This window comes from Zootoca vivipara, chromosome 4 (genome assembly GCF_963506605.1).
Source record: "Zootoca vivipara chromosome 4, rZooViv1.1, whole genome shotgun sequence".
Taxonomy (NCBI): Eukaryota; Metazoa; Chordata; class Lepidosauria; order Squamata; family Lacertidae; genus Zootoca; species Zootoca vivipara.
This window is the reverse complement of record NC_083279.1, coordinates 87,278,594-87,419,754: the sequence shown is the minus strand read 5'-3', so window position 1 is coordinate 87,419,754 and position 141,161 is coordinate 87,278,594. Positions and strand designations below refer to the sequence as shown.

At 45.0% G+C, this 141,161-nt stretch overlaps 5 protein-coding genes, 1 long non-coding RNA gene and 8 other non-coding genes across 24 annotated transcripts in view; 4 read left to right on the top strand and 10 right to left on the bottom strand.

Moving 5' to 3' along the window:
* Positions 1–7,256: 7,256 nt before the first annotated feature.
* Positions 7,257–11,570, bottom strand: LOC132592017 (uncharacterized). The gene is made up of 2 exons (XR_009557516.1): positions 7,398–11,570; positions 7,257–7,318 (listed from the first exon to the last, which is right to left on the bottom strand). It is a non-coding gene; the product is annotated as an uncharacterized LOC132592017 (long non-coding RNA).
* A 54,136-nt stretch (positions 11,571–65,706) lies between these two features.
* On the bottom strand, positions 65,707–72,815 carry CMTR2 (cap methyltransferase 2). Its single transcript, XM_060273881.1, has 2 exons — positions 72,676–72,815; positions 65,707–71,038 (listed from the first exon to the last, which is right to left on the bottom strand). The coding sequence occupies exon 2, from the start codon at positions 71,017–71,019 to the stop codon at positions 68,737–68,739; it is 2,283 nt and encodes a 760-aa protein (XP_060129864.1). The 5' UTR covers positions 71,020–71,038; positions 72,676–72,815; the 3' UTR covers positions 65,707–68,736.
* Positions 72,816–72,991: 176 nt separating this feature from the next.
* CEP295 (centrosomal protein 295) lies at positions 72,992–111,563 on the top strand. 8 transcript variants are annotated; one of them, XM_060273874.1, is made up of 30 exons: positions 72,992–73,090; positions 73,363–74,501; positions 77,737–77,869; positions 79,259–79,459; positions 80,475–80,599; positions 81,760–81,853; positions 84,010–84,144; positions 85,437–85,577; positions 87,368–87,551; positions 88,928–89,086; positions 90,179–90,403; positions 92,069–92,172; positions 93,622–93,831; positions 94,292–94,407; positions 94,525–95,536; positions 96,510–96,687; positions 97,143–97,295; positions 97,658–97,873; positions 99,532–99,638; positions 100,547–100,694; positions 100,893–101,129; positions 101,831–101,958; positions 102,259–102,403; positions 103,605–104,263; positions 104,616–104,789; positions 106,874–106,994; positions 109,222–109,404; positions 109,869–109,968; positions 110,489–110,588; positions 111,287–111,562. In XM_060273874.1, the coding sequence occupies exons 3-30, from the start codon at positions 77,762–77,764 to the stop codon at positions 111,332–111,334; spliced, it is 5,511 nt and encodes a 1,836-aa protein (XP_060129857.1). In that variant the 5' UTR covers positions 72,992–73,090; positions 73,363–74,501; positions 77,737–77,761; the 3' UTR covers positions 111,335–111,562. The 8 variants fall into 8 exon arrangements, 7 of the variants coding, with proteins under 7 accessions (XP_060129857.1, XP_034971214.2, XP_034971212.2 ...); XM_035115323.2 differs by lacking the exon at positions 73,363–74,501; XM_035115321.2 differs by having other exon boundaries at positions 72,992–73,512.
* On the top strand, positions 100,167–100,250 carry LOC118085828 (small nucleolar RNA U2-19). Its single transcript, XR_004692702.1, has one exon. It is a non-coding gene; the product is annotated as a small nucleolar RNA U2-19 (small nucleolar RNA).
* A 1,786-nt stretch (positions 111,564–113,349) lies between the features above and the next one.
* On the bottom strand, positions 113,350–128,954 carry TAF1D (TATA-box binding protein associated factor, RNA polymerase I subunit D). 3 transcript variants are annotated; one of them, XM_035115931.2, is made up of 13 exons: positions 128,901–128,954; positions 125,580–125,989; positions 124,704–124,879; positions 123,879–123,936; positions 121,601–121,662; positions 119,921–120,084; positions 118,256–118,301; positions 117,642–117,744; positions 116,847–116,880; positions 116,213–116,280; positions 114,762–114,815; positions 113,895–113,964; positions 113,350–113,498 (listed from the first exon to the last, which is right to left on the bottom strand). In XM_035115931.2, the coding sequence occupies exons 2-6, from the start codon at positions 125,949–125,951 to the stop codon at positions 120,069–120,071; spliced, it is 684 nt and encodes a 227-aa protein (XP_034971822.1). In that variant the 5' UTR covers positions 125,952–125,989; positions 128,901–128,954; the 3' UTR covers positions 113,350–113,498; positions 113,895–113,964; positions 114,762–114,815; positions 116,213–116,280; positions 116,847–116,880; positions 117,642–117,744; positions 118,256–118,301; positions 119,921–120,068. The 3 variants fall into 3 exon arrangements, with proteins under 3 accessions (XP_034971822.1, XP_034971823.1, XP_060129863.1); XM_035115932.2 differs by lacking the exon at positions 128,901–128,954 and adding an exon at positions 126,099–128,894 and having other exon boundaries at positions 113,351–113,498; XM_060273880.1 differs by lacking the exons at positions 113,350–113,498; positions 113,895–113,964; positions 114,762–114,815; ... (3 more) ...; positions 118,256–118,301; positions 128,901–128,954 and adding an exon at positions 126,099–128,894 and having other exon boundaries at positions 118,585–120,084.
* LOC118085823 (small nucleolar RNA SNORA32) lies at positions 114,099–114,219 on the bottom strand. The gene has a single exon (XR_004692698.1). It is a non-coding gene; the product is annotated as a small nucleolar RNA SNORA32 (small nucleolar RNA).
* LOC118085825 (small nucleolar RNA SNORA18) lies at positions 114,882–115,012 on the bottom strand. The gene has a single exon (XR_004692700.1). It is a non-coding gene; the product is annotated as a small nucleolar RNA SNORA18 (small nucleolar RNA).
* Positions 116,554–116,628, bottom strand: LOC118085818 (small nucleolar RNA Z40). Its single transcript, XR_004692694.1, has one exon. It is a non-coding gene; the product is annotated as a small nucleolar RNA Z40 (small nucleolar RNA).
* On the bottom strand, positions 117,447–117,580 carry LOC118085821 (small nucleolar RNA SNORA1). Its single transcript, XR_004692696.1, has one exon. It is a non-coding gene; the product is annotated as a small nucleolar RNA SNORA1 (small nucleolar RNA).
* Positions 118,034–118,172, bottom strand: LOC118085819 (small nucleolar RNA SNORA8). Its single transcript, XR_004692695.1, has one exon. It is a non-coding gene; the product is annotated as a small nucleolar RNA SNORA8 (small nucleolar RNA).
* LOC118085829 (small nucleolar RNA SNORA40) lies at positions 118,786–118,911 on the bottom strand. Its single transcript, XR_004692703.1, has one exon. It is a non-coding gene; the product is annotated as a small nucleolar RNA SNORA40 (small nucleolar RNA).
* Positions 120,421–120,496, bottom strand: LOC118085832 (small nucleolar RNA SNORD5). Its single transcript, XR_004692706.1, has one exon. It is a non-coding gene; the product is annotated as a small nucleolar RNA SNORD5 (small nucleolar RNA).
* Positions 128,955–129,129: 175 nt separating the features above from the next.
* C4H11orf54 (chromosome 4 C11orf54 homolog) lies at positions 129,130–137,684 on the top strand. 2 transcript variants are annotated; one of them, XM_035116293.2, is made up of 9 exons: positions 129,130–129,212; positions 130,475–130,569; positions 131,026–131,124; positions 132,404–132,477; positions 134,252–134,353; positions 135,415–135,591; positions 136,062–136,211; positions 136,886–137,002; positions 137,299–137,684. In XM_035116293.2, exons 2-9 carry the CDS (start codon positions 130,512–130,514, stop codon positions 137,470–137,472), a joined length of 951 nt encoding a protein of 316 aa, XP_034972184.1. In that variant the 5' UTR covers positions 129,130–129,212; positions 130,475–130,511; the 3' UTR covers positions 137,473–137,684. The 2 variants fall into 2 exon arrangements, with proteins under 2 accessions (XP_034972184.1, XP_034972185.1); XM_035116294.2 differs by lacking the exon at positions 129,130–129,212 and adding an exon at positions 129,268–130,360.
* A 2,525-nt stretch (positions 137,685–140,209) lies between these two features.
* The window catches only part of MED17 (mediator complex subunit 17), an 11,423-nt gene continuing 10,471 nt past the window's right edge, over positions 140,210–141,161 (top strand). The window contains exon 1 of the mRNA XM_035115519.2: positions 140,210–140,608. Coding sequence (XP_034971410.1) covers positions 140,362–140,608 — 247 coding nt within the window. The 5' untranslated portion in view covers positions 140,210–140,361. The remainder of the gene's footprint in view (positions 140,609–141,161) is intronic.

The window sequence follows — 141,161 nt, the reverse complement described above, 5'->3', positions numbered from 1 at the left end:
CCAGAGGAGCCTGGTGGATTAGCCCAGTGGCCTCTGGGAAGCCCAAAACCAGGACCTGAGCACTTTCATAAAATCATAGAATTGTAGAGTTAGAAGGGACCCCGAGGGTCATCTAGGCCAACCCCCTGCAATGCAGGGATCTCAGCTAAAACCTGCAGTTCCAAGCCGCTGGCATTCAGATGCATACTGACTTCAACAGTGGAGGGGGAGCACAGCCCTCGTGGCTCATTCTGAATCCCGTGGTTATGCTGTTACGAGATCTGGAAAGACGACACTGGCATGGGCTTGGATACTGCCAGACTACAATTGGCAAGTAGAACATAAAAAGACCTTTCAGACTCCTTAAAAGATCTAAGAAGATGGCTAAAAATTGAGCTGCACCGTTAGATTTGTGAAATAGATTTATCTTGTGAGCTTGCAGCAAGGAGAAGCACTCTGTGATACCTTTCAGAGAGAAAAGGAACTCTGCGTTCCAACTGGGAATTTATTTGTGGAGCATCTAGCTACTTCTGCAAAGCTTTCTTTCACCATCATTCCTTTTCTGCACTGCAATGCAATGCAATCTGCAACTATGTTTTATTTGAAATGCATAGTGTGTGCATCAGTTCAAAATCACTGTTGTCAGATTGCAGACTTATTTTAACTAAAAAAACACCCAAATCTTAGGGATGCCTGAGTATAACTCAACAAGGTCTCTGTAACACAGCACTTGTGGGAAAGGTTATGACACGCCTCACCCACAAAATATGCAGGTTTCAATCCCTGGTGTCTCCAGGTATGGTTGGAAAAGACTCCTTGTCTGAAATCTCAGGTAGCTGCTGCTGCCAGTCAGTGCAAACAACATTGTGCTAGACTGACTCCATATAGTGCAGCTTCCTATGCATTCTGATGAACGCACTGAAATAACCTTGCTCAAGCATAAGTGTGTGAAACATATTCACCATCAAATCTTTACCCAAGTCCAACCCCCTGCAATGCAGGAAACACCATCAAAGCATTCCTGACAGATGGCTGTCAAGCCTCCGCTTAAAGACCTCCAAAGAAGGAGACTCCACCACACTCTTTGGTAGCAAATTCCACTGCCGAACAGCTCTTACTGTCAGGAAGTTCTTCCTAATGTTTAGGTGGAATCTTCTTTCTTGTAGTTTGAATCCATTGCTCCGTGTCCTCTTCTCTGGAGCAGCAGAAAACAACCTTTCTCCCTCCTCTATATGACATCCTTTAATATATTTGAACATGGCTATCATATCACCCCTTAACCTTCTCTTCTCCAGGCTAAACATACCCAGCTCCCTAAGCCGTTCCTCATAAGGCATCGTTTCTAGGCCTTTGACCATTTTGGTTGCCCTCCTCTGGACATGTTCCAGCTTGTCAGTATCCTTCTTGAACTGTGGTGCCCAGAACTGGACACAGTATTCCAGGTGAGGTCTGACCAGAGCAGAATACAATCATACTATTACTTCCCTTGATCTAGATCAGGCATCCCCAAACTTCGGCCCTCCAGATGTTTTGGACTACAATTCCCATCATCCCTGACCACTGGTCCTGTTAGCTAGGGATCATGGGAGTTGTAGGCCAAAACATCTGGAGGGCTGCAGTTTGGGGATGCCTGATCTAGATGCTATACTCCTATTGATGCAGCCTAGAATTGCATTGGCTTTTTTAGCTGCTGCATCACACTGTTGACTCATGTCAAGTTTGTGGTCTACCACTAAGCTATGGCCCTTCCTATGTACATGGGGGGGAACTGCCTTATGCAGCTCTGTACTGTCTACACTAGTATCTCTCTAACTTGAGGTCTTTCCTTCAAGGAACTATTGGAGCACCCAAGACCGTGCATGAAATTTGCTGCCACAATACCTAGTGACGGTCCCCAACTTGGAAGTCTTTAAAAAGAGGGTTATAGCCCCACAATGGATGAAATTTGCCACTTTCGAAAGTATTGCAAAGTGCCAATAAGCCCTGGAATGGTCAGAATGGCAGCTTTTTTTGTGTGTGCGTCTTGTCTCTTATAAGGTTGGTGGTGATGAAGCCTACTTCTAAGCTAGACGTTCCCCTTCGCTTTATTAAGTGCTCACAACCCAGAAAGGAGTTTTTGATGCCAGCGGCACCCATTTTATCCCCCAAAGCTGGCTCAGTCTACGAGCAAATGCTGAAAGGAAATAAAATGCCCAAGAAAATAATGAACGGTCCTGGAGTAGTTCCATTAACCATTTTTAAAAGGCAATCAACCAGATACTTGTAATTTTCAAATCACTACATTGAAAGCTGCTGAACTTTTTTTCCCCTTTCCATAAAAAATAATAATTAAACATTCTTGTTTATCAAGGTTGGTAGGGTTCGGGTTTTAAAAATAAAATATTTTTGAAGCATCATAAAAATAAAAATAATGTATTGAAGAATTATACCTACAAGAGGTAGGGGGGAGCCAAGCCTATTCTCAGAAGCCATTCATGTTGTGGCCTTTCACATTTGGTTCAGGTGTAATAATATAATGCACCACATTTAACAATGGGAATTTGTAATAATAATAATTTTATTCTTTATATGCCGCCCATCTGACCGGGTTGCCCCCAGCCACTGTGGGCTGCTTCCAACAAATTATAAAAGCACAGTAAACAGCAACCATTAAAAGTTGACACATGATAAAAGATGTCTGCGGAAAGTCCTATAATTGTTTATCTCCTTGACAGCTGGTGGGAGGGCGTTTCACAGGGAGGGTGCCACCACCAAGAAGGCCCTCTACCTGATTCCCTGTAACTTCACTTATTGCAGTAAGGGAACTGCAAATAAGTAGGAGGGAGCACAAGACCCTTTGAAACACCCCCCAATTCCTAAAAATGGCTGAGTGGCTGTCTGTGCTAGAACACTTAGCAGAAACTTTCCTCTAGTACATGAAGATAAATTTTCTAGCGTATCACAGAAATTTCCGGCAGCCCATTACATACCACTGAAGTATTATGATCTGTCCCCCCCCCCACCTCCGCCCTCCCCGGTTCCGTTATTTTCAAGGGTAAAAAGCTTTTAGTTATATGCACGGCAATTCTGGGAGTATTAGGAGAGCACATGAAATTGCTATCCTTCAGATGGGAGATAGGTATTTGCCCCCCCCCCCCCCGGCCACCAAATTACAGGCCTGAATCAAAATTGACCTGCCATTAACAAAAACATCGCTTTTTACAGTAAGTGCGGCTCGGAGAGTTTCCGGGCTTTCCAATTGGAAGAAATGGAAAATAATCTCCACATTATGCCAGAATGACAGGAAGTAAAAAGAGAGAGAAAAAGGGGAGGAAAGAGCTATTTCAATGAGGTTTTAATAATTCCAAGTGTCTCGGAACTGCTTTACAGGTGACATCTCTTCTATAGCAGGGGATGAAGGAATAAGTTTTTGGGGTTTTTTTGCCCTGATCATCGCCTGCGGCCATCGCAGATGCAGTAACCCTACTTAGCATTCGCGTTACAGCTTTTTGAGTGTTCAAAGCACTTTCACATATATTATCCCAATTACCCTTACAACGCCCCTGTAAGGTAAGCCACTATTATTATGGTCATCATATTACAGGCAGGGAGGAAAGAGACTGAGAAGCCGCTAGCTTGTAAAATCCGAAACAGGCACTCCCCCAGTTGATAGCATGCAACTGGCTACCATACTGAATTTTAGAGTCGGAAGTGGCCACAGGGGTCATCTAGTCCAACCCCCCCTGTAATGCAGGAATCTTTTTCCTCCAAGGAACTCGCCATGGTGTATGTGGTTCCTCTCTGCTGTTGAAACTGACTGTTTACAGGGACTAGTTACACATAGGCAGCCGGGTTGGTCTGCCGTAGTCGAAACAAAATAAAAAAAATCCTTCCAGTAGCACCTTAGAGACCAACTAAGTTTGTTATGCGTATGAGCTTTTGTGTGCATGCACACTTCTTCAGATACACTGAAACAGAAGTCACCAGACCCTTATATATAGTGAGAAGGTGGGGAGGGGTATTACTCAGAAGGGTGGTGGGAATGGGTGATTGGCTGATAGGAGTGGTAAACCTGTTGACGACTGTTAACAACTGCAATTGGTCTTACAGGAAAAAGCAAAGGGTAAGATGGCAAAAAAATAGCTTTGTCATGTATAATGAGATAAGATAAGCTGTCTTATTACAAAAGAATTTCAGAAATAAGACTAGAAAGAGAAGTTGCTGAATTGCAACTTATTACCAAACTTAACGGAAATCAGCCCTGAGTGCTCACTGGAAGGACAGATCGTGAAGCTGAGGCTCCAATACTTTGGCCACCTCATGAGAAGAGAAGACTCCCTGGAAAAGACCCTGATGTTGAGAAAGATGGAGGGCACAAGGAGAAGGGGACGACAGAGGACGAGATGGTTGGACAGTGTTCTCGAAGCTACGAACATGAGTCTGACCAAACTGCGGGAGGCAGTGCAAGACAGGAGTGCCTGGCGTGCTCTGGTCCATGGGGTCACGAAGAGTCGGACACGACTAAACGACTAAACAACAACAACCAAACTTAAAACCATGGAGAGACCTGGTCTGAATAGAGACATTGGATTCTTAGCCAGGTGCCCGGCGCGTTTTGCATCTGGCAGCGGGTCAAATTGCGACCACGTGGAGATCTCTGAATGCCATTTATCTCCACCTGGCTGGCCACTCCATCTTTCTTAAGCAGGTAAGCAGAAGAGCTTATTTTCACTGCATTTATCTATCACCTTTTCTCCAAGGAGTCCATGGTTCACCCTGTTAAATAGCGGGAAAGATGGGCCACTGTTAGACGTTAGATTCACAGCTCTTTATTACAGCAGTTAGAACTGCTTCTTGAGTCTGGCTGACTGCAGCCTAGCTGGCTGCTTTACATAATACTAGGTAACTTGTAACAGTAACAACTTCCAACTAACTAACCAATCAGTGATCGACAGTTCTGAATCCTTCATTTGCATACTGGTGGCCCTGAGTGAGAACTGCAGCCAATCTTAATACTGTACAGTGTTTCCTCGACTTATGAACAACGCGGCAACCGAATTTTTCAACTTACAAATGTCTCGACATCCGGGAAAAAACTGCTTTTTCGACTTACGAATTTTTAGATAGGGTTTTTCCGTTTTCAATGCATTCCTATGGGAAATCGCGTTTCCAATGGGGCATTTCGACTTACGAATTTTTCGACTTACGAAGGTGCCTTTGGTACAGATTAAATTTGTAAATCGAGGCACTACTGTATATACGGTAACACACTCCCCTTCCTCAGTTAATCCCTGCAATGGCCCTGTGAGGTTAACAAGCTGCGACTGGCTCCAAGGTCACCCAGGAAGCTTCCTGATTGAGTGGGGATTTGAACCCTGATCTCCCAGGTCCAATGGGACCCAGGTGGCGCTGTGGTTAAACCACTGAGCCTAGGGCTTGCTGATCAGAAGGTCGGCGGTTCGAATCCCTGTGACGGGGTGAGCTCCTGTTGCTCGGTCCCAGCTCCTGCCAACCTAGCAGTTCGAAAGCACGTCAAAATGCAAGTAGATAAATAGGAACCGCTGCAGCGGGAAGGTAAACGGCGTTTCCATGTGCTGCTCTGGTTTGCCAGAAGCGGCTTTGTCATGCTGGCCACATGACCTGGAAGCTATACGCCGGCTCCCTCGGCCAATAATGCGAGATGAGCGCGCAACCCCAGAGTCGGTCACGACTGGACCTAATGGTCAGGGGTCCCTTTACCCTTTACCTTTACCTCCCAGGTCCTAGTCCGATACTCTAACCATTACAGCACCTGGGTTCCCTAGAGTACTTCTGCTATGGGGCACTTATAGATAAAACAAATATGGGGAAAGCAAAACGCCCTTTAGAGAAGGATCTGAAATATTTTCCTCGAAGTTTGAGTTTGTTTTATTCTGGATTGTTTTATTTGATGTTTTAACGCAGAGCTTTCCAAACTTTTCATGTTGGTGACGCACTTTGTAGACATGCATCATTTCGTGGTGCAGTAATTTCGGTTTTACCAGCAAAACGGAGAGTAAACTAGCCCCTACAGCAGGCATCCCCAAACTTCGGGCCTACAGTACAATTCCCATCATCCCTGACCACTGGTCCTGTTAGCTAGGGATCATGGGAGTTGTAGGCCAAAACATCTGGAGGGCCGCAGTTTGGGGATGCCTGCCCTACAGTAACGTGTAGCAACAAAAGGTTGGGAAACCTCCGTTTTAATGTGTTGCAAACCACTTTTGATATTTTGCTCTTTAAAATATAAAGTGGTACAGTGGTACCTCGGGTTACAGACGCTTCAGGTTACAAACGCTTCAGGTTACAAACTCCGCTAACCCAGAAATAGTACCTCAGGTTAAAAACTTTGCTTCAGGATGAGAACAGAAATCGTACTCTGGCCGCGCAGCGGCATCAGGAGGCCCCATTAGCTAAAGTGGTACCTCAAGTTAAGAGCAATTTCAGGTTAAGAACGGACCTCCAGAACGAATTAAGTTCTTAACCAGAGGTACCACTGTATAGAAATGAAACGAACAATAAAAACACTGAAATAAATTATTATTACAGCACCTAGGCATTCTGTTGTAGCAACCTGTAACCTAGGTAAAAGGATCCATTTGGTTATTCCCTTATAAATCTGAAACTGCAAGTGAAATGTGGAAAAGGGCTTCTGAATACTACAGGTATGGCCAGCCACATGAAACAGAACCAAATCTCTCCACCCTGACCTACATTTCTAAACCCCCATTCAAATCCCACTGGTTGAATGGATGCATGTATTGAAGGCATGAAAAGTGCTATGCTGTGATTTCTTTCTAAGGAATAATTCAAAAACTTATAACTATGTATGTCTCACGATTAATCTCAAGGCCACCCTTTATCAACTCCTGCAAATTAGGCTCTCTTCCTTTTCCTTTTTTTAAAAAAATGCTTGGCAGACAAACGGAACTTGCCAGAAAGCCGGCATTATCTGATAAAACCTTTGCATGTATTATCAAGGGTCCGAGGGTCTCTTGAGCAACATGTATATCGTTTACAAATCCAAAGAACAGCCAATAATCCGGTAATCAAACACAGAGATTTATGGGCTCACAAGCAGGGCATCAAAATAAGCCTCCAAGTAGGGACTTAGAGGGGATGAATTTGCAATCCCCAACTGCCACAATTATAAAAAGGAAATTTCCATAAAATTTGGGGTTAGACGTTATTTGACGCCTGCAAAATCAGGGCAGATCAATAATGTAGGAAGTGTGCCTTGAGGAATGCAGAATACGGTAACTGCTTGTGGTCACAATTAAAAAAAAAGAAATCCCACATTTGGGGAGTTGAGGAGAAAAATATTACAGAAAAAACAGGGAACCTTCTAAAATAAAAAATTCCTTCAGTAGCACCTTAAAGACCAACTAAGTTTTTATTTTGGTATGAGCTTTCGTGTGCACCTTCTACCTATTCAAATATGTATACAGCAGTTTCATAAAAAATATAACAAGGCAGCCAGTAACATAAAACACAACATTTCAGTAACATACCGGTAAATATAAACACCTATAAAGGTTAGTTGGTTTAAAGGTGGGGGGGGGGGACTCCTGCTTCAAAGCCCTGTCTAAATAATACAGTTTTCAAAAGACATGTAAAAGAAGGCAGGGATTAACTCTGGCCATACTTCCCCTGGCAAGGAGTTCCACAGGGCACACCTGCCACAAAAGCAGGATTACCAAAAGTGCCCCATCAGGAGATCTCAGCAACTGAGGTGGAGCCCCAAAGAATCAGGTTACTTTTGAGATACTTTGGGCCCACGTTGCAGAATTAATTATAGAATTGGAAGGTTGGAAGGGACCACGAGGGTCACCTAGTCCAACCGCCTGCAATGCAGAAACCTTTTGCACGATCCTGAGATCAAGCTTTGTGAATTATACACAAGGAAACGGAACCAGGTCCAGAAGCACAGCTCTCTCAGCAAAGGAGTGATGTGTCGCCAGTTACAGCTTCCAAGGTTCATCAGTTACAGCTTCCAAGGGCAGCCCTACACAGTGTGTCTTACAGTAATCAAGTCTTGAAGTAACCAATGCATGGACCACGAAGATCAGGCTATCCTGTACAAGGAATGGTTGTTGCTGGCAGGCCGGCTGAAGTTGTTAGAAGGCACTCCTAGCCATAGAGCTCATTTGGGCCTCTAGCCACCAAAATGGATCAAGGAGCCCCCTCGCCCAAGCTGTGAACCAAGAGGAGCCTGGTGGATTAGCCCAGTGGCCTCTGGGAAGGCCAAAACCAGGACCTGAGCACTTTCATAAAATCATAGAATTGTAGAGTTAGAAGGGACCCCGAGGGTCATCTAGGCCAACCCCCTGCAATGCAGGGATCTCAGCTAAAACCTGCAGTTCCAAGCCGCTGGCATTCAGATGCATACTGACTTCAACAGTGGAGGGGGAGCACAGCCCTCGTGGCTCATTCTGAATCCCGTGGTTATGCTGTTACGAGATCTGGAAAGACGACACTGGCATGGGCTTGGATACTGCCAGACTACAATTGGCAAGTAGAACATAAAAAGACCTTTCAGACTCCTTAAAAGATCTAAGAAGATGGCTAAAAATTGAGCTGCACCGTTAGATTTGTGAAATAGATTTATCTTGTGAGCTTGCAGCAAGGAGAAGCACTCTGTGATACCTTTCAGAGAGAAAAGGAACTCTGCGTTCCAACTGGGAATTTATTTGTGGAGCATCTAGCTACTTCTGCAAAGCTTTCTTTCACCATCATTCCTTTTCTGCACTGCAATGCAATGCAATCTGCAACTATGTTTTATTTGAAATGCATAGTGTGTGCATCAGTTCAAAATCACTGTTGTCAGATTGCAGACTTATTTTAACTAAAAAAACACCCAAATCTTAGGGATGCCTGAGTATAACTCAACAAGGTCTCTGTAACACAGCACTTGTGGGAAAGGTTATGACACGCCTCACCCACAAAATATGCAGGTTTCAATCCCTGGTGTCTCCAGGTATGGTTGGAAAAGACTCCTTGTCTGAAATCTCAGGTAGCTGCTGCTGCCAGTCAGTGCAAACAACATTGTGCTAGACTGACTCCATATAGTGCAGCTTCCTATGCATTCTGATGAACGCACTGAAATAACCTTGCTCAAGCATAAGTGTGTGAAACATATTCACCATCAAATCTTTACCCAAGTCCAACCCCCTGCAATGCAGGAATCATACAGGACAGGTGCGTCATCCCACCTCTGCTTAAAATCCTGCAAGGGAGGGGAGTCTACCACTACTGTCATTTCCCTACGACAACTTTTAAATTGTAAGCTCCTTGGGGCAGGAACCAGCAGACCGATGGGCCTATACAGAAAAATAATAACATGTCTTCACTCCCTTCCCTGTGTTCTGGACACAGGCTAGGATGCAAGCAATTGCTCACCATTGCACCTGAATCCCAGTGCACCTGGTGATAAGGCGCTGAGCATGCATAGATCTCTACAGTCACGACCTGCACAGTCCTAGACCCCTGTGGGTTTCGGAGGACCCTTTAATAAATGGGGGGGGGGTGAGCAATTTTTCAAAAAGCGTCCCCCAATGTGTTTGAAAAACCCTCTTTGGCCTATCTTTCCCCGTCCCAATTCTCCCACATTCACACGCAAGACACCTGCTCAAAAATCAGGGCAACGACCCTAAAAGCATGTTACTTTGCAACAAGCCACTCTGCTTTTCTAAAGGGGAATGACGCGTAAGTCACGTGCTAATGATGTGCACAGTTTCTCTACAAATACCACTTCTAGGTAGGAAAACAGGTGCAGAGCAGCCCCGAGGGACGTCTAAATGAGAATGGATATTGTTTGTTCCCTTGGAGACTGAGCCACTTCTACTGGAAATTCCTAAATGTGATGCTCGGAAGTCGTTAAAATGTGGATGCCGGATAATCTATACTTTCTTTAGGCTTCGGTGCAATTTTGTGCCAAATTAAAACCACGCGGCTTCGTGGGCAACAGGGCAGGGGGATACAGTTGAGGGCAGGTTTAGCTTTGCTTTTAAACATTTTCCTTTCTTATATACCGGTACCCCACAGAACCCTATGCATTTAGAGGGGGGGGGAGGTGCGCTTTAAAGGGGGGGGGCTGCAAAGGAAAGGAAAACCATTTGCACTTTGCTATGGACCTGTGATTATGAAGTCTAAATCGCGGGATTGCGTGTTTGTTCAGTGCTTCCCACTTTAAAATCTACAACAACTGTGAAGGGTTCTTTTGAAAACAGAGCAATTTGTCTCGATGGTGCGTTTATTTGCTCAAATTCACTCAGCATCTCAAAAGAAAGGGGGGAGGCACCAACCACCAAAATACCACCAAACCACTGCATTTAATAAAATACACTTAAACCACTTATGACTGACAGCAACAAAAGGGGGTGGGGGGGGTGGAAGAGACATGCCATCATTTAAAAGTCTGTACTTGACCAATATCTGCTAGGCAGGGGTCAGAGCTCAGGAATCTTTTGCCCAACGTGGGGCTCAAACCCACAACCCCGAGATTAAGAGTCCCATGCTCTACCAACTGAGCTACTACACAACATACCAGTGGTCTGACTTCCTATTGGGCAGCTCCCTATGTTCCTGATTCCCTCTGAGGGTTTATAAGCCACTAAGAGGAATCTGGAAGCCTGCAGCCTCTCATCAACTCCATCCTTGTCCACCTGCAGACCAGATGGGCTGAGCTGATTATTGGTTGGGCTACTCATGAGCAAGCAGCTGGCCCAGCAGCTTCCTCCTCACGCCAACAAAGGCAACTGTTGTCCCAACAGCATTTATGGAAGCGGGCAAGGCATGCATGCAAACTGTAGCATATTGCTGGAGATCACTTGATGGAAATGGGCATTGGAGATAAGGGGAACAAACAGCCTAGACAAAAACACCCGTCTGGTTCCACATATCTGCAAAAATGCTCTCTCTCTCTCTCTCTCTTTCACAGCTATACAAGTTCTTTCATCCTATGCAAGGCAGCATCTGTGCAAGGAATTGTTGGCGTCATTTGCCTTCATGGTTTTGCAAAAAAAGGAAAAAGAACAGATAAAGAACCATTGGCACTTTTGATTCTGATCTCGGTTGGTCATTAAAATCCTGGCACAGATATTCCCTTTCAGGCTCTGGAGTTGGCAGGTCTAGGCCCACAGCAGAAACGGGCTGTTAATTCTAAAACCACAAAACCAAAGGGGATTCTGGAATGAAAGAAAAGCCGTATGAAAACAGCCCCCAGGACTTTAGGCCAAGAGAGCCAACAAAAGAGCTCTGGGCCCATCTTGGGCTGCCCAGATTCTTCCCTGCCCTGCCTTTCTCTTCCTGCATACAACCCCAAACTCCCAATATCCCATTCTATATAAATTCCGGCCAACAGATGCACATTTTAGGAAACTGTCCACTGCTGATTTAATCCAGGTAGCATGAAAAGAGTTGGACTCAAGAGAGCCAACTTAAATGACCATTTATTTTTTGTGGGGTGGGTTGCGTGACTGCCCCAAGCTAAAAAAAAATCCTTCCAGTAGCACCTTAGAGACCAACTAAGTTTGTCATTGGTATGAGCTTTTGTGTGCATGCACACTTCATCTGAAGAAGTGTGCATGCACACGAAAGCTCATACCAATGACAAACTTAGTTGGTCTCTAAGGTGCTACTGGAAGGAACTTTTTTATTTTGTTTCGACTACAGCAGACTAACATGGCTACCTACCTGTAACCTCCCCCAGCTAATTATTTTATCCAAACCAATTGCACAGGTTGGTGAAACCGCTCCTGAATTGCACCACTGCAAACTGCAAGGCACAGAGTTTGCATGCTTGAAGGCTTCCCCATGAAAAATGCACTAGAAGAGCCTTTCCTTATACTGTAGCCAAAAGGAACTAACCTGTTGCTCTCTGGATGAAGTTTGAGTCCACCACCTGCCAGCCCTAGCCAGGTCATGAATGATGGGGAGTCGAGTCATGTATTTATTGCATTTATGTGCTGCCCTCCCTCCCAAAGGATCCCAGGGTAGCAGGCAACAAGTGATAAAACAACTGCAAAAACCTTTTTAAAGCAATTCCAAAGAGGTCAACTTATAAAAGCTGGTTGGAAGAGAGAGCTCTGCAGCCGACGGTGTAAACACAACGAAGACTGTGTCTGTCTGATTTTCAAGGAGAGGGAATTGCAAAGGGTACCACAACTCTAGAGGCCCAATTCCAGGTACAAGGGCACCTGTAAGAAGCCTTCAACAGTACAGCACAATGATCGATTAGGTATATAAGGGGTGAGACAACCTTTCAGGTATTGTGGTCCCAAATTGTGTACCAAAACCAGTACCTTGAACTTAGCCCGGTACCTAACTGGCAACCCAAATAGTCCAAAACATCTGGAAGGTCACAGGCTCCCCATCCCTGCCTTATGGGGAAGATGTTCCCAACCTCCTTGATGATATTGGTTTCTGAAATCACTCTCTCTGGGTACATTGGGTACATTGATCAGTGTTAGAAACTCAGATATATACTGTAAGCTAGTTGCCAAATGACACCTTAAACCTAGGTTGTGGTCGCCAAAACAGAATGCCTCCGTGCCTTTTTAAAAAAATTAAATAATCTGTAAGGTGTATTAATTCTATTTTTATTATTCATTTCACTTCTATACCGCTTTATGTTTTAAAGAAAAGGTTTCAAAGTGGTTTAAAGGTAAAGGGTAAAGGGACCCCTGACCGTTAGGTCCAATCGCGGACGACTCTGGGGTTGTGGCGCTCATCTCACTTTACTGGCGGAGGGAGCCAGCATACAGCTTCCGGGTCATGTGGCCAGCATGACTAAGCCGCTTCTGGCGAACCAGAACAGCGCACGGAAACGCCGTTTACTTTCCCGCCGGAGCGGTACCTATTTATCTACTTGCACTATGACGTGCTTTCGAACTGCTAGGTTGGCAGGAGCTGGGACCGAGCAATGGGAGCTCACCCTGTCGCAGGGATTTGAACCACCGACCTTCTGATCGGCAAGCCCTAGGCTCTGTGGTTTAACCCACAGAGCCACCCGCATCCCTTTTGTAAACCCAAAGTGGTCTACAGCACATTAAAACATCAAATAAAACGATCCAGAATAAAACAAATTCCAAGCTTCAAGGAAAAAATTTCAGCTCCTTCCCTTTGTGACATCTTGCTTTCCCCATATTTATTTTCCTACTTAATTTAAAGTATAGACCTGGGAGATCAGGGTTCGAGTCCCCACTGAGTCAGGAAGCTCACTGGGTGAACTTTGAATCAGTCGCAATCTCTTAACCTACCTCACAGGGCCATTGTAGGGATTAACTGAGGAAGGGAGGTGAACCATAGACTCCTTGGAGAAAAAGGTGGGAGATAAAAGCAGTGAATAAGCTATTCTGCTTACCTGCTTAAGAAAGATGGAGGGGTCAGCCAGGTGGAGATACATAACATCCAGAGATCTCTACATGGTCACAATTGGACACTGTACACGAGAACAGATTGAGGTTGAATCCTGACAAGACAGAAGTACTGTTTGTGGGGGGCAGGAGGCGGGCAAGTGTGGGGGACTCCCTGGTCCTGAATGGGGTAACTGTGCCCCTGAAAGACCAGGTGTGCAGCCTGGGAGTCATTTTGGACTCACAGCTGTCCATGGAGGCGCAGGTTAATTCTGTGTCCAGGGCAGCTGTATACCAGCTCCATCTGGTACGCAGGCTGAGACCCTTACCTGCCCACAGACTGTCTTGCCAGAGTGGTGCATGCTCTAGTTATCTCTCGCTTGGACTACTGCAATGCGCTCTATGTGGGGCTACCTTTGAAGGTGACCCGGAAACTACAATTAATCCAGAATGCGGCAGCTAGACTGGTGACTGGGAGTAGCCGCCGAGACCACATATCTTGAAAGACCTGCATTGGCTCCCAGTACGTTTCTGAGCACAATTCAAAGTGTTGGTGCTGACCTTTAAAGCCCTAAACGGCCTTGGCCCAGTATACCTGAAGGAGCATCTCCACCCCCATCATTCAGCCTAGACACTGAGGTCCAGCTCCGAGGGCCTTCTGTCGGTTCGCTCCCTGCGAGATTACAGGGGACCAGGCAGAGGGCCTTCTTGGGTAGTGGTGCCCACCCTGTGGAATGCCCTCCCATCAGATGTCAAGGAAATAAACAACTACCGGTACCTGACTTTTAAAAGACATCTGAAGGCAGCCCTGTTTAGGGAAGTTTTTAATTGTATTGTGTTTTTAATATTCGGTTGGAAGCCGCCCAGAGTGGCTGGGAAAACCTAGCCAGATGGGTGGGGTATAAATAATAAATTATTATTATTATATTATTATTATAAAAGCATCTCTGTGCACTTATCCATGGGTTGTTGCCAGGCTGGTGAGAAACGTCCAGAGAAGGAGGGAGGGTAAGCTCAAAGAAGTTGCTAAACTATACTCGGTCCAGTATACCTGAAGGAGCGTCTCCACCTCCATCGCTCTGCCCAGACACTGAGGTCCAGTGCTGAGGGCCTTCTGGCGGTTCCCACATTGCGAGAAGTCAAGTTGCAGGGAACCAGGCAGAGTGGCGCCCGCCCTGTGGAACGCCCTCCCATCAGATGTCAAAGAGAAAAACAACTACCAGACTTTTAGAGGACATCTGAAGGCAGCCCTGTTTAGGGGAGCTTTTAATCTTTAAGAAATTAGTGTATTCTAATATTTCTGTTGGAAGCCGCCCAGAGTGACTGGGGAAACCCAGGCAGATGGGTGGGGTATAAATAATAAATTATTATTATTATTACTACTCTGAAAACTTAATTCTCCATCAGCAGTTGGGTGGTTTCCCCCTCCTTTTTTTTTAATATGGAGGAGAATCTCATCCTTATTAATTCAATGTTTATTTCCCATGCACTCACGCCAGGTGCCTCAGCGTCATCTATGGAGAAGGACTTTGGAGACTGGAGTAGAAACACAGGCCACCTGATTCCTGCTCCACACGTAACAGAGAGCAGAACTGAACAAGAAGAATGGTTAGATTCACCTGGATAGGAGTCTCCTCTCAGAGCAGACGGAGGAATTCAGACCTAATTACCAAGCGCTGCCTAGGCAGCTGCCCGCAGGGAGCTTCCCGCCTGGAAGGAAACCTTGTTTGATTAGTCTCTTCCAGCTTGTCAAGATTGGCAGGGGAGATGTTGTGGTTTAGCTTTATTAAGGAGGAAGAGGTGAAGCTCATCTTTCTCCCCTGACCCGAGCCTGTGTGGAAAGGACCTAATAAAAGTGTTTGTTTGGTTTTAAAGCAAATTAAGCAGCCAATTTATCAGCAGGAAAGTAATGCAACATTAAAGGCTGGAAATACACAGGATGTGTTTTTTTGTTTAGTTTTTATAAATGCATGTAAGGATGCTGATAATAAATGGGAACAGAGCAGGTGTGGAGGGCAGGGGCTTAAACAGGGGTCCCCCAAACTAAGGCCCGGGGGCCGGATGCGGCCCAATCACCTCATAAATCCGGCCCTCGGACGGTCCGGGAATCAGCATGTTTTTACATGAGTAGAATGTGTCCTTTTATTTAAAATGCATCTCTGGGTTATTTGTGGGGCCTGCCTGGTGTTTTTACATGAGTTGAATGTGTCCTTTTATTTAAAATGCATCTCTGGGTTATTTGTGGGGTATAGGAATTCGTTCATATTTTTTTTTCAAAATATAGTCCGGCCCCCCACAAGGTCTGAGGGACAGTGAACCGGCCCCCTGCTGAAAAAGTTTGCTGACCCCTGGGCTTAAATTTCCCCTTCCACACCTGCTTGGATTCTGTTAATTACCAGTTCCACACATTATTAGACAGACAGAGCAGGTTGCACATATATTACACCTTAGATCAGGGTTTCCCAAACTTGGGTCTCCAGCTGTTTTTGGACTACAAGTCCCATCACCCCTGACCCTGCTAGCTAGGGATGATGGGAGATGTAGTCGAAAAGCAGCTGGAGATCCAAGTTTGGGAAGCCCTGCTTTAGATCAGGCATAGGCAAACTCCGGCCCTCCAGATGTTTGGGACTACAATTTCCATCATCCCTGACCAAGGGTCCTGTTAGCTAGGGATGATGGGAGTTGTAGTCCCAAACATCTGGAGGGCCGGAGTTTGCCTATGCCTGCTTTAGGTACATCATGTGTAGCTTGGCTCTAAGCATCATTGACCTGGGAAAGAGAGCTGGGTCTCTGGGTTTGACATTTTATTATACGTGCTGGAAGCCGCCCAGAGTGGCTGGGGAAACCCAGCCAGATGGGCGGGGTATAAATATTATTGTTATTGTCACTATTATTATATGGGCAGCAGTGAGTGGTACCTTGTGCTATTGCTCCGCTTGAGCATCAGAACTAATGAAAGACATTAGGCTGGAGTAGGGTTGTTTCCAACCACGTCAACAGGTGTACAGACCTCCACCTGTGCAACAAGATTTTCTTTCTTACTCTCTTCTCCCCTGCCCCACAAATCTGCTCCAGAGGATTAGGGGATCCGCCAGCCCAGAACAGATTTTTTTGGGGGGGGCTCCCACCGGGAGAGAGAAAAGGGGGAGGTGGCCAATCAAATCCCTGCCAGTCTCCCTTAATCCTACACATAAAGACAGCACAGAACAAACAAAAAAAACCCCAAAACTGAAACCGAATCCCCTTTGCTGAAATTCATTCCTTGCAACGGTCTTTTTCTCAGAAGAAGAAATAAGCAAGCAGCAGGACTCTGCCTGGTATAGACAGAGACAGGTAAGGCAGAGACATAATTGCCCTTTAATAAGAACAACAGGTGGTGCTGGAGGAGACTCTTGAGAGTCCCATGGACTGCAAGAAGATCAAACCTATCCATTCTTAAGGAAATCAGCCCTGAGTGCTCCCTGGAAGGACAGATCCTGAAGCTGAGGCTCCAATACTTTGGCCACCTCATGAGAAGAGAAGAATCCTTGGAAAAGACCCTGATGTTGGGAAAGATTGAGGGCACTAGGAGAAGGGGACGACAGAGGACAAGATGGTTGGACAGTGTTCTCGAAGCTACGAACATGAGTTTGACCAAACTGCGGGAGGCAGTGCAAGACAGGAGTGCCTGGCGTGCTCTGGTCCATGGGGTCACGAAGAGTCGGACACGACTAAACGACTAAACAACAACAAGAACAACAGGAGGCTTGGAACAAAATCCCGCAGCTCATTCTTCTGTCCACCCTGTCGCTGTACCGATGAAAGAAAATTACCTCCCACTGGCTGCGGCGCAGCAACGACTCCTTGGCTCACAGATATTGAGCCAGCTTTTGCCAACCCGACTGTCCGCCAGGCGTTTCGGACTACAACTCCCACTGGTAGAGGGTGGTGGGAGTTCTAGGCCTGTCTAGGCTGCTCCTAATCTAAGGCATATCTTGCATGTGTATGTTAAGGTCATTAAAAGTGTTTTTGGACTACAATTCCCCTTATCCCTGGTCCTGCTAGCTAGGGGTGATGGGACTTATAGTCCAAAAGCAGCTGGAGACACAAGTTTGGCAAACCCAGCACTAATGCAGCTTTGGAGGAGCGCATCGTTGGTTCCACACCATTCCTTGAATGCAACAAAACATCTCCAGGCCTCTTAATCTCTAAGGAAGGCACGGGGGACCTTTGTTTCTCTGGATGCTGCTGAACTACAGCTCCCATCATCCCTGACCATTGGCCATGCTTGCCAAGCCTGATGGGAGTTATAGTTCAGCAATATCCGGAGGGACAAAGTTTCCCACAGCTGACCTAAGGATTTCTGCTCTGCTTTCTCACAGCATCCCACTTGAATCACTTCACGGCCTGCGGCGATTTTTCTCATTTCTACTATTCTGGCACAATCCTCGTTATAAGGAAAAAACAAGGGCGCATTTATTAAGCGCTTCTTCTCTGCTATAAATCCCCAGAGCTTCAAGGCTAAGCCAAGGCTGACAGGAAACATCTTCCTTGGGCTAGCGTGTCTTCCAAAAGCTTCGCGGCTTCAACCGCTGCGCCAGATATAGAACCTCAACCTTGCCTTGCAAACCGGTTATATATCGAGGTTAAGGGAAATATTATTTTTAGTTCCTCGGGTGCTTGTGTCAAGGGCTCGAGCTACCTGGCACAGGGAATACCTCAAACCCTGCCAAATACAGTGATATAAAGGCAGATAGAGACTGACCTACAGCGAACATGAGGCCTGCGCGACTGATTTGTCCTGAATTTGAATGAAGAGGCGCTTAACGGATGCGGTTCTCTGGTGCAAAAAAGACTGAGCTACGGATAGTTGGTTGCTGAGGGAATCTGTTGCCAGGACTGGAATTTCCAGATGGAATCCTGTGCTTGATAGGGAAGAGGCATCAGAACAGCTCCATCCAATTGGCTTCAGGCATGGAAATGAGGGCGGCTGCTCTTCTCCTTTTTTAAATGCAATAGGTCTTCTGCATCACGCATGCAGATGCATGCCTGAACAGTACACATTTCTGATCTGGCTCTCTGTGGCAACGTGCTAAAAAGCAAGCTGCTTTCGGATAGTGTGGTTATCTGAAAGGGCTGCAATTGCCACCCAGGAGGGAGTACCAATATGCTTTCTAAAAAATAAAAAATAAAAAAATCCAAATCAATAGGTTCTTGCACAGCAAATGTATTTGGAAAGGGGGGAATAATGATGATTGATGATGATGTCCCACCCATCATTTGTGAACTCTTTCCAACAACATGTTAAGGAAGTGCTTGACATCTCTAGTTGGCTACAGCTTGTTCCTCTACTCAAGTGGAAAAGCAGGCAAAAGTCAGAGTTGTGTGTGCCAGTATTTCACCTGATCAAAATTATCCTGCAGCTAGATGAAGTTGATGGAATATATGGAACTGTCTGAACTGACTGGGAGAATCCGCGAAAAGGGAAAGGAGATGGTGGAAGAAGATTGGACGAAATTTAAGATACATTTGGAAAAGAATTATAAGTTAAAGAATGGACAATAAAGGTTGTGGAAGTACAAAGACGCTATAGAAGCAATAGTTTAAAGAAATAAGGAGCAAGATTTGTGATTTCTAGAGTATAAGAGTTAATATATAAATGCATAGATTTAAAATAAGAATCGGGTTGATAACTGTTATAAGAAGTTTGGTATTAGAAAATGTGAAGACTGTTGAAAACGTGAGCGCTGAAATGGTTACTAGTAGAAACGTGGATTGGGGGAAGGAGGAAGTCACTGATACAAGAATTATAATAGTAAATGATATATGGAATTTTTGTTCTTTTTTATTCTATGCTATTTGTTTTTGTTGTATTTTTCTTTTTTCTTGCGTGTTTTTCTATTTCTATTTTGTATTTCCTCTTGAAAAACTAATAAAAATAACTTTTAAAAAATTATCCTGCAGCTAACACTGAAGGCTTTCATCATTTCCAGGTCACATCCAGATTGGATTACTACAGCATGCGCTCAGTCACAGGGCTAGGCTCAGTGCAAAATGGGGCAGACGCAACCACTGCTTTTTTCCAGCCGGAGCGCACCAAAACGCAGTCGCGGCACCTGACAGGTGGGTGCCATTGCAGGCAGGTGCTTCCCCCATCCTCTTCTTGCCTTTACATACTTCTGAGAAGCCCAAAACAAACACCCCAGGTCAAAACGGGCAGCGTGTGCAAGTCTACACTTTTTCAAGATCTAGGACTCCACTTCGCTCCTGGCTGCTCCTTTCCAAGCTACAGGACGGGGCCAACTCATATTTCCTTTTCTTCCATCCGTCTTCCAATGTAGCAGTGGCGGGCTTGAAGCTTTCCAGCCAGGCCTCGACTGTTCCATGTATGCGCACTTGCACAATGGCCATTCTGAGCTGCCCTAGCCATCCGCCCGAATCTGAGAGAATGAGTCGGGGGCGCATAGATTTGGCCTTCACCAGAACCAGGGGCGACTCCCAAACCAGCTAGGGAGGCAGCTTGCCGTAGTTTTTAGCACCTCCGTAGGCAGTGAACGTGGCTGTTGTCAAATCAGCATCTGTTCAAGGTCTGCCCCAAGTTGCCCACCAGCTTATTTGCAACAACTTCGCGGTGAGTTCTGGCACCTGTGTTTTCTTGAAAAACAGCACTGGCTGCAGTGTATTGATCCAGTTTTGTTCAACACACCACTGGCTTTCAGTTCGTTTCCAAGAACACCTCAAAGCACTGGTTACAATCCACAAATCCCTAAACGGCTTGGAAACAGGATATCCGAAGGACCACTTCTCCTCTCCTATGAGCTTTCCTACCCACTGCATCCCTCATTTGAGGCTTTTGCTGTTGATTTCAGAGGCACAGTGGGCAGAAACTTAGAACAGGGCCTGTTCTGTTGTGGTACCCAAGATGGTCCAACTCCCTTCCTCGCAAGCTCCAGCTAGCTTCATCCTTGATGGTTTTGGGGCAGGTTTACTATTCTGCCAGGCATTTGATCTGAATCAAATTTCTGTTTTCCTTCTGGGTGTGTATTAAATGGTGTGTGTGTGTGTGTGTGTGTGTGTGTTTATATATGTTTATAATTGAAAGACAACAAAGGGATTTTGGGGACTGAACACCCAAAAAAGGAGATATTGCAAACAAAGGAAACATAATTAAAATTCCAACAGAACTTATTTCTAAGGGCAAGTCATCACACGTGTCAGCTTATTACGCAAAAATTATCCACAAGTGACATCCTGAATGTGTGAAAATAGCTACTGAAGGCAGATTTTGAATATCATGACTATCACAGGCTATGAGTCACAGCTTTCGGAACACATTTTAAAACAGAAGGTAGGTTAGGAACTCTGGGCGATTTGAAGTAGGCTGGCAAGGACCTGATTCCACAACAAAAACAATACCACTTCCTCCAATTATTCAGCTGAGATGGAGAAAGCTCTGGCCAGGACAGGAGCGGGTTTTTGTGTAGAAAGGACTGCGAGTTCAGTTCTGGTCCTCAAAAGGAATTCCTGGGCTCCGGGTTCTTTGATGCTGAGCACCTGTCTTACCTGGCTCAGGTAAGATCCTGCGAGCCTGGCGGCTGCTGCTCTCCCCTGCTCAAAAAAGCATCCGTACCCCCCAAAGCACACGAAATAACACAAACAAAAGGCGCAAAGCTGTTCCAAGCAAGCGGCAATTTGCACGCAGTTACATCTTGTTGCGTTATGCACATGCACATGTGAAATCATTCTCCCTAACTACCTCTTGGCTCCTCGGAAGTATATCCGGGTCTTTTCCAGTTCCTACCGGGTCTTTCCCAGTTCCTACTTTTGAAAGCCAGCATTGCAGAGATGACGTGCCGAGCGCGGGGCGACTTGAGCCGGCAAACACTTGCTCTCGCCTAGCCCTCCATAAATCAGGACTGACAACGGTAGATTATTGCTCATTCGGTGTGTAGAGCATTCTTGGGGCCCAGGGAGAGCTGGCATCCTTCCAAGAGCTGGTGAACATTGGTTCATATACATGTAAATGCTTTATTTTTCTCCGCATAGGCAATTTCACAAAATGAAACACCAAATTAGAGAAAAGCCTGGTGTGTGTGTGTGTGTGTGTGTGTGTGTGTGTGTGTGTGTGTTTTCCCCCTCCCTGGCTTGATGTCTGTCTCAGATACAGAAAACTATATATATATGGATCTATTCCCTTCTCCACCCCCCTGTTCCCCCCTGTTCCCCCCCAGATTCAACAGGGAAAAGTCACCACTTCCTTTGATAGAAAGACAATTTCGCTGTGGAAACATGAAAGCATTCCGTATAAATATTAATCATGGGCACTGTTCTGGAGTTAAAGGAGGACAGGCTTATCCCAGGCTCCTGTGGCGATTTCAGTTGCCCAGTGTATACTGATGAGGTTTTCCGACACAGGGAGCCAGCGTTCTAAATTAAGGTGCTTTTCAGCAAAAAAAAACAGCCACCAGCCCGGGGGAGGGGTGTCCATAAATCCCACTTGCAAAACAAAACACCATGGCACCCTCCAGTTCCGACTGTCCCTCTCATTTTTCTATAACTGCATTCTTTTTGGGGGGGAAGGGTTACCTGTTTTAAGGGATGCTGCTTGCTTTTTGTGTCTGTTTCATCTGTTTTCAAGTGTGTGTAGATGTGTTGCCTGTAACACATACACACCACCCCTCACCTGTGCTTCTCCCCTCCTGCAATCGCCGCCCAAGGTGCCTCATTCGACCTACTGTTAGGGCTGGCCTTGCCAGAACGAAGGAAAAAGCAGTCTTCTAGCTGTTGCTCCAGATTAGCAACCCACAGCCGCATATGCACCCGTGCATTTAAAGTGTGTAGCTTTCCTGCAAAGGATCCTGGGAACTGCAGTTTGTAAAGGGTGCTGGGAATTGTAGCTCTGTGAGGGGAAAACTACACTTCCCATGATTCTTTGGAGGGGGGAATCCTCTTACACAAGTGTTAGTACTCGCCCTAAAGGTAAAGGGACCCCTGACCATTAGGTCCAGTCGTGACTGACTCTGGGGTTGCGGCGCTCATCTCGCGTAACTGGCCAAGGGAGCCGGCGTACAGCTTCCAGGTCATGTGGCCAGCATGACAAAGCCGCTTCTGGCGAACCAGAGCAGCATATGGAAACGCCATTTACCTTCCTGCCAGAGTGGTACCTTTTTATCTACTTGCATTTTGACGTGCTTTCAAACTGCTAGGTTGGCAGGAGCTGGGACTGCGCAACGGGAGCTCACCCCGTTGCGGGGATACGAACCGCCAACCTTCTGATCGGCAAGCCCCTAGGCTCTGTGGTTTAACCCACAGCGCCACCCGCATCCCTAGTACTCGCCCTACTAATGCAATAATTTAGTTGAATACTGCCCTTAGTTGTTTGCCCAATTTTTCACTTTAAGATTTTTTTTTCCATTTTTAATTTGCTTTTGTCTTCTTGCACTTTGTTAAAAGTTATTTGCTGGTTTTAAATTACATTAATATGCTCCAGAGGGGGGGTATTTTTTATTCATGCTTTTGTACCCCACTCCGCATTCTTTCAATAAGAAGCAGTTAATGAATACTCTATATAAATGTTTGGTCAAGACACAAATCCTCTTCACAAATCTTATTTAAAAAGGAGCCCACATTCAAGTGTTTCTTATTTTGTATACGATACGAATTCTACCTCTTTATTTCATTTTACTAGGCAATTGGCATTTCAAGGCTCATTGCAGCAGAAGAAACAACATTCTCTCTGTTGCAAGCGCTGGTGAAACTTTGAAAGTTTCATCTTCTAGCGATTCACCCAGCTGTGTCATCGTAATACAACAGACAACACCATCTCCCCTCCTTTATTTCCGCACTAAACTCAAGAGTTTTGGCTGAAGGGAAGGTCGATAACAGCTGAACAGAGTCTCAACGAACAGACCAAATGATCTGAAACCCATTGCACAAGTTATCACTTGACCGCTCAAGCTTGTGCCTGGCAGGACCAAAGGCCGCCTTTTCTCCCAGAGAAAGTGTTTCTCTCAATCTAGTGTTCTTACAAGATAAGCCACAGATCACTCAACGCAACTGATCTCTGTGTGAAGCTTGCCCTTGTCGATTTGGTTTGGGAACTGCAACCAGGGCAGAATGCCACAGCTGGGCTACTTACTGCAGAAGAGCTCAGTTGGTAGAGCACAAGGCTCTTAATCTTAGGGTCGTGGGTTCCAACCCCACGTTGGGCAAAAAGATTGCAGAGGGTTGGACTGGATGACCCCCCGGTCCCTCTACAATTCTGTGGTTCTATGACCCGCTCACACACATGTAACACCTTTCCTGAAGCTGCTGCCAACTTGCTCCCCAGCCGACTTTAAGGTTCTGTTACTGCAAACTTCAGGAGGAGGGAGTGTCCTTGTCTTCGAGTCCTTCTTGCAGGCTCGCCATAGGCAGCGTTAGAAGCTCAGATCTATAAGCCAAGGGGCTCCTTAAACCAGGGTTACAGTCGCCAAAACGGAATGCCTAGTTGCTATTCGGGGGGGCCAGAGGACCTGAAACCAGCATTTTTCAATGCAACTTTTCCGTTCCTGAAATTCATTTTGATTGCGCAGATAAAAACCTAACAGGTGGAATTCTACAGGATGCGCTGCTAGTGTGTGAAGACAGCCAATACCCAATGATCCCCAGGCATGCACCTCCAGAGGGTGGAGACGTCAGGCGCCATCCTAGCACCTGGGCATCTTCACTTGGTCGCAAGTGCCTGATAGCCAGAGGTGCAAAGTGCGCCCGGCAGGTTTCGAACACTGGGAAACCTGCAAGGAGGACCTGATTGCAGAAACGCTCTCCCAACTTCGGGGGGAGCCCATGTTCCACCTGCATGATTCCAGCTTGCCAAAGGGAATGGTACCCTCTCCCCTTCCCCACCCATATGCTGTTCTGGGGGTTCCTCTGACCCCACTGAGCTAATTTCAGGGGTGCAAGGGCCACATGCAAAGGAGAAGGGGGAAGTCACATTGCACAAGCAGAAGTCCTTGCAAAGGATTTACAATGACGGGGGTGGCTAGGCAAAATCCCCCCCCCATGATTGTTAAAAGTGGCATAAGAGTGTTTAAAAAAAACATGGGGTGGCTGTGACCTTATTCTAGGGAGGTAGGAAACAATATGGGTTTTCAACCAAAAAAAAATCACAAATCAAATTGAAAGTCTTCTCTGCAAATTAGGGCAATTTGCATTGGACAATTTTCCATTTATATTGGAAAATGTTCTGATGCCCTAATGAGTTATCTAATTTGGCGTATTAATTCAGCTTGTAATCTGTAAATGAAGCTTTCAAAAGAAGTACCCCATGTTAATTTTATTTTACCTCCCTACACTGTTAATGTGGCTTAAATGTAGAATGCTTTTCTTGAAATAGGTGCAAAAATCCAGGGACAACAGCAAAGGGGTAATTACCTGAGAAACATTAATTATTAAATGTTTTTTTTAATCAGAGGCAACCAAGTTTGTCCAATATTGTATTTGCAACTGGCATCCGTTTCATGGAGAGACAGACACTGCCATGTTCACGGACCACAATAAACTAGGGTTTATCATCATTTGTTGTGAACTAGAATGGTATAAGGCTGGATAGCGATCCTGTGTTTTTTTTAAAGGGAGCAACAAACAACGTTCCTAGGCTCAGACATCAAAGGAAACCAACCTTATTCGTGGCTTCCTGCATAGAATCATAGAACTGCAGAGTAGGAAAAGACCACAAGGATCATCTAGTCCAACCCCCTGCGATGCAGGAATCTTTTTGCCCTATGTGGGGCTCAAACCCACAACCCTGAGATTAAGAGTCTCATGCTCCACTCACTGAGCTATCCATTGTCAGTTTATTACACTTCTGCCACAGGAAGAGCCAAGCAGGGTCCACCAGTAGGCAGGGTTTGAAATTAGCAGGGCGCCAGGCACATTTCACGCCCAAAGATTCTCCATTTGCGAGAACCTCCGAAAGTCAGGGTGCCATTTTTTGTGCCTGGCGGACACTCAAGGATTACTGAAATGTATGTGCTCTGAAGCCTCAAAGTATATGTTAAGGATAGACAATATGTTTGAGTTTAACAATAAAGAGTAAGAGTGTTTTGAAAACTGAAGTAGGGTACCAATATTTTTATTGCAAACACCAAATTAAACATATATTAACAAATGCTGTTTAAAATGTGATATTAACAATGTATCACTTATGTGAATTGCGTATTAGTTCATGCTTATCAAAATAATAAATTAAAAGTGTTGCTGCCTCCCCCCCCCCCAAAAAAAATTGGCGACTAGACATTCTGTTTTGGCCACAGCCCAGCTCCCAGGAGCCATTTGGCTCCTAGCTTTTCTATCCCAGTTTCTAACACTGCCTGTATGTTTGCTCATAACCAGTAAACCATGGTTAGCCAGCAACCTGGTTTATTCTGCTGTGCAAACATGGCCACTCTGCCACAAGTATGAATCTGTACTTTTAGAGCGGCAGGAATGTCCACTTTATTCATACATTCCACACCAGAAAATACAGTGGTACCTCGGTTTAAGTACCCAATTGATTCCGGAAGTCTGTACTTAACCTGAAGCGTACTTAACCTGAGGCAAACTTTCCCACTGAAAGTAATGGAAAGTGGGTTAATCCGTTCCAGACGGTCCACGGAGTACTTAAACTGAAGCGTACTTAACCTGAAGCGTACTTAACCTGAAGCGAACTTTCCCATTGAAAGTAATGGAAAGTGGATTAATCCATTCCAGACGCGTCCACAGAGTACTTAAACTGAAAGTACTCAAACTGAAGCGTACCGTGTTTCTCATATTATAAGACATGTCTTATATTTATTTTTTCCTCAAAAAAACACACTATGGCTTATTTTCAAGGGATGTCTTATTTTTTTCCTCCTCCTCCTGCCGCGTCCGGCATTGCTGCTGCGCCTATCACTATGTCTTATTTTCGGGGTATGGCTTATATTCCTTGAATGCTTAAAAATCCTGCTATGGCTTATTTTATGGGTATGTCTTAAAATATGAGAAACAGGGTATTTAAACTGAGGTATGACTGTATCCAACTAAGGGGAAGTGTGCCTCTCAAGCAGGCTTGTGGCCATGCACCAGAAATCACTAATGCCAAAAGCACAACTGCCACATGTTCAGAAACATGCACCTCTGCATCATGCTTGCAAACAAGCAACTGGGGTATGAATCAGCCCAGCAAAACAAACCTTTTCCCACCTTAGGCGCTTGAAGATGTTAAAGCTAGCGAGTGGCACAGACAGTGGAGTTCACAAGATTGCAATTTGATTGCCCCGTCGCTGGAGCCTGTCACTGACTGAGCTACACAAGACTAAGGCAAGTAAGAGAATCTGACTGATTATAAGGAAAACACCTATTGATCAATGATTGCCTACAATTCAACTCCGGTAATTGCATTCTGCTTCTCTAAATTCCCCTGGTGAGTAGGAACTGGAAAGGGCCAAGAAGCACGCAGCCGCTCCCTGACAAAGAGATTGGGCTCGTATTAATATAGGAACTCCACTTTTTCATACACACATTGCAAAAATGCCAAATATGAGACCAAATATGGTAGAAGATAAAAGTAAACAACTATTGACTTCAAAATAGGGAAAGACGCGATTACATCAATTATCCCAAATTTTACCACTCTCTAAACCAAAACTTTCACCACTCTCCAAACCCAAACTCGGGATAAAAACACGGAACCCAAAACTGGGGGAAAGATTCCTACACTGCTCCCACCCCTATCAAATCAGTTGGGGAGCAGACGGAATCCTACTTTCCCAGTGACAAAGCTTCCAGCACATTGATTGAGGCGGAAGATCGCTTCTCCTCCTCCTCCTCCTCACCCTTTTGAAAATAAGATAAATAAAATCTGGTACCGCTCTTTATTATTTGCAATTTCTTTGTGCAAACAGAGAAAAATTTGAGCAAAGCCTTTGGAGGGCGCGAGGTGTCGGGGGAGAGAGAGAGAAAAAGAAAAGCTTTATTCGGAAATTACTAGTCCTCTGCCATAAACAATGAGTCTCAAGAATGCAAATGAGTTTTGCTAAAAGCAAAGAGTTACAAGCGCCTTCCCTGGGAGGATGGAAGTTGAAAGTGGGAGGGAGGGTTGAAATATATATATATAAAGGAGATGAAAGGCAAGAAATCGAAGTCTAAAATCGAAGTCTAAACAAAATTAAGACGGGGAGAGTCTATGCTGGGCGGGAGCCACAGAAACCGTGAGATTAGCAGTTTAAAAAAAAATGAGCAAGGCTGGCTAATAGGCAGCACTTGGGAAAGGGGGACAACTTAACATGAAACCAAGGCGGGGAGCGGGGGGGGGGGATACAATTAGTGGGCAGAAAATGGAATTTTATAAGAAAACTGAGCGGGGAAACAATTTTTAATCCACACTGAAAGAAAAGCTCAAGAGGCATTCAAGATATTTCAGAAGGATCTCGGGCAAGGAGATGCATGTACGGTAGCTTAGTGGTAAAAGACCTGGTTTGCATGCAAGAGATCTCAGGTTCGAATCACTCATATCATGAGTTGAAAGCATACCTGCCAAGTCCTGGACTGCAAAATCTGGGACCGGCAGCCGCGTGACACCGGAAGTTGCGTAGACGCAACATCCGGTGTCGCTTTGCCCATCTATGGGCACCGAAAATGGCCGGCGCTGGCAACGGAAGTCGCGTCTACGCATGTCCAGAAGTGCGTAGATGTAACTTCCGGTGTCGCTTTGCCCATCTATGGGCACCGAAAATGGCCGGCGCTGGCAACGGAAGTCGCGTCTACGCATGTCCAGAAGTGCGTAGACGTAACTTCCGGTGTCGCTTTGCCCATCTATGGGCACCAAAAATGGCCGGCGGCAGCAATGGAAGTTGCGTCTACGCATGTCCAGAAGTGTGTAGACGCAACTTCCGGTGTCGCTTTGCCCATCTATGGGCACCGAAAATGGCCGGCGCCGGTAACAGAAGTCGCGTCTACGCATGTCCAGAAGTGCATAGACGCAACTACTGTTTTGCAAAGAGGCAGCACACGCATTCTACTAACGCTCACCTCCCCAAGATGCTTTGCGCACGTCGGCTTCATTTGTGCGCTACTGCGCAGGTACCCTGTCTTCTCCATTCCCCTCCCTCCTCCATGTGTTTTCTTCCCCTTTCTTCCATGTGTTTCATGAAAAACAAATATAGGAATCGGCTCGACATGCGGTCGGATTTCAGAGTGAAAGTTTCAAGTTTGGAACCTAATATTTCAGAAATAATGGACTCAAAGGACAGATTTAACTCATCTCATTAAGAACTGAAAATTAAAACTAACTGTATACTGATGGAGTACTCTGTTGTAACTGTAAAAAACGTATAAATATAAAATATAAAAAGACTCTTAATTTGGCTCTCACTTTTTAATTTTAGGATTAGGAATTAATGGGGGTCCTTGTCACAATAGCGGCTCGATGAGGGGTCCTCGAGAAAATTTTGTTGGGAACCCCTGATCTAGTTCAACCCCCTGCAATACATGAATCTTCAGTATATGCAAAAATCCACAGCAGACTTACCAATAAGAGGATGTATGTCTAAAATATGGGCACCAGCTCTGCCTAAGTTTAAGTTAGACCAGGCTTCCTCAACCCCGGCCCTCCAGATGTTTTGAGACTACAATTCCCATCATCCCTGACCACTGTTCCTGCTAGCTAGGGATCATGGGAGTTGAAGGCCAAAAACATATATATGGAGGGCTGAGGTTGCCTGAATTAGACCATTGGCCCACAGATCCCAGAGCTACTTACATTAACAGCTAGTGGCTATTCAAAGCCTCAGACTTCGATGTTTTCCAGCCTTGTTGCTTGGGACCTTGCCACGAATGTTAAAGCATTTCCCTTACGGCTTTTTTTTTTTTTGCAGAATGCACCCACACACGCAGTCCCCGTGTACTTTGCTTAAACCTGCCACAGAATTTATCCCTCCTCCCTGCCAGTCTCTGATAATCTTATCCGTTTAGAAAGAAACTTTTTAAGCCTGCAGATTAAGGATTTATTTGATAATTCCAAGCAGCTGGTTCTATGAAGTTTGTTAGCAGCGGGGGGACGGGGGACGGACGGGGACAGAGAGAGGAATTGCTGACTTTGGCTCAGTCCAGAACAGAGTTTGATGTTCTAAGGCAGCTTCCTGATGTTGTTCTAAGGGCAACTAAAATGATAGAAAGATTGGAGCGCCTTCCCTAAGGGAAAGACTAAAGCACCTGCGAGCTTTTTTAAAAAAAAATGCGGGGGGAGGAAACGCATCCAAAAGGAGATATGGCAAAGATCTATAAGATTAACAATGGCACTGGGCGCAGGAATTATTTCTCCGTTCTCTAATCATAAAAAAATTGGTTCACTCATTGAAGCTGGTCGACAATGGACTCAGGACTTAATGGGTGCCTTTCACATTATGGATAGGTGACCTACAGCACTCACTGCCACATGATGCAATTGGTGGTCTCCCAGACTACTCTTGGCACCCTTAACAAACTACAGTTCCCAGCATTCCTAGGGGAGAAGCCCCTTCCTCTGTCCGTAACATTCTGATGGCTCTCCTGCAATCGCTTCTTGCTATAGGCATGATGACAGCCATCGAGAGACTAATTTATTTCCAAAATAACTCATAAACTCAAGCCAGTCTGGAAGCCCTCGGCGCTGCAGGCAACCGCAACAGCTCTCGGCACAATTGGTTTTGGCACGGCATCCCAGAACAGCACGCGAGGAGCTCTGTGACGTGCCGAGGGAAATGTTCTTGCACAGAGAGGAATGATTGAATCTAAACAAATAGGGAGACCCAAGGGAGGGGGGAATTGCCAGACTCTTTTACCCAAAGTCTAATCATACGAATCAACGGCTAGGCGCCGCATTCTGGACAGTCCCCACTCGGAGAGTTTACAATCCAGAAGGCAGGGGAGAGGAGTTAAGGATTAACAAAATGTGTTAGCCAGATGGCTACGGAGATGCGGGCAAGCTGCAGATGGCTGAAAGAACTGGGCCAAGTTGGTCTTAATTAACTTATCTAATTTGCTACGGTAGTGACGGTCATTGGTCTCGATATTTTGTTTTTTAAGGGAGCCACAAGACTCGTGCTTAATTTGTCTACCAGCGGCTACAGGCCAAGAAATCTGAACAGAGAGTGTGTCCTGCTTTCGCCAAGATCCTGCTTGGCCACTGTGAGAACAGGATTCTGGAGAATGTGGGCCGCTGGCCTGATCCAGCACAGAACTCTACTTACATTCTAAAGTGAAGAAGTATCCACCAGACGCTTCGGATATCTCACAGAGACAGCTCTTTCCTGGACCCACAGGACCCAACCCTGTCACTGATGCTCTGATAATACTGTTCACACCTGGATCTCTGCTTTTCTCCAGCATCCTCCCCAGAACTAATTTCAGGGGGGGGGTGCAGGGGAGGATGGGGGGAAAGCCCCCACTGCACAAGCAGAAGGCCTTGTGCAGGAGTTCCACTGTCCTTAGTCAAGGATTAAACTAAGAGGCCCACCTGTTGCCCTGCCCACTATGGCCTCTCTGGCCATGGCCATCTCTGGCATGTGGCCTCTAGAGAAGGTTGCCCTCAAAGGAATGTGGCCCTCAGCCTGCGAAATGGTTCCCATGTTTTAATGGCACTCACCACCTGACTGTCTCAGACTGGTTGGACGCAGAGTTATGTTGGGAGGAACCAGCTGGGAAACCTCCATGGGAAGAAGGTTCAGATCCTGGCAAGACAGAGGTACTGTTTGGGGGGGACAGGAGGTGGGCAGGTGTGGAGGACTCCCTGGTCCTGAATGGGGTAATTGTGCCCCTAAAGGACCAGATGCGCAGCCTGGGAGTCACTTTGGACTAACAGCTGTCCATGGAGGCGCAGGTCAATTCTGTGTCCAGGGCCGCTGTTTATCAGCTCCATCTGGTACGCAGGCTGAGACCCTACCTGCCCGCAGACTGTCTCGCCAGAGTGGTGCATGCTCTAGTTATCTCCCGCTTGGACTACTGCAATGCGCTCTACGTGGGGCTACCTTTGAAGGTGACCCGGAAACTACAACTAATCCAGAATGCGGCAGCTAGACTGGTGACTGGGAGCGGCCGCCGAGACCATATAACACTGATCCTGAAAGACCTAGATTGGCTCCCAGTATGTTCCTGAGCACAATTCAAAGTGTTGGTGCTGACCTTTAAAGCCCTAAACGGTCTCGGTCCAGTTTACCTGAAGGAGCGTCTCCACCCCCACTGAAGTCCAGCGCCGAGGGCCTTCTGGCGGTTCCCACATTGCGAGAAGCCAAGAAGGCAGAGGGCCTTCTTGGTAGTGGCGCCCGCCCTGTGGAATGCCCTCCACCAGATGTCAAAGAGAAAAACAACTATCACACTTTTAGCAGACATCTGAAGGCAACCCTGTTTAGGGAAGCTTTTAATGTTTAATAGATTATTGCATTTTAATGTTCTGTTGGAAGCCGCCCAGAGTGGCTGAGGAAACTCAGCCAGGTGGGTGGGGTATAAATAATAAATTATTATTATAACCAGAGGCAGAAAAGGAAACAGGAGAGGTGGGAGGCCAAGAAGCAGAGATAGGTCCGGCTGGTGAAGAAGACAGGGTGCCTCCCTTTCCTGCTGTAACAAGCTCCCCTCCCACCTGGTCCCGCAGAACCAGAAGAGGCATGAAGTGGAAGGAGCAAAGACATCAGCAATATCATCAGCAGGCAAGCCAAAATGCATCCAAACAGGACTTTGGGTTTGGAGCTTGGCTACCAAATGGAGTTGCCTGCCTGGATCTTGGCCGTTTTCACACACTAGCAGAATCCCGCAGAATTCTACCCGTGAGGTTTTATTTGCACAATCAGAACAAATTTCAGGAACCAAAAAGTCGTATTGAAAAATTTGACTTCCGAGGCCGCCTGGCCCCAAAATGGCAACTAGGCATTCTGTTTTGACAACTGTAACCCTGGTTAAAGGAGCCATTTGGCACCTATACCTGAGTTTCTAACACTGAAAACACCTCTTTGCTGCAACACCTGCCGCCCTATTGTAGATACAGAGCCCAGAAGAATGAGTTCAGCTACTCCAATACGGCAGCTACAGAAGCACAGGTATTGTACTTATCTGGGATGCCTACAGCAAAGGGGAGAGACTGCACTTCATTGCATCTACCTGAGCACAGCACCTCATTTGCATGCCTCTTTCATCTACGGGCAAGAAGATCCCATTTCGCAGTCTGGGAGCCTGACGCATGACAAACACTTCTAGGTTATGTTCCTGCCAGCAAGCTAACCGGGGCCTTGAGTGTTTGGAAAAGTAATTACATTGCTTAGCCCACATCTTGTTTTGCTCATTCCACCACAATAACGGTTCTTGCACACACAAGCAGCACCCGACTAAGTGACTGGGAGGGTAGATCAGGCACATTCCACTTATGCCTTCCCTCTCTGATGCTTCAATAACACACAGCGATCCAAAGGCAACAGAAGCACAAGGCTGGGCAGGTTAGAGCTACTCCCCGTTTTTAGTACAGAAAAAAAAACATTTGGGTTCCTGAAATTCATTCTGATAAAATATCGCAGGCAGAATTCCACAGGATGTGGTATTAGTGTGTGCGAACAGTCAAGATCCAAGGATCTTGGCACGCATGAACCTCCAGACATAGCTGCCAAGTACCCCGTTTTCCCTGGGAAACCCCCATTTTTACGTACCGTTTCCCATCGGTCCCCCGTTTCTCTTCGTCTCCCGTTTTTCTCCCTAAAAGTCTCCTGCCGGCGGCCTTTTTTTCCTGCTTTGCCCATCTATGGGCACCGAAAATGGCCGGCGCCGGAAGTCGCGTCTACACATGTCCGGAAGTGCATAGACGCGACTTTCAGTGCCCATAGATGGGCAGAGCGACACCGGAGGCTGCGTCTACGCACTTCCGGACATGCGTAGACACGACTTCCGGTGTCGTCGTCGGCCATTTTTAGTGCCCATAGATGGGCAGAGTGACACCAGAAGTTGCGTCTACGCAACTTCCGGTGTCGCGCGGCTGCCGGTCCCGGATTCTGCAGTCCGGGACTTGGCAGGTATGCCTCCAGATGATGGAGATGTCATATACCTGGCAATCAACGCTAGACAGCTGCTGCGTTCAACTTGACTGGCCGCAAATGCTAGACAGCTGGTGCGTTCAACTTGATAGGCCGCAAGTTGTGTAAGTCAAATCCTATGCCACTGTGTAACCCAAGTGGACCAAATCAGATTTCCTTTTCAGATCTGAGGCACTGAGCCACATCTTTCAAGTTTATGAGTTCAAGAGACACTTAATCTCCTGGATAGTATCAACCTCCAGTTCAAAGGAAGGATCCAACAACAGATGGAATTAACGCTACTGAGCATATCGCTCCTTCAGACATTAAAGGTCACAAGGACTCATGTTCGCCTAACAGGCCGGATGCTTTGTGATGGGCTTTTGGCAGAACTAAAGTATTATTGGGGCGGGTGGGTAAGATCTGTTAATATTAAGGAAGTGTGTGATTTACAAAAAGAAAAAAAGATGGGCTCTTTTTTCATTTGTGCAGGTAGTTGTCAAACTCGGAATATTTTTTAAAAGGAGGAAAAGTTGTACATTAAACTTGGCTCAGTAAACAATCCACATCTTTGCCCCCTTCGAACTGAAAAAGTGTGCCTAGAAACTCAAGCAAAGCTGTACTGCTCACATTCAGAGAGGATTATCTTGCCAATTATTAGGGTTCTCCTTTTAATAATCCCCCGACATTCTTTAGTAGGCTGTGTTAATACGAGCCTTCTGATCTCTCCCCACCCCCCTTTTCCTTTTCAATTACAACAATTCTGGTGGTTTAGGACATTTAATTCTTAAAGCTTAACAATGGAGCTCTCTTTTTCTTTCCCAAGTACGCCCGGCTTAATCTCTTCAAAGCACTTAAGAACTATTTTCGGAGGACGCCAACTGTACCGCCAAACAGCTAAAGAGCAGATGTACGCACGCTCGCTAGATTAGCAACCTCATCATAAGCAACTGGGCTGGAACACAGGATGCTAGCTTAGACAGAGTTGGACCTTTAGTCCATCTGGTTCAGTACTGTCCACACTGACTGGCAGCGACTCTCCTGGGTTTCAGGCAGAGGGACATTCCCAGCCACAGCTGAAGATGCCAAGGAATGAGCCTGGGTCCTTCTGCTTGCAAGAAAAATGCTTTGCCACCAATGTTCTCCAACATCTAGATGTTCTCCAACATCTAGAACAGTCTTTCCCAATCTGGGGCTCTCCAGTTGTTGCTTAACTACAATCCCCATGCTGGATGGGCCTGATGAGAGGTGTAGTCCAAAACATCTGGAAGAACTCACTGCCCCCTTGGCCATGAGGTGGCTACATTTTTTTTCCTCCCTTGAAAATTACATAGTGCTGAAACAGGAAGTTGGAAGAGTGACCCTCTTTCCCACTTCCTTTTACAACACTATGTGCATTCCAAGGCTCAGGTTAATTCTACGGGATCTTATACTCAGAGCTCTTGAAAAAGCAAAGGGGGCACGTTCTCTGTCTTTAAGGGGGAAGGGAGAGAAGGGAACAAAGGAGGTGGTGCCCACAAACCTTAAAAGTCTGGAAACCCCTGAAGCACTGAGCACAATGGGCCAATGATCTGACTCGGTTGCAATGCTCAAAATGCAATTATGTGAAATTCTCCCTCTGCTTCCAGGCCATAATTAGCTCCTTAGGATCACAATGCTTCAGTAAATGTAAAGAAGCAACAGGGTTCCCCTTACATGCAATATTTAAAGAGAGTGAGACCACCCACATGGGCCAGTTGTGCAACTGCCCGGGTCGCCAAATGTCGAAGGGTGCTGGATTCAGCAGCTAGGTCAATGTCTTTGGGAGGGAGTCCCCTGCCTGCACTCTTAGATTTGCCCGCTTCCCACCCCCTCCCCACCCCCCATTCTCATTAGCAAATTGTGGGGTTTTCAATCTGTGTTAGTGACGGCAGCCAAGAATCCGAGGGCACTGTTTTTTTCTCCACGTTCTGTAATGTGGAGCCCCACAGGGTGCTAGCTGAATTACTGAAATTAAAAAAGGAAGTGAGAAAAGAGGGTTTGATTAAATCCTGGATCATTGCAACGTGCTGCTGTCACGCTGCCCGGTGTCCAATTAAACCAGGGCAAGGGAGGCAAGAACCTTAGACTCACACTGGTCTAGCAAGGCCACACCTTGCTCTAGAACATCGTCCATGTGGCACCCTCCAGATGTTTTGGACTACGGTTCCCATCAGCACCAGCCATGGGAAGTTCAAAACATCTGGAGCAGCAACTGTCATTCACCCGGTGCCAGCTGCACTTTGCACCTGGCTGTCAGCCGCTTGCGACAAAGTGAAGATGCCCAGTATGGCGGCTGACGTCTCCACCATTTGGAGGTGCATGCCTGGGGATCATTGGATCCAGACTGTTTTCACACGCTGGCAACACAGCCTGTAGAATTCTACCAGTGGTATTTTATCTGCACAATCAGAACAAATTTCAGGAGCCAGAAGTCTTCTTGAAAAACACGACATTCTAGCCGTCTGATCCTGGCCCTGCCCTCTCGAACAACAGGAAGCAAAAGTCTGCTCCACCTTCTGCATGGCAGCCCTTCAGATGCTGAAAAGAGGCTGCGTCTTGGCTCCCTGGCCAACCATTCCCAGATCTCTGGAACGCCCCTGCTTGTCAGCTTCCTTCCTGCTGGCAGCTCAGAGCCCGGCCTGTACTTAAAGCTTTATAAAGTATTCGGTGCCAGGTTTACATTCTCTTTGCCTGCCTCCCATGCCTCTACCACACATAGCCTGGAAAACAGGGACCTGGAGAAGCAATGTCCCACCACCACCACCCTTTCAGCAAAGAGTGGGGAAGGTTCAGCCTTCTAGATGCTGATGTTTTTCCCCTTGAAGCTTGCATTTGTTTTATTGGAAGCTTTAATGAAAAGCACAGTTGAAAAAGGAAGTGGGGCGCCCTTCGTCCCTGACTGTTTGGTAGGTCATGCTTAGCTGAGGCTGATGGGAGTTGGTAGTCCAGCAGCAACTGGAAGGCCAAAGGTTCCTCACACCTGGCCTACAGGGAGAGGAGGCAGGTGGAACTTCCATCATGGCTGTGCAAAGAGGGATGGGGGGGGGCCTGCTGCCACCTCCCCAAACGAATCCAGTCCTGAGCACAATGCAATACAAGTTCCCCAACTGAAAAACATAATGTTGGTACAAAAACATAGGAAGTGGCATATTATAAATAACTCTTAGGTCAATGGGAATGCACAAAAGTCCCTTTTCAAGCTGCAGGCTCCCCTCCTTCAAACCAGAACGGGGCAATGCTCAGAGAAGGGGTTGCCAACACAGCACCTATGTGCCCACCACAGAGGTCATCCCTAATACTTATCTGAAGAAGTGTGCATGCACACGAAAGCTCATACCAAAATAAAAACTTAGTTGGTCTTTAAGGTGCTACTGAAGGACTTTTTTTATTTTGCTTCGACTCAGACCAACACGGCTACCTACCTGTAACTTCCCTCCTGGTACCCCTACCAGTTGACCTGGAAAGCTTTGAAAGAAGCATGACATTATAGCCAATAGAACAGGTTGCAGCACCTGTCTACAGTGCGGGGGGGGGGGGGGAAAGGATTTGATCCCCTGCTAAATTTGCCCATTTGCCCTCTGACGAAGAAATGACCAGTCCATAATTTTAATGGTAGGTACAATACAGCTACAATAAACCTACCATTAAAATTATGGACTGGTCGTTTCTTCGTCAGAGGGCAAACGGGCAAATTTAGCATGGAATCAAATACTTTTTTCCTGCACTGTAGGTGTGGGAGAGAAGTGGGGTGCATCCACAACAGATTCTCTGGTGTGTAAATGTGATGGGGCGAAAAAGGGTGGCAATGTCCATATTCAAATCCACACCACGGAAACAATCCTTTTTGCACAGTAGGTCAATGTAAATCAAGTCAGTGGAAGTTAAGGTGGCGTAAAGTTATACCAGATCCAAATTCCGTTCAGCAGCGGGATTGCTTTGGGGTGGCAGAGCCTGGCAGAAGGAAAATGAGCCTTTAAAATAGTGTTTGAGTTACACTGCCCTTTTTGCTGGCTTAAAATTACTACTACTACTACTACCGTACTACTACTACATCTGACTGAGTTGCCCCAGTTACTCTGGGCGGCTTCCAACATAATATAAAAACAAAACTAAACATCAAACATTAAAAACTTCCCAATACAGGGTTGCCTCCAGATGTCTTCTAAAAGTCAGATACAGTGGTACCTCGGGTTATGAACGCGATCCGTTCCGGGTCGCAGTTCGTAACCCAAAAAGTTTGTAACCCAAACCACCATTTTGCGCATGCGCAAAGTGCTATTTTCGCGCTTTGCGCATGCGCAAATCGCACACACTGCTTCTGCGCACGCGTGCGGGGCAAAAATACTTCCGGGTTTGCGCAGTTCGTAACCCGAGTTGTTCGGAACCCAAGGTGTTCGCAACCCGAGGTACGACTGTACTGTAATTGTAGTTTCTGAGTTACCTTCAAAAGTAGCCCCACATGGGGGTTGCCAGGTCATGTGACCAAGATGAAGTGTCTTGGGATCCTGGCCTAAGATCCCTCTCTGTCCCTGACACCACCTCACATCCCCAAACACCCCCTTTTTCGGAGCTGGCTTAAGCTGAGCTGGGATGGGGGGGGGAGAGATATACCCCTGCGTAAAGCCCAGCTGTGCCAGGAACTTCCTGGCTCAACCCCAAACCCACTCATTTACAGGATCACATCCTAAACCACAAAGCTCACTGTGAGAGTTCAGACCAGTCACTCTTTCCCAGTGTAGCCTACCTCACAGGGCTGTTGTTTGGATAAAATGGTAGGAACCACGTGCATTGCCTTGACCTCCTCAGAAGACAGAGCAGGATATAAATGCAATAAATAAAATCATACACCTTGAGCATAATATTAACCGAAGAAATGTGTGCCCAACACATGTCACCCGTTTCACAGGCACTGGAGAGAAAATTATAAAACTGCCTTTGGCGTCCCGACATTTCCCACTAACCTCAACTTATTGGGCTGTTACGCTGCGGCTTCTTCCCCTTTACTCATATTCTTTGGTCCAGGCTAAATTTAATTTTAAAAGAACTGCCGCTCCCAGAGTCTCATGCAGCGCTGCTCTATTCATCACCCTGTCCAGGCACCTCTCTTGTTTCAAGTTCCGCTCCCCAAAACTGCACTAAATCTTACAAGGTGCTTAGGATTGCAACTGCGACTTGGCGTAAATGTCGCTGAACAATAGCTGGGCTTGCTTCCGAGGAAAACATCCATGAGACGCCCCTGCCCATGCAAGGTGCAGTCCTGATCTCCGCTCCCCCCAAACGCAAAAAAGAGTCCTACTTTAAAAGGGACCGGGAAAATCGCCCCAGACATGCAACAGCGCAGAGTCCAAAACAAGCTGGTGGGGGTCGAAAGGAGAGAGGGATGGCTCCTTGTCGGATCAGCAGCAAAGCGGCATTACGTGTACGGATCCTCCTCTCTCCCCCAATCGGAGATGGGGAAGTCCTGGCCAAGTGCGCAGGAAGTTGCAGCCTGCCTGCACGACTCCCCATTTCGATCCACACAGCAACTAGTCTCTTGGCGATCCGCTTACCAGGGCGCTTACAAAGCCGAGCAGCTGCACGTCTGGAAACTGACTTAAGGACGGGGGGAGGGACTACTCTCCGGGTCGCGATCAGGGCAGCAACTTGATCCGCGACCCCCTTTTAACCCTTTCCTCCCCTCCCAGCTTTAAACACGCCTCTTCCCTTTGCTTAGCAAAGTTTCCAACGGGACTCCCGCCTCTCTCCTTCCTTGCAACCCGAAAGAGGCCTCATCCCGCCCAAACACACTCAACTCCTTCTCTGTCCCCCTATTTCCACGCGTTTTCAAGCCTCGCGCCACTTTTCCTGCAAAAGTGCTCTCCCCTCCAAAAAAGGAGCTTCAATCCTACCTAACGCACGCTTTTCTTGGAAGCCCCCCCCCCTCCGCCGGTACCGCGAAACTCTCCGCCGAGTAAACACCGGGGTGAAATCCTACGCGCGCGCCCCATGCACGAGTTCAGACGAACCTTCTACTCTCGAGTAAAGTGCGCCACGTCGTCTCGGGCTACAAACCCAGACGGCACTTTCATCCTCCCACCCTCCTCCCGGGGCCCGGACTTGGACCTCCTTCGGCGCAAAGGCTTGGGGAGGCTGCAATCGGGTTGTTTTTACGCAGGGCGCAAAGTGCGCTGCTGGGCTCAGGGCGGGTCCTACTCGTGAGTAACCAGCATGCACACGCGCTCCCCCCCACGACTTACGCCGCCTGCAGAATCTCTACAGCTGGGAAAGAAAGTCCCGGACAGGCGGCGATCGGGGATGCGGGTGCCGGTCTTTGGCTCGTTTTCCAATTTTTGGAGGAGGAGAGGAGGACGGAGATCTCCGCGCTTCTGCAACTTGGCTGCCCCGCCGCCCCACCTGGACTCACCACCGGCGCGCACGTGCGGGCGCTCCAGCCGCTTCCCGGCTCGGCTCAGCCCGACGGACGTGGCAGAAGCGGCGGCGGTGGCGCAGCTCCTCCCCGGCCCAGGCGCGCAACGCACGAGGCTCCTCCCGGCTCCGCTCGAAGCCGCAAGCGGGACGCCCTCTGCCGAGCGAGCGCCGCCTGCGCCCGCTGCCCAAGCGAGTCCAGCGCTGCGTTGAGCGGCCGCCTGCTCTGGTCTGGCAAGCTTCGCCTCCTCCTGGTTTCCTTGTTGTTCCAAGCGAGCCATCGCCAAGTCTCTTTACTGGGAAGCCTCCGGCGGAAAACGCGTTTGCGCTCCCCACCAAGATTTAAACTTGCAGGCGATCGATCGCGGTGTGTTAGGCAGAGAGGTTTGGAAGAGGAGAAAAATGCAGGGATTTTATTTTGTTTTTTAAGATTCCTGACTCGTCTCTGGTCTCCTCTCACCCACTGGTCTTTATTAAGGCATTTCGCGTGAAATGTTAAAGCGGAAGAATGTGGATAGATTTATTTATTTATTTATCTGACGTCCACCCCGCACATTTGAACACAGAACCAACTTCAAAAAGGAACCTGTGAGCAGAGGAAAACCAAACGGGGGTCTAAAAATACTTCTGTTCCTTTCAAATTATTTATATCTCGCATTTTGCCCAAGCAATCAAAGCAGCATGGCACATCCAAATAAAAATATACTTTAAAATATAGCAAGTTTGGGGGGGGGGGCAGCCACCCACAGCTGCAGTAAAAACAGCCAAGAATAAAAAGCCTGTTAAAACCACAGAAATTGCTTATAAAATGCTCACTGTAATAAAAGGAGCTTTCTTCTTCTTTGGCAAACACTCATAGCCAAGTAAGATTGTCTTCCATGAACGCGGTCTTAGCAGTGTGTTCAGTGGGAGCAACATGAATCAAAAACTGGGAAGAAAGGGAGCTTGACCTTCCTGGTACCCACCGGTAGCATTTATTTTATTTACATCCCAGCATTCTTCCCAAAACTCAAGGTGATGGGCATGCTTCTACTCCTCCCCATTTTATCCTCACAACAATCCTGTGAGGTAGGCTACCCTGGGAGGCTGTGAGTGGTCTAAGGTCACCCAAGTTAGGGCCAGATGTGAACCTGGGTTTCTCAGGCCCTAGTCACACAGTCTTAACAACTGGCTCACATTCACACAACTGAATGCCCATTAAGGGCAGGCCTCTGATGCCCCTCTTAAGGCATTATCACAAATAATGCCTCTTTGAAGCATATGTTTACGCAATCATAGAATTAGAGTTGGAAGGGACCAAGAGGGTCATCTAGTCCAACCCCTTGAAATGCAGGGATCTTGCCCAATGCGGGGCTCGAACCCACAACCCTGAGATTAAGAGTCTCGTGCTCTACCCAGAATTACTGTACGTATGTCTGACGCTTTCAAAATTTTGGAGGAAGGTTTGGGGTGTATTAATACTACTTGCAGGGGGAGGGGGTTGAAATTTTCAATTGATAATGTTATTTTAAACCCCATACCAACTATAGGGGGTTTGATTTCAGGGTCATAGATTTGAGCCCTGCGTTGGGCAAAAGATACCTGTGTTGCAGGGGGTTGGACTAGATGTCCCTTGGGGGCCCCTTCCAGCTCTACAATTCTATGATTTTATGATTCATTGGAAAGATAATACCATGGCCCCCTTTGAGCACTGCATAGGATATGACAGCTCTCGCAACATACGGACAGATTGCTTTTAGGCACAGATTGTGCATTGATAAATACAATGATATTTGGAATGCATTTATAACATTTAAAATGTTTTACTGATTTTTATTAGTTGGAATAACAGTATTACTTATATACCCATATTTTGTAATGTATCTTTTTTCTTTTTCTTTTTATTTCTCACTGAAAAATTTCAATAAAATATCAATATTTTTTTTTTCAAAAAAGGTTCACATGGGTCACAGTGGTTCATAGCAGTTCCTTGTTATATTCCAGCCCAAGTGATAAGAGTAGGCTGTGCAGCCAACATCTTTATCTCAGTATCCTAACCCCCCCCCCCCATCATTTACTTGGCCAGGTAGGTCTTTTATGTGTGTGTGTGTGTGTGCGTATGTGTGTGTGCGTGTGTGTGAGAGAGAGAACATAAAGAGAACATAGCAGGTAGTCCTTGTTTCTAGGGGTTAACACGAGAAAGCTATATACCTGTATATCTCTATTCAAAATTACCATATTTTTCGTTCCATAAGATGCACTTTTTTCCTCCTAAAAAGTAACGAGGGAGTGTCTGTGTGTCTTATGGAGCAAATGCATGGTCCCTGGAGCCGAATTGCTCAGGGGCTAAAGGCAGATCCTGCTTTTTTGAAAAAAGAAAGAGCTAAAGGCTAACAAGAGGGAATGACCTGAAAGGAACCCGCTCAGCAGCTGATTGCAAGAGATCAGGGAGGGAGATAAGAGAGCTAGCTCCCTTCCCGGCCCCACCGGCCCCTTACCTAGGCCTCAATTGCTGTCTGCAGAGGGAGACATGTGACTGGCTGATTAGATTATCTGTCTGGAAACTGTAGAAATGGGTCCCTTTCATTTCCTATAGAAGAAGCTGCAGAACTGTGAGTCGAACCCCATTAAAACAGGATTTTTTCCCTTTGCAAGGAAACTCAACAACTTTGAGGTGATCCTTAAAAAATGGAGCTTTCCCCCTTTGCAAAAAAGATGCACAACTCTGAGCTGAAACCCCCCCCCCCCCGGGGCTTTTCCTATTTGCAAAAAAAGCTGCACAACTTTGAGCTGATCCAAAAAAAAATGGAGCTTTCCTCCTTTGCAAAAGAAGCTTCCTCAAATATTTAATGGGGTGGGGGGGAGGCACCTAGGCCTCTAGGAGTTGGCTGCTATGCCTAGGACAATTCAAGAAAGCAAAAAAAAAATTCTTGTTTTCCTCCTCTAAAAACTAGGTGCGTCCTATGGAGCAAAAAATACGGTAAGTCCTGTTGCATTTCTTGTGCCTCTCTCCCAAGGAAGCAGGTCTACAATTTACAGGCTGGTTTCTTTTTGAAAGCTTCTAGTTCTTCCTTCTTATAGTGATATTAGGGGTGGTTATTCTGGAGAAAATGGCCAATGTTTTTAGGCATGTGACAATGCAACAGGACTGAGCTAGACTGACCAAACCTCTGACCCTGTATGAGACTGCTTCCTATATTCCTAAAATGGGTGGCAGTTCTTTAACCGCAGCTGAAGCCGCCCACGAAAGAGGGTGGGGGAGAGATCTCTCACTTTAGCTGTTATGACGACCGGTCGCTCACTCGTATCGTGGCGGATTGAACACTCAGGTGAAGATTGCATAGATTTTGTGTCAACACGTCTGTGCGACACTAGGGCAATCTTCAATTATGAAACACAAACAGAGCCGCGTCTGGCCTTTAATAACCAAACATTCTCCATGGGGTCAACTTGGATTTTCCCCGTCTCTGCCTAGATGCAATAAATAGACGATTAAAGACTTAATTCTCCTGGCTTCCTTGGGATGCCTGCTGAGTTGTTTGCATTCTTTGGTGGTGTGGAGCAGCGACTCCCAACCTGCATGCCGCCGACCCCTCAGGGGGCCACAGAGTTATCCCACAGGGTTCTCAAATAATTGCTCCTCCAGACAGTGCCTGATGAATTTCCTCCACCTTCTCTTCTTTGCAGCTGCATCTCCAAGAGTGCTGTGTTGCCACTGAAGACCTTTCAGGGTAAAGCACAAGAATGCAGTTCAGTCTGGTGTCTGGTGCAGGAACAGGGTGTGGGTTTGTGCATCCATTCCCTTCCTCACGTTGCTGCTTTGTCTGTGGAGGTGCAATTTTCAGAGTGGGTTTTAACCGTCATCCCCCTTCCCAGGGGACTCCGGGGATTGTAGATGTCTGCCCGGAAACCTATGTCCCCACTGTGGAAGGACGTGCGGATCCAGAATTGGCCTCCACAGTCACAGGCACACCATTAAGACCATGTTCATGGAAGACAATCTTACTCGGCTACAAGTGATCGCCAAAGAAGAGAGATGGTCTCCTTTCAACTCTTAGAACCCTTAACACAAACTACAACTCCCAGAATTCTTTGGAGGAACCATGACTGCATCTCCACCCCCATCATTCACTCCGGACACTGAGGTCCAGCACTGAGGGCCTTCTGGCAGTTCCCTCACTGTGAGAAGTGAGGTTAGAGGGAGCCAAGCAGAGGGCCTTCTCAGTAGTGGCACCCGCCCTGTGGAACGCCCTATCATAAGATGTCAAATAAATTAACAACTATCTGACATTTAGAAGACATCTGAAGGCAGCCCTGTTTAGGGAAGCTTGTAATGACTGATGTTTTAATGTATACAGTGGTACCTCGGTTTACAAACACAATTGGTTCCGGAAGTCTGCACTTAACCTGAAGCAAACTTTCCCATTGAAAGTAATGGAAAGTGGATTAATCCGTTCCAGACGGTCCATGGAGTACTTAAACTGAAGCGTACTTAACCTGAAGCGAACTTTCCCATTGAAAGTAATGGAAAGTGGATTAATCTGTTCCAGACAGGTCCGCGAAGTACTTAAACTGAAAATACTCAAACCAAGGCGTACTTAAACCGAGGTATGACTGTATTTGTAATCTTTTGTTGGAAGCTGCCCAGAGTGGGGTATAAATAATAATAATAATAATAATATATTATTATTATTATTATTATTTAGTATCATAGTGTTTTTTGGGGGGGTGTTAGAGGAGGGGTAGCACACTTGGTGGGGGACACATGCTCTTGAGGTAGTTTGCAACTTAAAACCAAGGCTTGCCCCTTCATTAGAGGTTTTTTAAACAGAGCTTGGATGGCCAGCTGCCTTTAGCTATGATTCCTGCATTGCAGGGGGTTGGACTAGAATGAATCTTGGGGGTGCCTTCTGACTCTACAGCTCTGTGATTCTATTCCCCACCACCACCTGAAACCCTGGAGAGTCACTGCCAGTCAGTACAGACAATATTGAGCTAGATGGCCTGGCTCTGTGTAAGACAGCTCCCTAGGTACTCTGCACATATTCATGTACCGTAGGTGTTGTCTTTTCTGAAACCCAACAGCAGGAACGGCAAAATTCAAGGCATTTAACCTGTGGCGGGGAAACCAGCCATGCAAGGGATTTGTGTTTATGGAGGAGATATTATTGTTGCACTCGGTCGATGCTAATACAATTACCTACGTGAACAGCTCTGTGTGTTACCTAATTTTGCCTTTTTAAAATTCTTACTGTTGCGCTGTTGCTATGAGAGTTTCTTTGTACTCTTATACTTTTTGTTTTCTAGAACACCACTGGCTAGATATGGAGAAGTGCAGGCTGTTGTCATGGAAAACTTGAATGAGCTATACAGATATAATTGTACTGTCAATAAAAATGGGGGGAAAGAGGGGGGGTTGAAGGGTAGCCAACCTGTATTTGTAAAACACAGAGGCTCTGTTTGGACTCACTTTATGCTGGGGATTAAATCACAGGACATCTCTCATCCTCTTTTATCTATTTTGGATCTTCAGCACTGAAGCCAACTGTTACCTTTTCTCCCCCATGGTAGAGTTTGATCTTTCTTGGCTGCCACAGTCTTGTACCCAATTGCCTGGGAACAATCCCCATTGGAGACAATGGGTCTTACCTCTGAGTAGACACACTGTGAGCCACCTGATCCTAAACGGGTGTGCTCCAAAGCAAGTCCCACTGAGTTCACTGTCTTTCAATGAGGAGTTCATCAAGGCCAAGTGAGTTCATTAAATGTAATAAGCCCAAAGCCTTAAAAATGACTGCACTGCATCCTTTATCTCCCTGATACCAGACACCGGGGGTGGGGGGTGGGGGAAGGCTTCAACAGCACATTTTTTAAAGGGAAGTATTCTGGAGGTTGGTGTTGTGGGAATGTTAGGGATGTGGATTAGGATATATTATTAGATAGATCCTATCCAAGCTTGTGTTAGCAAGCTTCCAATAACAGCAGAGTGACATTCCCCTTTTATGCGCAGCAAAGCGTGAGCGTTAGGTTTGTTAGAACCTCTGCAACAATATTATACTTCAATATTATACTTCCTGGCAAATTCCCTTTGTCCCTCTTAAAAGAAATACATGACACAATAGTATTAAAATAAGATAGAGTTTACTCACATGACATCCTGAGTTAACAGCATAATCTCAGAAAGGCAGGCTTACGTAGAAAAGTTACAAATATATACATCTGGAGACTACTTAGTAAAGTGAGGCTCCATCTGTTCTCTCTCTTGGCAGCAGGCCAAGAGGGAGAACCATCCTAACTGGAGATTCTCTGGAGATGTGTTTCCCGTTGAAGGAGAAAAGGCTAAGAGAGACAATGCCTGCTGGCTAGGGGCTTTTGTCTGCCAGCTAATCCATCTCATCTGCATATCTGGAGGAACAGGAACTGAACTTAGTCAGGTGTCCCTCCAGGTGAGTTCCTCTTAGTGGACACTCTAGGAACTGTTGTGACTTGTCTGCTCCAGTGTTCCATCCCACAGGTGTGGGTGTGTATATGGCTGCCATCCATCTGCCTTGAGAGACAATGGAGTGCTCCTCTGGAGGTGAAGCCAAACCGCAGCACCAAAATGACCTCTCCAGGGCGCAAACCTGGGCAGTGTGTGTGGAGGTCCTGGACAGCCCAGGTGACAAGACCCCCTCTCGACCTTGCTGATATCATCCAAAGGAAAGCAGAGCAAGACGTTTGGTACCAGCTTGGCTGCAGGAGCTGCCAGAAGGAGGCATACAAGGCTCCATCCAACCGTCTTAGGGGCTCCACTCTGGATTTCTGTAGGGTTTACTCCTTAGCCTTTTCTCTTCCTGAAAATGTCCCGCAAGGCAGCGGGTATGGGTTTCCCCTCGATGTTTATTCCCAAAGCATTTCTCATGAATGAGTATACCCATAAGGCAGCAGAGGTTTAAGATCAGTTTTCCTTCTCCTACAGTATTCGTATAATAATAATAATAATAATAATAATAATTTATACCCCACCCATCTGGCTGGGTTGCCCCAGCCACTCTGGGCGGCTTCCAACAGAAAAATGAAATAAAACAATCTATTAAAAATTAAAAGCCTCCCTAAACAGGGCTGCATTCAGATGTCTTCTAAAAATCTGGTAGCTGTTTTTCTCTGACATCTGATGGGAGGGCGTTCCACAGGGTGGACGCCACCACCGAGAAGGCCCTCTGCCTGGTTCCCCGCAACTTGGCTTCTCGCAACGAGGGAACCGGCAGAAGGCCCTCGGCACTGGACCTCAGTGTCCGGGCAGAACGATGGGGGTGGAGACGCTCCTTAATCAACCCTAACCAACCACAAAACACGGTCTTTTTTTTAAACAATCCATTTCCTTCACACCTATAAAAATGCATTGTATCGTAGAAAAGTGCTTTGGGCGGGGGGGGGGGGGAATCTGTATATTAGGCAAACCAGCTTAGAAGAGTGTGTATATTAGGAGAACTTTGAACTAAGACACCGATCATTTTTTTATGAGGACTTTAGAAAGGGTTTAAGTTTTGGATTTGATTTCAAGGGCAAACAACAACCCTGAAACCCAGCTGCCTACCAAGACCATTGCCCTGCCCTCCCTCACGTCTGAAAAGCAACTTGAGCCAGGAAGGAACAAGAGATGCAAAGCAACTGGGTAGGTAGGAAGACTGTTTCGGATGGCTGAAACACCTTAAAAGGCAGCATTCTAAATTTCAAAGAATTTATTTAAGTTAGCCAGCCGGCTCTTTGCGTGGAGGTGTCTTAGACCTTGTTAAGTATGACTGTAGGGCTACTTTGCACTGTGGGGACGGGATATTGCTCACTGTGCAGTAAGCGGGCTATTAAAGAGCTGGCGTCAATGTTCTCCTCCGGCCCAGTCGCTCTGCAGCTCGCAACTGCGAACTGGCCTGCTTTCTTGCAGAAAAAAAAGAAACAACCCCGCGAGGCATTTTCTAGGCACGGAGGAAAACTTCAGCAATTTTCAGATGAGTAAACTGATCTGTTTCCCCATGGAAATGAAACGAGACTGGCCTCTTATCACCGAAGCAAGTTCAACACAAGTGACTCTCTCCAAGCTTGGCTCAACAAAGGGGGTAAATGTGTTGCTTAGGGGGCAGGATGCAGAATGAACGAGAAGTGTGACATTCAAAGGGGTGAACGTGAACTTGAACACATCGTACAGTGGAACCTCGTGTTATGTACCTCCTTGCAAACGCTGCGGGTTATGAGCTCCGCTAACCCGGATGTAGATGCCCCTTGTTGCGAACTTTGCCCCGGGGTGCAAGCTGATGTTGCGCACTGGCAGCATAGCAGCAGCGGGAGGCGCCATTAGTGAAAGCGTGCCTCATGTAACAAGCAGTTTCGGCTTAAGAACGAATTAAGTTCGTAACCGGAGGTACTACTGTATAGCTTTTTGCAGACTGAACTATTTCCTTGATCATTAAAACTGGATGTGTATCATACCCTCCAACATTTCTCTGATGAAAATGGGGATGAACAACAACAACAACAACAACAACAACAACAACAACAACAACAACAACAACAACAACAACAACAACAACACTATTTATACCCTGCCCATCTGACTGGTTGTTTGGCAGGGGGAAGGGGTGGAAGAGGAGAAGAAGGCAAGAAAGGGAGGAGGGTGGCGCAGTGCAAACGCATTGTCCAGAGCTCTGGATTGACTGTACTGCTGCTTTGGCACCATGCTGCCCTCTCTGCAGCTTTGCCTCCCCCCTTTGGTAAGCACCTGCTGCAAGGTCCAGGCAGCCATTCCCAGGTCTGCGCTCTACGGAGCAGTTGCAGTAACTGGGGACCACTTGCCCTCTGCCAGTTTATGTACCTTCTCCCAACTGGCTCCACACATGCAGCCAGAGACTAGGCCCGCTTGGAAACTTCCTCTGTTTGTCCCTTTTCATTCCCCTCCTGGATCTGGGAGGCAGTGGTACAGGAAAGGGCATACCCTCCAACATTTCTCCGGCGAAAATAGGGACATCCCATTCCATCATGATAATTTTACTGTTTATACCCCACACATCTTACTGGGTTGCCCCAGCCACTCTGGGCAGCTTCCAACATATACAAAAACATTAAACATTTAAAAAAAAAAAACCCACACACATTTCCAATACAGGATTGCCTTGAGACGGCTCGGGGAGTCGGATAACTCCATACCCTCCAACATTTCTCCTATGAAAATAGGGACATCCTAAGGAAAAGCAGAACATTCTGGGATCAAATCAGAAACCAGGTCAGCTTCTGTAAATCAGGGGTGTCCCTGAAACATAGGGACACTTGGAGGGTCTGAGAGGGTGGGGAATCACCTGGATCTTCACTTGCCTGACCTGTCTCTTCCTCCTCTTCCTCCAGCTCTGAAGCTTCCCTGCCTCTGGCTTTTGCCTCCTAGGTGGTACAATTCCCCACAAATCACTGACCCCTCTCTCCAAAGTCAGTTTCCTGTTCCCCTTCTACCAATACACACTCATCCATGTCCTGCCACTCTCTGATACTTGGTGAGGGTAAGGATCTCAGAGCTGGAAGGTCGATTCCTTCGTCTTTTAACCCAGCAAGCCAGCCATTCAGCGCAAGCAGCAGAGCAAAACTAACAGGACATCATTAGGCTAATTGTAATCTCAGCATAATCATAGGTAGGCCCAGCTAGAAAAACAGGTCACTGGTGCCTAATGACCATTATGGTCCTTAGTATTGTACTCAGCAATTTAAGTGTGCAGAACAGGTGGGACAGAAAGAGGTGCCCCCCCTCCACTATTAATTATAGCTACAACAAAACAGTGTGCCCTCATTAGTTATTTCCTATCTACGTTTAAAGCATGCTTGCTGACTCCAGAAGGAACAATAGGTTGACGTTCCCTCGGCCGCGATAATTCAGCCTCCACGTAATATAAATCTCCACCCACAACAGGTTTTTTCCCATTCTTAGGGACAGGCCTTGACCAAATATGAATGATCTGTAAAGGATTGATAAAGGGGCTGCTTACAAGAGGGGCGGCTACCTTTCCCACCAGCCAGCCCATAAGCCAGAGGGCCACATTTCCCATCTGCGAGAGCTTTCAGGGGCCGCATGCCAGTGGTGGGCGGGGCCAGAGGCCAAAGTGGGCGCAGCAATGAATGGAATTTTTTACCTTCGCACAGTAGGCGAGTTTCTACACATGCTGTTATGTATTGGTTTAAATTGTGTACATGAATCTCACTGTTAAGTTCTGTAAAGAAGATTGTTCTTGTTAGACTTGACTCCTAGCATATCCTTGCTAGCATGCTGAATCACTTACACAGAGCTGATCACACAAGAGCTATGTGAGCTATGACTTAACACATGCCCTTATCTGTCTCCTATCCAGGCAGCCAAGAGGCATTATCAGAATTCAAGGACACCTTCCAGCCAGATCAGTGTTTTCTAAACTTGGGTCTCTGGCTGTTTGTTTGTTTTTCGGACTATAATTCCCATCATTCCTGACCATTGGTCTCGTTAGCTAGGGATGATGGAAGTTGTAGTCCAAAAACAGCTGGAGACTCCAGTTTGGGAAACGCTGAACCATCACATCCCTGGCTGGCTGCCCCACACCCAACAGAGCCTGCTGTAGGGCATAGCGGTCAAGTTTTCCCTTTTCTCGCGTGGAAGCCTATTCAGCATAAAGGAATTTCCTTTTTTAAAAAGGGGAGAACTTGACAGCTCTGCTGTAGGGGTGCCTTTTGCTCCCCCTCTCAAAATTGTGCCCTGGGCCATGGCACCCACGGCGCCCCCACGCTACGCCTCTGGCAGGACTCGGACCTGGGACCTTCTGTATGAAAAGCAGGCGCTCTGCCACTGGGCCACGTGGCCCTTCCCTCATCTCTACACAGGAGAGCATTCTTGCAGCTTTCTATGCGGGTCACAAATAAAGTAGTGGCAGCTTTCTCGCGTTTTAATTTATTATTAATTCCAGCATTGGCTTTTCCCTGTGGCTCTGCCTCTCTTTCTTGCTTCATTAGCTCGAGGTCAAAAGCGCGTAATGATCATCACAGCAACAGGCCAAAGCAGCAGAAAGGAGCCCTGCTCAGGTGCTCTTATTATCGACTGCAGCTGTTAACAGGAAAATATTTCATGTTTGTTCCTGTGCCGGATGAAAAGGCTCTTTCAAGAGCCTTTGCTATAAATGGAAATCCATGCAAGCTGCATCATACGGTTTTAGCCTTTCCTAATTTAAGATTTATTCCCCCCCCCCCCCCCCGGTTTTCCTTCTATCCCCGTGTTATTTTAGCAACCGTTTATAATCCTGCCGCGCTAATCAAAGCTTTTATGCAGTGCCCTCGTTTTTATTTCCTTCATAGGCGCTGGTCCCTAATTACCTGCAAACAGACATACACATATATAAACTCCCCCGATGCATCCATCTCCGGTTTTATGTGTTGGACGTGTCTTTTCGTTTTTTGATTATGCTTCTTTTTTTTTTTACAGTTGGGAAGCCTGGCAGGATGCAAAAGTAATCAAAACCGTATTGTCTGGCAGAACAGTGGGGGGACTGCCAACAGGACGAGTGCAAAGGATTAACAAGCCCTCTCTTTGCATCGGTGTAAAAACAAAAACCAGAGAAAAGACTACCCCAAAAAAGCCTTTGTGCCATGGCACTGCTCACATGGAGTCCTGAGCTGCGCCACCTCCACCTAAAAGAAGGTTTAACTTGCAGGAGCTTGTCATTCTTCTTCAAACCAGAAAGCCCCATCAACTCCTCCAATTACCTTTATGGATAGATTCCTGTACTGGGTAGCCCATAATAAATGTCCCTAAGTGATTCAAAATCACAGCTGCAAGAAAGGAATACTGAAGCACTGGTTTGAGAAACGAATAGCCGCTATACACGAATTAACAATAAATCTAGTGTTTTTAAGTATTTACTTTCCCAAAAAACGTTTTAAGGTGACACGCAATCTCATTTACAAACAGGCTTTTGCATTCACAAGGTCCAGAACCTCTCTTTAAACTGGATTATCCTGATGCAAATTCATCCTTTGCTGATGGTAACATGCAGCTTGGAGGCATCCAGCGGCATAGCGTGTTCTCCTTCCACCTTTGCAAGCAATATGCCTCTGAATGCCATTTGCTGGGAATCACATGCCAGGGTGACTGTTTTACCCATTGTTGAGGTAGAACATTTTAAGTATAATTGTTTAATCAGCACTGAAATGGAGTATGGCTAAATGTGTATTGCTAACATTGCGGGTTTTTTCCATTACAGTGTAATAAGTGCTCTCTGAGCTTTAACTGGTTGATAATGAACTGTGATTGTTCTCTGCTAGATGTCACAAGGTGTTTAACCTTAAATCACACGTGAGGCTATTGAGTTGCAAATCACTATCTTGCAGAGTTGGGCTTTGGGGTTTTGTTCCCAGGCTCTGTGGGAGTAAAGATATGTTAAGACCCTGATGCTGGGAAAGATTGAGGGCACAAGGAGAAGGGGACGATAGAGGACGAGATGGTTGGACAGTGTTCTCCAAGCTACCAACATGAGTTTGACCAAACTGCGGGAGGCAGTGGAAGACAGGAGTGCCTGGCGTGCTCTGGTCCATGGGGTCACGAAGAGTCGGACACGACTAAACAACAACAATGAATGGAGCGAAATGGAGGCAGTAAGGAGTGTGAGAGAGAAGATGAACCTGTGCTGGATAGCTTATGAAATATTTTGGGTGTGTCTTTGATGGTTTTGTACCTATCTTTGAAGAAGTTCTGGCAAGTAAAGTTTTGAACAATACTCATGGGTCTGGGTGATGTTTTATTCCAGAAGGAGCCAGTTTTATGCATCCAGTTACTTCATGCTGTGAAATATTAACATCTGCAATAGGACATGGCTCCTGTGGCTAGTTTATACAATATGACTCTCTGAGAGGCAGACCCTGCAGGATACATGTGTTTGGAAATGCATTGTTTGGCTTTATTCTTAGGTGAAAATGTCTCTGTCAATCAGTCTGGGCATTTAGAAATTGCATTCTCTGCTGAAAAATGGTATTCACTTGGTGACAGACGACCACCAGCAAGAGAGGCTAGGAGAGTCTGATTAGTGTGGTTATTGACACCTTCACTCAGAAAGGCAAGTTCCACCTCTTCAGTGCCCTTACATCCATAAGGAATAAGATGCAGTGCTAAGCTTTTCCCCAAGACAGGAAATATACATGCATTGTACTCCTGTTTTGCCTAGGTCTTCCCATTGGCATCTAGTTAGCCACTGTATAGGAAACAGGACACCTGCCTGTAGATTTCCTCCATTTGGAATGGCAGGGCTTCTCCCACATCCTTAATTCAAACTTTTCCCATGTGTTGATAACGAAACAGATTGACTATTTATAGCTTCCTGGTAGGGCTCTAAGCACAGGCCTGCAGCAAGACTTCACCTAGGCTAAGGAAAAGGGGAATCTGGAAGCTCAGCTATAATTAAGGGACAACACACAGTCAGCTCATTGTGTCCTGTGCCACACAACACATCTGGGAAGAAATAAGCAAGCCCTGCGCTTAAGATGCAACCCTGTGCACACTTGCTTGTTGTTCACAGTAGGATTTATTCCCATGTAAACAAGCATATCTTTGCAGTACTGTGCTACCTAAGATGTACGAGTCCCAGGTGGTTCTGTGTAAAGCAGTGAGAATGTGCAAATTCCAGTTCGGCATCCCAAGGTGCCATTGCTCCATGCTGCCCATACCTGTTTGAGCAAGATGCTAACTAAAAATCCTAACCACATGTCCCCGATTCCTTTCAGAGACACACAGGATTTGATTTTGCAACTGGGGGTATTTCCATGCCCTGAATTTCATTTCCACGAGAGATAAAATATCAGAAATATGCAGCAAGGAAGTTCTGCTGAAGTCCAAGTGGATTTAATTTCCTAGCCCAAAGAATGCCTTGCAATCAGTTTTACATAATTGGTTTTCTCGGGGAAACTTACCTACTGATGGAATCTAATGTGAAAAGGATTTTCTATTACTTTACAAGTAATAAATCTGCAGCGTGTCTGAACTACTTCCATCCTGAGATTTTCATGCAGGGCTGAGGAGTGAGGAACCTTGTCTTTTAACTAAAACCTGAAATGAATTGTGACTGCTGCTCTGCATTTAATTTCGGAAGTGTGTATTAAAGGAAAGGAAAGAAAGTTTGCAAGCTTTCAAGTCCTGAAGAAGTCTTCATCAGGCGAGATGTCGAACAAAAGTGGGAAGGAAGGAGAAGAAAGAAAAAGCGGAGAGTTGTGTACTCATGAAATTTTGTAGAGGACAAGGCCTACCAATGTCTATGACCCATGGCGACGGTAGGGGTGGAGAGTAGCAGGGGAGGTCTGTCCCAGTGGTGTCCCGTTGTCGCCATCTGAGGCAAAAGTGCTGCTCCTTCTCTCCTGCCGCCCCACTTCCATCATCAGAGAAATTTCCCGTCTCTTGCCAAATGACAGGTCAGGGCATTCCACAAGGTGTCGCCACTTGCCATCTCTGTCCCAGGGCAGGGAAGAGTAGCATTGGTGAGGAATTTGATTCAGTTCCTATACGAAGAGGAAACAACACACTTTTTAAATACAAAACAATTATAAAAAATATGAAGATGAGGTAAAAAAATGTAAGAAAACAATAATGTTCAATTTAAAGATTACTACATTTAAGGATAGATAACAAGCAGGACAAGTTAATAGGTCAGAAACCAGAAGGGAAAGTTGGGGGAAGTCGTGGGGGAGGAGTGATCGGGAATTTATTCTGTGATTTTATTTTAATATGTGACTTTGCTTAAAATGTAAAACCCAATAAAATTATTATTTTTAAACAAAAGAGTGAATAACACACGAAAATGCATTATATTTGGGGAAATTGCTCTGCAAAAAATTGTGCATACAGTATTAGGCAAAACTGCATACTTTAAGGCAACGTCTCTTGCAGATTCCCGGAGGGAGCCCACTAATGGACAGGACAGAAGGCAAATACTGGATTGGCTAGGCTTGCCATATGTCAGGAAAGTTCTTGACATGTCCTGGTATTCGGGTGTAAAAACAGCGTAGGGGGGAATTTTGGCAAAGTGGCAAAATGTCACGGGAAACCCGGAAACAGCTCCAAAAGCTTAAAATCTCTTTGGGGGGGGGTAGGTTTCCCAAAAAAAGCTCAACAATTTGGGTCTGCCCACCCCCAAAAAGCTCAACAATTTTGGTGGGTTTTTTTTTAAAAAAAGCAACCATATCGGGGTCTTCCTTTAAAAAAGTTCAACAACTTTGCGGGTGTCAGGTGTTCTACTTTTTGAAATATGGCAACCCTAGGATTGGCTGTATATGGCAAGGTGTGTATATGTTGTTGACCATGATGCATTGCATTTGTACCGTAACAAATACAAAAAGGGGAAAGCAAATTTTCTCAAGCATACAAAAACTGAAGTGAGTAAACGTCATTAGTATGTAAGAGTTCATCCAAAACACAAGCACTAAAAAACCCCACACATCTCTTTTCAGTATTAGGAACTAACAGGGTACTGACACCAGGCAAGTTATAATACACCACTGCTTTCTGTCCCTCCTCCAAACTCTGATGGGTGTCACGTTCCAAAGGCAGAAGAGAGATCCATTCGTTTGTCAGGCATAACCCCAGTGATGGACTGTCTTGATTATCATGTAAGAATCTATCTAGAAACATTATTTACGTGCATTTTACGGACATCTTTCTTATAATTACACTATACAGAAACACACAACATGCCATGTTTACAGACAGCTTATTATTATCTTAATTAAAATATATGTTTTCTAAAACCCCACTAAATTATAGTTCTCACCCAAATTGCCTATCACTGTTCAGTTTCATGTTAAACTTGGAGGCTAGGGAGAGAGCCAATTACAGAACGAATCTGCAGTTCTGAGCATCATTACCAGGAAACAAATCCCATTGAAATCAACTGGGCTTACTTCTTACAGGAATGGTTTATTTTTTAAAAAAATAATAATAATATCGCATGCCATGTAAAATCATAATGCCCTTTTTTCTTAAGTCATGGCAGCAAACTCAGTCCAATTAACTAGCTTGCATATATTATCCGTGCTCTGAAACACACCGCTGCGATTATGGAATGGACACAAAATGAAAATACATTGTGTTTATTGATATTTAAATGGGCATTTTCCTGCCCTGTGATTTCAGCGTGTTTCAATTCCCAATAAGCAGAGTGCAAGAAGGGGAACCAATACAAAGCAGAGCTCATCCAGAGGTATTTTTTTAATTGTGCATGTATGGTGATTTGTACCTGCAATAGTGTTGTTGTTTAGTCGTTTAGTCGTGTCCGACTCTTCGTGACCCCATGGACCATAGCACGCCAGGCACTCCTGTCTTGCACTGCCTCCCGTAGTTTGGTCAAACTCATGTTCGTAGCTTCGAGAACACTGTCCAACCATCTTGTCCTTTGTCGTCCCCTTCTCCTAGTGCCCTCAATCTTTCCCAACATCAGGGTCTTTTCCAAGGATTCTTCTCTTCTCATGAGGTGGCCAAAGTATTGGAGCCTCAGCTTCAGGATCTGTCCTTCCAGGGAGCACTCAGGGCTGATTTCCTTAAGAATGGATAGGTTTGATCTTCTAGCAGTCCATGGGACTCTGAAGAGTCTCCTCCAGCACCATACCTGCAATAGTATTTGGATGCTTATAGAGGCGATCCAGTTTTCAGTACTTTTCACCAAGGTTTTGGGGTGAACATACTGCCTCGTTTCCGGTCGGCTCATTCCCTGCAGCTGCCTGCTGAATTTCTGTAAATTTTCCTACCAATTTTCCAGATTATTCTCTGTGCGCGCACACACACACACACACACACACACACACACAAACACAGTCATGCAAGATAATTCAATAACACTGGGGAGCCATCAACAAACAAGAACCAAAATGAAATGATTTGTGGATGGTCTGGTATAAATCCACTATTAACACATCATTACTGTGTCAATGGCACCCACAACTTCACTGGTATAGAGGGCCCCACAACACATTTGCACTTAAAACCGTTTTAATGCTGTTTCTTTGCCAAATGGTAAACTCTATAAATACACAAATGCAGGGGGGGGGGCAACGGCACATTTCTGCTCGAGTGGAATTTTATACATAAAAAGTGATGCATTTTCCCATCTTTGTTTTTTTCACAGACTGCTGACCTTATTAAGCGCAGAAAAGAAACATTCCCTTCTGCCTTATTTTCTCAGTGTGTAGAGGGGAAAGTGTTAGCAGCACAGAATACTGATGCGAAAGTAATCTAATTAGGCTGCAAACTCACACTAGCTTGCTTTAGAGTGAAGGTAAATGTAAAGGACCCCTGACAGTTAAGTCCAGTCATGAATGACTCTCGGGTTGCGGCGCTCATCTCACTTTAATGGCCGAGGGAGCCAACGTTTGTCCGCAGACAGTTTTTCTGGGTCATGTGGCCAGCATGACTAAGCCGCTTCTGGCGACACCAGAGCAGCGCACGGAACGCAGAGTGGTACCTATTTATCTACTTGCACTTTTTGGGGTGCTTTCAAACTGCTAGGTTGGCAGGAGCTGGGACCGAGCAATTGGAGCTCGTCCCATTGCAGGGAATCGAACCGCTGACCTTCCGATCAGCAAGCCCTAGGCTCAGTGGTTAGACCACAATCTGACCATTTCTGTTTCACTCCATTTTTCATTTTCCCAGTCTTAAGCTCAGTTTCTTCACATTTCCTCATCAGTTTGCCCGTGTGTGTGTGTGTGTGTGTAAGCCCTCGTGAAAATTCACCAGCATTTTATTGCAGATTTCTCCTGACTACAGTGGTACCTCGGGTTACAGGCGCTTCAGGTTACAGACTCTGCTAACCCATAAATAGTACATCGAGTTAAGAACTTTGCTTCAGGATGAGAACAGATATTGCATGGCAGCGGCACAGCAGAAGTGGGAGGTCCCATTAGCTAAAGTGGTACCTCAGGTTAAGAATATAGCTGCCAAGTCTCCCACTGAAAAAGGAGGGATCAGCAGCGGCGCGGCACCGGACGTTGCTTCTACGCATGTCTGGACACGCGTAGAAGCAACGTCCGGTGCCGCTCTGCCCGATTTCCGGTGCCCAGGCATGGGCAGAGCGGCACCCAAAATGGAGCCTCCCTGGCAGGTAGGAAATCTGGGGGATTTCCGGGATTTTCTTCTATTCGGGATAACAGCGGGAAATGGATTAAAATCCGGGGGTTTCCCACGAAAAACAGAAGACTTGGCAGCTGTGGTTATGAACATTTTCAGGTTTAGAATGGACCTCCAGAATGAATTAAGTTCTTAACCCAAGGTACCACTGGACACATTTTTCTATGCAATTTTGCCCCATTTGCACATTATTTGCAAAGGAATTTCCCCTCATACAATGCACTTATACATACAGTGGTACCTCAACATACGAATGCCTCGACTTCTGAAGGTTTCGACTTACGAAGTCGACAACCCCGGAAGTCTTTTTGCCACACACGTGTTCTGCGCCTGCGCAGAAGTGGCATGTGCGGTCTGCCATTGCGCAAAGCACAAAACTGCACTTCGCGCATGTGCAGAATGAGTGCTTCGACAACCGAAGACTTCGACTTACGAAGAGTGCCGCGGAACGGATCGTCTTCGTAATATTTGCCTAAATATATGCATTTTTGTACACATTGGTTTGCCGGAGAAGTGCATTGCAAAATTCGGAGAAGCGTGAATTTCAAAGGAAGGCAGAGTATTGGTTTGCACCTTGCTAATTAGGTAGGTTCTCCTTTGATTTCTCCCCATATTATGGAATATGCAGAAATGGCAAAACTTACTGGAAGAATAAGAAATCAAGATAACAAACTTTTTATAAAAGAAACGGTTTACTGAATATTTACACATAAATTGTAAACAGATAAAAAACCCTGATTGTAATGACCTGCAGTTTCATAAGAGTATATATTCAAAGAAGATGAATAAATGAGCAAATTCAGTTAATTTGTATCTGCAGAAGATATTAAAAATAAATTTAGGGAACCGCAGAAAGAGGGGGAAGGAAGTCGAGTTTTGAAATGTCAAAATGATCGTAAAATCAGTGAAATGTATAAATGTGAAAAGTATAAATAAAATTTAAAAAATTAAAAAGAACAGAAAGGATATAGGCCAGGGGTCCCCAGACTTACCGGGCTTCGGGCTGGTGCCCGCCGCGCCGACCGCGCGGCGGGCTGGAGGGCAGGGGAGTGCGCGCGCAGCGGGGCGGAGGGCGGGGGAGTGCGCGCCCGTGCGCATGCGCACACGCACACGGTCGGGAAAAAATCGCCGAAAATCGCTTGTGTGCATGCGTATGGGCCTCCCCCGACCCGGAAGTGCACCGGAAATGACCTCTTCTGGGTCGGGAGAGGCCCATACGCATGCGCACAAAGGATTTTCGGCGATTTTTTCCCGATTTTGAAGATCGCCACCGCGCCGCGCACCGTAAGAGCGGGTGGCGGCAGTGGGCGGCGGGGGGGCGTCGCGGGCCGGATTGGGAGGCCAATTGGGCTGCATCCGGTCCGGGGGCCGTAGTCTGGGGACCCCTGATATAGGCAGTGACGGTTTTCTTTGGGGGGGGTTTACATTCTGGACTGCCAAAGACATTGGCAGGGCCCATGTAAGGTTTGCCTGCCCTGTTCAGCCCCCGCCCTACCCCTTTTTGCAACGTTTTCAGGCCACTTCCAGGTTCGGTGCAATGCTCGTGTGCACAGTGTATGCCTCTTGGTACACATCTAAAACAGTAGCTGCCTGTATTGCAGACATTTCCGGTCCATTAAATTTTGGCACCTGAGGCAAACCACAAAAAGGTCCCTCCTCTGCTAGAGAAGAAGAGGTGAGGGAGATTCTACATCAGGAACAAGCGGGGGATCAAACCAACTTTACCTGATGGTTGAAATGGGACTCAAAACCCAGGGGTCCCCAGAGGGAAGCCCCCACCATTTCCTTCGGGGGGGGGGAGACCAGCAGCACCTCCTATTGTTTTTTCACTGTATTGCAAATTTATTGAAGAAAGGGGGGAAAACATATAGAAAGGAGAGGAAGAAAAGGGGGGACAGGAGAGAGAGAAAAACACACAGGAGAAAAAAAAACATTTCAGCTCACTTTAACAATACAATAACCATCAATATATCCATCTTAGTTTACGCAGGTAGCTCTATACATGCCAGCCAAATGTCCACATATGTATACAAATGAAGCTGAAGTTTATAAAATGTGTGTTCAGATATAGCAAGGATGTTATGGTCTCCAGACCATTGCATGATAGATGGTGAGTGTTTATCCCTCTAGTTTCGCAGTGTCTCTTGGCAAGTGTAAAGGCTCGCCACTGTCCTGCAGTTTAAACCCATCCTTCAGGAATGCAGCGTAAAAACTCACAAGCACCCACAGATACCAAGGATTTCAGTACAAAATTGATAAAGAGAACAACTTTGGACCAGAAAGGGTCTCGTCTGAGGAACCTGCAGGACCATGGAGAGTTTCTAGTGAGCAACCTGTTCCACTGCAGCACCTCCTATTTGTGGAGACGCTGCTGTAGAGGCTGCATTGGGAGAGGGGCTGTTGAGCAGGGGGCAAAATCAGCCCCCCCAAGGAGCGTACGGCAGTGGCGGCAGCAGGCAAGGCGTTCCTTGGAGGCTGGATCTGCTGCCCCAGTGGATCCTGCCACCCAAGGCACTCGCCTCACCTTCCCTCATGGGTGGGCCGGCCCTGACTTCAGGAAACTTTGGAGCTGGCATGAAAATCCCCTCAGTGACTTAAGGGAGCTCCTTTACATTCAGGCTTAGAGAGAGATGGAGAACAAACTGATAAAATAATCAGCCTCGGCTCCCCTTTGCTCAAAGGCAACATTATTACAGCTCAAAAGCGGCTGGCTGCTTTCAACAGATTCCCTTTAACACACATTTGCTTCCCTGTTTCTGCAGATAGCTGAGAAAGAACGTCATATTAGGAAGCCCCAAGGCTAAGAATTGATGTTGAAGCAGAAGAAGCACGTCGTGGGAGCCTGTTAAGGTGCAATGATGCTTTGCCTGACTGCTGGCGCCCTCTAGGAAGTCTGAAGTGTGCAATTCTTGGCATCCTCAGCACACGTATCTAAACACCCCAGACTTAAATTGTTAATAGTAATTTTATTTTCCACAGGGTATCGTTGGAACAGCCAACAAGTGGCGGGCTGGGGGTTTCTAACAGGAAGGCTGCAACAGCCTCACCCAACGGCAATTCTTTGAGGGCTGCTGTGTCATTTAAATTGGCAGAAAATTTAATTATGATGAACTCTGTGTACGGAAATGCCACGTTTTGTTTGGAAGTAGTACTGTAACACTATCTTTGGCCTGGTGCGGGCCACATATGTAGCCATGATTTGTTGGTTAAGACATTCAGTGAAAACAAGGTTTGGATTGCATTTACAGGAAATCAGGTTTTCTTCTCCCCCCCCCCCCATCCCCACCAGTGTAGCAGTGCTTTTTCTCTGTAACTTCCTGCTATTGATATTAGGCAGGCATCTTCATTGCATGGTTGTAAACCCCTGCTAGAACATTTTTGGTTAGGCAAACTTACCCTGACGTCATGCGCACAGCAAGAAGAAAAATGCTTTGGAGGTTTTCTTGCAATCAGGCAGGACAGAAGGTTTGCTAAATAAATATGTTTTTAAAGTAATATTTCAATAATTTTACTATGTTTGCTCTTGGACTACTGCAATGCGCTCTATGTGGGGCTATCTTTGAAGGTGACCCGGAAACCACAACTAATCCAGAATGCGGCAGCTAGACTGGTGACTGGGAGCGGCCGCCGAGACCACGTAACAGCGGTCTTGAAAGACCTACATTGGCTCCCAGTACGTTTCCGGGCACAATTCAAAGTGTTGGTGCTGACCTTTAAAGCCCTAAACGGCCTCGGTCCAGTATACCTGAAGGAGCGTCTCCATCCCCATCGTTCTGCCCGGACACTGAGGTCCAGTGCCAAGGGCCTTCTGGCGGTTCCCTCATTGCAAGAAGCCAAGTTGCAAGGAACCAGGCAGAGGGCCTTCTCGGTGGTGGCGCCCGCCCTGTGGAACGCCCTCCCATCAGATGTCAAAGAGAAAAACAGCTACCAGACTTTTAGAGGACATCTGAAGGCAGCCCTGTTTAGGGAAGCTTTTAATGCAGGGGCCCCCAAACTGAGGCCCGGGGGCCGGATGCGGCCCAATTGCCTTCTAAATCCGGCCCCTGAAAGGTCCAGAAATCAGCATGTTTTTACATGAGTAGAATGTGTCCTTTTATTTAAAAGCATCTCTGGGTTATTTGTGGGGCCTGTCTGGTGTTTTTACATGAGTAGAATGTGTCCTTTTATTTAAAATGTGTCTCTGTGTTATTTTGTGGGCATAGGAATTCGTTCATATTTTTTTTCAAAATATAGTCCGGCCCCCCACAAGGTCTGAGGGACAGTGGACCGGCCCCCTGCTGAAAAGTTTGCTGACCTCTGTTTTAATGTTTAATAGATGATTGTATCTTAATTGATTGTTGGAAGCCGCCCAGAGTGGCTGGGGAAACCCAGCCGGATGGGTGGGGTATAAATAATAAATTATTATTATTATTATTATTATTATTATTATTATTATTATTATTATTATTATAATAACAAGTTCCTTAGGAAGGTAGATAGATTTGTTAAACCACTCTGGGAACAATCGGTCTGTGAGGGAGACAGCGGTCTCCTAAGTCTCCACACCTGTAACAAACAACAGTTCCCAAGATGCCCTGAAGGGGGGGGGAAGCCATGACGGTTAAAGTGCTTTACATGTATCCCGCTGCATCTCTGCTCACCTTTCTCCCCTCACAAATGCTCATCTGCTCACTACCACACCAACTTCCCTCTATTTAGGACCTCCCTCCTTCCCTGCTTGCTAAGACTGTGTCCAAGCATGTCATTTATTAAATTAGTTTTACTGATTATAATGGCGGGCAGTGCTTCTGTTCCAATTTCTAATGCTCCTTTCTCACTTTGGTACCTATATACCACTTTGTCACCCTAAATTCACTCACACCTGTGCAAAAGGGAGGTTAGAAATTGGGGTAGACCCCCTTAACCTGAAACTGTTCTTAACCTGAGGTACCACTTTAGCTAACGGGGCCTCCCACTGCCGCCGTGCCGCCACTGCGCGATTAAAAATAAATTTAAGGGACTGCAGAGAGAGATGGAGAACAAATTGTAGTCCAAAAACATCTGGAGGCACAAGGTTGGGAAACACTGATGTAAGGAATGGCACTGAACAGGAAATCAAGTTTTGAAATGTCAAGATTGTAAAATTATTGCAATGTATAAAACTGAAAATCATTTTGTGTGTGTGTCAAATGACCATGCAAACTTTCACTAGATACTACTAGATTACCAGAAGTGGCTTTTATGACATGTGAAAGAGCACATAAAATGTGGAAATTTTCAGGCATTGGAATAAAATGCTGACAGAACGCAGCCATAATCCTCTTCCTGACTCACTTTCTCCCTCCAAATTCCCTGCTTCCTTTCCCGGTTAAAAGATCAACACCAACTGAGGTGAGAACTGTATTTATACAACTTCAGGGAAGTCTTTGGAATTTAGGGATAATGCCAATTTCACTAATTTTGCCCTCCACAAGCCTTGCAGGGATAGGATGATGTCCAAATGTAATCTGGTCGCATCAAAAGGCTTTGCCTGTTGTTCTGTTGCCAAAACGGCACCTACTTCAAGTGCCCACATCGGTTAGACTAATACACTTCACGATGAAATCAGCGCTGACAGAGGGGAGCCCATCTATTATGGGAAATAATTTGAAGGGTCAGAGAGCGGCTTGCTAAAAGCAGCCAAATGTTGGCAGAACTATCAATGTTCATTGGCATTTTTATTGTCTCAGAGGTAAAACAGGCGAATTAATGAATGCAGCATGAAATATTATTTCTATTACCCGTGCATTTAGTTAAGCCATAATAAAGAGGAAGGAATCGAGGCTGTGGGCAGAGGGCGGGGAATTTCTCCCTTCAGGAATTAAAAGGCTGTTGAATTGAGCAGTCTCGCAGGGATGCAGTGCATCAGCCTCCAACGGGGGATAAGTTCTGGAGAAGCTCAGCTCACACAAAGCTTCGCAAGTTATTGCCCTTCTGAGTATCAGCCAGGTGAGGTATCCAGCCAGGTATGGATATCCCACAGGGCGCCATCACTTCTTTTGTTGCAGTTATCCATTCCCACCATCCTTCTGAGCAATACCCCTCTCCACCCTCTCACTATATATAAGGGTCTGGTGACTTCTGTTTTAGTGTAGCTGAAGAAGTGTGCATGCACACGAAAGCTCATACCAATGACAAACTTAGTTGGTCTCTAAGGTGCTACTGGAAGGAATTTTTAAAATTTTCTTTTGTTGCAGTAATGGTGGCCTTCAAGTGGCAGCTACCGTATGGCCATTCTCTCACAAAGAAGCTCTCCTGACTAATTCTGCAATGGAATCCTGTTAGATTTTAACCCTTGCTGGATCCAGGGGCCCAGGAATTAGAAGGGACTTGGGCATCATACAGACTGATTTCCCCCCACCCCCCCAAAAAAACTGACAATAGTTATTATTGGGGTTGGAGGATATTCTTTGGGTTGGCTTGTAAGCCTCCACGCAGTTCAACCGCGGAGATAGGTTTATCACTCCCTCTCTGCTCATCTGATGCTCAGAGAGGGCGATTTGCATCTCTATTAGCAGGGCTTTTTTCAGCTGGAACCCATCGGAATTCAGTTCCAGCACCTCTCAGGTGGGCACCATTGCCATTATATAAGAGAACCATGGCAAATTCCAGCACCCTTTTTTCTAGGAAAAATAGCACTGTCTATTAGGGCTCTGCTTGAACTCCAGGGATGTGTCTACTTTAACCTTTTTTTTCTTTTTGCTGTTGCTTCCAAAATAAGTGGGATCTTAGGGGGAGGACCAGCTCCCCAACTGGAGGATGGCCACCCCGATCTAAATTTTGCAACACTTGCCATGGCGAGTGCCGAGTCCAGTATGTGGGGGGCACATTACTGATTCAGGGCATCTCCTTCCTTCCCTAAAACTCAGACCACCAAGCCGGAGAGATAATTTTGCATTAGTCTTAGGCAGGGAACACCTGCTCTCGACATAGGTTTCGAAACTGCCTCTAGTAGGTCCTCTAAATTTGGAAGCCTGTCAGTCCCGGCAGGACGCATTGCCAAGAACAATAGTTCAAGCGAGGCTCCTGAGCAGCTGCAGGCACAGTGGATTGAGAGCTAATTGGCCTATTTATTGCAGATAATTATGCATATCATTATAATTGAAGGAGCATTACTTTTATGGCTGCTGTGTGGCTTCCCGGGCTTTTTAGGTCGATTGTAGTAGGGTTCTTTTTGAAAATGCACATGACAGATGCAGAGTGTGGTCTGTGTGAAATAATTGTGCATATGCTTGTGGTATCTGAAGTTTTCCAGCTAATCTCCAGAGATGGAGAACATAATTCTTTATACCCAGCCTCTTACCTTCTTCAAAAATACTCGACTGCTGTGCAGATCCACCTGCTCTGGAGAGAGGGGACAGGAAGCAATTTAAATGAGAGACTCAAATGAGAGACTTCTGCTTATATAGACACATACCCTAACAGAGAACCTGACTATCCTGGGGTCAATCTTTTGGTCGCGGAAATGGCACCACCTACAGACAAAAGGAAGGTGGCAGCAGGTTTGGGGGGACTCTGAAAGTTTACAGAACCAGGGGGGGAAAATAAGGAAGAACCCACACAGCTCAATGAAGGCAATGCAAACTTGACAGGCATGGTGGTTGCTAGCTCCCTGTTAGAGAGAAGGGGAACAGAAAATCAGGGGAATGGAATGGAGTCTCCTGGCACAAGACCTTGTCGGCTGGATGGCTAAAACCCGGTATCACTTGTTCTCTCCATTTCTGATGTTCAGTGCCATTCCTTACATCAGTGTTTCCCAACCTTGTGCCTCCAGATGTTTTTGGACTACAACTCCCATCATCCCTAGTTAGCAAGACCAGTGGTCAGGAATGATGGGAATTGTAGTCCGAAAACATCTGGAGGCACAAGGTTGGGAAACACTGCCTTACATAGCCAAAATGGAACCACAAACATTCTGCTTTGAGTTCCACAATGGACAAAAGGAAGGATACAAGCAAAACTCCACGCAGGCCTCAAGCACATTCCTTTAATGTAGGACAATTATTATTTTTAGCCTAGCTTCCTTCACAGCTTGTCGTGAGAATAAAGGAAGAAGAAAAAAAGAGGGACCCTCTCCTAATGTGCACATTAGTCAAAACTGCACACAAAGGTGTTTCTGTCTGGAGAAATTCACACCAAATGTCTACAAATTCTAATGAGGATTTTAAAAATATGTATCTCAGATTGCAATGGAAAATGTGAAGAACTGAATTTAAGAAGTCCATCAGTATTGCCTGATGTGGACACCAGTTTGAGCACAGCAAAAATATTAACTGGGTCAGCAGAAAGCATTATTCTCAGATAGAGTTAACATTAAAGGCTAAAACTAACTGGAAGCAAAATGTTTATAATGAGTAAAACCCCACAAAAACCTTAAGTTATTTTGAAGTTTCTATTACATTTTTTTTTTGCATTTTCAAACCTGTGTGGTGTTTCTTCACAGCCACAACTAGATTTTTTTAAAGTATACGCTTCAAGAAGAATCACACACAAGACAGAAAAGAAAAATTGTATTTTCAAAATCATTTTTTCTTAGTTTCCTCTAGATCCAACTTTTTTTTTTGCTGTTCATAATTTACAAGGCTCAAAACAGAAATAAGAGTAGCCAAATCAAAGTAGCAACATGAGGCTCCAACCATTTGTTTCAAAACAATGTCAACCGCCCTCTTGACAGCTTAAAAGAAATAAAGAATTTTTAAAATAAAAAAAATCAAGGGAAAAACAACATCTGGAGGTATTTTTTAAAACCAAATCCAGCTTACCAAGCACATCTGGAAACACCCAGTTCCCTCAAAATACACTACATTGAACTTACAGGTGAAAAGGAATAAAAATTCTGATCTGGAAAATGAGGGAAGTCTCAGAAGATGTCTGGCAAGAAGCAGAAGGCTCAAAACCTTAGTTATTGCAAAAAGGAAAAGAAGTCTCACTTGGCAGGGAGAGGATGCATTTTACGGTGGTGAAACTGCACACCTTCGCTTTCCCTCTACAACCATGATTCACCCAACACTGCCCATGCAGAGTGTTCCTCTTCTTCACCCTGCAGCCGGCACTCCCAAAATCTGCTCTGGAGGGTCTCCCAACCCTCTAGAGCAGATTTTGGGGGCATGTGGGAGGCTGCAAGGAGGATAAAAGGAAGGGGAAGTCCTGTTGCACAAGCAGGAGGCCTGTCCTCATTGCACAATGGCAGGGTTGGATACGGACGTTAGCTCAAGGCACAGGCACATTAGGAGTACAGTTGGTACTAGGAAGTGATGGCCTAGCCTCGTAGTGAAGCAGAGCCACACAGCTCGTAGTGAAGCAGAGCCATACAGCTCCCGTCTGCTCTGGTTGGGCTTGCAGAGGAGAACCTCCCAGGGGATGCTAGTTCAAGGTCTTTGTTTGGCAGGTGTGCAGAAGATACAACTTCTCAGGTGGAAAGGCTGCATGCAGCTTCCATAACAGCACTGGGAGTTTCAGCCAGCTGAATGCGCTTGCTGGTTGACAGATACTCAATAGCTGCTTGTTATTCACATGCTAACACCGCCTGAACAGCCCCTTGCTCGCAATGTTCTTCCAGACCAGCTGCTCACAGCGTGGTTAGGATCCAATCCTGCATCTCTGAGCCATCACGACACACTCATTGCGCCCGAATGAGGAAAGGGTGAACGGAAACCATGAAAAATGAAAAAATGCTACACGATTCACACTATCCCACATTAAACAGGCAGTTCCCAAACCAAAACAATGCCAGAATTCTATTTATCTTGCATTGCAAAGGGGACCCGACCCGCCTTTGTTTGACAGACAGTAAGAGTCTACAGCAGGCATGTCAAACATGCAGCCCTCCAGATATTTTGGCCTACAACTCCCATGATCCCTAGCTAGCAGGACCAGTGGTTGGGGAATATGGGAATTGTAGTCCAAAACATCTGGAGGGCCGCAAGTTTGACATGCCTGGTCTATAGGGACTTTCCTGATGACTCAATCTTGTGGCTTTTATGTTCATAACAGAAGCTCTTCCTGCACATTCACCTGAGTTCTGTCCCTGCTATGACCTGTTCTTAGAGAAACGCAGAAGGGTAATCCAGGACGGGAGTGGAAAGGCCTTGCAGAACTGGAAAAGTGGGTAAATGTTTTATCGTAAGATCACATATGCTGAAGCACTCAACAGCACTGAAAGGGCACAATTAGGTTCACAGTTAAAAGGGGAGTGTTTGAAGCACATAATACAAAACCCAGGTGAGTTTAGTGGAAGGAATGCCTTTAATTTCTAATACCACCATAGAAGCACCTATCCATATGCAGCCAGAGAGTCAGATGCATGAACCAGCCAAGCAGGTAGGGGTCTTTATCAAGTGATATCAGGTGGGGCAACCCTGTCAAATGGGTCATTATTATTATTGCTGCTCTCCACAAAGGGCAATGATCAGTTGGGAAAGACAGTTGGTGATTAGCTCTGTGCATGCAGCCACACAATGAGCATATACTTTCCAGCTATGTACTGCTCCTATTCACCTGAAGGCACCTTTAATGGAAGCCAGTGCCATTTCTGAAGAAGCACTAAGCTAGGCAGATTTGGTCTCAACTTATAAGTCAGTTAGGCATAGAAAAGGACTCTTTTTTCCATTATAACTGTGGCTCCTGTATAAGAAAATTTCCCCAGGGCCTCACAGGTTGTATATAAACAGAGAATAAATCAGCAGGATAGTAAAGTACAAAGGACAGCAGAGGAGGACTTATTGTCTCAAAATACCATATATTAAAAAAGGGTTCCTTATGGTTTAAAAAGAAAGAATTTTTCCCCCCAGCAGCTAAGTGAAAACGAGGGTGGCAACCTGCTGCTTTGAACAAAAAGTCATGTCATTTGCTGTTGCTCAATTTGGACAATCAAATGCAGCTGTCTCTTTGCAATGGCGGTATTTAGGTCCCACAGAAACTCCAGCAGCTGCCCCTTTAGAAGGTTTTCCATAGGCACAAACTGCAAGACTTGCTGCGGGGAGTCCGAGTCAAGCAGCGTAGCCACAAGCTTCTTCAGCTGCTGCAGGTATTGGAAAACTGGATCCGGAAGACCTTGGTAGCCAGCACAAAGCAGTACAGCGCTGGCCCCGCCGAGATGAGATGAGGTTGGGCAAGCAAATGAGATGTGCTGGAAACAACTGTGCAGTATGAAGACTAAGCCAGCAGTGAAGCGTGTAAAAGAAGAAAGAATGGGCAGGAGCAAAGCATCCCCTTCCTGAAGCTCTGGGAACAAACGCAAAAGGCACTCCAGGAGCTGCTGCTGGTATGTTGGTTCCCCGTCATGAAGCAACGAACAGCCGAAAGTTGAGAGTGATGCAGACTCCAGGAGTTTAACTTCCCAGCCAGATGGGCTGTTGGCATCACAAAGCAATGGGAAGCCTACAGCCAAGCACTTTCTTTGGCCAATGCAACCTTCATTTGGAACCTCCATAAGTTCAGACAATTCAGACAATATTAGCGACTCCGTAATAACATTGCAAGATTGGCACTCTTGCTGTGCCAGGCTTCTGAGGGCGCCAACGCTTGCCCTGCCAACGAAAGATTTCTCAAGAGCTTCATTGAGGCTCTTCAGGACCTCACCATCACAGAAGGGAGAACACTTCACTCTTGGCAACCTCCGCCCCTCCAAGATGTACCATAACTGACACTCCAGGCTACAAGAAGCCCCTTCCAAGATGCAAATTTTCCCGATGTTACCGAGGGAATGTTCTTCAGCCCATTGATTAAGACAGCCCTTGGCCACTTTCTCCTCCCATGTCAGAGACTCCAGAATCTTCCTCTCATTGTACGTGCAAAAGTATTTGTTCCTCTGCCCACACCATTTGGAGTTCATGCTACAGCCCGCACGGGGCTTCTTCACAAGCCAGTTATTTCTGGCGATAGGCTTCATCTGGAACCGCTTCAAGAAGAACTCGACGGCGCAATCCCGTAAAGCGTTCAGCTTCGCCTGCTCCACCTCGCTCATGCTCTCAAAGAGTCGGAGGTTCTCAGCAATGGTCTCGATTTGGTGCCTGTGGAAGAACGAACAGCACTCTTCGTGGACTTTAAGGAAAGATTCCGGAATGGAGTGTTGGGGGAAGAGGGCCTTCTCGACCATTTCCGCCCCAAAGCTCTGCATCATCTTGGACAAGAGCAAGTGAATGGCCTCCCTGCCTAAATAGTGAAGGCAGACCACATATACCTCAGAGTTCCCAGCTTTACTAGTGGCTGGTTTAAACACATGAACCTCTTCGAAAGAGCAATTCAGCAGATATAGCAAGTTAACGGAACCATGTTCAAACAGAGTGAACATCTTCAGAACGAAGGAGCCCCCGAGGCCAAGGGTCATTAAAGCAGTGACCGTTTCGCAGTAATGCAAAGAGGAAACCAGGGCTTCTTGCTCGCCTGGATTTCCTTGGCAATCAAAGCTCCCGTCGGATGTGACCAGGTGAACGGTGGCCATGTTGCTGATGAACTGCTGAAGTCCCGTGAGGTGTTTGAGCGTCATCACATCCCCTGTGTTCTCAGGGCCAAAATACCACCAGGGCAGAGTGTTTGCGATAAGCCTGTCATCCATAATCATCATAAGGGTATCATTTGCTTCATGGTACGGGTTCAAGGTATTAGCTACCCAATTCCAGTCGCAAGGGATGCGGTGAGACTTGAGGTAATGGTTGAGGCTGGCTATGAAGGCACCAGGAGCCTCACAGAGATGGACGGAGTTGAGTTCCCCATTTTGAAGAGCATCAGTTGGGAGGAGAGGGAAGCTGCCCAGGATCTCATGGAATTTGCACCAAGCTTGGGTACACAACTCAGCATTTACGGCTTGCTTGATGCGAGAAATGATCTTCCCTGCTTTGTTGGTGAAGGACGTGTGCTGGTGCCACTCATCTAATTTCTTGTCGCCCAGCTGGTTCTTGACTTCATTCAGGGAATCCTTCAAGGAGGCAAGGGAACTGAACTCTTTGTGATCGCAGCTAAAAGCCTGGTTAGGATCTGGCAGCTGCCATTCCTTGTTGGGTGGTTTGGTGTACGAGAACTTCTTCCCAAAGAGCTTCTCAATTTCAGCAATGATATCAGAGCCAAACTTGTCAAGGGTTGTGGTCTGCTCAGCGTATGCTGCCTTCTTCTGCTTGTTCATTCTCAGACCGAGGCAAACCCTGGAGAAAAGAGGAGAAAACCAAATGAGGAGGGAAAGGACTCAGGGGAAGATCACCTGCTTTGCATGCAGATGATTCCAGGTTCAATCCCCAGAATCTCCGGGTAGGGCTGAGAATGCCTCCTCAGGGCCGGCCCTACGTATAGGCTGGGTGGGGCAGGGCACCATGGCGCCGGCCTGCCAGGAGGGCGCCGCGAGCTGCGCCCGCCTACTGGCCGGCCGGTCCACTGCGCAGCTGCGCCCACCCGCCCACCCCGCTGGGAAACGGGGCGGGAGGGCGCCGGAGAGATCGCGCTGTGCCTGCCCGCCCGCCTGCCCGCTGCGCAGCGCCCACCCGCCCTGGGAAACGGGGCGGGAGGGCGCCGGAGAGATCGCGCTGTGCCTACCCACCGCGCTGGGAAACGGGGCGGGAGGGCGCCGGAGAGGCGGGGCGGGAGGGGCACACCATGGCGCGAGGGGCGCTTAAGACGGCCCTGTGCCTCCTGTCTGAAATTCAGAGGAGTTGCTGTCAGTACGAACCAGGGGTGAGGAACCTTTTTCAGCCCAAGAGCTGCATTATTTTCTGGCCAACTTTTGGAGGGCCCCATGGCTGTGGTGGGTGGGAGCAAAGGCAGAAGCAGGCAGTAGGGAGAGGGTTTTGGGGGGAGGGGGGATGTTTAGTAATAGATTATAAGCTCTGCTAGGGTACCAGGTGGTGTGTGGGTTAAACCACAGAGTCTAGGGCTTGCTGATCAGAAGGTCGGAGGTTCGAATCCCTGCAACGGGGTGAGCTCCTGTTCCTCGGTCCCAGCTCCTGCCCACCTAGCAGTTCAAAAGCACATCAAAGTGCAAGTAGATAAATAGGGACCGCTCCGGCGGGAAGGTAAACGGCGTTTCTGTGCGCTGCTCTAGTTCGCCAGAAGCAGCTTTGTCATGCTAGCCACATGACCTGGAAGCTGTCTGCGGACAAATGCCGGCTCCCTCGGCCTATAGAGCGAGATGAGCGCCGCAACCCCAGAGTCGGACACGACTGGACCTGATGGTCAGGGGCCCTTTTACCTTCATAAGCTCTGCTGACAGGACGTTCGGCTGGCGTGATTGGAGTTGTAGCCCAGCAACTAGAGAGCCAGAAAGTCAAGGCATAGCAACAACAGGCTCTACCAATAGTCCAAATCTGCACCCCAGTTTTGGCAAAACGCCCCCTGCATGATTTCTGTGACAAGAACTCTGGGCCCATGTAAACTACACGACACAATTCCCAAAGGCAACTGAAGTTTTTTTGTTTTTTTTAAGCCACTGAAGCAAGAAGTCAGGTATGCATCACATACCCAAGGAGTACACGCTTCTTCTAATTCGCACGTTAATTTAGCGACAGTGCTCTCGAAGCTACTAACATGAGTCTGACCAAACTGCGGGAGACAGTGGAAGACAGGAGTGCCTGGCGTGCTCTGGTCCATGGGGTCACGAAGAGTCGGACACGACTAAACGACAATTTAGCGACAGCAAAGTATGCGTGTACATTCATTAACGCGGATAAGACCTCGACCCCGCCCCTTCCGCTACAACGATGCATTCAAAGAGGATCTTTTGATCTCCAATCATTACCCATGTTGAATGGGGGGGGACACAAAACCATTATCCGTAATTAAAAGTATTCACCCCCTACGCTGAAAACCCTCTCCAACAGCTGCGCATGCGTGCTTCCCTTTATGGGTGAGGCCGGGAGAAGGCTCCTTCCATTTCCGCGCAGGCGCACTTCAAGGCGCTAGTCTTCTTCGCTTTCGGGTCCGCACTGTGAAACCGCCTTTCCTCTCGCCTTTTCCGTACCAGCCGCGCACGCGCAGAATGGGTTCCTCCCACCACCCTGTCGCGAGAGCCCGCCCGGCTTCCCGCGCGGCTTGGGCGGTTTCCACCCACCGGCCAATCGGAGAAGGCGAGGGGGGGCGGAAGGCGGTTTGGGCCGGCGGATGTGACGTTGGCAGCGGCGACCAGAGGCGGAAACTCTTGTGAGGGGGCGAGGCTATTCGGAGAGTCCGTTTTAATGAAGACCCTTTCGGGCAGTTTTAACGCCAACGTAGGTATCGAGCTATAAGCCGCTTTGTGAGGTCTGCCCGAAAAGTAGTATGTAAATATTGTAGAGAAATAACAATAAATTGAATAAATAAGCTTTCATGAGCCATAGCCCACTCTTTATCAGATGCATGAAGTGATTATCCCAGTGTGTAGATGCATGTTTACGGCTAGCATAAAAAGATCTGTTGAGTGGATCGGTTCAGCGCTTCCTCTACCCTCTTTGACCCAATATGAATCGCCACATTGTAATCAACTGCACGTCTGCTACGTTAGGTGACTAAGTACCTGGCAAAGTAGGCTGTGACCCATGGAAGCTTATTGGAGGAATCTGCACAGGTGCGAAGAAGAGGAGATCTCAAAAAGCACGTTCAGGGAAATATAGTGAAGCCCAAGTTGTTTTTAAGTGGCAGAACTTACTCAGAGGTAAGAATTCACCCCTCTCCTGGTACATTTGTTTTGGTGCAGAGATCCTGACTGGGTCTTAAACTGAAGTTTTCTATTACAGTATGTTCAAACTCTGTTTTGTGTCAAATAATCTGCTTATTATCCTGGTTAGTTAACCAACATTATGCTGGTTTGTGTGCCGCAGGAAATTCTGCTTTAAAACAAGCCCTGTGAGGGAGAGGAGAGTGGCTGGGTGTGGAAAGGAATATACCAGGTCAGAATTGGTTTCCAGCTTCATAAACTGGTTTGTGGAATGTACTTCTGAACAAAGCCATTGAATCAAATGCCCCTCAAGAAGAACCGTGCTGTTCTAAATGCATTAGTACTTAATGTACTTTTTAGGGCACCTTGGAAGCCTTTACTTCTCTTTATTTAATCAGTAGCATATATTGTATCTCAATAAACTTGCTAATTTTCAAGGTAGCATAAGACTTGTTCATACATGGGAGGAATTCACATTAAATCTTAGTATACTCATCTCCAAGTGAACAGTTTCTTCAACAGTTTTCAATACGTGTAACGTTATTCCATAATATATGTGAATTAGCTTTTAGAATGCTTCAGATTTGATATAGATGCTAAATGTTAATTTGCTATTCTTTGCCTATTTTGCCCTTACAACAACCTCAGTTTGAGAGGGAATAACCTTTCCAAGGATGGTTGGCTAATAGCAATGAGAGAAAGAGAAAATATTTGGGGGTAACGTATCACTGAAAAACAGCATAGAAGAAGAAGAGTTTGGATTTGATATCCCACTTTATCACTACCCGAAGGAGTCTCAAAGCGGCTAACAATCTCCTTTGCCCTCCTCCCCCACAACAGACACCCTGTGAGGTGGGTGGGGCTGAGAGACTTCAAAGAAGTGTGACTAGCCCAAGGTCACCCAGCAGCTGCATGTGGAGGAGCGGAGACGCGAACCCGGTTCCCCAGATTACGAGTCTACCGCTCTTAACCACTACACCACACTGGTACCAACAGAGTATATTCTTATATGCCCAATGTAAATTGGGGGTTGGGAGGGCAGGTGTTATTGTTTTGCAATTCTCCCAATTCTGTTTCTTACTCGCATCTTACTCGTTTGTTGTTTTATTTAATTGTTAATTGTTTTAACTGCTCTTACCTTGCTTTTTGTGATTTTATATTGTTGGCGATTTCACTCAGCATCATGATCAAGAGGCAAGATCAAAATACTGTACTTCAAATCAGGATTAGGGACCAGCTGTGGCCCTTCAGATGCTATTGGACTGCAACTCCCGTCAGCTCCAATCACCATGACCAATGGTTATGAATAAGGGAGTTCTAGACCAAGAACATTTTGGCAGACATAGGCTTTCCTCATTCTTGCTTTAGTTTGGGGTAGGCAACCTCAGGCCCATGGGCCGGATGCAGCCCAATCGCCTTCTCAATCCGGCCCACGGACGGTCCGGGAATCAGGGTGTTTTTACATGAGTAGAATGTGTCCTTTTATTTAAAATGCATCTCTGGGTTATTTGTGGGGCATAGGAATTCTTTCATCCCCCCCCCAAAAAAATATAGTCCGGCCCACCACATGGTCTGAGGGACGGTGGACTGGCCCACGGCTGAAGAAGGTTTCTGATCCCTGCTTTAGATCAATAACATACATTTGTTACAACATTGTGAATTAGCCTTGAGCATGATTTTTAAACTGGGTTTCCTGAATCCAATCTTACTACTGTCCCCAACTATATCTTGATGTTGATTCCAGGGCTGATATAGAATTGGTTCCTGTTCAACAAGGAAATTAAAATTTTTAGTTAAAATTGAGCATGCACACCACAAACATGTTGTGCAATCCTATGCTATTTATTTAGAAGTATGTCACCCCGAACTAATCAGGGCTTACTTCCTAGCAAGTTTGTTGAGGATTGCATTACAGTGGTACCTTGGGTTACAAAAACCTTGGGTTACAGACTCCGCTAACCCGGAAGTAGTACCTCGGGTTAAGAACTTTACCTCAGGATGAGAACAGAAATCGCACGCCGACGGCCCAGGGGCAGCGGAAGGCCCCATTAGCTAAAGTGGTACGTCCGGTTAAGAGCGGTTTCAGGTTAAGAATGGACCTCCGGAACGAATTAAGTTCGTAACCAGAGGTACCACTGTATAAGTTCTCTTAAGCTAAGCTCCCATGTTTAAAGATGCTCTCCCTCCTCCCCAACTGTATTTTCTTTGAACTGTTTTCCATGTTACAGAAGATGCTCTGTGAGTTTCTACAGCGTAACTGACGTTTGACTGTTTACCCTTCATAGTATTGGGTGGCCTTTGGAAATGCTGGGGTCTGATGTGGCTGCTGTTCTCAGAATAGCAACATGCCCTAAGGCAGCAAATAGGTTTCTCTTTGCTTTGAAATGTATTATAAGCTACAGCTAATTTTGCATGAATATGATTAAGTGTTAGTAAGGGCAGGTTAACTGTCAATGTGGGTGGGGTTTGTCATTTATTTTGGAGCCTTAGGGCAGTAAAACAAAAAGCTATTTTGCCTCAAGCCACTGAAGTCTGAGAAGACTTAAGTTCTGGAGAATCCTCATTGTATTGATATTTGTCACTTCAATGCAAATGTCTGCTTTTCATATTTTTTTTTACATAGTTTAAATTCTTTTTTTTTTACACAATTGGCTAAGGTTAGAGAGCTCCCAAGACAGTCTTGTTTGAACATGCTATGGGTAAAAGATGCATTAAGGAAGATCTTAAGATTTTGCTTGTTGGTTAAACTTTATGAAATTCCACCCACTGGAGGCCTTTTGAACCCTCAGTGGTGCTTTTCTTTTGAAGCAGCTTGTGCGATACACTTTTGCTTTTGAAAAATGTAAGCTGAATCCTGTGCCCATTTATCCACCAGAGTAATTACGTATCTTTGTGAGTTCTGAAGTACAGAGGGCAATATACCCCAAAGGCAGCGTGACCTTGAGGTGCTTTCATATTGCTTGTTATATTTTCAGCTCTCCAGGAAAGCTTTAGCTCAGTTCTTCAGAACAGCATTTTGATTGCAGTGAGAAATTTGAAAACAAGATGATAGTGTGTCTGAAAAGCATGGTGACAAGTAATCAAACCCCATTCATTTTACTTTCTCGTCCTTTTTTGTGCACACTTCATTACTTTTAAAAGCATTCCATTTGAAAGGGTGGAAGTAGGCTTCATTATACCCTATTCGTGAAGTGAATGGGATGTTGTGCTTGCAGAAGGATGTACGGCTAAAATGTTCAGCATTTGCTTAGATAAGGGATGATTGTACAGTATGCCACATTGAAGTGGGCTAAATATGTACAGTGGTACCTCTACTTACGAATAACTCTACTTACGAATGTTTCTACTTACGAATGGAGCTCTGGCCTCCATCTTGGATGCGGTTTAGATAGGATTTTTTCTACTTACAAATTTTTGGATAGGGTTGCTTCGACTTACGCATTTTTTCTCCCAACGCATTCTTATGGGATTCGACTTACAATTTTTTTCGACTTACGAATGTGCGTTTGGAACGCATTAAATTCGTAAGTAGAGGTACCACTATATTGGGTAAAAAAAAAAGAACTATAATTTAATTTCATTGATGACTGTAGAGAAATGGCTCAAAACTAATGTTAGTCCATTCTTACGACTTGCACATTGTTCTTGTTAATTAAAGTCAGTTGGTGCCAATGCCAGGTAGTGTCCTCCACTACCCGCAATAAAGTTAATTGGATTGGTGCAGGCGTCGGCAACGTTTTCCGGCTGTGGGCTGGATCATTGCCACTGACGCTGGTCCATGGGCCGGACACGCTCCACACTTGTGCAGAAGCAATTTCCGGCATTGGGCATGCCCAGACGCTGTTTCTGGCATCTGCGTATGCGCAGATGCCATTTTCGGCACCACTCAGTGAGTCCCCGCGCCGCGCTCCACCGGTTTAGCGCGGTGTGGCGGCTTGGTGCCCAGGAGGCTCGTGGGCTGGATAAATGGCCTCTGTGGGCCGCATCCGGCCCATGGGCCGAAGGTTGCTGATGCCTGGATTGGTGGATGGAGGAAGGGTATCTGATTAATCTTAGTCTCATTTCCTGCCCATGCTGTTGTCTTACCTGAACATAATTATTGTTGCTGCGAGAATATGCTTTTTTGTTCCTGTTGCAGACATCTGTTAATTTTGTGCTTTATCTTCACTAAGGTAGAGTGAAATAAGTTTATTCCTGTTGTATTTTGTTTTGCTAATGCAGAACAGAACATTACACATCTCCAAAGATGAAAAGAAAAGTGGCCAAAGCTGTGGGACTTAGACTTAGTCCTAATGAAGAAGCTCAGCTGCTGAAAGAAGAACATGAAAGGAGAAGGAAATTAAGGCTACAGCAGGTGTGCTTGCATTGTTGGGAATGGCCTTCCTTTAGGCCAGGGTTTCCCAAGCTTGGGTCTACAGACTACAGCTCCCATCATCTTTGACCACTGGTCCTGCTAGCTGGGGATGATGGGAGTTGTAGTCCAACAACAGCTGGCCACCCAAGCTTGGGAAACCCTGCGTTAGGCAATTGAATCAGCAGGCTTCCACATTTTCATTCTGCATGGGAGCAGACTGATTCTGAGACTGACAAGCTGTAGCATTTGCCCCAACCTGGGAGCTGCAGAGATTGAAGGGGATCCTATATTTGGCTGTATGGCAATACTTGCCCCCCCCTTTCTGATTCTATGGTTGAGAGAAGAGCTGTCCATTGTGTCATCAAGAGACCAGAGCACTTCTACTTTCCCACTTAGGAGCAAAAAAGGGTAGAGGGAACTTGGCTACAGTGTTGCTGAGGTATCAGCTACAGAAGGTCAAATTAGCATGCATGCCCCACCACATGCAACTGAGAAGAGCAGGGAAGTGTAGAATTTTCTGCAAGACTGAATGCATAATTTTGGCACATCTTTGGATCCACTTGGGCTATTCACTTTAGTTTGCCCAATTAAACACATCTTGGACTGGCATGATATCATGCAAGAATGCTAGGTAAAGGTAAAGGGACCCCTGACCATTAGGTCCAGTCGTGACCGACTCTGGGGTTGCGCGCTCATCTCGCATTATTGGCCGAGGGAGCCGGCGTATAGCTTCCAGGTCATGTGGCCAGCATGACAAAGCCGCTTCTGGCAAACCAGAGCAGCACATGGAAACGCCGTTTACCTTCCCGCTGTAGCGGTTCCTATTTATCTACATGCATTTTGACGTGCTTTCGAACTGCTAGGTTGGCAGGAGCTGGGACCAAGCAACGGGAGCTCACCCCATCACAGGGATTCGAACCGCCGACCTTCTGATCAGCAAGCCCTAGGCTCAGTGGTTTAACCACAGCGCCACCTGGGTCCCATATGCTACCCATATGTCAACTCATAGTTACTTACAACTGAATCAAGATATGATTTGCAAAGCATCCTCTCATCTTCTATTTCAGGTGTAGGCAAACTCAGCCCTCCAGATGTTTTGGGACTACAACTCACATCATCCCTGACCACATGTCCTGTTAGCTAGGGATGATGGGAGTTGAAGTGCCAAAACATCTGGAGGGCCGAGTTTGCTTATGCCTGTTCTATTTCCTTGTTGCTGGCCCTCATTTCACAGGTGCCCTGTTTGTCAAGAAGCAGATAACTGTCTAGCATAGTAAAGCAAGTGGGTTTAAGTAAGGTGAACAAAGAATTCAAGTAATATAACAATTTAAAACGAAGTCTACAGTCCTACAAAATATAAAATCATCAACAAATATATTCCCCCTCCAGGTTAGAGAGCAGGAGAAGAATATTGCTTTGCAGATAAGGCAAGATGTTAAGCAGAGAAGAGATGAGCAGCTGCACCATTTGGCAGAAGAACTGAAAGCAGAGTGGCAAAGATCGCAAGATGAAAAGATTCAAGCCTTGGAAAAGCTTTATCTGTCAAGCTTAAGAGCTATAGGAGAAGGGCATAGACAGGCAAAGGAAAATGTAGGTAAATTATGGATGTGATACTATAGCAACCAAGACTTTCTGCAAATATCTGCTCAACTGAAATTAGAAAAGCTGTATATTTTACTAATATATAGGCTATATAATCATGTAATAATAAAACAAGTAGGCAGGTGTTACTTATTTCTTACACCTGTATATGTGGAAATACAGACACTACCGGTATGAATTAATGTACCATATATTTAAACATGCAAATGGGGGCAAAACAAGGCAAATAGTTAAATGTTGGGCAGGTGTAAAATGATGGTAGTACACAGCTGTGCTGCAGGCTTCAGTTTTGTTTGTCAAGCGGGGTGGCACTACTTAATCTGTTGATAATTGAAGTACAGTATGTTAAATCCTAGAAAAAGTGAAGCTGTGAAATTGTGCGACTTGTATGTTGAAGAGGCAGCTAATGACAAATGAGTGGATTTGAGATTTATAATGATCATTGGAACCGTTGAAAGCGAATGAACAGGGAAATGGTGTGGAACGCTGATATTTACAAAGATGCTCCCATACTGAGAATAAATTTGCCCTTTTATCAGTGCAAAATATTAATGCCATCAACATTTTGATCATTAAACGTCCACTTAAAGTGAAGCAAGTACTTAACATAGCACCATCTATAGAGACAAAGAAAAGGTATTAGAGCAAAATTCCAAAACTTTCAATGCAATTAGAAAATTTCATTTTACTCATAAGTTGATACAGTACATTTACTCTGGTAGGTCCTGCTTCAACAGCAATGAGTTATAGACCCAGTCCTGGTGGAAAGGCAGCCTTTAAAGCTAATACTAGCACCACAGCACATTTTGATAGCAAAATTATTCCTTAGATTGAGCCCCCGCAAACATTTTCTATTAAAAGCTGGCACAAAGACAGGTCATGACACCTGCACAAAAGGAAGTTTACCTGACGTCTTAGATACACTTTTAAGCTATTTGAATAAAATTTTTGATGTTAATTTGTTTCTATGACAATTGTTCAACATATACATTTCATTTCAAAGGAACCAGATTTGGAGGCTCTGGCCAAGCTGGCAAAGGAAAGGAAACAAAGAGCAGAAAAGAGGCATAAGGAAGCGCTAAAGGAGCAGAAAAATAAAAAAGAGAAGTTGCTGAGGGAGCAAACAAGGTAAATTGTACATAAAATGAACCTTCACTGCTTTAATGTCTCAAAGTCTTTTGCATGTATGCATATGTAGGGTTGCACCTGGGTTCATGCGCTCAAGCTTTCCAGCCCCCTGCACAGCCCAATAGTCTCTCTTGAGTTGGGGCTGCAGCAGAAGGCTGAATTGTTAAGGGGGGAGGGCGTTGGGGCTGCCTTGCTTTAGCACGTGCCTTTCTGCTTACTCGGGGTACTTTTGGCAGAACCTCTCAGTAATTAATAGGAATTGCGTATTCTGAAAAATATTACAGATTTTTTTTGAGGTTTATTTTTCATTTCTGATAGATTTTAGCACAAGAAAAAAACAACCCCAAAAGTAATAGGAAAAAGAAAATGACATATTACATATTCTATTACATTAAAAAAAATATACGATCATTGATGGACTTCCCTTCCTCTCCTTCCATGGTTCCTTTTAACTTCCGCTTCCTGAGATACATTATTTGTACTGTGCAAATATTGTCCTGTAGCCCAATCCTATGTATTTTCATTCTGCATTATGACTTGCTGAATTCATTGAGACTTGCTTGCAAGCAGTTGTGCATAGAATTACCACCCTAACAGCATTTGATTTTTGTTTTGGTCTAATATATTGCATTTATTTCCCCCACCTTTTGTACTAGAGCTCATTTTGGTGTACATAGGTCCCCTCCTCCCCATTTTATCCTTGTAACAACCCTGTGAGATAGGTTAGGCTGAGAGTGAGCGACTGGCCCAGAGTCACCCAGTGAGCTTCATGGCTGAGTGAGGACTTGAAACCTGGTCTTCTCGGTTCTAGCCTGACACTCTAACCACTACACCACACTGGCTCTTGTCTACAGACTAGCCTTCCCCAACCTGGTGCCCTTCATTTCCATTGGTCATGTTGGTGGTGGTTGTAGCCCAAGCCTATTCCTTTTTGTGGAAATTGGAAGGACAACATAACAAAGGGAACCAAGTCAAAATAACCTGCAGGGTATTGTGGGAAGTTGCATTCTGCTCTGTTTCTCGCCCTTTTAAAAAACACTTGTCACTGCCTCTTAGTTTTATTATCCTTGAAATTCAGTATATAGCCAACTCATAAAAATATTGATTATGTTTTACTATTTGTTTGATTTATATTTCTTCCTTCCCCCCTTCTAAACAAGGAGAGCAAATGCACGGAAGAACGCATTGGATGTAGAAAAAGAGAGAGCTGCTAAAATTGCAAGCCTACCGCCTCCTCCCCCTCCCCCTTTTGAAGTGAGTATTCTTTTCAGAAACTTAAAAAGATGTTGGCACCTAGCTGATTAAAAGTCTCATCATAGGGACTAATGCATTCCTTTTAAAAAAAAGGTTAATTTTTTTTAAGTTAAAGAGGCCTAGAAGTTGGTTCATACAGGAACAACAGATAGCACGTTTTGAATGGCACGACCCCCTATGCTTCCCATAAGTTTGTTATGGAGGGTCAGGATTGCCCCCAGAACAGCATGCAGTGAAAGGACAGAGGGGTGGGAAGTTGCTCCATCTAGCAATCAGAAATGCTTGTGCTGCCATCAGAAGAGTGCAATGTTGAATTCCTCCCATTGTTCTTCCTGCCTCTGAAAATAAAATGCTGGAGTTACACTCGTGATAGATTTTTCTTTCTGGTAATATATGTTACCTTTTGAAATACATTGGTGTAGCATGTTGGCTAAGAGTGTGAACTGTAATGGGAGAGCCCACAATAAAATATTGCCTAAACTGTACACGCTCTGAGCAATTTTAGACAGCCATTATTTCTTGGCCTCCCCCTGTGATCTGCACTATAGGGATGCCAGCAGTCGTCAGTGGCACAATAGCTGCCTATCACCCACACCCTAGTGATGGGGATGCATTGATGGAGCTGATCAGTAGATTTGTACAGCACCTTACCCATCTCCCTCCAGGTGAAGGGAGATCAGAAAACCCCCAGTGCCCTGTTAACCTCCTGAGTGGTTGTACTGTCTCGTCTTACTGAGTGGGTTTTGTAAGGGCCATTGGTATATTGTATGCACAGTGCTTTTAGTTTGTTGAAGAGGTATTTGTTAGTGGTTTGTATGTCCCCCAAGATTTGCCTTGTACTTAAAAAAATTATAATTTAATCTGTTTCCGAATTGCTCTGTGCTCTGCGTTTTGGGTTCACTATAATTGGGAATCTAAAAATGCCTATAACATTTTGTCCCTTTAGACCAGGCACCCCCAAACTCAGCCCTCCAGATGTTTTGGGACTACAACTTCCATCCCTAGCTAACAGGACAGGTCAGGGATGATGGGAATTGTAGTCCCAAAACATCTGGAGGGCTGAGTTTGGGGATGCCTGCTTTAGACCAAAGTGGATGAAATTTTCAGGCAAAGGGAACCTTCCAAAGTGGACTAACCCTGCCACATTGCAGACTAATATGTCCAGGGCTTTGGTAGGGGAAGTGAAATGGATTCACTTTCCTCCATAATCGATTAGGGGATAGGGAGTTTGTCTCTTTTTCTTATTGTAAAATAATTAAGAGGTGACCAGGCGGTGTATATTTTTACTTGTACACTTTTAAAAACTGCAGCTTCACACCGGCTTTTCATTTCTGGTGCTTTTTGCTCTGGTATGCCTGGCATGTATTCAATAGGCCTGACAATATGAGGCAAGCTCTGTTTATCGCTCCCCACCCCCAGCAAAACAATGTAGGGTTTTGTTTTGTTTTTTAAGAAAAAAGATACATGTAGCTTTTAACTAAAAAAAAATCCTTCACTGTTGTGTATTTCTCTTATTGTGAACTGTCCTTCATATATGGATGAAGGGCGGTATACGTATTTAATTAATGATAACAAAAATAATCCAGAGCTCTTCAGTGTTCCACAGACAACATTTTGGATAGCCTTATTTCTGCAAAGCTCATGGATGTAGAGAAAGATGAAGACCCTAGGAAAATAGAGAGGTATACGGTACAAATATGATACAGTGACAAAGGCTTTGCAGGGGTCCTGATTTGACTCGGGGTTATTGACATGTTGCTTCAACTTGGGATGGGGAGAACTCCTGAATCACCTATATTTGTCTTCTTATTTGACCTTCCTACAGAGCTATGCACACTCCTAGTATTTATTGTGCAGATCTCTAGCTATACTGCACTTCATTTTTTTGTTAAAAAAACCACAACCCCAAACATTAGTATAATAATAATGATTCACACCTATTCACATAATGTTATAGCCCAATGTATGGGGAAATGTGGAGTTCCTCTTACAGACATGCCTAAATCTGTCTCTGGTCAGTTTTGGTGAGAGTTTGGAGATACCTGTCTTTAGATGGGTTTTACATTGTTTGTAATGGGTGACCTTGTACTGTTCATGTTCTTGGTTGTTTGGCACATCCATCCTATTAAAACAAATTTATTCTTCAAACTTTTCAGAATATTGAGTTGAAGAGTGTTTCTACAGTGAAAGTCTGTGATACTGACACTTTTTCGATCACTCGGCATCATCTCTCTGATCTTCACCATCATCTCTGTGATCCATATGTAGATAGAGAAATGAACATAGACCAGGTGACTGATTTTGACTTTGCATGTGGCACACTTTGTATAACAGCAGTAGCAGTATTCCAGAAGCACTTGCTGAATTTTTGCTGTCCGTTGTGGAAAATTGACGATCAGCATGAAGCATTGGGAAGCACAAATCTTTGCCTTTCTGTTGTTCAACAATTGGAATCCCAGTGTCATTCTGGATTATAGCCATTTTTTTCTTGTGGGTATGGAATTCATAAGTGGAATATAGTGGTACCTCGGGTTACAGACACTTCAGGTTACAGACACTTCAGGTTACAGACTCTGCTAACACAAAAATAGTACCTCGGGTTAAGAACTTTGCTTCAGGATGAGAACAGAAACTGTTTGGCGGCGCGGCAGCAGCAGGAGGCCCCCATTAGCTAAAGTGATACCTCAGGTTAAGAACAGTTTCAGGTTAAGAACGGACCTCCAGAATGAATTAAGTTCTTAACCCGAGGTACCACTGTACTTGAAATTAATGTATGTCATTCCTGCAAAAACAAGTATTAAAACGAGAGCTTTTCTTACTGAAAACTTGTAAAAGATTGAGACTGTTAGCGTAGACTTACTTGCAAAAGAAAATGAGGGCAATTTTTGTGCACGGTGTTTATGTTCGGCTATATCAGGCATAGGGAAACTCCGGCCCTCCAGATGTTTGGGACTACAATTCCCATAATCCCTAGCTAACAGGGCCAGTGGTCAGGGATGATGGGAATTGTAGTCCCAAACATCTGGGGTGGTGGTGGTGGTGGAGTTTGCCTATGCCTGGGCCATATCATAGAACCTAAAGAAAGGTAAAGGACCCCGGGGGTGTGGCGTTCATCTCGCTTTACTGGCTGAGGGAGCCTGCGTTTCTCCGCAGGCAGTTTTTCCGGGTCATGTGGCCAGCATGACTAAGCTGCTTCTGGCGAAACCAGAAGCAGGGACGTCATGCTCTTATAGCAGGCTCTTCGGAGGTCCCCAGTATATTCTGCTGCAGTCCTCCCACACTTCACACAACTTACTGAATTATTTTCCATTCTGCAAAGCTGTTGCCCCTAGCAGGGCACACAGTTGCTTCTCTGCTAGGTCATGACATTGAATCAGTTGCCAGACTGCGAACAATACAGTACATTATTTCCTTATAGTTTACTGTCTAATTGAGATTGAAATCACAGAGACTTGACATATTGTTTGCGGGCCACTCTTGGGTAGTTAGGTGGGGAAGTTAGTCCCAAATGTATTTGGGTTCAGTACTCTTTTGAGGCACCATAGAACTTGGTATTCCTAACTTGTTGCTGGTTGACTGCCAGCCAGATGCTCGGTTACTTGCCAAGGTGGAAGCCAAACGGAAGGAAGGACTGCAAAGCAATGAAGAGAGAGAGAGGAGAGAGCAGCAAGAAAAAGCTCGCCTAAGAGGGAAGCATGCCTTGAAGATGGTCCGTCTTGCACGAGTAAGCAAAGTAGAAACATTTTCCCAACATCAGATGAGTAATAATAGCAAATTGGGCACTGTATATTTTATGAATTCAAAGTACAATCACCTAACCTTTCTCTAGAAAGATTCTGAAATAATGGATTGTTTAAAGTTCAAGCCTTTAAAGCGTTCATAGTGCTTATCCTCAGTTTCTAGGTTCACAGTGTGCAATGTTCTTTCCACTGTCAAAGATAAAATATAGTTGAACATTTAGAAAGCAACGCTGAAGTAATTCAGGCTTCAGGGTAGGTAAGGTTTGGCATTTGTGGGCATAAGATTGATGAAACGCAAAGCATTCTAATATATGGGAGAAGAGGGTTTTTGTGGTTTTTTTATTGTGCAGGTATTTCATAGTTGAACTTCAATACAGCTAGAATTCTTTTCAGCATGACCTACTTTCACAGAATGTAGCTACCTATTTGTTCCGGTGCAGTTACACAAAAATATAAAGGAGTGGATCCTGAGTTCAGTGAGTAGAAGGAAGCTTGCAGAAGGATTTCAGTACCGAGGGCCTTCTGCCGGTTCCCTCGTTGCGAGAAGCCAAGTTGCAGGGAACCAGGCAGAGGGCCTTCTCGGTGGTGGCGCCCACCCTGTGGAACGCCCTCCCATCAGATGTCAAAGAAAAAAACAGCTACCAGGTTTTTAGAAGACATCTGAAGGCAGTCCTGTTTAGGGAGGCTTTTAATGTTTAATAGATTATTTTATTTCATTTTTCTGTTGTAAGCCGCCCAGAGTGGCTGGGGAAACCTAGCCAGATGGGCGGGGTATAAATCATAAGTTATTATTATTATAGTTCATTCTTGCTTCTTCCATAAAAGCCTTCCTGAAAGGTGCCTCTACTCAGTTTTCAGCAGTTCCCCTCTCTTCCAACTCAGGACCCAAGCCAGTGTGTAATAATAAAAAAGTGTGCCATGTTGAAAATCACAATAGAATTATGTCTATAAAAAAAAGAAGGCTTTAAAGCTAATGTAAAAAGCAGGTAAAATAAATGCACTTGTTTCTAGTGTTTCACTTATTTGGGGGTTGTCCCGTAGGCCTGACTTCTAGTGGGTACTAAGAAGTGTTTGACATTATTTAAAAGCCCAACCCTTGTTCTCTCTGCTCTATAACTTGTTTAAAATTTCCAGCTTCCTGCACTTGAGATGTATTTCTTGTGGCTGTATTAATTTAGCAGGTGCACTAGAAAGCTAGGATACTAAGGGGGAATAATGTGGGCTTGTCTTCACAGAATACTTAATGGAATTTTAATGCACCTGATGTGGAGAAAGGAAACAATATTTCATTTTAAGTGGTAATTAACAAAATATGCCTTCTGAAATTATACACTTAATATCTTAAAAGGAAGCTGACGTTTGATAATGAAGTATGACTAATAAATGTCTGCATTTAATCTATAAATCATGTGGAGTAGATTAGTCCCCCTTTTAAAAGGAATTGCAGGTTGCTTTTAAAGCGGTATATTTAGCAGAAAACTCAACAACATCATTTGTACTTACTGAAATGGAGAGCTTCCATTTCCCTGCCTACTGTTTGTGTGTGTGCACATGCATATATTCAAACTTGTCTGTCCAGCAGAGTGTAATTTACATGAATAAATGCCGCTCCTCTCAAGTTAATTTTATGACCTGCCAACTAAGAGTCTTTGGAAAGTACCCAACATAAAGCAATCATCATCATAGCTTTAAAAGTAGCTTCGCTGTGTCAAATAAACTGCCTTAGCTTGCATGACAGCTTATTAATAGGAGATATTTTTTTCTGCTGTTAAAGGACAGGGAAAAGCTAATGAAAGAGCTTGAACATATGCAGAATATGGACCTTGCACGCAGAAGACAGATTGTTGCCCAGATGCCACCTCAGTTGTTTCAGCCGCCCTACAAGCGTGTGGAAATCAGGGAAGAATGGCAGAGAGAGCTGGAGTGTGCATTTGAAGACATGTATACTAGAGACAGGAGTAAGTATTTATAAGTGCCTTTTGCACTGTTATGGGGGAACCCAGAGATTCCTTTGCAGCTTATTGGAGATGGAGTAATGTCAGGCAGTCTTCCCTGAAAGAGACAAGCTTGCCCACCGTTAGGTTTTACATTGGTTGAGCATATTCTGTATTGCACAGGCATTTTCCAAAGGGCAGTGGTGAAGCCCAGCAGGCCTGGCCAGTGCATCCCATAATCTGAATACATATTTTGGCATACACACAATGCTGTTTATTGGTTTTTCTTTGGCAGATTTCAGGGGGGGGGACATCACGAGACAAATTGATTAGGAGGAACAGGAATTTAGAAAACCACTGCTTTGGAAAGATCAATGATATAATCTTCTGTGTAGTCCCTAGCCAGGTCCATGGGTCTTGCACAGAAGCTCATCTCCCATTGAAAGCTCCACACCAGCTCAGATTGGGGGAATACTACTTTAGGCCTACAGCAGGGATGGGGAACCTGTCACCCTCCAGTTTAGGTTGGATTCCAAAGTTCCTTCGGTCCCAACCAGTACACTGCTACCTCCGGTTATGAACTTAATTCGTTCTGGAGGTCCGTTCATAACCGGAAACCGTTCTTATCCTGAGGCGCACTTTTGTGAATGGGGCCTTCCGCTGTGCGCACACCTCTGGTGCGTGATTTCCGCTCGCATCCCGGGCCAAAGTTCGCTACCAGGAGCAGCTACTTCTGGGTTAGCGGAGCTCATAACCCAAAGCGTTAGCAAGGAGGATGGTTCGCAACCAGAGATACTACTGTATAACTAATGGCAAGGGCTGACAGTCCATCGACACCTGCAGAGTCACAAGTTCTCCCATCTTTGGCCCACAGTTGAATATTCTCAGTTACTAGGATTATTTTAGGGCTGCTCTGGAATCGCCATATTGCAGCTTGCACCCCCAGTGAACTAATTTTCACATATATAATACAGGACTTTTTTGGACAGAGCATCCCAGATAACGTATTTATTTTCCCTACCATAGTAATGTGCTGGTTTAAACTCAAAAACCATCTCAATTTAGGGATCTCTAAGGATTCTTAGGTGGGTGCCACTTTGCGTTTTTGTTACAAATGTGATATTTACAATGAATTCTGGCATCCATATTGCCCATGTTGCAACTACTTATTGACTGAAGTTTCATTACATGTTGCTTCACTGCAATATAAATTTATGTTAAGTGATAGTCATTACTGGTAAGAGAAATAGTTGTTCTTCTGAATTGGTCTTTAGTGTAATTGAAGACCTTGCTTCATAGCTTCACTTTCCTTGGCATTGTGTGATTAAAAAAACATCATTAAATGTCTGCTGCTCACCTCCGTAGTTGGGATTTTCATACAGTCTAATTTCTTTACACAGAAATGAAAGGAGACCTTATTTTGCACCTTGACCCACAGCCCTTACCAACCTTCTCTGGTAGATCTCAAGATGATAAGCTGGACCTCTCCCAGGAGCCAGGTTCGGTGTTTGAGGTGCCACCAAGTTTGCCGGATGAGGTGAAGGACAGTGAGCCAAGCAGTAAGAGAAAACTTGAAAACTTTGTTCTTATTAATTAATATTCACTTAGAAAACAAGTATGGCGTATCAGTTATATTCACTACTGAATATAAGATGGTATAAAGCAGTTGTCAAATGGTAAAGATAGAAATAAACATTGATGCATATCTTGCCAAACACTGGCATATGAATATTGGGTGATACCAAGTGCTAGTAATACTTGGAGTAGCCCTATTTGAATCAAATTTCAATGGGTTTAGTTGGATCCTGCTCAGTAGTTTCAGAATTGTCTGTTAACCATTTGACCTTGGGGAGGAATGTGCAGTTTGGTGGCACTGCAAAGTCTAAGAGTATATGTGCCAGAGATTAAGAGTGCATGTGGCAGGGTAGAGTATACATTTCATATTTGTAACAAGAAATAACGATTGACCCGGGTTGGTAAACTTCAACCCATTTCATGAGTTTGTAATCTGTTCAAAATTCAGAACCTCGGAACTGTAGAACTGGAACCTCAGAACTGGAAGGGATTCCAAAGGGTCATCTAGTCCAACCCCATGAGATGCAGGAATCACAGCTAAATAATCCCTAACAGATGGCCATCCAGTCTCTGCTTAAAAGCCTCCCATCATGCAGAGTACACCACCTTGCAAAGTAGTCTGTTTCCACTGCCAAACAGCTATTACTACTGTATTAGAAAGTTCTTCCTTATGCCTAGTCAGAACATCTTTTCTTACCATTTGAATCCATTGTTTTGGGTCCTACCCTCCAGAGCAGCAGAAAGCAAGCTTGCTCCATCTTCCATGTAACAGCCCAGAGGTACTTGAAGATGGCTATCATATCACCCTCTCCGTCTCCTCTTTCCCAGGCTAAACATAGCCATATCCCTCAACCGTCCTTCCAAAGGCTTAGCTTCTACACCTTGGTTGCCCTCCTGTATATTCGTCACTTGAAAGTGACTCTGGCCTATACAGGTCCTGCCCAGTGATGCCAGGCCTTAACATATTGACTGCATTTGAATGTCGCACCAAACCATGAGTTGCATGGGTTACTCTCTTGTAAGAACAGCTTCCTTGATTTTCTTGCTCATGTGCGTGTACTGTTCCTTTATTTTAGGTAGTGAAGTTGAAAAGCCACCCGAGCCTCAGTCAAAATTGGCTCTTAAAAAATTGCTAAATAAGATCAGGAACCAAAAGGACCATTGGACAACAGGAAGTGAACCAGAAATTACAAGTGAAATTGAATCAATTGAATCTGGAACAATTTCTAGTAGAGACAGAAGATTATACTACTCCGAATCTGAGCCTGAACCAAAGAGTGATCCTGTCTCTGAAGCCAGGGGTATGTTTGTGTGGGATTTTTTTGCACTTAGGAGTTAAAACTGACCATGATGATGATCAGGATTCAAAGAACTGTGAATCTAATTTGTGAGCCAAAGGGGCATAATAATAATAATAATAATAATAATAATAATAATAATAATAATAATAAATAATAAATTTATACCCCACCCATCTGGCTGAGTTTCCCCAGCCACTCTGGGCGGCTCCCAATCGAGTGTTAAAAACAATACAGCATTAAATTAAACATTAAAAACTTCCCTAAACAGGGCTGCCTTCAGATGTATTTTAAAAATAGGATAGCTGCTTATTTCCTTCACATCTGATGGGAGGGTGTTCCACAGGGCGGGTGCCACTACTGAGAAGGCCCTCTGCCTGATTCCCTGTAACCTCACTTCTCGCAATGAGGGAACCACCAGAAGGCCCTCGGTGCTGGATCTCAGTGTCCCAGCTGAACGATGGGGGTGGAGGTGCTCCTTCAGGTATACAGGACCGAGGCCGTTTAGGGCTTTAAAGGTAAGCACCAACACTTTCAATTGTGCTCAGAAACGTACTGGAAGCCAATGTAGGTCTTTCAAGACTGGTATTATGTGGTCTCGGCGTCCGCTCCCAGTCACCAGTCTAGCTGCCACATTCTGAATTAATCACAGTTTCTGGGTCACCTTCAAAGGTAGCCCCACATAGAGTGCATTGCAGTAGTCCAAGCGGGAGATAACTAGAGCATGCACCACTCTGGCGAGACAGTCCGCGGGCAGACAGGGTCTCAGCCTGCGTACCAGATGGAGCTGTTGAGACAGCTGCCCTGGACACAGAATTACTACTACACCCCTTCAAATAACTCTTTTTTTCCCCTGCCAGCAGAAAAAAAAAGCTAGATAGGGAACAGGGTAAGGGCACAAACCCCTATTGTGAGCTGAAACATCTCTTTGGAAGCTGACCAGCAGTGGTGGCATCAGTATAACTGTCATAAATTATAAGAAGACTTTATATTTAATTTGTTATCAAAAGAATTAAGGCTATGCTAATCTGGTAAACTTTTTTTTTAAAAAAAAAACACCACTATTGGAACTTTGCATAATCACCAAGACAAGATTTGTTTTAGTATCCATTACTTTTTATTACTTCAAATTCTTCGCTTATTTATCTTGACATTCAGTTCAAAGTGCCGGTTTTGCTCTATGATGCTTTAAATGGCTCTGGATCGCAATACCTCTCGCACTGCCTCTACTCATAGGAACCACCCTGGACCCTGTGATCATCATATGAGGCCTTTCTTCATGTGCATCCATCACGGTATGTCCAGAGGGTGACAATATGAAAACAGGTCTTTTCTGTGGTGGCTCCCTATTTGTGGAATGTTCTCTCCAGGAAGGCTTGCCTGGTGCCTTTATTATGTATCTTGCGGCACCAAGCAAAAACACTCTGCTCCCAGGCCTTTGGCTAATTAAACAGTCTATGGCCTTTTAAACCGTGTGTGGAACGAGTATTGTTTTTGTTTACTATGTTATGTACTTTTTGTGTTTTTATATTGTGAACTGCCCTGTGATCTCAGATAAAGGGTGGCCATAGAAATTACATGAATAAATTATATAAAAGGATGCCGTGTCTAATGTAAGTAACTATCCTTAATCTACTACATATTCATGTTTTCTGTGTGTCTACTTAGAACCGCCACAGATATTGGACCAAAGTATTGTTGCTGGAAATGTAGTTCTAGATCTACAAGAACAAGCAACTAAACTCAGAAAGGAAGCAGAAAGACAAAACCAGGTATAACTATTTTTCAGTCTACAGCAGTGAGGCAGTTCCATTATGATATGCCAGTGTTGTCCCTCCCTCTGGGGTTGTGTGAATAACGAAGAGCAGAATATAAATTAACACCAATAAGATGGGCACTTAAGTCACTAGAGTACGATTTCAAATTACAGGAAACTGAATGGCAGAAAACTCATTTCAAGAACAGTTAAGGCTAAACGTCAGGATAATTAAAAAGTATGAAACACAAAAACAGCCAGCTGCTTCCCACAGTGACCTGCACAATAGCTTTAACTATTCTCTACACCTGGAAAGGGAAACCTTTTTGGCCTGAGTTTCCACATTCCCTTCTGGGCAGCCTTCCAGGGTCAGAGGCAAAAGTGGGTGGAGCAATGAATGTAAACATATCTTTGTAAAGTACGATAGTTTCTACACACACACACCTCTGTCCTCCAGGCAAACAATTATCAGAGTTCATGGGCACATTGCAGCAAGGCAACAACACACAAGTGGATGGTTTGGGACGGGGTGTGGCCTGCCTCCTCCCTGCCCTCCCTGAGATTCCTATCCCTGCTCTACTCTGTGGGGTGAGAGGAATGGAAACCTACACAATTGATAGAGTTCTCTCATTTCTTTCCTTCTGTAAGCCAAGAATAATTGCTAATGTAAGCTTGTACTTGGGACGCGGGTGGCGCTGTGGGTTAAACCACAGAGCCTAGGGCCTGCCGATCAGAAGGTCGGCGGTTTGAATTCCCGCGACGGGGTGAGCTCCCATTGCTCGGTCCCAGCTCCTGCCAACCTAGCATTTCGAAAGCACGTCAGAGTGCAAGTAGATAAATTGGTACCGCTACAGCAGGAAGGTAAACGGCGTTTCCATGTGCTGCTCTGGTTTGCCAGAAGCGGCTTTGTCATGCTGGCCACATGACCTGGAAGCTGCACGCCGGCTCCCTTGGCCAATAACGCTAGATGAGCGCTGCAACCCCACAGTCGGTCACGACTGGACCTAATGGTCAGGGGTCCCTTTACCTTTACCTTTAAGCTTGTACTTGCATGGTTTCAAACTTGTGACGGTCACAATGCCAGGAATGTATAGAAGTCAGTCTTAAATACTGTATCCAATTAACTTCAGTTTAATTTCTGGGTTTCACTCTTCCTTTTCTTAGACATCTGTGAGCGCTATGATATGATTGCAATATCATACAATTCAAAGCTGTATTGTAAACTTATGGGTGTTATTATTTATTCTCAGTTTTGCTTCCATAGAAAGTTTAATTACAGGGATGCAGTAGTAGTTTTTACTAATTACAAGAATCTCTTGATGACTATTTTATGATTCTATATTTTATCCAAATTAATACTTGTAATAAATGTTGTTCTGTCAAAGAATTTATTTAATGGGAGGTTCATTGTGTACCATGGATTCCTTCTGTAACTGACATACGGAATTGCTATTCATTTGACTAGATAGAGCGCCAAAAGCAACAGCAGTTGGCATTGCTTCAGCAAATTGAACAGCAGAAAAAACGTCTGGAGGCTGATTTTCTGAAGGCTCAGATGCAGCACCAGGAGCAGGAATTTAAAAAAGAGCAAGAAATGAAAGATCAGGAATCCCAAACGGAACAAGTGAATATCAGGGTCCCTTTTGTACACCAGCAGCAGGAAGTACAACATAAGGTGAAGGAGAAAAGTTGTTCTGTCTGACATAATGCTGGATTTGCTAATTCTGTGGCTGTTCACATCATACTAAGCCATAGATGCTTCCATGTGAAAATGAAGATCACTCCTGCCACCTAATGAGCAGGAGCAATAAACCACAGTTCTTCCCTTGAAATGGTTGATTCTGCTGAAAGAGACCACGATTCGTAAGCCAATCATAAGCCTTTGCTTAAGATCGTGGTTTGTTTGGAGTGAAACAAATCATGACCCCCAGTTTGGATGTATTTCTAAGGGTGGATCCATACCATACATGTAAAGCATATGGCTACCCTCAAAATAAAACCCACCTCAGTAAATACTATCATATTGTGACTGCTGTTGGCTTTGAAACAGAAACTTGACTGTTCCCCACAGAACTGATTCAACTGATTGCCTTTTGCACAGTGCTTGATATTTTCTTAATTTAATTTCTCTTTAGCTTGAAAGAGCCATAGAGCTACAGGCAGGCAGCAGTTCTGCAGAGGGTGATCATACAGAGGATGATCATATACAGATGATTCGCGACTATCAGCAACGCCTTCTAATCCAAAACAGGTATTTTTCTGTCTACACGAGATTCCTGGCTACCTGGTTTGATGCTATCTTGGCGGTTCTGCTCCTGAAAAGTGTTACCTGCTCAAATATATATGTACATATGTCTCTTTGTTTTAGGATGCACAGAGTGTCGGTCGAAGAAGCCAGGAAGCGTCTGCATGAGTATCAGAACAAGCTGAAACAGAGATACCGCTTAGTTTCTGCATCATTGTTAGGTCCTGCTAACAGACTTGCACAGCAAGATTCTGTCCCTGGCGCGCCATCACAATTACAAGGATATCATGGTTTGCAGAGAGTTAACCTAACAGCAGACCAGCCATTTGGGACTGCTCCTGTACAAGAGTCAGCTGAGCATTCAAAACTGCCTTGGATGTTGGCGGCGCCATCATCAGAGCAGGGGGGAACAGAACAACAGTTTGATGTGGGCAGCAGGCATGTATGTACTCTGGAGGGTCAAAGGCTTTTTCAGTTGTCACAGGTTTACAGTTCACACCAACAAAAAGAAGAGCTGGGTGCAGTGGAGACACCTTCGGCACAGTCATTGGAATTTCACAGCATTCCAGAATCATTCATGCTTAAGTCACAGGACACTTCTGTTACAACTCAGCCAGTGGCTGAAACACAGCATGCCCCATTCACTTTCCCTGTGGGCAGCTCTTCTGTGTCTTCAGAAACACTCTGGTCTGATAAACTGACGTCTCGTGCACCTTCAGCGGAAAAGATCCTCCTGCCAGCAACCTTAAAGCACCAGCACATACCTCCCGAAAGTTGCACAAGAACAACCTTGGAGCAAGCTTACCTCCCTCCTTTGCTGCCCCTCTCGTCTGTGCTTTCCTTTGTTTCTAGCGAGAGTCAAAAGACTCAGGAATCCTACGCATTAAAAAATGGAAGTGGATCCACGCCTGGTTATTCTGATATAGCAGAATTAAGGGACAGAATGATGTCTTCCTCTGAGAGCATTCAAGCTCAGCAAGAACACTTGAAAGAACTACAAGAGCAGCTAGATAAGCAAAGGGAAGCTCTTCTTTCTCGGCAGAAGGTACAAGAGGACTTGCTCATGGAAAAGCATAGTCGGCTGAAACAACAAATGGAACAGCAGCAGGAAACTTTAAAGGAGTTTATTAAAAAGGTATGCTTTAAATACATGGCATGAAAACATTTTGGCTGTCCTTCGGTTTAATTCAGAATGAGAACTTCTCTCTGATTTGTTTTCCTAAACTTTGAGTAGCTGCACTTTCGTTGCCATCGTTTCAGTCAACTCTTGTCTAGAGATGTAAAATTTCTGGAAATTATGAAAACTGTTTTTTGGGTGTGTGTGTGATATTTTGGGGAGCACTGAAATGTATCCTAAATATTTCTGTTTTTAAGTTTGTGAAGAGTATAATTTACCATATAATTTTGGTATATTAAATTTTAAATGCCTTTGTTCAAACAACTACTGTGGCAGCAATGTGAGTTGGCTGTAACAATCTTTTAAAAGCACAGCTTTTGAAAGTATTTCACTCATAATTTTGGGATAAAATATCAGTTTCCCCTCAAAGTTATGAATGCTTCTATTTCAGGTCTCAGAAAACACTTCTGCTTCTCTCTCTCACCCACACACTTCCCATTAGCTCTATTCTTGCCACAATTTTAAAAGAAAATGTTCCTCCCTTCTTCAATGTATTAATGGAAGAGCATTTTTTCAATCATTTTTTAATCTTAGCTTTTTTATTCTGAATCAGCTCTGTGAACATAACTGAAAGTCTCTGGAAAGGAGGTGACATACACAGTTCAGTGGTAGAGTGCACCCTTTGCATTTTGGAGATCCCAGATTCAAAACTTTTAATCTTTAGTAAAAGGATCTAGCCTCTTTCTGGCAGACACACTCCTGGGTAGATGGATTAGTAGTAAGGCTGCTCCAGTTTATGTATAGGTTGCAATTTGGTGTGCATTTACTTGGGAGTAAACCCCATTAAACACGGTAGAAACTTATCAGTAAGCATGCAACCATAGAATTGCTCTAAATATCTAATCATCTCTTGGATGTGTGTGATGCCTTACAGTGGGGGGGGGGGGCGCGGAAATGCTTGTGTTTAGGTACTCTTAATTTCTACTTATAGGCAGGACAGTCCAGCACATGTAGAGATATGACAGAGCAGCGAGCGACTGATGACTTCCATCTGCTGCCAACACTAGGAGCAAAAGACAGCAACGAAGATGTGGTTCAAGTTGCTGAAAGGAGCAGTCATGCTGAAAAGGACATTTTGTTTCATAGTGTTTGTCCAAATGAACAGATTGGTAAGGACCTTTTGTTATGTCAAGTTAACCTGCTTTTGTGTCTGTTTTGAGTTCCTTCAAACTGATCTGTTTTCAGACTTAGAACAAAATATACTGCATAAACTTTCGAGCTCTCCAGAACTCTTCATCAGGGATTCTGGGATGAACTGGCTGATCCCATTTTTTAAAAGAGGAAAGTCTGACTGCTACTCAGACCTATTTCATGCCTTAAGTGAAACACAGGTTTTCAAAAATGGGGATCAGAATCCCAGGTGTAATCTGATGCCTGCAGGCACCTACCTAGTAGTAGAGTAATAGTATTTCCCAGCCATGGAACAAAGGTAAGTATTGTTTTCCTTCGATTGCCGAGAGAATGACTTGCCTCAGGCTGTTAACTGGGTATCTCTTAGTTTGTAGCTCAGTGTTCCAGCTGCTATATCAGTTGCAGGTCACCTGAACTTACGTTTACTTTACAGAGCGATTTCAAGACACCTGGGGAAGAGAACAGACATGGAGACTTTCAAAGCCACCTTTGTCAAAAATAAAGCTAGGGCTTGATTTGGAACAGCATGAACTTAGCGTTATACCAGAACTTGACACACCACGGAGTGGCAGACTTTCCTCTACAGGTAAATTGTAAAAGTGTGGTGTTGATCAGAAGTTCTTACACGGTATGGCTCATCCTCTCTTGCTGTTTTGCTGTAAAACCCCAAAGCTTCTGACCTTTCCTAGACTTTGTCAGAAATTGCGGAGCCTAATTCCAAGGTAATGATTGGCGAAGAAATCCAATACCCTCTCATTAAGTAGTGCTTAGAGCAGAAGGAACCTACAAAAATACGGTATTACCACTACAAGATCTGTTAGGGCTGCGCAGCAGCTGAATCAAGCTGCTTTCAAAGGGATCCTTTTTAATCTAATTGAAATAAGGTATTTTAAAAGTTCAGCCAAGTGTTGGTCTTTTCTTCTAACAATTGGCAACTGACCCTTGCAGGTTACAGAGAACCTCTTACTGGAGATACTTGCCTGGCTTCAAGGGCCAATAAGTGGCAGTCCAGCATCAGTCTAGATGAAGATCTCCATGAAGAAACAGATTTATTAAGGTTTATGGCAGATGGCCAAGAACCAAGTTCTGATGAAAGTGAGATCCAGTTCAATGAATTATGGTGTGATAAGTCAGCGACGGAAGCTGGGGGCTTTTGTGACTCAGGTGAGAAGTGTCGCTTTTTGAAGCATGGATGTGTTGGGGGCCCTTTTGATTTGGAATCTGCCTCTTCGAACCTAATGACGATAATGTTAGCTTAAGCCAGTGGTGTCCAAACTTTTTTCAAAGAGGGCCAGATTTGATGAAGTGAAGGGCCGTGGGGCTGACCAAAGTTGTTGAGCTTTTTTTAGGATTGAAGGATTGAAATTGTTGAGCTTTTTAAAGGGTTTTACCCCAAGAAATACTGCCACAGGGGCCAGATTAAACCAAAACGGCCCCCAAAACGGACTTTGGACATGCCTAAAGGAAAAGGGACCCCTGACCATTAGGTCCAGTCGTGACCGACTCTGGGGTTGCAACGCTCATCTAGCGTTATTGGCCGAGGGAGCCGGCATACAGCTTCCAGGTCATGTGGCCAGCATGACAAAGCCGCTTCTGGCGAACCAGAGCAACGCACGGAAACGCCGTTTACCTTCCCGCTGTAGCGGTACCTATTTATCTACTTGCACTTTGATGTGCTTTCGAACTGCAAGGTTGGCAGGAGCTGGGACCGAGGAACGGGAGCTCACCCCGTTGCGGGGATTCAAACCGCCGACCTTCTGATCGGCAAGCCCTAGGCTCTGTGGTTTAACCCACAGCGCCACCCCCAGCGCTGTGCCTGGTTTAAGCCAAATACTGTGTCTGCTTTATATTAGATCCATGGAAAGGTAATGTGCTTCTGAAGAACACATAAGCTCCAAGGGGAGGCCATTACATCATTGTATAATAGCTCCCATAACAAGTTGATTCAATTTGGTGCCTGGGTAATATAGCTGAGAGCTTCCTTTGGTCCCCAGTAGAGCACCTGATAGCAACACAGTTGCCCTTCAATCACCCCTCTTGGTGCCTGTTAGGGCCACTTGCCCCCCCCAAAAAAATAATCAAGTTTTGTTTTTTGTTTTTTGTTTTTTTAAAAAACACCTTTCAGATTTTTTGGGGGGGTATTCTTTTGGGGAAATGGTGTTGCCTCCTGTTTTGTTATCTGTGTTTTATTTGTCTTGGTATGTTGTAAGTGTTTAGTCCGGTTTTAGGAGCGGGGGTTCGTTGTGAAGTGGGTTTGTTTTTGTTGATTTATTTAACCAATTTATATCGTGCCCTTCCTCATTTAGGAGACCATGTTGCAACAGTGGCAGCAGTTTCTTAGTTTTCCAAATGTGCCCCCAGGCCCCCAAAGTTTGGGGACTTCTGATCAGCAACATGGCAGTTTGTTGAGCCAAAGCTGTTTATCGGCCTGTCATCAAAAGCAGCACCTTGATTTTTACCCCTAAAATCAAACTGATAATGCCATAATGTATTAAATGATTGTTAGAACATTTCCAGCTCTGAATAAGTTAGGTTTTCTTTCTGTCCTGTTACGAATCATTCTAAGGCCCTGAGAGCACTCCTCTTCTGCAGAGCAGCAGCTGGCATTTCCAAAAAAAGTCTATGAAGGACGTGCTCTCTGTGTGCAGGTGAGATTGCAACATATGAAATGGGAGCAGAGCATGTAGTCTCTGACAGATGGAAGCAAACCTGGGCAGAAATGAAAAAGTGGGAATGGCTTATGGAATAAAACCTGTTCAGATTCATAAATGCTTGCTGTTTTCCTCCTGTCATTCTGATTTATTTTATTTTTGTGTGTTCAGCCCGCTCCTACGAACTCACTCTTAGAGATCGAGGCTTACCAAGCTCTGATGATACTGGAAAGATAATAGCTACGTATCCTCATCCTTCATTTAGACCTGATTGTATGGTTAGTCACCACTGGGTTTTAACGTGTAATATGCAGCATTTATTTTAAACAAGCATGCTTCCTTTTTTCTAATCTTTGTGGTTTTTTTTTAAAAAATATAATAATTGGAACTGTTAATTACAAACTTGCATTCAAACGTGAGAGCTGTTCATTTTTTTTTTTTTTTTGCTTTAGGGAGCTCTGAAAAGCTCCTCTCTTCTTCTTTAATATCTAGTTTTGTTTTGCAGAAGTTTTCTGGCGACAAAATACTAAATGGAATGCAGCACTGCTGGATATAGCACCAGTTGTGCAGTCTGCCTCCCTCATTTGTGGAGTTAAAATTCTCATTTAATTGTCCTTGACTATTAAAAAAAAGCTTGAAAACAAGGCATTATATTTTGAATAGTATTACTTATTTTAAGAACCTAATGTTTTCATCTCTTATACTGTATAACATTAGAAAAAGGTACAAACCACTTTCCATTAGTAAATAAGCACAACTGTGTCTTGCATTGCTTCGCTTTCCCTCTGAGAGCCTCTTACTCAGTGACTCTGTGATGAGAATTAGCCAAATCTGAGCACCAAAAAGATCAACTGGTCTGTGTGGTGCATGATTTGTAATCTGTTCTGGGAAGCAATACAAGTCTGAATTGAGAGCATGGTAATTTGTGATGTATGGTTACTGTTGGTTGAATGAATGAGTGAATGGAACGAGTGAATGAGTGAGTGGAATTTGAGTGAGTGAGTGAATGAATGAATGAGAGACAGAGAGATTTTACTGAGCAATGATGAGCCTGATGTGTACTGACAATTGAATACGTGGAGGTTTTTACACTTGACCTGAGCTCAGAACAAAATGTGTTGCAATTCCGAGCACTTGGGGTTTTGGAATTCATAATCATTATATTTCATATGTATTATTGCCTTAGGTAACACTTTCTACAGAATGGTGCCCTTCTTCATTAAGTCCACAGACATCTACACAACAGGTAGCATGTGGCTATTTTGCTTCATCTTCACTTTCTGCTACCAGTTTCGTTGCCAATTCCAATCCTGACGGAAGTCTTGCTAATACAGGTACATTTTCTTACAAACTGTAATACAGTAGACTGGGTTTTTCTGCTTATTTTACACGGCTGTGTCCGACATGAAAGTGTGCTGTGGAGTAGTCTGAATAAGTTGCACAGCTCTTTTAATTATGGATCGAAGCATTTATTTTCTTGATTTGCATGGAATTTTTTATGAAGTTGAGCATGGTTGTGCTATGTCTTACAGAGTCGCATTCAGGCAGGAAACAACCAGGTCATTTCAGCTCTCCTTTGAAAGAGAAAGCAAATACTGCTTTGGAGCCTTCAATTTCTCTGCTGTGTGAACAGGATGATCCTTCAGAAGCTCCTGGCTCCCATCTGTTTGGAGAAATGTTGCACTCGGATAGACGCAAAATTCAACAGATCATAGACAAATACACAAGAGATTTCAGCTGGTCATCTTTAAGCAACGTCTCTCCCCCTGGTAATGTTAGTAGAAGGTGAAAAATAGCAAATTCAGAAGTATTCAGAGGGAATGAATTTGTATTTTTTAAAAAAAACTTAATTTTGTTTCTTGTCCTCTGTGTTGTCCGAGCAACATATTCTTTATAGGGCTGGACAAAGGTACACGGCTAAGGTCATAATACTATACCATAGCTTGATAGCATGAGAAATAGGAGGCATGTCTGAATTTCACAGAACAAAGACCAGTAGAGTCTGCAACTCGTTGAGTCAATGAACCTCTTTTTTGATACAACCTCCCCACCCCTTTCCGCTTCTAGTTCCTTTTTGGATTTCCCATTCTTGTTGCGGTTTGTATTGTTGGCAATCAGTTTTGTAACTATACTAAAAATACATCTTTCTATACCCATTTCAACCTGGCTTCAGTTCTGGGTTTGGTGCAGAAAACCACCTTGGTCACCCTGATTGGAGAAATCGGTGGGATGAGATGCTGACCTGGCATCAACTTAAGAAACATTTTTTTAAAATTCAGGCCTTTGAGAGATTGAGTGGAGATTACCCCAGAAGACCGTCTTTGAAGATGTGAAAGCATTAAAGATTGTTTAGCTGTTTATTTTTAAATGCACATACTGCCTCATTGCCAGTGTGTTTGATGTGTGGTGTAAAGCATACTGTTTTGGCAACAGTCGATTTCCTTTTAACCTTTTGTTTTTTTAAATCAAGCAGTTGATACTACTGACCTTGAGAGAAGTTTTCCAAATTTCCACCGTGAGCTTTTTAAGCCTTTGGAACCAAGACCTGACTTTGATATGCTCTCAACGTTTTCTCAGAACAGCAAGAACCAAAGCAAGGTATTTTTTTAAAGTGTTTATTCCTACACATCACGGGTTATTACAGTTTAGAACTGATTACTATGATTCTCGCATAAAACCATTTCTGGTATTTATAGTGTTCACATGGCCTCCTTCTGTGGGAATATGAATTATCTTCAGATTACTGCATAGCCATGTAAGATTCCACAGTGGATGTTATCAGTTGGTTTGTCATTTAACAGATATATGACTTTAAAGTAAAATTTGAATGTCTCAATTCTTAAATTTCCCATAACATACTTGGTCTTTCTCTGCCTGCACACATTTTTCTGTCTGCAGAATTCTACTTTATTGAAGAGCCACGAATTAACAGCTTCCAGCTTTGAAGAAGGAAGCAACAACCTTTCTCTTCTCAGTACAGGAAAACTAAGCGATATTCCACCAACGCAACAGAGGGGCGAGGAGGCAAAGGAGCAGAGTCAAGGTAATTGTTACATTTGGTCTTCACAGGACAAAAACTGTTATGTTTGCCGGTTAATAGAATCCATCTTCAAGTTGGGGTTCTTTCAGTGGAGTCTGGTCTATTTCTATTAATCCTTTAAGTTTGGATACCAGTGGTTCAGTTGGGTTTGATATCTTTTGACTTGGCTGAAACTCTTAATTGATTTTCTCAGTAAATCTGGTGCCAAAGACATAATAATAGTAAACATTCTTAGCATGCTGGTATGAACATTTGATAAGATTAGTTGTTAGCTCCGTTGATGTTCTGTAGCTTCCATTATCCTGGCGTCTGGCATTTAGAGACAGTCTCTCTGCCTGGCTAATCAGCTTCTGCACAGTCTTCTCTCATTATTAGAGAGAGCTTTATTACGGAACTGCTATAACTCAGCGGGGGGCGCTGTGGTCTAAACCACTGAGCCTCTTGGGCTTGCCGATCGGAAGGTGAGCGGTTTGAATCCCCACGACGAAGTGAGCTCCCGTTGCTCTGTCCTAGCTCCTGCCAACCTAGCAGTTCGAAAGCACATCAGTGCAAGTAGATAAATAGGTACCACTGCGGCAGGAAGGTAAACGGCATTTCCGTGCGCTCTGGCTTATAGTGTTCCGTTGTTCCAGAAGTGGTTTAGTCCTGCTGGCCACATGACCCGGAAAGCTGTCCGTGGACAAACTCCGGCTCCCTTGGACTGAAAGTGAGATGAGCGCTGCAACCCCATAGTCGTCTTTGACTGGACTTAAGCGTCCAGAGGTTCTTTACCTTTTTATTCAGCGGTTAGTCAGAAAGTCAGTCTCTGACATCTCTAGTCCAAGGTTAAGATAGTAGGTGATGTGAAAGACCCCTCTGCCTGAGAACCTTGAAAGCCACTACCTGCCAGAGTAGACAGTATTTGGCTATATAGTCAAGTAGTCTGACCTGGTAACATAGGAATCTACCTTATGCAAAGTCAGGCCATATGCCCATCTAGCTCAGTACTGTGGACACTTAACAGGCAGCTGCTCTTCAGGGGTTCCGGGAATCTTTCCCAGCCCTACCTGGAAACACCAGAATTTAACCTGCAATCTGTTGAATGCAAATCATGTATTGTACTAAGCTACACGAAGAAAGGGGGGGGAAATCACCCCACCGCATCTTGAAATTCAGTTCTGCTTTGAGCCAGGTTAGAATTTTTATTTTTGTTTCTCCATTCCAGGTGCTGAAGAATCGTTTGAACACCTACCTCTGCAATCTTCCTTAAGAGAGGTTCCACAGAGTGGTGATAAGTATGGATCCTTCAGCGCAGAGGCCGAACAAAACCTTGAAATGAGTAAAACTAATGGGAGCAGTATCTATGTCGAACCTGAGAGCACACAGTGTGAGGAGCAGGAAAATGATGAGATCACCAACCTTTATTCTTCCATTGAAAATTTCCGTAGTCCAAGCCTGGCAGAAGATGGAGGCTCATTCTATCAGCTAGTTCCAGATAATGGTACAAGGCATAGTGCTCTTGGGACCACAGAGTCGGAGAAAGAAGACATGTCAACGAAAGAAGAGAGCCTGTGTTTTGCCGAACTGCCCACTGCGTCAACTGACAGCAAGCGTAAGACAGTTACAGAAAAGGCGGCTATAAATGAGGATGTAGAAATTGATCTCTCTCGGTGTACTTTGCAAACTATGGGAGATCAGAGTTCTATAATAACACAGACGATGCTGAGTTTGAGTCCAGAAATGAACTCTAAGATCTCAGAGAGCCCTGTGGAAAATTCTGTGCAGCAAACTAGCAGAGTGCCAGATGCATCTCCGCAACCGAATTTGACTACCATGCAGGCTGAAAGTTCACGTTCCTCTTTGCCAAGAAACGTACCAGTCTGGGTAAGTGAACTAAAACTATAAGTAGCATGTGGTATCAAGTTGGGGCTTAGTCTGAAGCTGTCCAAATCATGCCTTTCTTAGCATATTGATGAAAGGAGAGCATTGACCTAAATCACAGCCAGCCAGCACAAGGTCTGCGGTTTACCTGTGAGCCTTCAGAAATGTCACCTGCGGCACCTAAGCTTCCGTTGGGGTTTTTGAGTTTTCAACAGATGTAAAGGAACATTGAGCTAAATGTCAAGGTAGCTTGGCATCTCAAGTGCTGCAACAATACTGGCATGTGTGATGTCTGTGCAAATTATATTAAATCATGCATATCCAAAACATAGCATTCTGTCATTTTAATTTCTAGGAAACACATACAGGGCAAGGGATTATGGAAGAACCCGAGTTGACTCTAATAAGCTCCAATGACATCAGTATTGCAGAATCAGATCTGGGATTCTTTGAACAAGCGGAGAGCAGAAAGGAGGAAACTGAAAACTTGCCTTACGTTGATCATTCTGAAGCAATAAGCTGTCCCATGGTAAACATTTTGGTTCTTCCCCCTCCCCAATAGACCCATTTTATGTGGGTGAGGTTATTGTTTTCTTTACTATTTTGCAAAAAGGGACAATCTGTGAAATTTAAATTACAGCATGGTTTGAATTTGCAGCATTTATTTATGTATTTATTCACAAACAAACAAACAAACTGATTGCCTGCCCTTCCTCAACAGGTCCCAGGGTGGGTTACAACATTTTAGAATTCAGAATTAAAAACAGTTAAAACTTAATACATTCAGAGATGTGTCCTGAACCACTTGTCTCAGATGTTAAAGGTCAGGGTCAAGAGGTGTGTCTTCTGCGTTTGCCCAAATCTGTATAATAAAGAAGCCAGGAGCACCTCTGTGGGGATGGAATTCCACAGCTGCCACAGAGACTGTCCTCTCCACTTCTGGGCCACCACACGTGAACTTCTGAGGGAGGTGGAAGTACCAAGAGGACCCCCTCTGCTGACCTTAACAACCAGGAGGGTCTGTAGGGAAGGAGACAGTCTTTCAGATATTTAGGTTTAACAAGATCCTAGCTAATAAACTGAACTATAAAAAAGCATGGAAATATGTGCAATCTTAGCACACATCTAGCGTAACTTTGGAAGAAATGTGGTTTATAATAAAGATGTATGATGGAAGAGAGAGGGAGTGTGCTAGAAAAGTCTTTAGCCTATTGTGTTTTAAGTGTGTGCATGATTGCATAGGTGTGTTCTTGTCCTGTTTAGTAACTTCTTTGAGCTTACCCTCCCTCCTTCTCTGGACGTTTCTCACCAGCCCGGCAACAACCCTTGGACAAGTGCACAGAGATGCTTTTATAATAATATGATAATAATAATTTATTATTTATACCCCACCCATCTGGCTGGGTTTTCCCAGCCACTCTGGGCGGCTCCCAACTGAATATTAAAAACACAATACAGCATTAAACATTAAAAACTTCCCTAAACAGGGCTGCCTTCAGATGTCTTTTAAAAGTCAGGTAGTTGTTTATTTCCTTGACATCTGATGGGAGGGCATTCCACAGGGTGGGCACCACTACCAAGAAGGCCCTCTGCCTGGTCCCCTGTAACCTCACTTCTCGCAGGGAGGGAACCGACAGAAGGCCCTCTGAGCTGGACCTCAGTGTCCAGGCTGAATGACGGGGATGGAGATGCTCCTTCAGGTATACTGGACTGAGGCCGTTTAGGGCTTTAAAGGTCAGCACTAACACTTTGAATTGTGCTCGGAAACGTACTGGGAGCCAAACCAGATCTCTCAGGACTGGTGTTATATGGTCTTGGCGGCCACTCCCAGTCACCAGTCTAGCTGCCGCATTCTGGATTAGTTGTAGTTTCTGGGTCACCTTCAAAGTTAGCCCCACGTAGAGCGCATTGCAGTAGTCCAAGCGAGAAGTATCTAGAGCATGCACTACTTTTGCACAGTTGTGTGTATGTAGCCAGCTGTGGAAGTGTGAGAAGTTGGGCCACAGATTCCAGCACTGCTATTCCTTATGGGGACTTCATTAAAATTAAACAACAGATTGGAATGACAGAGCGAGGGGAGGAGTAGTCATTCCCACCAATTCAGTATGGATCTATGAGAATCCTTTGGAGGAGGGCATTCAAGCCTTCCATGTTTTTGCTGTTTGTGGGAGTTAAGCTGCTAAGACAAATTCCATCTCTTTGCACCTTCCTGTGCTTGTGTGTCTATTCCACCCTTTGAGCCTTTGCAGTACACACACACACAATATTTGTGGTGTTTATAGGTTCCCCCAGTAAGTTTTTTCCTACAGCCAAGCCACTGGAAAGTGACGTCAACTGAGGCTTCTTGTGGCTTCTTGTGCCCCTTCAATTCTCTAGCTGTTCTGTACATGCTTGGAGTCCCCTGTGTTAAGAATCATCGAACTGCTTGAGATTGAATTCGTATCTCAAGTCCAGTGAATTCCAATTTAAAACATAACTTCTTCTTCCATTTGGTTTTAAAATTTTTGCAATTCCTTTTGTATAGCAGTACTTTATTCCTTGTAATGAAGTGACATTAACGTTTACAATCACCAATCATCGCGTTACATATTACAGCCAATTTTACTCTCTTAGCAGAGCAGAGAATTTTTACCTTTAAATTCAGAAGTGGATGACTCCATTTGCTCTCAGCCTGACTATCCATTAGCAGCTTGGAGCACCCAAGAGGATTCTTGTCAAAACTCCAACGAAGAAGGTAGGTGTGCAGTAGCTTCAGCAAGAGGACAAGAGCTGAGGCAGCATAACAGCTTAAGTCAGGAAAAGAATGATGGATGCTTACCTAATGATTTATCCATTTTTTCAGGAGAGCATTGTGCTAGGCCACGGGTGTCAAACACAAGGCCCGGGGGCCAAATCCGGCCCGCCAGACCTCGTCATGTGGCCCGCCGAGCGCCCCAGCCAGCGGGACCCAGCAGCGGGACCTTGCTGCTGAAGCGCCGCGCCGACAAAGCGCCGACAAACAGCTGGGGCCGGGGGGGGGGGGTAGAAAGGCGGCCGGAGCAGCGCCGCACGGAGAGTCCCGAACCTCTGCAACACAGAAGTGCTCTGTAGCACTTTGAATCCTCCTCCTCCTGCCACTGCTCGGCGCCTGGAAACGGCTGCTGCTGCTGCTGAAGCCCAGAGAAAGCACCCAGCAGCACCCCGTGGAGGAGGAGGAGGAGGATTCAAAGTGCTACAGAGCACTGCTGCGTCCCAGAGGCTCAGGACTCTCTGCACGGCGCTGCCGGGCACCGACCCGGCAAGCTGCTGCCTCCTCCTCCTCTTGCCTCACCTCCACCTCCTCCTGCCGTGGCTCAGCCTCATGAACGTGAGCTCAGCAGCAGCTCAGCCTCACGAACGTGCAACTCTGAGGCTTTACGCACTTCTCCTAAAACGGACACCCGCTGCCTCACGCTGCACGGGAAATGCTTTTTGCCCCTGGGTCCCTTTGCGCTCTTTTCTGGCGCTGAATCAAGGCGGCGACCCCCCCCTTCCCTTTCTTTCTTCCTCTCTCTCGTTCTTATTCTTTCTTTCCCTCTCCTTCCTTCTTTATCTCTGTCTTCTCTCCCTCTTTCTTTTTCTTTCCTTCTTTATTCCCTTCCTTATTTCCTACTCTTCTTTCTCTCACCTCTTTCCTTCCTCTCTCCCTCCTGCTCCCTCTTTTCTTTCTTTCTTTCTTTCTTCCTTACTTCCTTTCTTCCTTCTGTCCTTCCCATCTTTCTTCCTCTCCCTCATTCTTATTCTTTCTTTCCCTCTACTTCCTTCCTTCTTTCTCCCTTTCCGTCTTCTCTCCCTCTTTCTTTTTCTTTCCTTCTTTATTCCCTTCCTTATTTCCTACTCTTCTTTCTCTCCCCTCTTTCCTTCCTTCCTTCCTCTCTCCCTCCCACTCCCTCTTTCCTTCCTTCCTTCCTTCCTTCCTTCCTTCCTTCCTTCCTTCCTTCCTTCCTTCCTTCCTTCCTTCCCCCCTCCCTCCCTCCCCCTGCCCTCCCCCTCCCTCTCCTCAGAAACATAGGATGCTGCTTTATACTTCTGGCCCTTAAACCCTGGTACCAGGAGAGCAGCTCCAGCGAGTCAACCTCAGCCAGTCCCTTTGGTGAAGGGTGGTGGCTCACTGGCAGAACATCTGTCCTGCATGCAGAAGGACCCCAGCATCTCCAGGTACTAGTAGCTCTGCAAAGGTCCTGCATGAAACCCTAGTGAGCCTCCACCACCCAGTGCAGTTACCAAAAATCATTTTTCAATAAATTGTACAATAATTGTACATTTGAATATCTACTTGCCATTATTCTGACTGTTTCTGCTTTCAGAGCTAGTTATTACTTACATTATTACAAAAAACAGTAATAATTGAATGCAGTGACAATAATTTATGATAATAAAGAGTGGACACATAGTCCTACAGATACAACCGGCCCTTTGAGGGTGACCAAACTGCTGATGCGGCCCCCGATGAATTTGAGTTTGACACCCCTGTGCTAGGCCATGCCAAGACCAGAAAGGCACAGAGCTGTCCTCTATTAGCACAGAGCTGCCTTTATTAGACATGTTCTCGCCTTGTTGTGGGCAATAAAATGTTGTCTTTAGTGCATTCTGAATTAACTGATTATAGCCCCTGATCTAGAAATCTACATGCTTTTGGCTCCTTTGGTTGCATTTTCTTCCCGCCTGTAGAAACTGGTTGGTGAGAAAACATGTGTTTTCCCTTCATTGTTGTGTGTGTGTGTCTGAAAGGCATGGCTTTTGCTCGCCAATGGGTCTCTTTAAGGTTTTAGTTTAATTATTTTCTTCTTCAATAAGCCAAGATATAATAATTAGATCTGTGAAAGTTTTAAAGCTGTAGTGGATATGTACTAAAAACCGTACTCCCACATGATATATGGTAAATGAAATAAGGTCTCTCAAATAATGTCATAGGTAGATGTTTCACCTTCCCTCCCCTACAGCACTCTTGCCAGAGTTCGCGTCTGCCACCGAGAGCTTGCAAGAAGCGTTTTTCAGGCTGAAGAAAGATTTCATTGAGAGATCCTGTAAAAGAGTAGAGAAGATCAAAAGTAGAAAGCGAAGTTCTGAAAAGCCTCCAGCTCAGGCACTTCTTCATAAACCAAGAGAGAACTTGTCGCCTCCTGGTAATTTTATTAGCAAGCCATTCAAAGCTTTAGAAAGGAGATACCAAACAAGGAATGGAATAAGCCGATACGTTTTCTTCTCATAGTTTTTGTTATTAAGGGGCCTTTTTTCCTTGAAATACGCAACTACTTAAGAGATGCTTTACAAAGTATACTGCTCACCCTGGGTCCTTATAGAACAGTGTATCAGTTGTTGAGGGAGAGTGTTGTTACTTCCTATGGGCATCTGTTCGGCCGCTAGGAGAACATGATGCTGGATTTAAATGTGCCATTGGCCAGATCCTGCAGGCTGTTGTTATGCCTTCCACACTTTGTTCAGTGTGGGTTAAGATTCAAACATTGCTGCAGTCCATTTCCTATTCCGTTGTGAATGAAAAATATATAGTTGCTATGGGAAAAACACTGCCTATTTAATGTGGTCTCATGAGCTTTGTTAAACTTAGTGTGTTCTGGTTAACTCCAAGGTGCAGCAGCTGTTCATTTGAAGAAAGTAGAAGACTTTAAAGCGTGTTCCACAGAGGACAGGAAGGCAGCAGAAGCACAGATGTACCAACGCACTTCAAGGTATTGTGGGAGCCACATTGGGCAGAAACCGAACTAATTTAGTTGATCAAGCTGCTTAATTTTTGCTTAAAGAAGGCCTCCCTTTTACTCCCCTCCCTTCCTTTAAAAACAAAACAAAACGCGGGGGTGCATTCGAAAAACATCCAAGTTGGTTGGAAGACTCTTGCACTTCCCAGCGTAGCAAGAATCCTCAGCTATCAAGTCACATAGCATCATTATCCTGTCACATGAATGACAGGGGACCTGCCCAAATGTCAAATACAGTACATGGCTTTGCAAATCTCCAGCCACCTCCCCTATTAAGCTGTGCCTTGGAAATTTAAAAATGGGAGGGCTTGGAGACTTGAAAAGCCTCATGCTCCCATTTCAGACTGAAACAAGAGCTGCCTTAAAGCCCCTCCCTTAAAAAGATTCATAAACACTGAATCTTTCTTACTATTTTATTGTCTAATCCCCCCCCCTCTGGAGAGTGTTTTGGGCAGTCCACTGCTAATGCGCACTTTTTAAAACCTTTGGGCAGATTGTATAATAATTTAGCTGAAGTGAAAACCAAAAAGCAGGAGAGAGAGCGACGAGAAAACTATGCCAAAAACCGGGAAAGAGCAAAGGCATTTCAAAAGGTAAAACACTTGCATTACAGGGGTGGGGGTGGGGTGGAGGTACCCATTCTAATTACCCGAAACTCCATGTGGTTTTGGGGCAACCTTTGGGGAGGAGGGAAATATCGGTGGTAAGCAGGGCAAGAAGTGGGTGGAGCAATAGGTTGCCTTTGTACAGTAACCTACATTATTGCCACACAAGGTTTCTACCCATGATCATACCCTGCACTCCCCTCCAGGTATTTCTTACCTGCTTATTGCAGGAGTGATCCCGGAGTGCATGACAGCAGAAAATGCAAACAGCATTTAAAATAAAAATCATAACAGCAGTATCAGCAGAGCTCACAATGGCCTGAACAATTGGGAGGGTCTTCAGTTGCCGCTGAAAACTCAGCTGTATTCAAAGAGAAAGGGAGTCCCACAATCGGGGCACCTGCCTCAATAATGCTCATTCCCATGTTGCAACAGATAGGCAGGTCTATAGGGGAGAAGGTATTTAGTGCCTAAGCTGTACGCACCAAAATGAAAAAGCAGCTGCTGCTACATTATTATTCTGTGAAATCTTAAAAGTCATACATATGCTTGCAAAAACCTTTGCTCTAGTATATTTCTCAATTTTAACTATTAGGGAAAAGAGCCCATTGATTGATTATCCTTGAAACCTGTATTTGCTGAATCTCTCTAGCTGACAATTGACTTTTCCTCTCATCTCAATACAGAAAACATTGGAAAACCTAAGAGCCAGAAAAACAACAGCGAAAAAATAATGCTCTTCAGAAGCTTGCAGGTGGAAGAATTCTTCGCTGTAAAGTAAAAAAAACGACTCGAGGTCACCTTTGTAAATACATGATATGCCAGCCTGATATATATTGCATTCAATTTGGATAATTTGCCAATATGGCCAAAGCTGTATAGGGTGAATTGCCATATTTTCTACAATTATGACTTTTTAAATCAAGGAATATTTTTAAAAAACTTCACATGCCCCCCCCCCCGCTTTTGTATCACTTTGTTATTTATAATAAAATTTTAACATGTAGGTATTGAGCTTGTTTTAGCAAGGGGAAACTATGTTCAAAGGAAATGCTTTATATTATTTTGAAAAGAGGACTATGAAACTTAAAACATATTGCACCAATTTAGTGCATTTGGTTTTGTTAAACGACCACCAGAAAGTTACAAGTCATTGGTAGAACAATGAGTCACAGCTGTAAAGGAAGGGGAGGTGGTAGTCCTTTTAAACGATCTGACCCAGGTGGCGCTGTGGGTTAAACCACTGAGCCTAGGGCTTGCTGATCAGAAGGTCAGTGGTTCGAATCCGTGACGGGGTGAGCTCCCGTTCCTCGGTCCCAGCTCCTGCCAACCTAGCAGTTCAAAAGCATGTCAAAATGCAAGTAGATAAATAGGAACCGCTATAGCAGGAAGGTAAACGGGCGTTTCCGTGTACTGCTCTGGTTCGCCAGAAGTGGCTTTGTCATGCTGGCCACATGACCTGGAAGCTATACGCCAGCTCCCTCGGCCAATAATACAAGATGGGCGCCGCAACCCCAGAGTCAGTCACAACTGGACCTAATGGTCAGGGGTCCCTTTACCTTTATTCACTTTGGGCTTTCAGTGTGTAATGACCAGCACATGAAATGGGGCTTTAACCCAAAAGCAGCTATAAGCAAGCACCAACTACGTTTTAAGAACAGCTCCCATCCTGCCTTTTGGATATTCTAACACTGGAACTGCCACCAGTCAGTCACTGATGAAAGGCTAAATAAAAAAAATTCCTTCAGTAGCACCTTAAAGACCAACTAAGTTTTTATTTTGGTATGAGCTTTCGTGTGCATGCACACTTCTTCAGATAGGCTGTAAGAGAAAGGGACTCGCTTCTGCCTGGCATCTTGGGACGGTAGCCCCAAGCAGCACCCAAACTCACATTACTGAAAATGGAAATCAGATTTGTGTCCTTTGGAGCAGCCCCATCGGTAGAAATAACCACCTGCCACTTCATGACACCTTACTCTGAAATGAGGGGTGTTTCTTGTAAAGGGGTGTACCGGAGCAAGGACTAGTCAAAATGGAAACAAGCCGCCGAGGGGGCAGATTAATCTTGCCAGAGCTACAGATCAGTTAAGGTCCACTATTAGTTTTGGGTTTTAAGCAATGCATTCACTCTTCTCTTGAAGAGTCGTATTAAGAGCCATAGCATGTTAAGTGTACTTAGTGGGGCTTAACACGTATTGACTCAAAGTACGTCATTACCCTCAGCAGCTTCTGCTCTTTCCCAGGGGCCCACTGCCAGCTGGGCTAACTACAGACATGGCTTGTTTGGCAGGGTGCTTGATACGCTAGACCAAGGGTGGCCAACTCCCAAGTGAATGCGATCAACTCACAGAGTTAAAAACTGGTGGATTCAGGTCAAATTTGCCGAGCTCTGTCTTAGGGAGGAGGAAAGCCCAGGTTTTTTTTGGGGGGGGGGTTGCAGGGAGAAAATGTTGAGCTTTTTCTAGGCGAGCCAAAGTTGTTGAGCTTCTTTGGGGGGAGGCAGTGATCAACCAGTGATCTACCACAGATGTCCAGTGATCTACTGGTGGATCACGATCTACCTGTTGGACGTGCCTGTGCTAGACCATCAGTCTCCCCCTTCTTGGTATAGCTGCAGCAAAGGGAAGGGAGGTTAGGTGGGGGAAGGTGGAGTGGTCAAATGGGTTGTATAGTGTGAGAAAAGTCCAGCATTTGTAAGGTAAAGGGAGCAGGAACAAACTCAAATAAGCACAAGCTTCATTGATACAGAAAACCAACACACCATTCCAGCAAAGACTTTATTGAGCAGACATTTTACAATTAGAATTCCATTAAGAGTTTCACTTTTGCAGCTTTAAGCTGTCTGACAAAAGAGCACCCCGGCCTGTTCTTCAATTTTCTATCCAGCTGTTAAGGTACCTAAACGTGTAGAAAAATAGGAAATACATTATAAAATCAGCGTAGTTTCATTCCCATCCAACCACCCCATAGTTAATACTGGAGGGGTACTTCCTCCAATTTCAGTGATTTAAGAGTTCATCCCAAGCGGACGTTTTATGCGAAGGCCCATTTGAGGAGGCTAAAATTCAACCAATGCCACCTGCAAATTCCCCTGCAAAGCAGCCGTCTAAAGTGGATCCAAGCACATGTCTCCTCTGGGATAGACCACAGAGCACATACAAAGTACCCTTGACATCCTATACAAAGGATTTCCATATTAGGTCATTGCGTTAAGAGCTGTTTGTTCAACAGCATACAGCCCTCTTTTGAAGTGACCTTGCAACAAGCAGTTCAAACAGCACCTATAATATTTACCTTTAGCACCAGACAGCATATTTGCCTAAATTGCTGATTCCTTTTCAGGCTTGTAGATTGTCTAGTAGCACTGGAAAACAAACGTTAGCAAAAGATTAGGATTAAGTAGCTCTAGGAAACCCAGCTTTCTTACAGGCCTCTATGGGAGCTCTTTGAATTGCAGCAGGGGTTCAAACTATTGGCCACATGCTCCTAGCTTTTGTCAGATGTTTCCAACAGATTTGATGCTACCATAGCAACAATATAAAAATCTGGAGGAGTTACTTTATGGTCACGTCCACAGCATACCAGAAATGATATTTCCTAGCAGCCTTGGTAGAGACCAGGTAACGGCACCCCAAGTTTTTAAAAATTGTGTTAAAATTGCAAAACCACACGTTTCAAAGTATCACAAGTCATGTGAGATGTCCAAGACTAAAAATAAGCATTACCTACGGTTCCCAATAGCCTTGTATACAGGCAACTCCCTGTTTGCACAGGAATTGTACCGTGTTTCTCATAAGACACGTCTTTTATTTTTCCCTCAAAAAAAAAAAACACTACGGCTTATTTTCAAGGGATGTCTTATTTTTTTCCTCGTCCTCCTGCCGCGGCCGGCATTGCTGCTGCGCCTATCACTATGTCTTATTTTCGGGGTATGGCTTATATTCCTTGAATGCTTAAAAATCCTGCTATGGCTTATTTTATGGGTATGTCTTAAAATATGAGAAACAGGGTATTTTGGGTCATTGTGCATGTTAGTGCTACCTGGATATTATATTTAATATGAAGAAACAGGAGATTGGTTGTCTGTTACCGCGCCTAGCATTTTGTTTAATAAAGCTTGGTTACAAATACAATATAGCAAATATTTAAGAGCAACATTACCTTTTCAAGCAGATTTTTCCTAGCTGCATCCCAGCCTTTCAATCAAGTCCATGCCTGTAGACAGACAACATTTCTTAATGCTCAATTTCACACAGTGAGAGCTGCAAGTACCCAACAATTTGCTGTCTTGCAGTTTTATCCCACTAACCTAACATACAGTTTAGTGGGTAAAGCGAAACCGCAAATTTCCTCTGTGAGGTATTTCCAACGATAGGAACCTACGGCAAGGTGACATCGGGATAGACCTCAACATTGTTTTATTTTGTTTTTATATATGTTTAAAGCTGCTCAGAGTCGCTGGGGCAACCCAGTCAGATGGACAGGGTACAAATAAATAATTACTATTAGGCATCCATTTATTTCCCCCCCACAAATTTTCTTCCCAGAACTTTTGTGTTTTAGTTACCGTATATGCCGGCGTATAAGGCGACTGGGCGTATAAGACGACCCCTTACTTTTCAAGTTAAAATATAGAATTTGGGATGTACTCCAGCCCTTTTTTTGGCGGGGAGGGGAGGCTGTCTTCTCCAGCACTCAAGTCTGCAGCCGGGGAAATGGTGGTTTGTTTGTTTAGTTATTGAGAGGGGAAAAGAAGCCAGAGAGGAGCAGAGACATCAAGCAAAAGGGGGAAAGAAACCATAGAGGACAGAGATAAGAGAGGCAGAGAAATCGAGCAAAAGGGGGAAAGAAACCATAGAGAGGACAGAGATAGAGAGGCAGAGACATCGGAGGCTCACACAGCCAGCGAAAGACGCTGAGCAGCAGTGAAAGAGAGGCAGAGACATCGAGCAAAAGGGGGAAAGAAACCATAGAGGAGATAGAGAGGCAGAGACATCGGAGGCTCACACAGCCAGCGAAAGACGCTGAGCAGAGCAGTGAAAGAGAGAGCGGAGGGAGAGAGAGAGAGAGAGAGAGACGGAGAGATCCCTTTGCTTTGCGCTGACAAAAAGGGAAGAGGCAGCAGCTTGACACCAATGAAATACACAACTGTATCTCTGCGCTGATCCAGGTCGCAAAGCCATGAGGGAGCCATTCTCCCTGGCGGGGAGCAGCCCCCTCCCGAGCGCGCTTCTTTGCGTTCATATGGTCACTGCATACAGTGGGGATGCGGCCGTTTTTGAGCTCCCCCCCACCGTATGCGGTGACCGCAGATTCTTGTACCCGGCATATAAGACGGCCCCCCAACGTTTGAATGTGAATTTTACCTTTTTACTGTAGGCTCCTTTCTACATCCCTATCCTCTATCCAGGCAAGCAAGCATATCAAGAGTTCAAGGGCACACTCCAGCCAGCCAGAAACACTCAGGGGATCGCAAAGAAAGGGCTAGTGAAGTGTACAGTCTAGGAAGAATCTCAAGGGCCAAAGACCTGTACTTGTCCCTTGGCCTCATGGTTTTCCATCCCTTCCCCAGGCCTTAAGGTTAAATGTTAAGCTAAAATAAGGTCACATACCTCAACTTCCTTCTGTTCCAAACTAGAGCAGCCTTATGCCATTTGGATTTTCTACCTGAAAGAGCCAGCTGCCAGTTTGCAGCCAAAAGAGAGCACATGTCAAACAAAAGCTGTTAGGGTATCCCAACGGTGCTTCAGCAGAATCTGCTTCCTGGAGATTCCTAATGCTTCATACAGTTTGCAAATGAGGGCTTTGCCTTGCTTCCAGGCAAGAACTGAATGAACACAGACATTCATTCGTCCCACTTGTCATCTGGCTTTCAAAGTTCCAGGAAGTCTCCTTTCCAAAGAATACAACAGCCAGCAACCTACGTACTTAATTTGGACTAGCTGTTCCTATTGTTTGTTCAGAATGGCTGTTTATCATTCACTCTTTTCAGAGCAGTTGAACATCTTGCCAATCATCATTAACAATTCTTTACCATAGCTTCTACTATGAAAAATATGATCACTTTGACACATAGTGCCTTTAAAGTACAGTCTCTTCCAAAGACATGGAATGGAACATACTTGCATAATTCCCTTTATATAGTGAAGTAGGTTAGGCCAACAGCAACCAATAATTAGAACATTATCAAGCTGAAATATATCTCCACTAAGCAATGTTTATGTTTCAGGCGTAATAGTTTCTTACCAATTTAGGCGATGTGTGTTCATCATCTGGATTCCTTTAAAAAAAAGGGATTTTTAAAAAATCAGCATAGAACTTCATTTACGGGCCAATATATTGCCATGAAAGTTTAACACTTCAAGCATGTATCCTGGCTGTAAACAAGGTAGATCACCACCCAGTACAATATGAACCGCATTTATAGGGAGCCGGTGAGTATACTGCCCTGCTTGGGACAAAATGACTTTTTTTTCCCCTCCTCTGAATTCTGTGAACGTGGCCTGCTAATATTGGAATGGATTTTGTCACCAAAACAAGCCTATTTATTTTTTATTTCCATTCAGCAGAGGTGGGCAATCTTACTGTGAATGGCTACGTTCCTTCAGGATTTGTCACTCACTGCTGTTAGTAGGCAGAGTCTAAAGGTCAGAGACAAATGGACAAAACCACCGCAGGTTTCTCTTTCTGACAACCCTTCTCTCTCACTTCCTCCACATCCAGCAGCCTGTTGGGGAGGAGCGAGAATACTATTCCTGGCTGAACTGATTGCATGAAGAGGGCCACATGAAAACAGGCCAAGGGCCAAGATTGCCCACCCACAATTTAGCAGAGATGTGAGAGTAAGCTTATTACAGGTCTCATTGTCACCAATGCAATTGGTCTTACAAGGATGGAAGCATAACCTGTGTTTTCTGTAGCCTTGTTGCTTACTTAAGGCACAATAAAGTATGCCTACATTTTGTATATCCAACAAGGCAGAACATGTTAAATTGGCAAATACCAACCCCCAGCACCCCATTTAAATGAAAGACACATTACCTTTAGCACAAAGCTGTTGCTTTGATGGATAGACATCACATCTCAATTGGACCATTTCATGATGGTTCAGGAATGAAAACATTTTCCAGTGTTTTTCCATGCACTAAATGGTACAAAATTATACTGAATCAAAACCTAGCTTGTACAGTCAACATAAAGTTATTAAGTGATCATAATCACATTTCTATGGACACATTTAGGATAACCAAATCCATAATGCCCCCCAAGACAGCTCCAAAAGTATGCAGATTCGTGCTTTCAGCCATCAGTCCCTGTCAAGTATTTTGGCAACATATTCCAAAAGCAAAAATTCCTTTTGTATGTGCTCATAGGAGAACTTTGAACTAGAATCAAATAACTCTGCACTATAAATCCTTCAAATAACAGATGTAATTTGTTTCAACAAAAATACCAGGTTTAGCAAGCACAGTAGCTTGAGAACCAACGATGCCATATGCTGAATTATTATTGCACTGCTTTTTGAACATGCCATCAGGAATAGACTGCTGGATGCAGATACCATACAGTGCAGTTATTGATTTATTCCTCTACCCCCTGATGTATTCCAAACTGGTACACAGCACAATGCAGAACATGAATGGATCTTAACATACCTCTTTTGCAAGCCAGGATTTTCCCCAACCATCACTGTCCAGAACACTGAAAACAATAATTGGGAATACAGTCTTAGAAATAGATTTATTTCACAAACTTTCTTACTAATATTCAAAATAGTGACCAAACACAATAATTTAACTACTACAGAAACTGGTTGACAAGATACAGGTAGGTAGCCATGTTGGTCTGACGCAGTCAAAACAAAATAAAAAATTCCTTCCAGTAGCACCTTAGAGACCAACTAAGTTTGTCATACGTATGAGCTTTCGTGTGCATGCACACGAAAGTATCTAAAGAAGTGTGCATGCACACGAAAGCTCATACCTATGACAAACTTAGTTGGTCTCCAAGGTGCTACTGGAAGGAATTTTTTATTATGTTTTTGTTGACAAGAAAGCATAAAAATTACCACCCCACTGTATCCTCTAATTGCCTGTGGCCTCTGGCGATAAAGAGCTTTTATGGGATATCAGAAAAACTCAAGTTGTCCGATACAAATAGTACAGTATTCCTGGGACTAACAAGTCATGTTCCTTCCTATTAGTAACACAGCCAATACAGATCAGCTGTGGGTTGCAAAAAAGGATTTATTCTTAGCACTTGACTCCATGGTTTTTTGTCTATGAGAGTAGCCAAAACCTGAAGCTGTGCTGAAAAGCAAAGTGCTCAAGGTAGAAAAAAACATTGCATAAATGTCTTAACTTATTATTACCTACTTGAAATTTTCAGGTTGCTCTAGGTCAGGCATCCCCAAACTTTGGCCCTCCAGATGTTTTGGACTACAATTCCCAGTGGTCCTGTTAGCTAGGGATCATGGGAGTTGTAAGCCAAAACATCTGGAGGGCCGCAGTTTGGGGATGCCTGCTCTAGGTCATCCCCAATTCAGACAAACATCCCGATTCCTTTTCAAACACACATTTCTCCAAACACAAACCTACGATCAGCCAAACCAGCATCCCTCCCACCCCCTTTCCAGTTGGGATGAAGGTCAAGTGAAAAAGCAAGGTATTTTATTTCATTTTTTCAAAATATTTTTTTTTCATTTTATAAAAAGCAACAATACAAAAACACAAACATATAAAACACAAATGTTTTATGGCATTTTATGGTGAAACTGCTTCTGAAACATTGTACCACACTACACGTTGCTTCCAGTAGCCTTTTCACAAGTTTACAGTTCATGTCAGCAGCAGGGTCCCATTCCTAGTGTCAAGAAAGCATGTGAATGAAGCTTTTAAGAAACAGGCCCACATAAATCTTAAAAATGTGGACATTTAACGGAACATAGTAAATATGTTACTAAGGAACACACCAATGGCACAGCCGCCTCCTTTAGCAAATACAGGGATCACATTTAAAATTTCTTGCCAAGGCATAATTTTTGGATAGTTCTTTAGATGTACCAACTATGGCTGGTGTATTTGTGCCAGCTAATGAGTTCAGTGTTGTACTTTCCTATAGCTCTTGCCACTCTTTTATTGGTTTAGGTATGAATGTGATGCAGGAATCATTGAATGGGATATCTGGCCAAACTGCCAACTTGTTTTGCCATCCTGGTAGCCAATTTGCTGCCTCCACTCTCCAACATCTACAGGAAGCTAGGAAAGTGATGCTTTAAGAAACTCCAACTAAGGAAAAGACCGCTGGAGGAAAAAGGATACCTGGTTAAGCAGAACAAATCCAAGGCTAGCTGCAAACTATAGGAACCAGTGTGGATGAAGTCATCGTCCTTGCTGCCATCTGCTGTCACAGACAAATGCTGCTTCCATATGTTCTCAGAGCCATTGCTTATCATGGCTGTTAGTAGCTTCAGTTGCTGGTAGTGCTGGAAGAACATGTCAAACATACATCAACTTTTAGCTTTGGCTGCACTCTCTTCAACTGCCTCATAAATAGTTCGTTGATCTATCTAGTGCCATCTGCACTGACTAGCAGTGGTTCTTCAGCCTTTCAGACTGAATTTGAGATCTTTGGCATCAGTGTTACAGGCATTCCTCAAATGCCTTTCTGATGCTGTGTGCTGATTTTATTATCAAATTTTGTTCAGGTAGCCTTTTTCTGAAGCTTTTACTAAAAGCTTCTCCCCCCGCCCCCAGATGTACATGCAACTCCAGTTGTATGCTTAAGGCATACCCAAAGCAACACTCATTCTGCACTCAGTTCTGGTCAGTGTGTTAGGATTTAGTTCATTTCTGAATCACTCAGCAGTTGAACTGGAAAACAGTCATCACATGAACTATTGTGCAGAATGTCTCTAGACCCACTTATGAACGCCACTTTATTGATTACTCAGTCAAGTCCTTGGTTAATATACACACGGTTTGAACACCAACATCCAACCGCCCTCTTTCTCCATTTCATTCCTATTTAGACCACACACACCCAAAAATCTGGTTCTTCTGTTCTATCTTGAATTGCTGCTGTCCTCCTTAATATCTACACCTTATTGCAGCAAAGTCAAAGTCAAATTAAATATTCCCATGTTCTCCCCCTTCCTATGCCTCATTTTCCGCCTTCCTCCATTCCCTTGTCTGTTTTAGATTGTATGTTCCCGGGGGCAGGGCTCTGTCATACCTGTTCTTTGTGAAGTGCCATCTACATGTAAATGGTAATATATTAATAAAATAATAGTACTAATAAAATACCAATAATAGTACAACCACACCAAAAATTTAGATCCTACTACCTCATGTCAGAGCACTCATTTCAGGTCATTACAAAGAAGACTGCTGGCAATTTGTCAACTCCCCTTGACAGATTCCTTGCCCACCTTTTCAGCAAGGCAGCTTGCAACTGTAAAAGCTATCAGTAAGATCAGCAAGAAAAACCCTACTGGAATCAAGTCAACAAGGGGATGAACAGTAGTGCTGCTCAAACACCTGCCTCAAAAGCATTTGTTAGAGAGTCCCTTAGCTAAAGGAGCATATGACCACAGCCAATAGCCTGCCTAGAACTCCATCACTACCTTCCTACTCTAGTGTAAAGCAGGAAAATCTCACAACTTAAATCTAGGCAAAAGAGGCACCAGTCTTGTGTGCACACACACTCCTCCTTATTGCAGCAGCAAGATCAGAAGCTCCAGCTTCAAATTGTAATTTATTTAAACTTTGGTTAGTGAGAACAAGCCCAAGTCTTGTATTTTAATATTTTGTTGGAAGCCGCCCTGAGTGGCTGGGGAAACCCAGCCAGATGGGTGGGGTATAAATACAGTAATAAATTATTATTATAAGTCTGAAGCAATGTTATTTTAACATTTTAATTTAAAGGCATCCACTACTCAAGCTTCATGCTCATTTCCCTCCTTACTTTCTTTGCTACATTCTGTAAATAGGCCCACTTACTTTGACTTCCTCTTGCGTGTCTTCTTTGGAATTTTACTACTTAGTATGAAACAGCTCGTTTCCTATGGCAAAGAAACAGAAAAGGTCAATGTAACACACAAACATGTGAATATAGAGATCAAATCAACCAAATATACAGAAGTTTCTCGTTAGAACGCCAATTCCTGACACACATAATTATAGAACCAACATACATCCTAGGTGCATGGGGTTTTATTCAAATGAGTCCTGTTCAGAGCAGGCCTACTGAAATAAATTTGAGTTAAGTGTCCATTAACTTCAATGGGTCTATACTGAGTAGGACTAGTGTAGAGTAACACCCATGTTTTTTAAATTAAAAAAATGGCTACCATTGGAGCATGACATAAAACAGCTGCCACATGCAAGAGCTGAAGACAACCATAAAATAGTAGGTGCATGCCCTCCCACAGCAAACATGGGGAAAAGATGGGCGGGGGGATCACTCACAACTTGCTTACAAAATGCTGCTCTCTGCGCCTCTCTGTTCAGAAGACAGGAGGGTGAATGTCCAGTCCTGGTCCTGGCACCCTATTAAATGCGGGCATGTTTAAAGAGCATGTGCCCATCATAGGAGAGGCCAAGAATAGAATAGAAATACTTTATGGTCACTGTACCACTTGTTTACAGTGAGATTAAACAACCCCCCCAAAAAATCTCTCAGTCCTTGTTACACTGTGTGCTGTCGTATGACCACCAACCCCGAACATCAGCTGACGGTGCCAACAAGTCTGTAAGACATTTCCAATTCCAACACCTTTATTGGCCTATATATAGCAATAAAATCATATAAACCATCTATACAAAATAGATTCTGAAACATACAATGAAAAGGGGAGAGGAAAGGGATGAGTCCTTGGCGGTCACTATTGTGTAGGCGTGCCATTTTAAAGGGGAGACTTTTAAAAGACACTATACAAAGTATGGGTTCCAGCTCCCACAGATGCTATGTTGCCAGATAAGCTATAGAAATAAGGCAGGTTGGGGAAAGGGTTTCATCACGCAGCACCGCTAAAGTCAAAGATCAGGATGTCCTGATGAGAAGTATTGTTGCTGCATGCAAGAGTATAGTACAGCCTTCAAAATGATTGGTCTGAAACCTCATTGAATTGTTCTCAAATTAAGTACAGTAGTACCTCGGGTTACGAACATGATCCGTTCCGGATCGCGGTTCGTAACCCGAAAAGGCCGCAAACCGAGCACCATTTCTGCGCATGCGCAAAGCGTGTGCGCCGCTTCTGCGCATGCGCGGGATGCGCGCGCCGCCGAAAACACTTCCGGGTTTGCGGAGTTTGTAACCCGAACTGTTCGCAACCCGAGCGGGTCGTAAACCGAGGTACGACTGTACAGTGGAACCTCGGTTTATGAACACCTCGGACCCATCTGGAACAATTAATTCACTTTCCATTGCTTTCAATGGGAAAGTTCACTTCAGTTTATGAACAGACTTCCGGAACCAATTACACCCATGCTTCGGGTTAAGTACACTTCAGGTTGAGTACTCCGCGGACCAGTCTGGAACGGATTAATCCACTTTCCATTACTTTCAATGGGAAAGTTTGCTTCATTTTGTGAACGCTTCAGTTTATGAACAGACTTCCGGAACCAATTGTGGTCATAAACCGAGGTACCACTGTAGTGTGAGAAATGCAGCTTATGGATTTTGCAGATCATCACAAGTTAAAGCAGAGGTTTTCAACCTTTTTGAGTCAACTCTCTTGACCAACTACTTTTGTTTCTGCGGCACCCCTGTGGGGCGCAGTTCTGTCACCCCTTGCCCACAGAGCTGGCAGCCTCTCGCCCTTTCTCACACATCCTCCCTTGCAGAGTGTGCCCTTAGCCTCTTCAACTCTTGGCAGTTCTCTGGGCAGCTGTTGCTGCCGCCCCTGGTCTCTGAGCTGCACCCCATGCCCCAAAGAGATGTGCCTCCCCCCCAGGGGCCTAGGACTTGTCTGTCCACTCCCAACAGCAAGGGCTGGGCTGACTGGCTGGCCTCCCTCACCCACTTGCTTCCTTACTCCAAGACCACCTCAGCTCCTGGCAACCAGCACCCCGACCAGCCCGAGGCAGCATTTGCTTGGGGAGCTTGTAGCCAAGGCTGCTGCAACCAACAGCTGTGAAAGCCCTTGGGAGGCAAAGACAGGGAAAGGGCATCAGAAGAGGGAGGGAAGGAAAGAGGGATGGAGGCACCCCAGGGAGCCCACTGATTGAAAACCACTGAGTTGAAGTGATTGACTTAGGTAAGTCAGCAAAGACTTACCACTATCTTGGCACCCATTTCTTCTTTATCTGCAGAGCTCTCAGTTTGGTCATCTCCACTGAAATACAGCAATTGCCCAGTTATCTGTTTGTAAGTTGTATATGAGAATAGTAGAAACATCAAATAATTCATATAGCGCTTTCTAGCTTTCAAAGTGCTTCCTGTGCATTTCCTACTTATAATTCTTACAACTCCCCTATAGAGTGCAGGATGTCCGTATTATCCTCCCTGCTGTAAATGGGGAGCCCAAGGCAAAGAGAGATGTGGTTCAGCCCAGAGACCCCAATTCGTAATTCTCTTTGCCACTGCACAATGTCCACTCAAGTTTCTTATTGGCCCAATTGCCACCTAATCCTAGTTGGGTCTACAGACTCTTAACTGAAACCTTTTCATTTCAGGGCTGCATCTTGTAGTAACTCTGAACAAGAAGGGTTTTAGTTCTTGTCCACTGAGAAACTCAAGAACTAAGGTGTGTTCCTGAAAAATCTGCAAGAATACATTAGTTAAATAGGAAGCACATTACAACATTGCGAACCTGATGTTTCTGAAAGTGTGCCACATGTCACACATTCTCAAGCAATCTACAGGTTTTTATCAGTTTCTCTCAAAGTATAATTTCAGAGTGTGTCTAGGAGGAGGAGTATACTTGTCTATTGTATAATCGAAGTGCTGTGATCAATCAACTATTGATACAAGCAAGGGTTGAAGAAGATGGCTTAGCATGAAGCAGATCAGCAGATTCCCATTTTCAACTCTTCCCTTGCATTTAAGTTTCTACTGAGTGCAGATGTGATACAGAGCTTAAGAAAACATAATTATACATACTTTGTCTCCTCAATGGGAGAAAGGAGTTCATCCTCATCCACATATTTGTGCTTTCTTGACTCCAGACTTTCATTTTCTAGATCATCCACAGCATTCAACTGTGTCAAAGATTTTTTCAGGGACTTCTCGATTTTCAGCATTTCAACGCACCTGAAGAATCCATTTAAAGCCGCTTGCTGGGGGAGAAGAAATTTGATCTGCTATGAACATAAACCAGGGCAAAAGATTCTGAAAGCCCACAAATTTGATTTGTTATGCAGTGTACCAATAAGGCTTTATTTCAACCACCAAACACTGTTTCCCAATCAAGTTTGTTACTCAGGAAGCAAATTATTAACACTATGCAGTACAAAAGACCAGAGCATTATTGTATATATACCATAGTTGCTTTCTCTAAATCAGTGTTTCCCAACGTTCCCAGAATTCATTTTCCAAATAAACAGTTACCTTTAAAAAAAGAAATCAACTGCAAATAGCTAATTGTGGTGACTGAAAAATGCTGCTGACAAAATTAGATCCAAACATTAATAAACTGACAGCAGCGTACTAGGTTCATCCTTCTTGTTAGGATTATTTTAAAGGTTCATAATTTTTATTTCATTTCTGTGTATAATGTGTATGCTACTCTGGTTGATTTTAATATTTTTATAATTTCAAGCTTCAAGGTATGCTATTTTACAACATGATCTTTCTTTAGTATGTTGTAGGTAGAAATATATGTACATTTAAAAAAATGCAGATTTGTCACTGAATCTTTGTCTGCTCACTTAAAGGTGGTAAATTTCCAGGGGTGTGCAGAATATATTTTTTTTCTGAAAAGGGCACGGTAGGTGAAATAAGTTTGGGAACCTCTGCTCTGATTTAACTGCTACTTACCTCATACAGAGACACCACTCTAATGGGAATGCGTTTCACTCCATACAGTCTCTCCACAAAAGGAAAACTAACAACTTTCTCAGTAAGTTCCTTTTTCCCTTTCTTTCCTGGTACTCTTTCTTTCCTGGGTCTCCTCTCGCATGTTTCCCGCTCCTTGCATTTTGCACTTTTCCTCCTTGCAACTTTCTTCTTCTTAGTGCTTGGTCTCCACTTTGTATTCAGATGCTGCTTCCTTGAGTAGTAGTCAAAGAGGGCTTTGATGTCAAGTTTAGGTTTAGGCAACTTAGGCTTTGGAGAGCCATTCTGTGTTTCATTGCCAGATGGACTCTCGGGAGATTGGCCAACAAGACTTGCTGGCAGCATAGCTTTCATTTTCTTTGAGGGCTTCAGGGAATGCAAACCAGTTAGTCCTGTTGAAACAATGAAAGAAAATGATTGCACTTTGATGGCATTTTAATTAATCCATTTAGATCAGAGCATACCAGTCTAATACAGAAAATTTCAGCAGTGCCCCCTCACCTCCAGAGCCTGTGGGGTTGTGTTTTCTAGAAGTACTTAGGAAAGGTTGCAGCCTTCGTTTTCAATAAGCCTACAGGGACAAGGTAAAAAAGGTAAAGGGACCCCTGACCATTAGGTCCAGTCGTGACAGACTCTGGGGTTGCGCGCTCATCTCACATTATTGGCCGAGGGAGCCGGCGTGCAGCTTCCAGGTCATGTGGCCAGCATGACAAAGCCGCTTCTGGCAAACCAGAGCAGCACATGGAAACGCCGTTTATCTTCCCGCTGTAGTGGTTCCTATTTATCTACTTGCATTTTGACGTGCTTTCGAACTGCTAGGTTGGCAGGAGCTGGGAGCAAGCAACGGGAGCTCACCCCGTCACAGGGATTCGAACCGCCGACCTTCTGATCAGCAAGCCCTGGGCTCAGTGGTTTAACCACAGCGCCACCTGACAAGGTAGAGTCTTCCTAAACTGTTTCTTGTACAGTTTTAGTCTATTCCCATTTTTTGTCAACTTTACATACTGCTGAGCCTTTAATTATTTTACCATTTTACTGACTGTTGCAGATCTTGTCACCAACAGTCATACTGCAGACCTACTGGGCAAAAAGGCAAGTTGAGTACCAGTATATGGGTGCTAAGGAGAAAGCCTTTCCAGCTAGGAAAGTTCATCATGGGGTCTCACTAAAAAAAGAATGTAGATGGAAATGCATTAATTTAAGTAGCAAAGCCATTATACAGATGGAGGGGAAATTGATTAAAGCTGAAGGACCGTGAATCGGTTTTATCTTTCTCAGCCTGTGTCTGAAATACAGAAACCATTTAATCAGACGCTAACCTTAATTACAATCTTCATTGTAGGCCTCATTTTTGATATATTGACATACAAAAAAAGGATAAAATAACCATGATTCAGAAATTTGGGTGCTCATCAGAACAAACTCCAATTGAGCATGCTGGAATCTGTATCAAGTCTTGGGAAGCATGACTGCTGGTGGTCGTCAGCTCAACAATTCGAGTTTTTGCCTTCAGCAATATCAGCTAAATTCTATTTCTAGTTTGTACTAGGAGTCAGGTAGACAAACGCAGATCAACTATTTGCTAAATTATTAAGGCAACTTTAGGACTTCAGGCCTTAAAACAAAATCTGGTTATATTTTCAAAGAAACCTCATGCGGCGGAATAGTGCCTGATGATTCCAGTTCATCATGGGATGATTCCCAGTATTGGCAGGTGTTCCTTGGGAGGCAGAGCTTGATGGGATTCTAAATGGCAGTTGAGAGTTGGCAGTTGTGGGGAGTAGAGTGTTAGAGAGGGATGCAGGAGCTGTATTAACAAGTTTGTGTTATATGAAAAGATGATGAACTAAGAGTTTAAACAAATGAAACCATAAAGAAATATACATGTTTTCCAGTTAAATAAAGCTTTCATCTATGTTGTGTCAAATTGGATGTTCCTCCTTATTCCAGCAAAGTATCTAAACTCAAAAGGGTGGTGACTGAAGAGGGGAGATAAAACTGAGCCCGAGGAGCAGGTGGATAGTTTGCATCTCAAAGTCACGCACAGAGGCGGCAAGTGGAGGGAAAAGAGTGCCTTGCAGGGGCTAAACCTGAGTTGAGAGGGAAACCTTACTGAGGGCACAAGATTGTTCCTGTAATACGGTATTTGCCTGGAGTTAAGGATACGGAGCCACGTTATTTGGAAAGGTGGAACTGTACTCTATGTACTAGCAAACCCATATAAAAACAGGGAATTTATTTGGGAGAAAGAAGGAATAGTGGGTTGTTTGAACAATAACTGAATTCCTTCAAGCACACTGCTAGTAATAGAGGAGGGAGGATCGTCACACCTCACACTATCCATTTGCCCTTTACAGTAAAGACATTTTTTAAATCTAGACTTATTCATCTTTGCACCCAAGCAACAGTTACTGAAAAGGTGCTACTTTACTATTATGTATAATCACAGAGGTTCTTAGCATGCTCTGAGGACCAAATAAATCCACCCATAACATCCAGTGGGATTTTCACAAATTAAATCTGCAGAGCATCCTCCATAAAATGATAGTAAAACATGTTCACTATCTGCTTGTTTTTAATAGATAATTTAATTCCAATAATATTTTCATCCGCCCCCCCCCTTTGCAGCCATTCCTATTTTATTTTTAAGCTGCCTCAATTGCACGTCAAGCACTTATATATTATAAATACATAATATAGCACTTCTTAATCCCATATTTACCAAGGCATTGTGTTATGAGATGGGCCAGCTCAATCCAGTGAGTTTTATTAAATCAGCCTGGTGCCGCAGCTAGGTCAGCCCTTTGCATTCAAATCCCCAGCCACACCTTATGGTTCACCCCCATGATTTTGGGCCTGTTACTTATCTCTCCACCTAACACACCTCGCAGGATTGTTGTGAACATGAAATAAGAAATGTAATAATTTATCATTTATACCCCGTCAAGCTACTCTACGATCACCACCTTGCGGCCTTTAGGAGAAAACGCAGGATTTAACAGTAAACACGGAGCGCCTCCCAAACCCTTTTTATTTATGTGCTATTTATGTTCTCGAGCATTAACCCGCCCTCGGCTCCCCGGTCTATCAACTAGGACTAGTCCAGACCCATCCTTAATCGTTAAAGGCGACGAAACAGCGGCCGGAGGGGTGGGAATCAGGGCTTTAACCTCTTATAGTTCCCACTCACCCCACAATATCCTACCCACATCCTACATTAGGCGCCCCTAAACCTTTTCTCAACAGCCCTATCTCTCCACAGGCCACCATCCGAGCCGATGCCGACCGATTGCCGCAACCTACCTCCTCCATCCTGCCGGTTCAAGAAGGCCGCACAACTGCCGCCGGGCCGCTTAAATACTCTGGGGGGGGAACTTTCCCCAGATCCCGCGAGAGTTTGATTTCGGCGCCGATGGGAGGAAGGGACCGGATGCGGTAGAAGGAGCAGCCTCGGGTCGCCATCTTGAGAGCGGCGACGGGCAGAAATGGGCGTGGCCGGGTGCGGCGCTCCAGCTGCGAGGTGATTGGGCGGTGGGCAGGTGACGCTACCCTACGAAAGAGGCAGTCAAAGAAAGGAACTTGAGACAGGAGCAGGGAGGTGAAGTTTGCATTCCCGTAAGTTAAAGCAGCCATGGGGCGGGGTGGGTGTGTATGCCAAGAATTGTTTGCATGGGTTGGGGGGATGCTTTGGGTGAATGCTGAAAGGCAATGTGTGTTTTGCTCAGAAGTACTAAGTTCATTGAGACTGCATGAGGAATTGGGCGTGGGCTTGTAATGCGAGGCTACAAACCCAGGCTCTTTGCTACCGTAACTATTGTTAGCATTGCTATTTATTAAACTTTTTGCCCAGCCAAGGTGCCTAGAGCGAGTTGCAGCCATGTAGACATGCAACATGGAACTGGGCTTAAGCAATTTGTTAATTGTTAATTTGGACTAGATGCCCCTTAGGATCCCTTCCAACTCTACAACGTTGTGGTTAACGTTGAAATCCCATTCACCCTTACCTGAGAGCAAACTCTGTTGAAAACAACGAGGGTTACTTCTGTGTAGACCTATGCAGGTTTGCACTGAGAAAGTCTTAAACTCAGAGGGACCAGGAGTTCTGAGCAAGCCTTAAGGTTGCAGTGCCGTGTTGCCTTGTTAATGGATAAGTGCAAACACACAATGTAAAACAACATAAGGCAGTTGTTGGGTGAGTGGCAGGGGCATCCAGGTGGGGATGTTGTCCCCTCCATCCCATGAACCACAATCCCTAGATTAGTCCTACGTTAATTGTGCTAATTTGTAGAATCTGAGACAAGACAAAATGTCTAGATGCTATCCTCCTCATTTTTGTGTGTCAGAAATTAGCCTACTGCCCCTATCCTTCCAGTGTGAGGCTAAGGCTGCAATCCTAATCCCATTTAGCTGGAAGTAAATCCCATTGAGTTTAATAGGCTATACTTCTGAGCAAAGCCGCAAATGGGAGAACATGATAGTGGTTTGTATAAATTAGCTGTTGGAAGAGGATGGTAATTTAGGTGCGAAATAAAAACCCAGCAATGTGTTGTCCTTTTTATTTGGTGTATGATTAATGGAGCAATGTCAGGCTGCTGAGTTTCGCAACCCTCTTAGTCAGAGAGAATGGAAAAACAGACATGTTGAAAGCTTGGGAAATGTGCAGCCATGAAAACAGGCTATTGGCACAGCTAGGTTTCTAGTTACTCAGGATGCAGCCTCACATAACATGATTGTTGCCTGCATCCCAAATAGTAACTGAAAAGGTATATTGTAAAAAGCCTGTGCAAACACGCATAGCTTGTATTTAATCACTAAACTTATGTGTTCATTAACAGACCGTGTAACCTGTTCTGGGGTGTACTCTGATCTCTCCACAGCTTAGCTGTTCAGTTTGCTTCACGAAATAAGAAAAAGATGGCCAATGTTGAGATGTTTGCTTTTCACGTACCTAGCCTGGAAGAACTTGTTGGAGGTGAGTAGATATGGCTCTTTGATGTTACAAAAATGTTGTGACGTACGAAATGGGAGGGGAAACCTCTGGAGTCTCCAGTGGAAGCGAGTTCCATGGTTTAACGATAAGCTGCATGAAGTGGTTTCTTTTCTCTGTCCTGCCTCTTCCAACATGCAGCTTCTTGGGGTGTCCAAGAGTTCTAGGGAGGGAGAAGAACTTTTATTTATCCACTAGTCCCATATCTATGCCTAATGAGAAGAGGCAAAAGCTAAGCTCTTTCCTACACTACTATTGCACCGCTCAGAAGGCGTTTGAATGCAGGGTGCACATTTTAATGCAATATCCTTGCCTTGCTGAGTTGGTGCTTTTGCACTTTGTCGTCTTGCTGAGTTGGTGCTTTTTGTTTTGTTTCATTGCAGAAAGCTTGTCCTAAGTATTTCTAAAGACAACAGTAATAATGCGCTCTTTACCTTTTAGTTTTGCAAAATGGACTGAAAGAAAACTTTGCAGATGTTCAGGTTTCTGTAGTGGACTGCCCTGATCTGACTAAAGAACCCTTCACATTTCCTGTTAAAGGTAATTAGTGAAATCTATGAAATGTCTATTTCACAGGAGACTTCTGTTCAAGGTGCCAGCCAGCCACGTCCTTTTCCAGGATACTCCATTGCGTTCCTCTTCTTCCCCTGCTCCCACTTGTGTCCCCTTACCCTCCTCAAAAAGTTAATCCTCATAGTTTTGCGCATACCTAGTCCCCCTCATGGGCGTAGCCAGGATTTATGTTGTGGGGACAGTACCTCAGTTAAGTAATTTTATTGTTTTCCTTGATCAAGGGAGGGCACCCATCGTCACCACTGGGATGTTTTTGAGTGTCCACACTTTTCTTGGGGGGGGGGGGTTCTTTTTTAAAAAGAAATAACTTCCAAAACCCTCCAGGATTCCTCTGAACCTGCTGATACCGTACTTCCAGGGATAGGGAACCTCAACCCCACCCAAAAAAAGTACTGGTCTACAACTCCCATAATTCCTGACCTTTGGGTGTTCTTGCTAGGGCTGATGGGAGTTGTAGTGTAACAACACCTTGAGAGCCGCAAGCTCCGCACTGACCTACATAATGACTCTCACAACCTGAAATGGGGGCGGTGGGGCTGTTGATATAACATAGGCAGGTCCTATGCTGCAAACCAGTCAAAAGTTCGAGATTCCTTTGGTTACCATTGTCTCAAAGTTGGGAGAAGATGGAGCCCTTAATGGCTATGCTTGAAGAAGAAAGCCTCTGCATTTTATACTAGTGATGTGTTTTCTCTACTAAACTAGGTCCAGCAGTTGCTGGCCAAATAATAATAATAATAATAAAATTTATTTGTATCCCGGCCAAAGCTGGGCTCAGAGTGGCTAACATCATATAAATAAGACAATATGCACAATACAATATACAATATGCAAATGAAATAACATTCAACATTCATTAAAATAATATAGAATAATATTAAATATCAGCACTTCAGAATTAAACAGAATTCCACTCCTAACAGTTACAATGAGTAATTTCTAAACTCCAATCAATAAAACACAGCAAACCACAGTATACAACCTAATACAATACAAAACGAGAAGCAGAGGCAGGAGGGAGGGAGGGGCAAGGCAGATAGAAAGAGGCCTTGCCTGAGAGTCTCTCCCTGGCAAGCAGAGCATAGAGGCAGCAACCTTCCCTATTATTTGCCCACCACTGGCTAGTGCAGATTCATAATGGCGCTAAATTGCTGATGGGGAGCATATTGCCCTCCAGATGTTCCTGGACTCCCCACCATTGGCCATAGTTTTCTGAAGAAACTAAACTCTTTTGGTCGCCTTACAGGCATTTGCGGCAAGCCTAGAATCGCCGACGTGGGCGGCGTCCCATACCTTTTGCCTCTTGTACAAAAAGAGAAGGTGAGTTGTTACTACCTGTGGCCACATAGTAGATCTGCCGGCAAACATGGGCTTGTATCTAATGTGAGTTGTACTCAAAGTTAGATCCGTTGAAATCCATGGATAATGACTAACTTAGGTCGATTAATTTCAGTGCGTGGCATCCCAACAAAGCAGACTTAAGCTGAGCAATGGAACCTCACCTTCCTCTCCTCTCCCTGTGTGCTTCCCATGCCCCCAGATCTGTTCTGGGGGTTCCCTGAACTCTCCAGAGCAGGGGTCGGCAAGGTTTACCTCGCCTGGTCACTCCTGCGGAGATCGCATCTGTGCAGGCGCAATTTTCAGTGCCACGGAAGCAAGTTCCTGCTCCGCGTTGTAATTATTTAGCGCAGCGCGTGGGGACTCGCCGAGCAGGCAGCTCGGTTTAGGGGCGGCTCGTGGGCCGCTTAAATGAGCCCTGCGATCCGCTGCTCCAGAGCATACAGGTGAAACTCGGGAAAATTAGAATATCGTCGAAAAGTGCATTTATTTCAGTAATGCAACTTAAAAGGTGAAACCAATATATGAGATAGATGCATGACATGCAAAGCAAGATATGTCAAGCCTTTATTTGTTGTAATTGTAATTATTTGTCGTTAGGCTGGCCAATTATAAATGGCATGTAGTTAATGAAGGTTGGCGGTTTGAATCCCCGCGACGGGGTGAGCTCCCGTTGCTCGGTCCCAGCTCCTGCCAAGTTAGCAGTTCGAAAGCACGTCAAAGTGCAAGTAGATAAATAGGTACCGCTACAGCGGGAAGGTAAACGGATTTCCGTGTGCTGCTCTGGTTCGCCAGAAGCGGCTTTGTCATGCTCAGCCAATAAAGCGAGATGAGAGCCGCAACCCAAGAGTTGGTCACGACTGGACCTAATGGTCAGGGGTCCCCTTTACCTTTATCTTTTAATAGTGATGTTTATTTTTGTATTATTGTGACTATTTGTTTTATTACTGTGGAATTTCCAAAAGAAAGCATTTGTAAAAATAAAAATAAAAAATAATAAGTTGCATTACTGAAATAAATGCACTTTTGGGCGATATTCTAATTTTCTGAATTTCACCTGTATTTGGGAAGTGGGAGGGAGCATGGAGAGAGAGGGCAGGGCAGGGCAGGTAAGTTCCATTGGGAAAGGGGAAATGCTTGGGCTGGTGGATCTACTCTTACCTTCCAAGTCCCGGACTGCAGAATCCGGGACCGGCAGCCGTGTGACACCGGAAGTTGCGTCGACGTAACTTCCGGTGTCGCTTTGCCCTTCTATGGGCACCAAAAATGGCCGCCGGCGGCTTCTAAAGTCACTTGTACGCATGTCAGGAAGTGCGTCGATGCAACTTCCGGTGTCGCTCCGCCCATCTATGGGCACCAAAAATGGCCGACGATGACACCGGAAGTCGTGTCTATGCACTTCCGGACAAGCGTAGATGCGACTTTTGAAGCCGGCGGCGGCCATTTTTTGTGCCCATAGAAGGGCTAATCGGAAAGAAAAAAAATGGCCGCTGGCAGGAGAAAATAACGGAGAAAAACGGGAGACGAAGTGATACGGGGGACCACCGGGAAAAGGTAAGTAAAATCGGGGGTTTCCCGGAGAAAACGGGGTACTTGGCAGCTATGGATCTACTTCGTTAGATATGTCCAAGTGGGCTTACTCTTGAGTTGGTCCTTCTGTTATGCACCTTCAAAGCATGTCCCGGGCATAGCATGAAGATTTTACAATGGAGAACAGCAATTCTAGTGGAAAACCCAACACACCTTTCTTGTTTAGGTTTATGACCTGAACACAATTGCAAAGGAAATGCAGCTACCAGGAGCTTTCTTTCTTGGAGCCGGAGCGGCTTCCTCCAGGGTTGTCGGAGTCAATGCTGAGGTAGGTAAATATTAGCTCTTAACATGCATGCCAGACTCGATCAAGAGAGCTAGTGTAATGATTGAGAGGGCTCATCTGGAGCAGCCTGGGTTTAGGCTCCTGCTCAGGTGACCTTGGGTCAAGGCCAGGCTGCAGGTGACATTAAAAACGTGCCCTCCTATATTTCTTTAAACGAGCCGTATGTCGGCTGCTTAATAAAAGATAAACAAATCTCTAAGCAGCTTATGTGGAATTCTTTAAAATGCCTTGTAAACCGCTGAGAGACTACTGCGGTAAAGCGGTACATAAATTGTTTAAATAAAACCAACAAGCTTTAAAAGCAAATAGGCACAAATAGAGTAGGGTGGTCATATTTTTCAGTTTTGCCCAAAGTTTTTGAGCTATTTTTAAGGGAAATGACTAAAACACCACTGCCAACATGGGCTGCCATACGCCTGGATTTTCCCTGAATAATTTCCGCCCAGACACTACTCCCGACTGCAGTATTCTGTGTATGTCCGGGAAATTCTGGGCAAATGGCAACCATAAAATGGAGGGCACATGGTAAGCTTCCAAGGGTCTTATCCCCGACCTAGAAGTTAAGCCCCTTTGGGTACTTGCGCCATGTAAGTTGGTACAGCATTTCAACATAGAATGCTCAAAATCCAGTGGTAAACACCAAATCCTCTTGCTACATAGAGCTTCTTTCAGAAGAAAGGTTCCCTTCATTAACCGGACTCAAATCCTGGTTGCACACTACTTAATTTCAGTGGCACCTAGGCTGAAATCCCTATACCTGCTTATCAGCAGGTCAGCCCCACCTACCCACCTACCCTGAACTTGACATGACTTATTTCTGATTAGACACATATAGGACTGCACGGTTCAGGACCTCTGCCTTCCTCTGAACAGTACATTCTACATTTAAAGAGACCTTAACCTGGAGTGTCAGTGGGTGGTTCTTTTTATTGATTGTGATGCCCAATAAACAGAGCAGATCCATTTAGGAAAGTTAATTCTCTCTCTCTCTCTCTCTCTCTCTCTCTCTCTCTCTCTCTCTCTCTCTCTCTCTCTCTCTCTAGCTTATCCCTATCGTTCAAGCTAAAAACGAGGAAAAGCCAGCTATCAATCAGAGTTACTTGGCCAAGATTAACTCAGAAGATGGCGGGTGCTTGCTGGAACAGTACAGCTCCAAATATAAGGATTGTGAATTTGGGCTGTTGGCCAACTTGTATGCCAGCGAAGGTCTTCCTGGCAAGGTATGGTCTCATTGACTTTAATGCATACAGTCTTTGCATGTAGTTGAAGGTGGAGAGCACTTGCCTACGGTAGCGTGCTGGTTGTCCCAGATCCAATCCCCAACATCTCCAGGTACAGCTAGGAAAGACCCTACCTGAAACTCTGGAGAAGCCTGGTTTGTGGTGAATAGCCTCCACCATAAATTCATTTGAGTTGTGTTAAAGGAAACTCTTCTCTCTGAGGTTTCAGGCGAATGATAGCACTGCCCTGACAGAATTGCTGTGGGGGAGGTAGTGACAGCACTTGCTGTTTAGGAAAGAAGCCTTACGTAGCTATGAAGCCTTCTCACAATATTACTGAGAGCTATGCTGTATATTAAAATAAGCTGTGCTGCTTTTTTCAAAACAGGAATCGAAAGTTGCATAATCAACATTTTCGTGCCGATTAGTGCCCATAATATAAACACAGTTTCTCTCCTTTTTTTTTAAAGGTCATTGAAGTGAAAGCAAATCGGAGAACTGGGGAGGAGAATTTCATATCCTGCATGAGGAAAGCCTTAGAAAAATATTACGGTGACAAACCAGTTGGCATGGGAGGTACATTCGTTATCCAGAAAGGAAAAGCAAAAATTCATATTATGGTAAGTAATAAATAATGGTTCTCTTCCCTTGTACAACTGCCATGATAAACAAGGTCTAGGTTTTTGCATAGGAGGAAAAAATGCATGTAGAAAATACTCTAAATTGCAAACTTGTGTTTGCTGTATGCAATTTGAACTTACAGCCGCTTGGTGAGTGTCTCAGGCGGCCAAACAAACCACAGTTAAGGAAGGGTGTTGGAGTCGCATGTTGAAATGGATCAAGGTTTGAAAGCCAACAACAAACCATGGCTTCAGACTGTGGTTTGTTGGCAATAAGCAACCCATAGTTCCTATGCAGGGTGGTCCTGTGTCCTACATTATAGCCCCCTATTTTCAAAGAGGTGTAAAAAGATAGTCGTCTTTTAAAAGTTGTCTTCTATTTGAAGGACTGTCCAGTTTAAGTCTGGTTTAAAGTGTTGTTGTTTTTATAAAAAAAACCTGTCTGGGGATTATTATTAGTAGTAGTAGTAGTAGTAGTATTAGGAGAGAGAGCAGGGGTCTTGAAGTTGCTCATCAATCGTTTGCACCTGGAAAGAGAGGTAGGCCGGCTGGTCCCGTTCTTCCCCACTGTGCTGAGATGTAGGATATTTTTCTGATGGACATTACCAGGCTAACCTTTGCTCCGACATTCCCAACTTTTCCTTTCCTCAAATATAGTTGTGTTTTTCCTATAGCCCTCAGATTTTTCTGCCTGTCCTTTGAAAACCGATGAGGAAGTGAACAACTGGCTCAAGTTTTATGAAATGAAGGCTCCGCTAGTTTGCCAACCCGTTTTGGTTTCCCATGATCCAGTAAGTCACTTTATTGGTATTCGGCGTGGGTTCTCTTGGGGGGGGGAGAGAAATGTTGGCTTGTCTAACTACGTAGACATTACTGGTGGTCAGAACCAACCCCAGTGGGGGAGCATTCCAGCATATCGCTTTCTGTCTGCAATCTAAACTTGTTAGAGTGCAGCGATCGGCAGTGCTTCGTCTGTTTTCTGATTCTCTCTTCATAAATTCATTATAAGGAAGCATACAACGGAGGGCTGGGCCTGCGGCATGGCCTTGTCCCTGAGCTTGATTTTACTTCTTCCTGTATTCCCCAGGGCTTTGACCTGCGCCTCGAGCACACGCACTGCTTCAGCCACCACGGCGAGGGAGGCCACTACCACCAGGACACGACCCCGGAGACCATCGAGTACCTGGGGTATTTTGAACCTGCCGAGTTTCTCTTCCGAATTGACAAGCCCAAAGAGACGCACATGGTTGGCCGGGATTAAAGCGAGGCGGGGTCAGGTTGCAGCGGGAAGCCAGCTCAGCCAAGGAACAGAAAGTCTGGCCAATTGGTAGAAATCTGCCTTTAAACCGGAATGAAATGTCGGTCACAAGATGGACTCCAATAACCACAGGAAGATAGCACTTATTTTGCTTGTTATTTGGGCAGGGGCATATAATTAATGGGTGATTGGAAATACAGCTGAATTTAATCTGATGACAAGGAACACCTGGAGTCAATTACTTAAATTGCGGGGAGGGTTGTCTCTACCAGCTGTTTTCTCAACTTCCTACTTTCATTAATAACATTTTTTACAAACAGGCCACTGAGTGGAAGGTGAGGAGCTTTTGTTGTTGTTGTTTATTAAGTCCAGCTGCCACATACACATATAAAACATATATTGCCATTTTGTCCATGCCTGAAACACCCGAGAGGGTGGAGGGGAGAGAGATCGGGGGGGGGGTTGTTTTCTGTAAGCCCTTCTCTGTTTTGGAGCCTGTCTGCCTCCTGCCCCAAGCCGCTTCAGGAAGGAGAGGGTGATAGCTTCTCTTGGAGCAAGCAGCACCTCCCAATGGACCAGTCTGGGCCTGAGGCTGCCGGTTGCCAAACCTCCCTTGCTTTAACACCAACAAATTCGAAAGTGCAAGGTTCCCTCATGATAGTCTCAGCCATATCCCTCAGTAACTCATCCCACGCCTACAAATTTGCTGCATAGGAATGATGTGACCATCCCCAAACAGGATTTGGATGCAGCAGAGAGAATACATGGATACACACCACTTTATTATTATTATTTGGGCAAGTCTCCAGCTTACAGCATAATCCTAACCGTCTACTTAAGCCCTCTTGAATTCAGTGGGGTTTACGCTACAAGTGATCGCCAAAGAAGAAAGAAGAAAAAGACATGGGACTCGTGTTGCTGCGTTAGCAAGGGAGCCAGAAGTTGTACTGGAGCACTGAATTTATCCTGTTTTCCTCCTGGCTTTAGGTTGCAACAAAACCACACGTCAATTGCCCATTTCACCCAAGGGTGCTTCATTTGGGTGTGGCGCTTTTTCTTAGCACTTCTTGTCCCAGGTGAAACATCTTAAAATTGCACTTGAATCTATTATTATTTTATCCCTTTTCTTCCAGGCAGGATAGGCAAACTCCCCCCCCCCCCCAAATGCACATAAACTAAAAAGCTGGTTGGAAAGTGGCAGTTCTGAGTCATCTGCTGCACTCGGTTTGTTTAGACAATTTTCTCCTTGCAATTAGTGCAGCTTTATGACCGTAAAAGTTCTTGTTCGGTGTAGGATCCTCTGCTGTGCTAGTACAGTAACCCCCGATGGCACCTCAAAGACTGAAGCAAGTTATTTTTATGTTAGTTAAAGTGGAGTGGCTAAGCTTTTTTACTCCCTAGGTAGGAGCTGATTAGCAGTGCAAAGTGTGGCTACCCCACACACGTTTGCAGGGCACACAGAACCCCCCCCCATGCAAAACAGCTGTTTCTGCTTATCAAATAATAATAATAAATTATTATTTATACCCCGCCCATCTGGCTGGGTTTCCCCAGCCACTCTGGGCGGCTTCCAACAGAAGTATTAAAATACAACAATCTATTAAATATTAAAAGCTTCCCTAAACAGGGCTGCCTTCAGATGTCCTCTAAAAGTCAGGTAGTTGTTTTTCTCTTTGACATCTGGTGGGAGGGTGTTGCACAGGGCGGGAGCCACTACTGAGAAGGCCCTCTGCCTGGTTCCCTGTAACTTGGCTTCTCGCAATGAGGGAACCGCCAGAAGGCCCTCGGCACTGGACCTCAGTGTCTGGGCAGAACGATGGGGGTGGAGACGCTCCTTCAGGTATACTGGATCAATTTAATGGGGAGCCTTTTTTGCTCCTTTTTGCCAACAAGGGGAAATTTGCTTGGGGGGGGGGACCTGACTCAGCCCCCTGGGCTTGGTAGTAACTACATCTGACTGAAAGGAACTTTGGATTGGAGTTTTACAGGACCAACCCCCACCCCCACCCCAAATGCACAAGGCTTGTAACATACAGCTACAATCTTACAAATGCTTGTCTCGGAGCATCTTCTTTGGAATTCGGTGCGGGACTTGCTCTAGAATAAACCTTGGTGGTATTGCACTGCACACCTACTTCAAAGTCTCTGCGGAGTCTTGTGGAGCTTGGAGTAGGGATGGGTGGACCTGCGGCCCTCCAGGTGTCTTTGGACTCCACTCCCATCAGCACCAGCAAGTGCAGACAGATGATCATCAGGTGATAGGAGCTGAAGCCCAACACCAACAAGGCGGGCAGCTTCCCCATTCCTGACCTGGAGAGTGGAAAACCCAGCAAGTATAATTTTCCGTGCAGAGCAAACGTGCAAATAAATAAAAGATGCATGTAAAAGCATGCTGCTCATAAATAACTGCCGCCACACGCTTTAGTTCAGCTTTCCCCAACCCGGTGCCCTCCAGTTGCTAAAAAAACTACAACTCCCAATGAGCCGCGCTGATGGGAGTTGTAGTCTGAAATATCCAGCGGGCGGCAGGTTGGGGAAGGCTGATTTCGCGGTCCTGCCCCCCCCCCCGCCGCCTCCGTTCTATCCCCGCCCCTTGCAAATCCCGAGCTCTTCCGGGAACAACCTCCGGGGGCCACTAGGGGGAGCCTGAACTCCTTTTTTTCTCCCCTTGCTTTAGCCGAGTCCCTCCGCAGGCACCGTAGTCCGTAACACGCATGCTCGGCAAGGCCAGCCGGGATTTTTCTCACGCACAGAGCCGCTGAGGAGGGAAACCTGATTCGCTGCTCTGCCTCGTCCCTCCGCAGGCACCGTAGCCCTTAACGCGCATGCTCGGCGAGGCCTTCTCGAACACTTGAACGCAGAGCCTCTGAGGAGACCCAAGCTGAGGCGAAGATGTCGGGGGTCCCCGCGGTGCGGATCAGCATCGAGTCCGCCTGCGAGAAGCATGTGCAGGAGGTGGGCCTGGACGGGAGCGAGACCTACCTGCAGCCGCTCTCCATGTCGCAGAACTTGGCCCGCCTGGCGCAGCGCATCGACTTCAGCCAGGGCAGCTCCGGCTCCGAGGAGGACGAGCCCGCGCCGGCCGCCGGGGGAAGAGAGTGGCCCGGAGCCGCAGGAGGGGATGAGGAGGAGGAGGAAGGTAGGGAGCGAGGCCTGTCCGTCACCGCTATCGTAGACTTGGGATGGGGACCCTTGAGGGTCATGTAGTCCAACCCCCTGCCATGCCCGAACCTGAAGCATCATTATTATTATCATTTATTGCATTTGCATGCCACCCTTCCTCTGAAGATCGCGGGGCGGTCCACCACTATTTATTTATTTATTTATTTACACACACACACACACACACCACCCCACCCTATAACCCTCAGGGCAGTTCACAGAATAAAATCAAGATATAAAACCACATAATACATAATAATTATTTTAAAAAACAACCAATAGTCCCCCCCAAACAACAAAAAAACACATTTTAAAAGGGCACAAAAATACAAAATGAGAAAAGAAATTACACGATGAAAACGAAAACACTGAGCCACTTTCAGGCTGCAGGCAGAGAAACCACGTTTTTAATTGTGTTCTCTCCCCTTGTGGAAATCGCAGGTGAATAACCCCCAACACACTTTTATTTTCCCTTCCAAGAAGGTGTTTCTACTGGGTGTTGTTGTTGTTTACATAGGGGAACAATAGGA

Excerpts from the sequence above, each read along its gene's own strand:
- CMTR2 (XM_060273881.1), bottom strand. The coding sequence starts at position 71,019 with ATGAACAAGCAGAAGAAGGCAGCATACGCTGAGCAGACCACAACCCTT.
- CEP295 (XM_035115323.2), top strand. The coding sequence starts at position 77,762 with ATGAAAAGAAAAGTGGCCAAAGCTGTGGGACTTAGACTTAGTCCTAAT. Across the intron at positions 94,408-94,524 it reads CGCCTTCTAATCCAAAACAG|GATGCACAGAGTGTCGGTCG; the intron begins GTATTTTTCTGT and ends TCTTTGTTTTAG. Across the intron at positions 101,130-101,830 it reads AAGCAACGTCTCTCCCCCTG|CAGTTGATACTACTGACCTT; the intron begins GTAATGTTAGTA and ends TTTTAAATCAAG.
- TAF1D (XM_035115931.2), bottom strand. The coding sequence starts at position 125,951 with ATGAAAGCTATGCTGCCAGCAAGTCTTGTTGGCCAATCTCCCGAGAGT. Across the intron at positions 124,880-125,579 it reads GAGTGGTGTCTCTGTATGAG|CAAGCGGCTTTAAATGGATT; the intron begins GTAAGTAGCAGT and ends CTTCTCCCCCAG. Across the intron at positions 121,663-123,878 it reads AAATGGGTGCCAAGATAGTG|GAAACGAGCTGTTTCATACT; the intron begins GTAAGTCTTTGC and ends TCTTTGCCATAG.
- C4H11orf54 (XM_035116293.2), top strand. The coding sequence starts at position 130,512 with ATGGCCAATGTTGAGATGTTTGCTTTTCACGTACCTAGCCTGGAAGAA. Across the intron at positions 130,570-131,025 it reads CCTGGAAGAACTTGTTGGAG|TTTTGCAAAATGGACTGAAA; the intron begins GTGAGTAGATAT and ends TTTACCTTTTAG. Across the intron at positions 135,592-136,061 it reads GCGAAGGTCTTCCTGGCAAG|GTCATTGAAGTGAAAGCAAA; the intron begins GTATGGTCTCAT and ends TTTTTTTTAAAG.